Source organism: Drosophila rhopaloa, unplaced genomic scaffold, assembly GCF_018152115.1.
Source record: "Drosophila rhopaloa isolate 14029-0021.01 unplaced genomic scaffold, ASM1815211v1 contig_201, whole genome shotgun sequence".
NCBI classification, from domain to species: domain Eukaryota; kingdom Metazoa; phylum Arthropoda; class Insecta; order Diptera; family Drosophilidae; genus Drosophila; species Drosophila rhopaloa.
In genome coordinates, this window is record NW_025335086.1 from 92,769 (window position 1) to 232,380 (window position 139,612).

At 39.9% G+C, this 139,612-nt stretch overlaps 19 protein-coding genes across 26 annotated transcripts; 12 read left to right on the forward strand and 7 right to left on the reverse strand.

Moving 5' to 3' along the window:
- The first annotated feature begins 4,671 nt into the window (after window positions 1–4,671).
- On the forward strand, window positions 4,672–17,802 carry LOC108043420 (neurotactin). 2 transcript variants are annotated; one of them, XM_017122127.2, is made up of 3 exons: window positions 4,672–5,154; window positions 13,882–14,528; window positions 14,709–17,802. In XM_017122127.2, exons 2-3 carry the CDS (start codon window positions 13,925–13,927, stop codon window positions 16,637–16,639), a joined length of 2,535 nt encoding a protein of 844 aa, XP_016977616.1. In that variant the 5' UTR covers window positions 4,672–5,154; window positions 13,882–13,924; the 3' UTR covers window positions 16,640–17,802. The 2 variants fall into 2 exon arrangements, with proteins under 2 accessions (XP_016977616.1, XP_016977617.1); XM_017122128.2 differs by lacking the exon at window positions 4,672–5,154 and adding an exon at window positions 13,693–13,814.
- On the reverse strand, window positions 17,692–20,215 carry LOC108043421 (E3 ubiquitin-protein ligase RFWD3). Its single transcript, XM_017122130.1, has 2 exons — window positions 18,525–20,215; window positions 17,692–18,461 (listed from the first exon to the last, which is right to left on the reverse strand). Exons 1-2 carry the CDS (start codon window positions 19,939–19,941, stop codon window positions 17,902–17,904), a joined length of 1,977 nt encoding a protein of 658 aa, XP_016977619.1. The 5' UTR covers window positions 19,942–20,215; the 3' UTR covers window positions 17,692–17,901.
- A 376-nt stretch (window positions 20,216–20,591) lies between these two features.
- Window positions 20,592–22,707, forward strand: LOC108043432 (cold shock domain-containing protein CG9705). Of its 2 annotated transcripts, XM_017122140.1 has the most exons (4): window positions 20,592–20,907; window positions 20,989–21,247; window positions 21,785–21,907; window positions 21,981–22,707. In XM_017122140.1, the coding sequence occupies exons 2-4, from the start codon at window positions 21,114–21,116 to the stop codon at window positions 22,153–22,155; spliced, it is 432 nt and encodes a 143-aa protein (XP_016977629.1). In that variant the 5' UTR covers window positions 20,592–20,907; window positions 20,989–21,113; the 3' UTR covers window positions 22,156–22,707. The 2 variants fall into 2 exon arrangements, with proteins under 2 accessions (XP_016977629.1, XP_016977628.1); XM_017122139.2 differs by having other exon boundaries at window positions 20,592–21,247.
- Window positions 22,708–23,840: 1,133 nt separating this feature from the next.
- LOC108043426 (acetyl-coenzyme A transporter 1) lies at window positions 23,841–25,988 on the forward strand. Its single transcript, XM_017122134.1, has 3 exons — window positions 23,841–24,089; window positions 24,155–25,559; window positions 25,619–25,988. The coding sequence occupies exons 2-3, from the start codon at window positions 24,156–24,158 to the stop codon at window positions 25,790–25,792; spliced, it is 1,578 nt and encodes a 525-aa protein (XP_016977623.1). The 5' UTR covers window positions 23,841–24,089; window position 24,155; the 3' UTR covers window positions 25,793–25,988.
- Window positions 25,980–28,083, reverse strand: LOC108043427 (eukaryotic translation initiation factor 3 subunit E). Its single transcript, XM_017122135.2, has 3 exons — window positions 27,878–28,083; window positions 27,390–27,782; window positions 25,980–26,911 (listed from the first exon to the last, which is right to left on the reverse strand). The coding sequence occupies exons 1-3, from the start codon at window positions 27,965–27,967 to the stop codon at window positions 26,087–26,089; spliced, it is 1,308 nt and encodes a 435-aa protein (XP_016977624.1). The 5' UTR covers window positions 27,968–28,083; the 3' UTR covers window positions 25,980–26,086.
- A 517-nt stretch (window positions 28,084–28,600) lies between these two features.
- On the reverse strand, window positions 28,601–51,296 carry LOC108043418 (glutamate synthase [NADH], amyloplastic). Of its 4 annotated transcripts, none has more exons than XM_017122125.2 (16): window positions 51,119–51,296; window positions 42,623–43,098; window positions 41,973–42,100; window positions 37,291–38,377; window positions 36,878–36,880; window positions 36,560–36,726; window positions 35,330–36,493; window positions 35,139–35,269; window positions 34,715–35,073; window positions 34,508–34,653; window positions 33,603–33,712; window positions 33,411–33,544; window positions 33,018–33,349; window positions 31,469–32,953; window positions 29,726–30,384; window positions 28,601–29,569 (listed from the first exon to the last, which is right to left on the reverse strand). In XM_017122125.2, exons 2-16 carry the CDS (start codon window positions 42,938–42,940, stop codon window positions 29,436–29,438), a joined length of 6,357 nt encoding a protein of 2,118 aa, XP_016977614.1. In that variant the 5' UTR covers window positions 42,941–43,098; window positions 51,119–51,296; the 3' UTR covers window positions 28,601–29,435. The 4 variants fall into 4 exon arrangements, 3 of the variants coding, with proteins under 3 accessions (XP_016977614.1, XP_016977613.1, XP_044316461.1); XM_017122124.2 differs by lacking the exon at window positions 51,119–51,296 and adding an exon at window positions 43,233–43,348; XM_044460526.1 differs by lacking the exon at window positions 36,878–36,880.
- A 652-nt stretch (window positions 51,297–51,948) lies between these two features.
- Window positions 51,949–64,029, forward strand: LOC108043428 (nuclear migration protein nudC). The gene is made up of 5 exons (XM_017122136.2): window positions 51,949–52,134; window positions 52,210–52,493; window positions 52,766–52,955; window positions 63,357–63,754; window positions 63,821–64,029. The coding sequence occupies exons 1-5, from the start codon at window positions 52,060–52,062 to the stop codon at window positions 63,870–63,872; spliced, it is 999 nt and encodes a 332-aa protein (XP_016977625.1). The 5' UTR covers window positions 51,949–52,059; the 3' UTR covers window positions 63,873–64,029.
- On the reverse strand, window positions 52,980–81,894 carry LOC108043430 (cell wall protein RBR3). 3 transcript variants are annotated; one of them, XM_044460529.1, is made up of 4 exons: window positions 81,843–81,894; window positions 54,412–54,669; window positions 53,909–54,311; window positions 52,980–53,846 (listed from the first exon to the last, which is right to left on the reverse strand). In XM_044460529.1, the coding sequence occupies exons 2-4, from the start codon at window positions 54,667–54,669 to the stop codon at window positions 53,818–53,820; spliced, it is 690 nt and encodes a 229-aa protein (XP_044316464.1). In that variant the 5' UTR covers window positions 81,843–81,894; the 3' UTR covers window positions 52,980–53,817. The 3 variants fall into 3 exon arrangements, with proteins under 3 accessions (XP_044316464.1, XP_044316463.1, XP_016977626.1); XM_044460528.1 differs by lacking the exon at window positions 81,843–81,894 and adding an exon at window positions 73,832–74,368; XM_017122137.1 differs by lacking the exon at window positions 81,843–81,894 and adding an exon at window positions 55,788–56,145.
- Window positions 81,895–88,906: 7,012 nt separating this feature from the next.
- LOC108048838 (tumor susceptibility gene 101 protein) lies at window positions 88,907–91,157 on the forward strand. The gene is made up of 7 exons (XM_017129757.2): window positions 88,907–89,097; window positions 89,200–89,284; window positions 89,345–89,410; window positions 89,480–89,752; window positions 89,816–90,036; window positions 90,092–90,441; window positions 90,784–91,157. The coding sequence occupies exons 1-7, from the start codon at window positions 89,053–89,055 to the stop codon at window positions 90,968–90,970; spliced, it is 1,227 nt and encodes a 408-aa protein (XP_016985246.1). The 5' UTR covers window positions 88,907–89,052; the 3' UTR covers window positions 90,971–91,157.
- Window positions 91,140–91,609, reverse strand: LOC108048839 (transmembrane protein 258). Its single transcript, XM_017129758.1, has 2 exons — window positions 91,504–91,609; window positions 91,140–91,443 (listed from the first exon to the last, which is right to left on the reverse strand). The coding sequence occupies exon 2, from the start codon at window positions 91,440–91,442 to the stop codon at window positions 91,206–91,208; it is 237 nt and encodes a 78-aa protein (XP_016985247.1). The 5' UTR covers window position 91,443; window positions 91,504–91,609; the 3' UTR covers window positions 91,140–91,205.
- A 414-nt stretch (window positions 91,610–92,023) lies between these two features.
- LOC108048810 lies at window positions 92,024–100,067 on the forward strand. The gene is made up of 6 exons (XM_017129709.2): window positions 92,024–92,154; window positions 92,209–92,548; window positions 94,210–96,420; window positions 96,481–96,680; window positions 96,962–97,099; window positions 97,161–100,067. The coding sequence occupies exons 1-6, from the start codon at window positions 92,146–92,148 to the stop codon at window positions 99,648–99,650; spliced, it is 5,388 nt and encodes a 1,795-aa protein (XP_016985198.2). The 5' UTR covers window positions 92,024–92,145; the 3' UTR covers window positions 99,651–100,067.
- LOC108048815 lies at window positions 92,771–93,864 on the forward strand. Its single transcript, XM_017129715.2, has one exon. It carries the CDS (start codon window positions 93,178–93,180, stop codon window positions 93,862–93,864), a length of 687 nt encoding a protein of 228 aa, XP_016985204.1. The 5' UTR covers window positions 92,771–93,177.
- LOC108048811 (opsin Rh4) lies at window positions 100,061–111,261 on the reverse strand. The gene is made up of 2 exons (XM_017129710.1): window positions 110,616–111,261; window positions 100,061–100,772 (listed from the first exon to the last, which is right to left on the reverse strand). Exons 1-2 carry the CDS (start codon window positions 111,202–111,204, stop codon window positions 100,225–100,227), a joined length of 1,137 nt encoding a protein of 378 aa, XP_016985199.1. The 5' UTR covers window positions 111,205–111,261; the 3' UTR covers window positions 100,061–100,224.
- LOC108048813 (E3 ubiquitin-protein ligase sina) lies at window positions 101,411–106,989 on the forward strand. The gene is made up of 2 exons (XM_017129713.2): window positions 101,411–102,114; window positions 104,453–106,989. Exon 2 carries the CDS (start codon window positions 104,574–104,576, stop codon window positions 105,513–105,515), a length of 942 nt encoding a protein of 313 aa, XP_016985202.1. The 5' UTR covers window positions 101,411–102,114; window positions 104,453–104,573; the 3' UTR covers window positions 105,516–106,989.
- Window positions 107,561–108,938, forward strand: LOC108048812 (probable E3 ubiquitin-protein ligase sinah). The gene has a single exon (XM_017129712.2). The coding sequence runs from the start codon at window positions 107,751–107,753 to the stop codon at window positions 108,810–108,812; it is 1,062 nt and encodes a 353-aa protein (XP_016985201.1). The 5' UTR covers window positions 107,561–107,750; the 3' UTR covers window positions 108,813–108,938.
- Window positions 109,219–110,367, forward strand: LOC108048814 (probable palmitoyltransferase ZDHHC24). Its single transcript, XM_017129714.2, has 3 exons — window positions 109,219–109,618; window positions 109,708–109,805; window positions 109,865–110,367. The coding sequence occupies exons 1-3, from the start codon at window positions 109,274–109,276 to the stop codon at window positions 110,295–110,297; spliced, it is 876 nt and encodes a 291-aa protein (XP_016985203.2). The 5' UTR covers window positions 109,219–109,273; the 3' UTR covers window positions 110,298–110,367.
- A 657-nt stretch (window positions 111,262–111,918) lies between the features above and the next one.
- Window positions 111,919–113,979, forward strand: LOC108048837 (coiled-coil domain-containing protein 22 homolog). The gene has a single exon (XM_017129756.2). It carries the CDS (start codon window positions 111,985–111,987, stop codon window positions 113,653–113,655), a length of 1,671 nt encoding a protein of 556 aa, XP_016985245.2. The 5' UTR covers window positions 111,919–111,984; the 3' UTR covers window positions 113,656–113,979.
- Window positions 113,980–125,593: 11,614 nt separating this feature from the next.
- On the reverse strand, window positions 125,594–127,014 carry LOC123037864. Its single transcript, XM_044460519.1, has 3 exons — window positions 126,289–127,014; window positions 126,151–126,228; window positions 125,594–126,085 (listed from the first exon to the last, which is right to left on the reverse strand). The coding sequence occupies exons 1-3, from the start codon at window positions 126,442–126,444 to the stop codon at window positions 125,594–125,596; spliced, it is 726 nt and encodes a 241-aa protein (XP_044316454.1). The 5' UTR covers window positions 126,445–127,014.
- Window positions 127,015–128,922: 1,908 nt separating this feature from the next.
- On the forward strand, window positions 128,923–131,164 carry LOC108048809. Its single transcript, XM_017129708.1, has one exon. It carries the CDS (start codon window positions 129,120–129,122, stop codon window positions 130,851–130,853), a length of 1,734 nt encoding a protein of 577 aa, XP_016985197.1. The 5' UTR covers window positions 128,923–129,119; the 3' UTR covers window positions 130,854–131,164.
- The last annotated feature ends 8,448 nt before the right edge of the window (window positions 131,165–139,612 follow it).

Below are 139,612 nucleotides of genomic sequence, written 5' to 3' on the forward strand. Positions count from 1 at the left end.
AAATTTGTTAAAAATCCTTTTTTTGATTATTTTTTAAATGCTGCCACTGTGAGTCTGACAGTTTTAAGAGTTAATCCGGCTCTGCCTTCCAAGTGAAGACGAAAGTCCCAGCTCAGTCCGCTTCTCATTGGGTGTTTTTCAGTGGAGAGTGCGACACTTTAAAAAGTGCAACGACTCTGCAGCGCTGACTTTATGTATTCTGCAGCTCAAGATATGCCTGGGATTGTCAATTTGACTTCGCACTTCAGATGCCAGTAGAAGTATCTGAGAAGTAGCTGATGCTGAGGCTGTAGATTCAGATGCAGTACGAGAGGAGTTCCCCTGTTTCTTCTATTGTCTGCGATTATTTCCACTTACTTTACTCACGCATACAGGCAGTTCTTGTAGTAAATTTTCCCTTTTGAATACTTCTGCTGCTTCACTTTTTGTGTTTTATTGTGTCACCGAAGATTACAAAAGACTCTGTTTTCATTTTCAATGCCTATTTGTGCATTTCGGTTTTCATCTTTTGTGGTTATCTTTTTTTCTTGTTGTTCCTTACAGCAGCTCAAAAGTATCAATGGTCTGTTGTGATTGCTCGTTGAATGGTACACATTGACCCTTGGAGAGTTTAGTCATCTTAAGGTTGAATTGGTTTCTTAATTGATTGTTCAAATCTAGCTAGAAACAAGAAAGGAAAGCTAACTTCGGGCGGAGCCGAAGTTGATATACCCTTGCAGAATACTCTGTAAATTATATTCTCCAAAATTATTCATATGATGCGTTCTTAATACTCATAAAAAATCCCAACTTCCTAACTTTAAAAACACCAAAGTTATGGCATTTCCAATCGTTCAGTTATATGGCAGCTATAGGATATAGTCGGCCGATCCTTATGAAATTTGATAGGTCGGATTGATTGGCCAAAAATAAAACTCATAGAAAATCCCAACTTCCTAACTTTACAAACACCAAAGTTATGGCATTTCCGATCAATCAGATATATGGCGGCTATAGGATATAGTCGGCCGATCCTTATGAAATTTGGTAGGTCGGATTGATTGGCCAAATATAAAACCCATAGAAAATCCCAGCTTCCTAACTTTACAAACACCAAAGTTATGGCATTTCCGATCAATCAGTTATATGGCAGCTATAGGATATAGTCGGCCGATCCTTATGAAATTTGGTAGGTCGGATTGATTGGTCAAATATAACACCCATATAAAATCCCAACTTCCTAACTTTACAAACACCAAAGTTATGGCATTTCCGATCGTTCAGTTATATGGCAGCTATAGGATATAGTTCGGCCGATCCCGGCCGTTCCGACTTATATACTGCGTGCAAAGGAAAGAAGGGTGTGTGCAAAGTTTCAATTCGATAGCTTTAAAACTGAGAGACTAGTTTGCGTAGAAACAGACAGACGGACAGACAGACGGACAGACAGACGGACAGACAGACGGACAGACAGACGGACAGACAGACGGACAGACGGACATGGCTATATCAACTCAGGAGGTGATCCTGATCAAGAATATATATACTTTATAGGGTCGGAGATGTCTCCTTCACTGCGTTGCACACTTTTGACCAAAATTATAATACCCTCTGCAAGGGTATAAAAAATAAAGGTACAAAACTAAAAAAACATGCGTTCAAAATTTCCGAGGGAAATTAAGTTTAGAAATATTATTTTGTTCCTTTTTAAGCTTTTTGGACCTTTGAAAGCTTTAGTATATTTAGTTATCTTCATTTTACAATAATGTTGCATTCTATTTTTTTTAGTTTTCTACATTAAGGCAAGAAATATAAAAATAATATATATTGTATATTTTCAAAAGTATTGGTTTGATACACCTTGGATTCTTCCTTTTCCTAGGTTTAATCATAACTTGGTCTTCATCTCCACCTTCGACTTAATTTGATAAGCCCACATCCAAAGTTTTACATATATAGTTGCAAAGGGGAACCCTGCGGAACACCACCCACTCACAGCTCTTTTCCAGACGTAGTGAGTCGCCGTTGAGGTGTTTAACCTCAGCTGCGAGGAACACTTAAAAGCGTTTCATGTTTTATCTGGGCAGGCAGACGAGTCTGGGGGACCGATTCCATTAAGGGGCGCCACAACACCACCTTAACACTTGCTGCGCCTGTTGTTCGCCACATGTCCCGCATCCCAAAGTCCAATCCTCATCCTGAAACACCGGCCTCGCCCTTTGCAGGGTTCGTTGGGTAAATAAAACAGTAACTTTTGTGGTTGCCCCCAGACCAAGTGGTTGGTTTAGAGTGGTTGAGTTGTGGGTAGTCCACAAAAGTTGCTTTTTTATGTCCGAACATAATTTGCAACGGGGCTAAAACAAGACGAATTTTATGTGCAACTTCCTTGTTCGCTATTTGTAGTCGACTTTGAGGCGTTTATGCGATGGAAAAAGGGTGGGGAATAAGCACCGCACCCCACAAGAAAAGCCATATAATTGAGCTCAAGCATTAAGCGGCTTTTTCGGGGTTTAGCTTGGCATATTGAAACCGAATCATTGGTTGATTGAATTACATATCGTGGGGTATTTAGAGAGAACTCCCCCGATCTTCTTAAAGTCTTCGTTTTCAGTTTCAGTCGTTTCCGGTTCAAATTTAAATTAAACTTGTTAATTATTCCATCCGACCAACCCACACAGAATGAAACAAGACAAGAGCATGTGTTCATTTCTCCACTTCCTTCCTTTTACGTCCCACATTTTGCGGGTTTCCTCGTTCCCATTTGCAATCATGATAATGATCCGATGCGATCATTTTTTGATCCTCCCCCTCTACGTGACAGGCATGCTTCAAACTCAAACGTAACTCGAGCCTACCTTCACATTATTGTAGTGTCCTACGACATTTGTTCTGTTTTTCGGTAGCAGATGTCGCCTAACATCATGTCTAATGAAATGCTTCAGTAGCTCCAAAATTAAATAGGGAACCCTCATAGTTCGGGGCGTGAAAGTTGTTGACATGTGGGTAGGGATGCGGGGGTCAACCTATCGGGGGCAGAAGGGGGTAGAAACGACCACTAATCCATTCCCAGCACGTGTCGTTATAGGTTATGCTCCAATCATTCAACTGGCACAAGTTCAATATGAATATTTCATAAGACAAATAATATGAACAAACCAACTATTTGAATGCCTTGTTCTAAATGTCTGATATTAAATTGCACTAAACCAATATTATTTAATCTGATAACTTACGTACTTAAGATCAATTCACAGCTTTCTAGGACAGAACTTATGAACAATCCATAGATTTATTTTTTTCATAAATTTCATTGCGTAGAAGTTGACGTGAAAAATCATCATAATTTGTTTACCTCCCGAAAGAAGTAGATTTTCTCAGGGGTAGGGATTTGAAACCCTTTGCCCAAAATGAGTATTGGGATAGGGGGTTAGGGAAGGGTTAGTGCTGTAATGACGCATCAGGACTTGGAATTTCCCTACATACATTTGCCAGATGTCTCATCGGTATAAACAGCGCTTCAACACTTGCCAATTGATGCGCATTCGTAAACGAGTTCCAAAACCGAAATCAAAACCTTAACTCAAACCGAAATCCCCTATCAACAAACTTCGTCCAGCCGGTTTCCTTTTGTCGAGTTCTTTCTTTTGAATAAAGGACAACAAAACAAGAAGGATATAAACTAACTTAGAGGGTCGAATTTCAAAATACCCTTCCAGAAAACTATGTTTCCTCTTTACCATAATTTGAATTTTTCGGAAATCTTAAATTATGAATAACTTTGGAGTAACTTTAATTTCAAATGTATGACGCATTTTTATAATTATACATTTGATTTAATTTTAAACCACACCTTTAAATTATATCTTTTATACCATTGCTAACATTGTTTTTACATTTATGATCTTCATAAAATTGAGATGAATGACAGTTTAATAGTTTAAATATTCCGTCTCAACATTTTAAAGCTGTATTCATTTTGGTACGGGCTTTCCCGTATGCCCAGCAAACATCTTACCAAAATTACAATACTCGCTTTAAAAAATAACACCATAGAACATTTTGCATTTACTGTACAGGAAAACAAAGCAATGCACGGGGAGAGTGAGAGAGCATCAATGGGAAAGAGTGCAGGAGAGAGCGCTCTTCTACTTTCCAGCCACCCCTATACGGGTGCACCCCCACCTCCCCTTTTCCCCTTGAATTGTACAAGCCGGCTGTTCTGCGAGAGAGCTACTTTCAATGCACACTGGGCCGTTGCATAGTATATTTGATCAAAAATACAGTTTTCTTTTTTAACGTGGAATGAAATTAGAAGTTGATTTTAATATCTTGGGAATTGTAAAATGCCTTTTATTGACCTCTAAAGTTTACGGAGAGGATTGCTAATTAGTAATTGGTTGATTAGTATTGCACAAAAAACTGAAAAATATATGGCAAAAATGTTGACAGTTTTGATAAGTAAATAAAATAATATACATGTTCTCATTTTTTGTTATAACTAAATAATTATACGAAATATGTTTCTTTGAATACATCTTCATTTTTATTGAACACAGGTTTTTAAATCTAAGAAACCCTTTTCCTCTCCTCGTTCCACTGCGATGCGAGAGCGCGAGAGTGACAATAAGAGAGCCATTTTCATTTCCAGTGGTTATTCTGGCTCTTCCACTGCCGCCTGTGGAAACCGAATCAGCGTCAGTTAGAGCCACGCTCTTTTGGACGCCGCACGCTTTTTCCTCTGCTCCGGTTCTGCTAGTTTTCTCATCGCACACCATCCTGCGACAGCAACACACACACACTCTCGCCCAACAGACGCGACCAAAAAGAAAACAAAATCTAAATCGGCGCAAGCAAGGAATAACTTTTAATATTCCAATTGTGAATTTTTCCTAGTTAGTGAAAATAAAATATTAACAAAAAACAGCGCAACTATTTTTGTGCAGTTTGTTTTGCTCTGTGCCGAAAGAGTGAATAAAAGAAAAACAGCAATAAATCAAAAAATCTGTACGTGTGTTATACACACCTAAGTGTCCTGCAGAAAGGACTTCGGATTCATTTATGCCACCCGCTGTTTCCACGAACTGAAGGATTATTCCCAATTGCCACATTTCAACAACATCGCTATTAAACAACAGGAACACACTTTATTCTGTGTGTTCGTAAATTGAACATCGGGTAAGATTCAAAATTCGTGGAACAAATCTGATGTCCTCAAGGAATTTAAAGATAGTTTATTTTTATATTCCAAAGAATGCTCTTTCAAAGTCCAATAAACTATTTATTGAGTTATTATTTTTTATACTAAATGGCAGATTATTTTAAGATTTTCAAATAAAATGAGCTGCCAAATTTATTAATATATTTAAAGGGGTACACGAAAAAACGGCCAACGACAAATTCATATTCAATCATTTATCCTCAAGAGACTGACTTGACTTTGGACGGTGATCAAAACTATAGTCGGAAACGCGTTTCTTTTCCTGTTTCATACTTACTTTTTAAAATTGAAACTTTTTTTTTAAAATGAGAAAATATTATAGAAAAAGTGTTTTTTTTCTCGTGATGTTTAAATTTAATTATAAAGAAATAGGTCAGTTTTAAAATGTTGTAGATATTAGGATTATATTGTTTTATATAAGGGTTTTATTAGTTTTCCATTGATTATCAATTGTATCTTACTAAAATTTTTCAAACAAAATCGACGTTCTAAATGACCTAATACTTTAAGTAAAAAGCTTCAGATATTTATCTTCCAGAATCCTAATTAATGTATTTTTCAAATGCTTCGGTATTAATCATTTAGTCATCAAATTAAATTTTAATCCTCCACAAGCCATAATTATAGAAAAAAAATCCATACCAAAACAATTTAAATTGCCTCTCCAAAAACATTTTTTTCGAGCTCTTAATAAGATTAATGGGGCTCCACGATTCATTGATATAATCCCTCCGTAACGTCACACACCCATCATCATCATCTTACGCGTCTTGAGGTCTAATGGCTCGTGTCAATGATCAGACAGCTCTTTCCCCTTTTTAAATCCCATTTCCATCCTTTCTAATGGCATGTGTCGTTGCTCCGTATGAAAAACATAACCATTTGACATAAATCACAGCCCGGACAAATCCTTTTGAACATTTCATAAACATAATGTGTGCTAATCCTCAGATATTTCAATCCATCAACATTCAGAGAGTTGTGGATGGAGTTACTCCAAAAATAGAGCGACCCTTTTGCATCATTTGTATGCACAGTCAGACGCCAGCTAGAATAAATCCCCAAAAAATGATTCGGTAAACAAATGGAAAGGAAATCGTTGAAGGGATACCGGGAAAAAAGCAATAATTCAATGATGAATTAATAGGCGCAAGGAAAAGATCACAAATTCTCGGGATCTCCAAAGAAAGTTCGAGTTGGCAGCTGCTACTTTTTGATTCGCTCTAGGAAAAGACTTCCGGGGAATCGGGCAACTAAAAAGTAAGGAAAACATCAACAAAACAAAACAGAGGCATACAAAATAGGGTAGGAAAAAGTGAAGATGCCAAACTGACGCAACATTTGCATTCGGAAAGAGATTTATTGAGGCAACTCCCCCTTACTTTTTACTCCAACTTCCTTCATTGTTTTTCCAAGTTTACAAAAGACAAAAGCCGACAGCCATGATGATGTTGATGAGTGTGCCATAGTATCTCATTTTCTCACTTTACCCCAAAATGTGTGAGTAATCAAAAGTTTTTTTTCTTTACAATTCAATTTGAAATTGTTGTTTTTTATGTAAGTTGGTCGCTTTCACTTGAAAAGTAAACAACAATTAGGGAAAAACACAACAATCGAAATGGTAGAAGAGCACCAAACACAATTTTCAACACTTCTTCTAGCTCTCCAAGATAAACATCCCATAGTTTTACATGCGGAGTTCATGGTCAGACAGTTTAAACGAAAATGGAGTTTTCATTTAGGAAATTGTAAATCCATCAGCATTGAGATCTTGAAAGTCAAGTGCTGGGATACGATCCCAAAACTCGGATCGACTCGAGAGCTGCTGACAATTGACTAATGAGGGCTACAAGTAACCCTGGCGCAAATCATAAACATTTTTTTGTTGACAATTTCAATTGCCCTGAGAGGAGTTTGGCTTCGAGGAATTCTCAGAGTTCTTATCTTTTAGAAAATCTTTGCTTATCTGACTGAAAAAGGAACATCTTGCGAGAAGAAAATGTGCAATAAAATGGAATGATATATGGGAAAAGGTAGAAATAAGTTAGGAGGAAGTCCATTTTATAATATCCAGACTTTAATATGCTCAGTGTTTGGGTTGTTCTAATTTAAGTCTTAGTTTAAATAAATTCTGGACTAAGTCCAATAATTCAAAAGAAATAGAATAAATAGTGAACCATATTTAGTTTAAGGAAATAAATTTCTAAATAAGAATATCTTTGAGTCTGAGAAGATTAACCTATAGGTATGGCATTCTAAAAGAACCTCAGACATCCACAATACAACAGAAATTTGTAGAGTACTGGGTATAAACAGATATTTAACAAGAAAGGAAAGCCGCGGAGCCGAAGTTGATATACCCTTGCAGAATGTTCTGTAAATTATATTCTCCTAAATTATTCATATGATGCATTCTTAATACTCATAAAAATTCCAACTTCTTAACTTTAAAAACAACAAAGTTATGGCATTTCCAATCGTTCAGTTATATGGCAGCTATAGGATATAGTCCGCCGATCCCGGCCGTTCCGAAGGGTGTATGCAAAGTTTCAATTCGATATCTTTAAAACTGAGAGACTAGTTCGCGTAGAAATAGACAGACGGACAGACAGACGGAAAGATGAAAATGCTTATATCAACTCAGGACGCGATCCTGATCAAGAATATACATATATACTTTATAGGGTCGGAGATGTCTCCTTCACTGCGTTGCACACTTTTGACCAAAATTATAATACCCTCTGCAAGGGTATAAAACCCCAAGACAACTCAAGGTTCTTTCCTTTATATCTTTACGAGTTATTTGTCCCTCGAGTGAAATTACAAATTCATAAAAATTCCCTGTTTGAAGTGGAAATCCCATTCCATCCTTTTTGTTTGTTGTTGCCACTCTGAATTCCATTTTTTTGTTCCAATCCCCTCATCATAGAACTAAGCGCCTTCTACAGATCCTTTGAGGTTTGTGGGACTCTCTGGACTGTTTGCTCGATTACCAATTTCCGCTCTCTACCTGCCCCCGAAGATTATCATCCATCAGAACGCGAAGAGGGGGACGACTGCGAATTCACATCGCACGTGCATAAACCTTTGGGCCTTGCGGTTTCTTGTTTCTCCATCTTTTATACACTGAACATAAATTCAATTTTAAATTCCAATTCAAAACTTGAATTTGAAATGTATTTGTATTTACTTAAAAACCAGACTATTTGTATGCATACAAATTGATAAAAAGGTATGGAAATCACCAGTAACAACAGTTTTTGTAACTGACTGGCTGAGATTTCCTTAAAAAAATGACTGACTTTCGGTTCATTTGTTTATCTGTCATTTCAGATTTTTCTAAGTGTATTTCATGCTCGAGTGAACTTCATTTTTCTGACCCCTTCCGCGTTGTTTTTTGAACACGTGTCAGATCTGTTCATTAATCACCCTTCTTTTTATAGCCTGGCGAATATGTGGCTCATCATATTACCAAAGACCAATTTAATCTCTAAGATGAAAACGCCACACGACTTTTTGCACACGAATTTTTTGTGCTGGCTTTTCGCTCTCTTGCTCAAAAGCCAGCGAGAGATCGATCTAGAGCCAGCCGCACATGTATTCACAAGCATTTAATCGCTGCAGCGCGCTGTCGAAATATACTCTTTATTTTAAAATTCTAACATTATTAAAAATAATTATTTTGTATTGCCTTTATATGATAATTATTCGAATGTAGAATATTTTTTTAGTAATGACCAAATATATCTACGTATTTAAAGATACATAATTTATTTCATATATGACTTCACATTGGAATAATTGTCATTAGGGTATCCAGCGTGCGACGTGTGAACGATTTTTAGGAGCCTCAGAAATTTTGCGCTTGAACAGGATGAATATTTGTATATTTATTGTATTTTAAATATATGGATTTAAAAATATGTGGTATTTTTATATTATACGTATTATAATAACATTATATAAAATTATTATCATAATATTATTAAATTGGTCTTTGATATTACATTCTCCCACTTGGCCAACTTTAATAAATTGCCTTGAAATTAACCAGCGTGAACCTAAATTTACAACACGGCGTAATAAATCATTAGATCACAATATTAAAAGTTAATTTTAAAATGACTAGAGCGGATTTTTTAACCAGAAGGAGGCCGATATAGAAGCCCAATCCCAACCAGAAGTCCATTAGCATAGCGGCCGGATGACAAATTGACTTCGTTAGAAGTTTGGCGTAGTTTTCCCTCGTTGTCTGCCTTCTTACCGTCGTGGAAATTGGAGGCGCAAATTGAAAAATTATTTAGCCTGAGGTTATTGAATCTAAATCCCTGATTGCAGGTGCTTTGGGAAATTGAGTACACAGAAAAATATTGTGTAATTTAATAAATATTTATAAAAATACCAAAAAAGGTAGTATTGTCCTTCTTGTAAAATAAACTCTTTTTATAACAAAATTTTTATTTTAGAGAAAAAAAGTATTTTATGTCCTTTATCATTTCCAAAATTAACGGTGACAATGCCTCATTACTTATCCAACACATTTTGTATAAAATTATGTTCGTTTTTACTGTGCAGCGATTATAAAATTGCATTGCAATTAAGTCTATTTGTTGTTTTGACTGTCTAGACAAATTTCCTCGTTCATATAATTATATAAATGAGCAGGGCTTAAGCGCTTTTTTATCAGCAGATCTTAATGTCCGGGCTGGTGAGTGTCCTGAAATTGTTGAAATATCCTGTTTAATTGAGCATAAACAGCACCCACACACAAAAAACACTCTGAAAAGTGCATGTCAAAATAGTGTGTCCTTTTTTATTTTGTATTTTCCACCTTCTGACATCTCGCTCACACATTTTTTACTGCCTCTTCGCACGCACACGACAAATGGCCAATACGCCATCTGGCGGTGGGCGGCTGTAATTCTGTTTGGCCACAAGTCAAAAGGGGTGCGAAGGAGAGAGTGAGAGATAGGTCGCCAACAGGAAACGCAATAAATAATAATAACAGGACGGAGATCGGTTGAACCTTCCTCCCTCCTCCCCCAACTACTGTTTTCCCACACTCTTTTCGCTTTCCCCTTTAATTCCCCCACCTTCCTTTGTCATTTCCATCCCACTATTTTCGTTTCATGCTTCGCTGCCGTTTTATATCTTTGTAAGTATTAGGAATATAAGATTTCCCGTAATATGTAAAATTTGTATTACAAAAATTACGTTCTACTTATTTAATTGGCAAGTAAGACAATTGTAATTTTTAAATTTAAGGAATACTTTACGAGACAGGAAATCAGGAAGTGGTTGGTTTTTTAATACAAATTCATCAAGTATGAGAAAAATTGAATTAAACATCAAATCAAATTTTATAATTATGTTCATTAAATTCATATCTTCTAAGAAGAAAGTATATTCCCCTGAAAAACAAAGTACCCTGTATAATAAAAAGCGGAATGAGTAACACAGGTTGCGTCTTTGGCGGCAGTTTGTGCCCAAAACTTTGGTCCAGTTGTCGCTTTTTCACTCATTACAGTAGGTTATCTCCCCCTACTGTAGCACCCATTTCCACTGGGCCCTGTTATTCACCCCCTCGAGAAGAATAAATGGCCCAAAGCAATTGCATTTTTATGCAGTTCAAAGTGTTTCTTGACATGTTTCGAGATAAGAGATATTTCACCAGAATTTATTTGCTGCGCTTATATGGGATCAACAGGGGTTTTTGGTGGTTAGTAAGGGTACTTTTTCCCGCTCATGTTGCACGATAATCTGGTATGAGTGCTGGGACACTGGTGGAAAAATGATTAAAAAGGATAGGAAGAAAATGTTTTAACTCTAAAATTAAGGTTTATTTTGGTTTAACAAGTTTGGGTATTTGAGTTTGGATACTGTTTATAAACGATGTTTCTTTGTCTTTATCCCACTGTGCAATGCTCCGTAGGCACATCCCCAAACATGTTGTAGTCAATTTTTTTTACGTTTTAACGGCAATTTCCGTGCGTGGCACTAAAAAAACAATGTATGAAATAAAATGCGCAGGGATAATAAAAAAGGAAGCAGGGTCGGAGAGTTGGCTATGAGAAGGAAGTCGAATTGCATGTCAAACGCAAGTTTCGAATTTGATTTAATTTACGAGCCAAGACCAATTACAGGCCGGTCAAGAATATGCCGCAAAGAATTAAGAAAAAGAGGAGGATGAGGCGTAAAATGTGCCGCACTGCGTGACTTGACGACATGGAACGACTTTTCTTTTTAGCACTTTTCATTGCGTTTTGGGTGCGTCAACTTTGTTTATTTGTTTGACCCGCCACAGAAAATGACTCTTCCACAGACATTTCTCAGCCAATTAACAATGATAGCTCTAAGGAATGTGTCTGGTATATCCCTATAAATAATAGTCGAGTTTTTGCTATTTATTTACTTGGAAACTTCAATTAATATGTGTATGCGTAGAGGCAGTCTGTTACAAAAGTGAAAATATGTTAGTATATGCATTATTTGGTCATTCAAACAGTCATATAATAATTATACAATCCAACCTTAGGTATTGATTCAGAGTTCAGAAAAATACAAATGTTGGTTTTGTATTCCTTAACAAAAGTACATCAAATTTATGATTACAATTAATTTTTATTTTGTGGCTTGTTAATTACTATTCTTTCGAAATTTTGTTTTTTTATAGACCCGTCAAAAACGAGTTGTAATGGAAAGTAAAACAATAAAGTTTTAATTATTTAGTACAAGAACCATTTTCAACCGAATCTTACGTTTTATAGGCCTGTCAAGATTTTTAGAACGCCAACTTTCAGAGCGCACTATAAAGATCTACACTGAAGATAGTGCCTGAAGATACTCCACTTCCAGTGAACTGTAATTACTTTGACCTGCTTCTGTTTAGAGAAGAGAATAGTACGAGTACTATATAGACAGCGGCAAAAACAACAAGGAAGCTTATATGCCTCTGGCCCCATGACTTTTCCACACTTCTGCCAGACAACTTATCTCCGCCCTTTCCCGCCAGTCGTGGTAATACTTTGAAATCCGATTCAATTGGATTGCAGTGCGTCGCGTTTCAACCCAACTCATTCTCCCCTTTTTTCTAGAGCCACATGTGACACTATTTTCACTTTCGATACGCAACATTGTCGAGTTGCTTTCGATTTTTTTTACATTTGTATTTTGTATTTTCCTTCTAGCATGTCACTCTTCCAGTTGACCAAATCGGTTAAAAGCGGGAAAAAACTAGGGAATGAACTGATAAGACTGCAGATTATGGCACGCAACGCAATTTGAACTTTAAGTTCACATTTTAATGGAATTTCGGTTGATTTACATGACAGAGGTCGGGACTTGGCATCGTTTTTCTTTTGCCATGTCTTCCACGTTGTCTCTTTTGGTTTTGGTTTGGGTTTCATGCGTGCGTGTTACTTGTAATAGGCTCAATAGAAAATATTGAAAAAGCTGCAGAAAAGTAATGTGCTATACTTGAAGCTAAATTTAGTGGGATCAACGAAAATAGCTTTTTATGATTTATAACCTTTAGATAAGATCATCGGTTCATTTTTTTTAGAGATAAGCAACTGAAAGAAAATATAATTTAAATTTGGTACATTTTAAAGTTCTAAGCCAAACTTTTATTTTGCGAATTGTAGAAGTATGCTTCTAGATCAAATGTTATATGGAAATATTATATTTTACATCATTATCCTGTCTGCCAGCAACTGCTTAAAATTATTTTTTCTTTAGCATAAATCGAGCCATTTCGTTTCCTTCCAAACCTAAATCTATTTTAAATGATCACGTTTTCCATTTTCCCTCTACTAGTGTCATTAGAATGTCCGGCTCAATAAAAAAAGTCAAGCGAAGTCAACGCAAAAAGTTTTTATAAAAGAAAATTCTCATGACTTCTGGCAGTTTCTGGTGCGGTCAATTAGCCTGGACGTGATTTGCTACTGCGATCCCGCTGAGAGCGGCGTTTCAGGCATAATGATGCAAAAGGTCCCGACAAATGTCCTTGGCTGCATTCCACGTTGATTTTATAGTTTTTCGCTAATTAAGAACGTTTTTCGTATATCGTGGGACGTGTGAAAAGCGACAAGGCGCACGTACCAAAAAGGGAAAATTAAAAAATATAAAGAAAATCGTAAGAAGGGAGGGATCCCAAACGGGGATTGGATCATAAAATGATAGATACGCAGCTGGTTATGCTCGCTTAATAAATTTGCGGTCTTCCCGCCTCGAAAAAATGCCATGCGGCTGGGATGTGTTGAAGAAAATTCGAGCAAATTTTCACTGGGCTACCTGAGTGAGGACGCATTTTCCAGGTAGGATTTAAAACTAGTGTTCCAGGTAGAGAAAGAGAGAGAGCGAGGAAAACCCTCAAGCAATTGTGCAAGGACAAAGGAGTGCCAGACAGCCGGCGTTGACATTTGCCAGGCTCAGCTGCAGATCCTTAGGTCAGAAATTTTTACCAGAACCGTATAAAAATCGTGTGCTGCAGGGATCGGCAGCTAGAAGCATTTCAGGCACCGATCGTGATAGATCCTAGATCATAGATCCTTAAAAAATACATAAACAAAATATTTGAGCCAAAGTGTAACATAGTTATTTCTGCAACTAAGTCAAGGTTTGTCCTGTGAAGGACCTGATATCTAGATATAAACTACAACAAAATATTTGTTTGTATTTTGCAGAATTCGCGCAGAGTTCTTTAAACGATCTTGAAGCAAATACAATATGGGCGAACTCGAAGAGAAGGAAGCCCCACCCACTGAGACAACATCCGCTCAGCAAGAAGCTCTCGAGGAGCCCAAGGAAACGGACAAAATGTTGGATAAAAAAGAGGACTGCAAGGAGAAAACACCCAGTCCGCAGACCTCAAAGCCCGCATCTCCCAATGTGGGCAAGAAATCGTCACCTCTGGCAGACAAGAAAATCGTGGATGACGAACTTGAGAAGCCCAAACCAGGAAATGGAGAAGAAATTATTGACATTCCCGCCGAAAATGGCACAAAGCCCGAGGGCGGTGACGAAAAGAAGATCAGCAAGGAGGAACGAGAGGTAAAACCCAAGAAGATCCCGATCGGAGGTCTTAAGCTGCCCGGTTTCTTCATGAAGAACAAACCCAAGGCGGAGGGCGATGGTGCAGAAGGGGAGCTGCTCGAGAAGGAGGAGGATAAGGATAAGGAAGCCAACGGCGATGCCGCCACAGTGTCCGGCAAGGATGAGCAGAAATCTCGTCCAGGACTGGGAGAGCGCTTGCGCAGTTTCTTTGCCCGCAAACCATCCGCCGAGAAGGAAAAGAAACAGCTGGTCAACGTAGATGCTGATGCCAAGTCTGGTGAGTACCCTTTTTTCTCATTATTAGGGGTGAAAAAATAGTACAAGTGATTCTATATTATGCCTAAAACAACAAAATTAAAGTTAAAGGATACAGATAAATTGTTTGTACTATTATTCTATCCTCAAAAGATTGTAACCCATTGATCAAACTAAAACTAACTCGTATCTAAATTTTCAGAAGCCACAGCTGAAGCTACCCCCGCTGATGATGCATCCGATCCACCTCCAAAAAGAGGGCTTTTAAACGCCATTAAACTGCCGATCGCCAACATGATACCGAAAAAGAAGAGCAGCGACGATGTTGAACTGGGTTTGGGCAAAGCCGGTCTGGCCTCTATGGAGACCCTTGATGACTCCCTCAAGGATCAGGACACCGTCGATCGGGCTCCCGTTAAGACCAACGGCACCGATGAGCTTAAGGGAGAACTCAAGGACGAGAAGCTGGCGGCTGAGGAAAAACTGGCCGCCGAGGAGGAGGAGCAGAATCGACCCGTCTCCCTGTTAACTCGCCTGCGTGGCTACAAGTGCAGTGTGGACGATGCCCTCATTGTGTTTGGCATCCTGCTGTTTGTTCTCCTGTTGGCAGTGATTGGTTATGTGTTGACCCACGAGACTTTGACTTCTCCGCCTCTGCGCGAAGGGCGCTATATTATGGCAGTGACAGGCTGCGGACCTGTGGAGGGTGTAAAGGAAGATGGAGCCTTCGCCTTCCGTGGTATTCCATATGCAAAGCCACCTGTGGACAAGCTGAGATGGAAACCGGCTGAATTGATTGACGACATCAATATGTGCTGGAATGATACCCTGCAAACGCACAACAGTAGTGTCGTATGCACGCAGAGATTGGGTAATGGCACCACCGTGGGAGACGAAGACTGCCTCTACTTGGATGTGGTCACTCCCCATGTGCGATACAACAATCCCCTGCCTGTGGTGGTGTTGATTGGAGCCGAATCTCTGGCTGGACCATCGCCTGGTATACTCCGTCCATCGGCTCGCTACTCTCGATCCCACGATGTAATTTTTGTACGCCCCAATTTCCGTTTGGGTCTCTTCGGCTTCCTCGCGCTGGATGCTTTGACCAAAGAGGCACATCCGCCCACATCTGGCAACTATGCGCTCACCGATATTATAGCTGTGCTCAAATGGATCAAGCTGAACATTGCATACTTTGGTGGAGATCCGAAATCTGTCACGTTGCTGGGTCATCGGGCCGGAGCCACTCTGGTTACCCTCTTGGTTAACTCTCAAAAGGTCAAGGGTCTCTATACCAGGGCTTGGGCTTCATCCGGATCAGCCATTCTGCCTGGAAAACCCTTGAGCGAATCCAGCAAACTTAACGAGCAGCTGATGGCCACTCTAGAGTGTTCGGATGTGGAGTGCCTGCGCGAGGCATCCAGCGAGCGATTGTGGGCCGCCACTCCCGATACCTGGTTGCACTTCCCAGTGGATCTGCCCCAACCCCAGGAAGCCAATGCCAGCGGCAGCCGTCACGAGTGGTTGGTTCTGGATGGAGATGTGGTCTTTGAACATCCTTCTGATACCTGGAAACGCGGACAGGCCGAGTACAAGCCACTGCTGGTTATAGGAGCCAGTGCCCATGAGGCGCACACCGAGAAGCTGCGTGAGTTGCACACGAACTGGACTCGCGAGGAGGTGCGAGCTTATCTGGAAAACTCACAGATTGGAGCTTTGGGCCTGACCGAGGAGGTTATCGAGCAGTACAACGCCAGCAGCTACTCGTCACTAGTTTCCATTATCTCAGACATACGCAGCGTTTGCCCGCTGCTGACAAATGCGAGACAGCAGCCGACTGTGCCGTTCTATGTCGTCACCCAGGGCGAGGGACCGGATCAGCTGGCCACTGTGGACGCCGATGTGCAGGCCATCCTGGGTCGCTATGAGCCGCACACCGTAGAGCAGCGCCGTTTCGTTTCGGCCATGCAGCAGCTATTCTACTACTATGTGTCCCATGGAACGGTGCAGTCGTTCGTTCACAACCGTCGGGTTATTAATGTGGGCCAGGATGCGCTACCGCAGGAGGACTACTCCCCCTGCAACTACTGGATCAGTAAGGATATAGTGCCGCGGTATGCGCGCGTCGATTAAGGGAACCAAAATCCCAAAAGCTAATCTTTCTCACCTGTCTTTATGCGCCTAGGGACCGTTTAATCTCATTCAGCTTTGTTGCTACTTTCATTTTTATCAAATTTAAAGCTTATCTAATTTCAAATCTAAGCAAAGAGTAATATGTTTGAACTCTTGAACATAAATACTATAACATCAGATTTCTTTAAATTTAATAAGAATCGAATGTGGTATCAAAGCTTCGTTTTTCCCGACTTCGTTTCGAGTTTAGTTTAGCCTAAGTGAATCTAGTGTTTAGATATATATATATAATGGTATGTCTATCGGATTACTGTATATTTAGTTCTCGTACAGTTTAAGTTTAAAGTCTTTTAAGTAACTTTGACTCCATACGATTCTCCATACGAATACGTATTCTCTAATCTTAACATTAACAAACACACAGACACAAACAGCAAAAACACAAATAAAACATCACAAAATATACAAAATTATACTTGAAAAGTATAGATCTGCGTTTTTCAACTATTCAACACACTAATCTATACACTATACTATAACCCATATACAAATATATAGGAGTAAATGCCACAGAGGTTTTTGATTTACCAAAAAACATAAAAACCGCAAATCGACCAACGACTAAACTTTTTTGATACAATTTTACAAAACTCAAGACTCAAGAGAAGCAAACCGAATTCATTTAGATTTAGTTGGGTTTGCCAACGCTGGACAGGATTGGCCAAAATCCCAGCTAGCATAGGCCGCTCAAAGCTCGTTGCAAGTTTAAGATCGAAGGACTTTTCCAAACGTTGAAAATGTTGCAAACATTTCGAGACTGTCAGGAATGAATTTAGAAAACTATTTAATCATTCGTTCATTTCCACAATTCACTTAGGAGTATTTATAATTACGCATATATATAAATCGGATATTGTATGGATAACACATTTTTGTATAGCTTTATATGTATATTACTAATCGAACCAACATTTTCTATTGTTTTATACAAGACGTATTCACAACAGACTAAGAGCATTCAAAAATTGAAATCAAGAATCAAAAACAGAACATGGAGTACACAATATAGATTTATGTTTCGGAGTAATCATGTACGAACCGTAAGGTTGACAAATGTTTAATAAACGGAAATGAAAAAATTAAACTAAGAACTAAGATTAAAAGTTCGTCCATTTTTAGCAATCACTTATTTCACAGAAATCAGCAATAATAAACCTTCTTTGGGTATTTTCATGGAAAACGAATACACATGCAAACATATCTCATCGCTTGGAACTGTTAACCTTGTAGACGCGACATTTATTGTCGGTAAGGGCGGCCAGATAGGATCCGGCCTGGGTGGCCACCGGGCATATGTCGTAGATCACTTCGTTGACGGGCATCGTTTGCACCCGCTCCTCACGCCGCACATCGTGCATCATCAGCTGTTTGCTGTCCTGCAGATAGCCGACAACCAGGGTATTATCCTCGACACCCAGTTGGGTGGGTCGCGTCATTATCGGCGTGGCCTTTGAGCCGTAGATGGTGGCCTTAACCTTAAGCACCGGCGTATTGTCGATCTTGTCCAACCGTCCAAGTATAAAGCGGGACTGGGGTGAATTTGGATTGGATCGGGCCGATATCAGGAGCGTGTCCTGCACGGAATCGTACTGCATGGATAAAAAGGGTCCGTCCACATTAAGCCGAGTGGGCACTGCCGTATCACTGGCCGATGCGTACTCGTAGAAGGTGAGGGCCGTAAGCTGACAGACTAGGAAACCGCCGCTGATAAAAGTTTTGTTTGGTGGCACTGGTACTATGTGTATCACAGGGCTGAAGTTCTCTGGAGGGGGTATATTTTTTGTTTAAAAAGATAGTTACATGTTGGCAGAATCTTGGCACTCACCTTCGGCTTGGAATTCGCAGAGTATGGTCTCTGGAAACCGCAAGTCATAGATATAGACACCTCCTCGAAGGTCTCCGCCATAGAGGAAGTGCTCCCTCTCGTTGCGATCCAGGGCGCAGGACCAAAGCATTTTGTCGTGCGCCGTAAACATGGATGAGCAAAGTCGCGTCCTTATGTCGAAGATCTTGATTTTTGGCTCCCGACTGGCCACTGTAAGCAGGTGCTGGGACTCGCTGAAAGCTACGTCTCTGATTAACAGGGCCGAGGTGTGGAGGAAGTGCAGGGGCTTGAAGCTAGGCGGATCGATGAAACGAACTCCATAGCCGGGGAACAAGTTCTGCGCGCTCTTCTGCGAGGCCACCAGCATGGAGTGCTTGGCAGAATAGAGCAGAACCCTACATCCAGGCTCTCTGGTGATCTCGAAGTTCTTCTCCATATACAAACGATGAGTGGGCAGCATGTGAATGCTCTTCTGACCCCCACTGCCAGCTCCATCGCCGCCAAAGGCTCCTCGACCACCGCCAGCCCTGACCAGCTCCTTTAATCGTTCGTAATCCTTCTGCATGAGCATCAGCTTCTCAGAGGTTAGAGTGTGGGCTAGCTTTGCGGTGGCCAGCTCTGTGGTTAGGGTCTGGGTACGCCGGCGCTCCGCCTCCAGTTGCTCCCTTATATCCGTATCCAGCATCTGGATACGCTTGGCGTACAAATGGCGAATGTCCTTAAATGCAGCCTTTGTTTTGCACTGGGGACACACCTTTACAGATGATTGCCGTTGGCTCTCGTTCAACCAGCGACGGATGCAGGATTCTCCGAAGAGGTGACCGCAGCGCAACGACACCAATCGATGTTCGCCACTCATCTCCCAGGAATCTAGACAAATGGGACAGGTTAGGCCATCGTCCTCGTCATCCACAATTGTGGCTTTAGTCTCAGGCGATTTTTTTAGACTTTTATCGGCGATGGAGAGGCGTTTGCGTTTTTTGGGTGGCGACGGTGTGTCCAGCGATATCACAGCGGGTTCATCTGCTTGGGATCGCCGGGAAGTACTGGGCGGACTAGGCAAAGGCGGATGATCTATCAGGACTACTGCAGGAAGAACTTCAGGTTCATCCACGTCAACTCTGGGCTGCGGTTGGGCTGCCAGTTGAGGCAAAGGTTCCTGATTGAGACCAGGCTCCCGGTTCTCATCATGTTGATCCTGGGATGCTTGATCAGGTTGTTGCTGGTGTTGTTCCTGATTCCCAATAGCCTGCTGCTGAGGTTCCTGCACTATATAATTTCTAGGAACTAAAGCCTGGAAGACCCTTCTTATAGATCGTCTATCCTGCTGTTCCCCAATTAATTCAAAATTCTCCACAGGCTCCGCAATTTCCTCTTCTTCCTCCGCGGAGGCATAATCTTCATTGGCATCCTCCATTTCCTGCAGCGCCAAATTCGGATGAAAATCGGGATTCGGCAGCCTGTTTTGATTTCGCGCAACGGGCTGATCGACTTCCCCGCTGTCCGATGAGTCAATTTCCGAATCCAAGACGCCCTCGATTTCTGCGTCTCCGTCGCTCTCCGAATCACTTATATATTAAAGGATTAAAATATTACTCGTGAAAAGCATAATGATTCCAGGGGGTTTTTGCTAGTTTTTTATCACTTTTTACAAAGACGCTAAATTTCAATCTTTTTAGAGATGGACAAGATTGAGCGATGTTGTTTGTTAGGGTCGTCAGTGATGACAAAAACTGAGCAACTAAGCTATCAAGTTCTATTCAATACAAAACCAAATTTTAATACAATAATAAGTATTTAATAAATATTTAATTTAGAGATTTCTATACCTTTTTGTGTTTTCTAATGTTACCAAATGATTTGGCGCGAAACAATTGATATAGAGTAGCCCTTGCACCTTTTAGTCGTAGAATCGTTTAATAATTAAGCCTTTCAACATTATTAGAAAAGTTTGATATGTTTATGAAACATTTTGTTTTCTGTTTAATTTATTTGAAGTTACTATAAATATCGATTACGAAGAAAGCTAAGCGATAGCTTTCAGGCGTTGTTGGGCCAACCTGAAACGGTCACTCTAAATCGCCTTGACGCCTCAGCCGCCATTCGTTAGAAGAGTGAAATCCTTAAAAAAGAACGCATTAAGCCGAGATAATAGCCATCCAAAAAGTTGAATAAAATCCACAAATCCTCCATAGTGAATTGAAGGCATTCTACAAAACTCTGGGTAAAGGTTTAAAAAAAACCATATCAACCGGCATTTCTCATAGCGTCAAGAAATTGCATCAGTGTGTGGGTGTCCCAAAAAAGCCAAGCCAGGAAGCTAAATTTCTCGAGTTAATAACTCTCGAGAGGTGCTAATAAAAAAGAGGACGGGAAGTTTGCGGTAAGCTAGAGAGTAGAGGTGAAATTAGCAACGCAATTTGCTGGCTGACTAACCCGCCCCCCGTGGCCTTGAACTCGATAGACTTGGCTGCCGTCCACTCACCCACATACATATACACACACGCGCAAAAGCCGCTTCTACTAACTGAAGAGAAGAAAGGGGAAGATCGTACACCGCATAACGCAGAAAGCTATAGGTGAAGAAACATGGCCGAGCCAAGGACGCCCGAGAAGCTGCTGACCGCCAAGCCGCCGGTGTTCCACCACAATAGCCATAGCCCCAATGCCTCCCTGCAGCTGCCCAGTCCAATCATCACGCGGCGCACACGCACGGCCTCGACGTAAGTCCTTCTGCCACCCACCCACTTGCCACCCATCCACCTACTCGCACCTTGGCCCCTAAAACAACTTTGGCCCTTTTCCAGAGGCATTACAGGGGCCACGAAAATACAGTATATTTCACAGATATTACCTATTTAGTCATCTGAAAACCAGAGCTTTCAAAGAGTAATCACGCACTTACGGAAAAACTTTTAGGAATAAAAGAAATAACAAATTACATTTGATTTTATAAAAATGTTTTTCGTGCATAACGTGTAGTTTTTTTGAAAATATAAAGCACTGTAAAAAAGCCAAAATTAAAAAAATAAGACTATTTAAAAATCAAGTACACTCAGGGATACGTCGTTAGCCAAATGATAAGCTCTTGGATTTCCTTTTGAGCATATTAACCCGTACTTAATTTCTGCCTTCGCCCCTGTGCCTTCATCTGCCATTGATTTAATTGTTTCTCCCTGCTTTTTCTTGTCCCTTCATTTCAAACGCTGCCAAAACACAAACCCGCGCAAACGCAAAAAAAAATTCTAAAAAAAACGCAGCTCCGCTCGGGCCCTGGAAAATCCGGTTGTGACCGGCATTGTGAAATCCTTCAGCCGCACCAAAGGACACGGCTTCATTACACCCCATGCCGGCGGAGAGGATGTTTTCTGCCATGTTTCTGAGTAAGTGGATGAATAATGCATGCGACCTTTGAGCCGCCTCTTTAAAACATACAAAAATTTAATCGCCCCACAGCATCGAAGGTGAATATGTGCCCATGCCCGGGGACGAGGTCAAATACCGTCTGTGCGCCATTCCGCCCAAGTACGAGAAACACCAAGCCGTGCACGTGCAGATTAGCAACCTGACGCCCGAGGTGCACCACAAGTGGGAGGAGCCATTCTTCGGGGGCTCCTCGCCCGCCAAGTAAAGCTAACAGGAGCGGAAAAGTGAACAGTTAAAAGCTGAACGGCCTTCCAAGAAATTTAATTGAGCTGAAGCACGCCACCCGAGATGAGCGAAACGGAAAACCCGAACAGAACAATAGAAATGAAAGTAAATGAAAGCATAGCAAACAAAGCAGCGAAGAAAAAGCCCAAACCAGACCAGAACAGAATAGAATACAATAACAGGCCTGCCATCCAGCCAGCCAGCGAGCAGCATCAACAGAGTTTCAATTGAACACTTAATTAGAATTTAAGCTAAGCTATGAAAGTCAAACAGAACACAGTCACAAATATTGCCTATTCCTCTGCAAGAGGGGAGAGCAAACGAAACCAGTTTCGAGTATATTATTGAAAACGTATGTATTTGGAAATTTAAATTGTTATTCGAGAAGCCAGCAGTGCTGTGCCCGGTGCTGTGGAGCCTGTATCAGTAATTATTTTTAATTATAATGAAACATCTGAATGTGTTCGCCAAGCAAGCAAGCAAAATGCTCTCAGTAATTCACTTTATTATTAAAACAAAAGCTGCAAAACAATTGTGCCGGTGATTTTAATGGAGGGGGAGATAAATATTATCTACATGGTGATGTGTGTACTTATGTATTTACAATAGAGGTCAGATTAATAGTGAGTTATTTTTTAAAACTTCACATTTAATTAAGTAATTGACCAATAATACATCGAAATGAATTGCACAATCTGAAGCTGTGATTCTTTTGCGGTTTGGAAGTATTCAAGTTTACTTACTTTATTCCTTAAATAACAATTTAAAAACAAGAGAGAACGCTATAGTCGGGTGCCCCGACTATCAGATACCCGTTACTCAGGTAAAGGGAGTGCGAGGGAGATGGAGATAGAAACTTTGATCACGCATAACTTTTTAACGAATGGTCCGATTTGAAAAATTTCTTCTACATTTCGATAGGTATTGATAAACACAATAAAACTGCATTTTTACTTTTCCGAAATATTTAAATTTTTAAAATCGTATATAAGCGATTGTGGGCGTTAAAGGGGGCGTGGCACCTTTTTGAAACAAACTTGCGCTGCGTAGGAACTAATAGAATCTGCATGCAAAATGCCAATCTTCTAGCTTTTATAGTTTCCGAGATCTCAGCGTTCATACGGACAGACAGACGGACAGACGGACATGGCTATATCAACTCGGCTAGTGACCCTGATCAAGAATATATATACTTTATAGGGTCGGAAACGCTTCCTTCTAGCTGTTACATACTTTTGCACGAATACAATATACCCTTTTACTCTACGAGTAACGGGTATAACTATTGGAAATGGTGGCCATATGTTGAAACACAATTTTTAAACGATTGGCATTCACAGCTTAAAAATTCTATATTAGTCGAATTTTCGCAAAAAAATCATTTAAAAAAATGTCAAAATCTGAAATACCCGGAAAAAATCAACATTTACGGTTTTTTATCAAAACCATGGAAATAATGGTCGAATATTGGGATGTCATACCTCGTATAATTCTTTATAAAAGAATGTTTATACTCAATATTGACGTAACAAGCATCTGAACAAAATTATATTACACTCTGCAAGGGTATAAAAAGAGACGACCGTTTTAAGGTTCGTAAATCTCCCGCCGACAATTTAAAATTTCGGAAATTAGTGTGACCATTGCTCTGGCTTTTATAGCAAGTGCATGTGTAGTTGCCATAAAACATATTGGAACGTCAACAAACATATGCCACGAAAGAAAATATTCCGATTTGACGAAATATGAAAATATTTAAAAAGTGCTGGCAGAGATTTTAAACCCTTTTGACCAGATATAGAGAAAAAATACAGGCAACAACAGGAAAGTCTCTGAAATATTCAAAATAGCTTAACACTTGAGTGACGTGGACCTGGGACATTTGTTGTTATTCGTTGTTGATTAGAAGAACAGGTGAGCCGGTGGCCTCCATATACATAGTATATACATACAACACTTAGCTCTTTGTCGATTCGCAGCATGTCCGCTATAAGGAGGAAGGCAACGGGCAGCAATGCCGACCAGGAGTTCCTCATCGATGAGCACCCCAAGGATGAAAAGGAGAGGGAGCACCAGAAACCAGATATTCGTGGGGATCGGCGGAATATAGCTATACTGCTGTTTCTGTATGTGCTACAGGGAATACCTATTGGCCTTATAGCAGCCATTCCCATGCTGCTGCAGAACCGAGGAGCCAGCTACAGGCAGCAGGCGGAGTTCTCATTTGCCTACTGGCCGTTTAGCCTAAAGCTACTGTGGGCCCCCATTGTGGATTCTCTGTATGTCCGGCGGTTTGGGCGCCGGAAATCCTGGCTAGTGCCGGTGCAGTATCTCCTGGGCGCCTTCATGCTGCTCTTGTCCCTCCACGTTGACCAGTGGCTGGGCGGGAACGGTGTTGATCCGAATGTACCTCTGCTGACACTGCTTTTCTTCCTCCTCAACTTCCTGGCCGCCACCCAGGACATCGCCGTGGATGGCTGGGCCTTGACCATGCTGAAACGATGCAATGTCGGCTATGCCTCCACTTGCAATAGTGTGGGACAAACCGCTGGCTATTTCCTTGGCTATGTGGTGTTCATCGCCCTGGAGTCGAAAGATTTCTGCAACACCTATCTGAGGGATTTGCCGCTAGAGGAGGGCATGATTACGCTGCCCCGCTTCCTTTGGTTCTGGGGCATCACTTTTGTGGTAGCCACCACTCTGGTGGCCATTTTTAAGAAGGAAAACGATATTGAAGACGCACATATGGACGCACGCTACACGGAGGAGCACGAGCTGAACATCCACGAGAGCTACAAGATCCTGTGGGACATGGTTCGCATGCGTCCGGTGCAGATCCTGGCTGTAATCTTGCTCACTGTAAAAGTAACCTTTGCCGCTTCGGATGCAGTGACCAGCTTGAAGTTAATTGACGCAGGTGTGCCCAAGGATAAGCTGGCTTTGCTGGCCATACCCCTCATTCCGCTGCAGCTCATCCTTCCGCTGGCGGTGGGTCGCTATACGAACGGACCACGTCCCATGGACGTTTATTTGAAAGCCATTCCCTACCGCATAATCATGGCCACAGTGGCCACTGGAATAGCCTACGTCACTCCGTATATCATCCGAGGAGGCGAGGTGCCTGTTTATTACTATGTCTTGCTTGTCTCCAGCTATGCCATCTACCAAGTATTCCTTTACTCCATGTTCGTGGCCGCCATGGCCTTCTTCGCCAAGATCTCCGACCCCGCGGTTGGTGGCACCTACATGACATTCCTCAACACGCTGTGCAATCTGGGCGGTAACTGGCCCAACACCGTGGTGTTGTGGCTGGTGGACGTGCTTACTTGGAAGCAGTGCTCCAATAATGCCAGCAACACCTGCCAGGGCAAGGAAGAGCAACAGGTAAGTGGTGCTAACATTTTCGTAGATGCTGATTGACAAAAAATCCTTTTAATTTTCAGAGCTGTGAAGGGTCGTACGGCAAGTGCGAGATTACCTATGACGGCTACTACTTGGAGTCCGGCATCTGTGTATTGTACGGCATTGTGTGGCTGCTCCTGGTGCGGAAGTGGATCGTCTATCTGCAGGACCTGCCCGTGCGATCCTGGCTGGTGGTCAAGCAGAAGGCGCGGTAGCAATCAATAGTGTGATCCGGGGCCAGATTCCCATTCAGATCTAGCACCGACCAGTAGGTACAAGCAACTAATTCTAGGAATAGGAGACGTTTGCATTCTGTAGGCTAGAGCAATTGAAAATTCCCGCCTTTGTATTGTTTTTCTATAATTCAAATTAATTCCACAGGAAATAAAATCAAATGTTGAATTGAGCGAACGGGTATGATGTTGGTTTATTCGCTCGACTGCGCGCAATCATCGGTGTTTAAAGGGTACAAATTGTCTTAACTAAGTTGTGTTTAAAAAGTCAGCAATTTAGTAGTACTTCCAGGAGTCTACTGATTCCTGGTTCTGCTTCTGCTTGCTCTTGCGCTCAATCAAACCGGCCAAATGTTCCGACCGCATGGACAGCGAGTCGATCTTCTCCACCAGCTGCTGGTAGGGACTCAATGGCTGGGTGCCCATCACAACATGTCCCAATTTCGAATCGATCTTGGCATTCAGCCGGGCATTGCGGATGAGGTTGACGATCCAGCACTCGGCCTCATTGGGCTTCATGTTCAGCTTGTCAGCCAGCATGCTAATGGTGATGCACTGATGAATACGGCAGAACGTCTCAAAGATCATCAGACGAGCATCCTCCACGAACTCATTGAGGCAGGCCACGATGAAGAAGTCATTTAGGATCACGGTCTGGCATTCATGCAGCTTCAGACGTGCTCCCTCGAAGTCAAAGTTCACATACAGACACTCAAGGAACTCGGTGATGGGATCGCGGTAGGTGTACGATTCCTGCTGGATCACCTTAATCAAATCCTTCAGGGCATTGCGACGAGTGCGGTTGATCACCACGGCGGTGGCCAGATAACGCATGATGTGCGGGCACATAGTCTGGATGGCGTTCAGATACAGTGGCTTGTACAGGAACATCTCAATGATGAGGTCACGTCCCTTGGGGTGGTTGAAGAACACCAGCACCGACCAGTGGATCAGCCAGGTGCGCTGCTGCAGGGCCTGAATGGTGCTGAAGTTCGCGCTGTCGATGTAGTCGCGCAGGCGCGTCAAATCTTCCAGAGCAGTGTTCCAGTTGAGGGTCAGGATCTCGGCGGCCAGCTTTCCCCACAGCACATTCAGGTAGTTCTGTAAGTTCGGAGGATATGAAGTGGGTTATACATTTTGTAAAGGAAACTTTTAGCGGGGGGACTGTTTTTAAACATTCACGAAGAAATACAATTGAGGAAGCTTTTAGAAAACATAAAAAATGTAAAAGACTTAATTAGCAACTATTAAATAATTTGCTTATTAAGCCCTTACGCAATATAAAGATAGCAAATATATCTGCATCATAATAGTTGGGAGACATTCATAGATTAATCATCTTATATAAATGATTAATGATAATTGTTTCGGTCAAATTGGATATCTACACACCTTATTCTTAGGCAAAATGACAAATAAGCAGATTTATGGGTTAGAATGTCGTAGAGATTATTACGAATGAGGACTTATTAAGAAGTACTTCTAATATTTCTGCACCAATATTTTAGAATTTCAAAGGTTCAGCTTCAATAATAAAACTTATGGATACCCTTGACTACCCAAAGAGCTCCATACACACCTTGTCGTTGGGCGACATGACGATTAGACAGAAGTACAGGTACGAGGTGGACTCCTGGTAGTTGCCACACTCGTAGAGGTACTTGGCTAGCTTGTATGCGCTCTCCAGGTGCTCCACCTTGAAGTTGTAGTCCTTCTGCAGGGCGCTGACAAAGGTCTTTGAGTCCTTCATGCTCTCGCCGTTCTTGAGGATGTCGGTGGCCTTCATAATGGGTGCCACCTCGTTCTGCAGTTGCTTGAGCGTGGCCAGGACCTCCGCCTTGCGCTGCACCAGTTCCTCGGGCATCTCCTGGCTGAGATTGAGACGCTTGCGGGTGTCCATCGTGTAATCGATCATGTTCGTCTTGTTGACCGTTTCCAGGATGTACTCGAGCAGCTCCTGCTGGTTGTAGATCTGCAACGGAAGTCACATATATGTAGATTACCCAGATTTGATTGCTGGTGACACGGCAAGCCGCTGGCGGAGCACCGCCTGGTTAATTTTCTAACCTCCTTGCCGCACAAGAACTCCAGCAGAGGGAAGGTCAAATGCCTGTCCAGATATTGGCAATTGATGCGTGTCAGGTCGAAATTGGCCATGATTGCTGCTGTTTTATTATGTTTTCACAATGAAATTTACACGCAAAATCGGCAGAAAAATACGCGTGCGAAAGGCAAACAGTGTGCCCAGGGGCGAAAAGAATGACGCCCGTTTAGTGTTACCAAGGGCTGAAAGTGCGCTTACTCCAAAAAATACAATTAAATAAAATATGGTATTTTTTAAGTTTAAATAATGGCGCGATTATTTAAAAAAATCATTAGTTAATTATTAACGGAATTATTTATGTACACTCAATATTATAAATATTTGTAATAAATATATTTAATCAGAACACCGAATTAAATGTTATCATCAATTTTTTACCTGTGCATTTTAATAATTTTTGTTTCCAAATGCAAGACTTTTGAAGTGCGTGAAGTAATTGGAGTTTATCCTTAAAATGTAACTACTTTTTCTTAAATACCAATACTGCCGATTAATTGAATAAAAATTGAGCCATTTCTAATTTTTCTCTCTGGGTTTTTCTCCGCAAATTATGTAAATATCACATTGGTTAATTTTTAATTGAATAATCATTTAGCTTGAATTGGTAGTTTATCACATTTCTATTTATTAATCAACACCAAAATATTATTTTAGCAAAACATCCCAAATTTAAATCAACCAGCAACTGCCTTGTAATAGTTTGAATATTTATTTCATTAAATGCTTGCACATAAATATATTCATATAGAGATGTATGTATAAGGGTATACAGTTGGGTTAAATATTTTTGTATAAATAGTGTATTTTTCTTGTATTCATACACATAACTGCCAAAGAGCACATTTTGTTTTAACAATAGCCACTTAGGTACTTTTGCGGTTAACGGTCGAATGCAGTTCAAAACACACAAACAACATCTAAAAAAATGCGTTTCGATATTGGCCGAGTTTAATACATTTCTCTGTTTGTATATACGATTTATGGGTAGATTGTATATAGGAGGGTGGAGATCAGCATATCAATTTTCATTTCATATAATTTTTTTGCATAGAACAGGCAACGAAAGTCGAACAACATTGAAAAAAATGCAATTTCTAAATATTTTATGTTCAATTAATTCTTTGTTTAACGATAACGGTAAATTTCTAGTTATTGTCCTTAGATCTTTTTTGTTGGATATTCGATTTCCTTTAAGATATATAAGTATTCGATTGGCCTCAATCAACATTTGTTTTGCACTCTTAATTGACTCCTGCCGCAGCATCATCACCTATGGAGGGCATCTCGACGAACCACAAACAATTCCCAGCCAGCTTTGCGATAAAAATAAAACTAAATGAAACGTGTTTCGTTTTGGTTTTGGTTTGGTGTGTAAAAAACTCAAGTCTTTTTTAGTGTAAACTAAACTAAAATCGCGAAAATAAAAATCACAAATCGGTAAAGAATTTCGCTCTAGGCTAAGGACGATGCACGCACACAAAATTTCGCATAAGCTGCTCTGGCTGCCGCTGTTGATCCTGCTTAGGATGTCCCGATGACGCCACCAGGTCCTGGCAGCCCGCTGGGACGGCCAGTCAGATAAGAATCCACCTGGCGGGCGGCCTGACGACCCTCGGTGATGGCCCAGACGACCAGCGACTGTCCACGCCGGCAATCTGAAAAGGCAAAGCAAATTTAAATTGTTAAAATACAATTAGTTTAAGGTTCATTAATTCAAAATCGATTTAACATGCTAGAAAATATATTCAAATGAATACCTCTCGTGTTAAGTTCAGATGATGAAGGGTCAGATTATATTTCGAAAAACTTACCGCCCGCCGCAAAGACCTTGGAGTTGGAGGTGCCATACTGTCCGTTGGAGGCCTTGATGTTACCGCGCGGGTCAAGCTCCAGGCCCAATTCGCCGGGCACCGTCTTCTCCGGTCCCAGGAAGCCCATGGCCAGCAGGATGAGGTCGGCGGGGAAGTACTTCTCCGATCCGGCCACCTCCTGCATGCGCCACTGGCCCGTCTCCGTCTTGGTCCACTCCACCTCGACGGTGTTCACGCCCTTGATGGTGCCATTCTCGCCCACGAACTCCTTGGTGGTGGTGCAGTACTGGCGCGGATCCTTGCCCCACTTCAGCTTCACCTCCTCGTGTCCGTAGTCGACGCGGAAGACCTTCGGCCACTGTGGCCAGGGGTTGTCCTCGGCGCGCTTCTGCGGCGGTTCTGGCAGGATCTCGAAGGTGGTGATGCTCTTGGCACCCTGACGCAGCGAGGTGGCAATGCAATCGCACCCAGTGTCTCCACCCCCGATGATGATCACATCCTTGCCGGCGGCAGAGATTATTTCCTGCTTTCCGCCCAGCTGCTTCTTCTGCTGCGCCTCCAGGAACTCCATGGCAAAGTGGATGCCCTTCAGGTCACGGTTGGCCAGAGGCAAGTCGCGAGGCCAAGTGGAGCCAGTGGTCAGAAGAACGGCATCATACCTGGAGATAATTCCAATATAGTCAGTAAAAGGTGTACAAAAGATCGGACCCAAAAGGGGATTAACCGGAAATCTATATAAGACAAAAAAATAATTAAAAACAAGAAAGGAAAGCTAACTTCGGGCGGAGCCGAAGTTGATATACCCTTGCAGAATACTCTGTAAATTATATTCTCCAAAATTATTCATATGATGCGTTCTTAATACACATAAAAAATCCCAACTTCCTAACTTTAAAAACACCAAAGTTATAGCATTTCCAATCGTTCAGTTATATGGCAGCTATAAGATATAGTCGGCCGATCCTTATGAACTTTGGTAGGTCGGATGGATTGGCCAAAAATAAAACCCATAGAAAATCCCAACTTCCTAACTTTACAAACACCAAAGTTATGGCATTTCCGATCAATCAGTTACATGGCAGCTATAAGATATAGTCGGCCGATCCTTATGAAATTTGGTAGGTCGGATTGATTGGCCAAATATAAAACCCATAGAAAATTCCAACTTCCTAACTTTACAAACACCAAAGTTATGGCATTTCCGATCAAACAGTTATATGGCAGCTATAAGATATAGTCCGCCGATCCTTATGAAATTTGGTAGGTCGGATTGATTGGCCAAATATAAAACCCATAGAAAATTCCAACTTCCAATTTACAAACACCAAAGTTATGGCATTTCCGATCAATCAGTTATATGGCAGCTATAGGTGATAGTCGGGATCCGCGTTCCTACTATATACTGCGTGCAAAGGAAAGAAGGGTGTGTGCAAAGTTTGAACTCGATAGCTTTAAAACTGAGAGACTAGTTTGCGTAGAAACAGACAGACGGACAGACGGACAGACGGACATGGCTATATCAACTCAGGAGGTGATCCTGATCAAGAATATATATACTTTATAGGGTCGGAGATGTCTCCTTCACTGCGTTGCACACTTTTGACCAAAATTATAATACCCTCTGCAAGGGTATAAAAAGGAAAACCTTGTCTTAAAATTTTCAATAATTTCTGCAAACCCCAAATTTTTGATCAAAATGTTTTTGGAAATGTTTTTTGAGCACCAAAATAATTATATACTCACTCCTGCAGCAACTGCTCGGCCTTGAGGTCCTTGCCTACATGAACATTCGTGCGGAACTCGATGCCCTCATCGGCCATCAGGTCCACCCGTCGCTTGACCACCTCCTTGGACAGTTTCATCGTGGGAATGCCGTACTGCAGCAGTCCACCAACGCGATCGTTGCGCTCGAAGACGGTGACAAAGTGACCCGCGCGATTCAGCTGCTGGGATGCGGCCAGACCGGAAGGTCCGGAACCTACAATGGCCACCCTTTTGCCAGTGCGCATATCGGGAATCTCCGGCTTGATCCATCCCTGTTCGAAGGCATGATCGATAATGGCGCACTCAATGTTCTTGATCGTTACCGCCGGCTCCGAAATGCCCAAGACACAGGATCCCTCGCAGGGAGCGGGACACACTCGACCTGTGAATTCTGGGAAGTTGTTGGTCTGCAGCAGCTGACGTAGTGCCTCCTGCCACTCGCCATGGAAAATAAGGTCGTTCCACTTGGGAATGATATTGCCCAGAGGACAGCCAGTGGAGTTGGACTGACAGAATGGCACACCGCACTCCATGCAGCGGGCTGCTTGTACCTTTAGGTTCTTGCGCACATGGGGGAAGTTATAGACCTCGTCCCAATCCTTCTGTCGCTCCCCAGCATCACGATAGGGAGCCGATTCCCTCTTGTACTTCACAAAGCCACGGGTCTTGTCCAGCACGCGATCGGCCCTCTTCTGCTCGAGCGCCACATCCTGGATGGATTCCTCGATGTCCTTGATGTGTGGTTCGTGCTTTCCATTTCCATTCGCAATGGCGGACTTAAGGGGCTGTTCCACCGCCTGCTGTTCGGCCATGTCCTTAAGAGCCTTTTGGTACTCGTACGGGAAAACCTTGACGAACTTGGCTTGGGCAACGGCCCAGTTATCCAGCAACTCCTTGGCCACCTTTGACCCTGTTTTCTCGATAAAATCGGCCAATAGTTCCTTGACCAGCAACACATCCGTTTCAATCTCCAGCGGAAGCAGCTCCACACTTTCCGGATTCACCTTCGGCTTGAAGGAACCATCCAAATCGTACACATAGGCAATGCCGCCGGACATGCCAGCGGCAAAGTTGCGTCCTGTGAGTCCCAGGATCACCACCAGACCGCCAGTCATGTACTCGCAACCGTGATCACCCACGCCCTCCACCACGGCGGTGACTCCGGAATTGCGCACGCAGAAGCGCTCAGAGGCAATGCCCCGGAAATAGGCAGTTCCCTCGGTGGCTCCATACAGGCAGACATTGCCCACAATCACGTTGAGATGCGATTCGAAGGGAACCGTGTCCTGCGGAGTGATGACCACATTGCCACCGCACAGACCCTTGCCCACATAATCGTTGGCATCGCCCTTTAGGGTCACATTAACGCCGCGCGCTAGGAAGGCGCAGAAGCTCTGGCCGGCGGATCCCTCCAGGAAGATGTCAATGCTCTTGCCAGCAGGCAAACCTGCCTCTCCATATTTGCTGTAGACGAAAAATGATATAAACAATAAGATTCCAATCACCTTCTTCAAGGAGTTAAACTTACCAGGCAATATGATAGCTGAGGGTCGAACCAAAGGCTCGCTCTTCATTATGAATGCGCATCTTGACGGTCACATTATCGTCTGCTCCACTGAAGATTTGCTGAGCCTTGGCAATCAGCTGATTGTCAGATCGTTTCTCCAGCTGGAAGTCCTGCCTTACAGAGCCACCAACTATGTTTGTGCCAGGGCGCAGTTCCAAAGCTGGCTGCAGGAGCAGCTTGAGGTCCAGGTTACTGGCCTTTGCATCTCGCTGACTGGCTACGCGCAAAAGATCAGTGCGACCAATTAGATCCTGGAACTTGCGAATGCCCAAACCAGCCATTATTTTGCGGATCTTAAAGAAAATGATAAAACAATTAGTATATCTTAAATAAAACACAAAGATACAAGCTTACATCCTCGGCCAGCATGAAGAAGAAGTTAATGACGTGCTCTGGTTTACCAGTGAACTTCTTACGCAGCTCAGGATCCTGGGTGGCAATACCCACAGGACAGGTGTTCAAGTGACACTTGCGCATCATGGTGCAGCCTTTTAATGAAAGATTTTAAATGATTTTGTAAAAATAAATTTAAAATATAAAACTCACCCATGACAATCAAGGGAGCCGTACTGAAACCAAACTCATCGGCACCCAAAAGAGCAGCCACCACCACGTCGAATCCTGTACGCAGCTGTCCATCGGCTTGTACGATCACTCTGTAGGACCATCGCACCAAATCCAGATCCAGACCGTTTAGAGTGGGAAGACACGACATAAAAAGGAAGGCAACGTTAGCAAGCTCAACTCCGTGGAAGGATCAATGTAATGAGAAGAAATTACGAATGGAGCACAGCGCGACGATCGTGATCGAGTGAGCGAGTGAGTGGAGTGGAGTAGAGCTAGTGGACTGGAGTTTGGATTTGGACTGGATCGATCGAATCGTGTTTTTCAGCTGGCTGGAATCAGTAGCTTAGATCTGGAGACAAGTTAAGTTTTTCTCTTTTCTTCCAATTCTGTGCTGTCATGGGTTTCAATCCATTTTCTGTAAAGACTACTCCTTTATTCTTTTATTTCAAGTGGATTAAATCGTTCATTATGTCCATCTCTTTTCACAGGATAAGTTCCATGGGTTCTTTCTTAATAAAGATTCAAGATATTCTCAAAAGAATAACATCTTTTCTTTGCCAGATATAACCCAATTCGGACTTCATTTTTAGTTTTGTTCTGCTGGACAAGATTCGCACCCCCTATCCGCCGTGTCATCGTCCTCCTGCCCACCGCCCACTGGCCACATGTACGAGGAGTTTCAATGGGGTTGTGTAGGGGGATCAGCCCAACTTTCCGATGATCAATGGATCTCTGCTTTTGGGAATACATGTTCTGAACAGGTTTTCCAACGCTGTCATCTGGATAACCAGGCACTTTCAGTAATGTATCGGTTCATGATTAGTAACAACAAGAGGAGAGAGCGGGAATGGCTCTGGGCCGGCTTCTCCTGGTCGGAAACTTACCGTGATCGCAGATTGTTTAGCACCAGCACCTGATGGGTTTCAGCCACTCCCAACTCCCATGGTAATCCGGCATTCTTGATGCCTGTCCAAGAGCTGGCACCGGTTCCACCATCATGTCCGGAAATAACGATATGCTCGGCTTTGCCCTGGAGTAATTTAATAGTTGTATTATGTCTTTAACCCCTTGGTTATCCATTCCAAACCCACCTTGGCAACTCCGGAGGCAACAACACCCACGCCCACTTCGGACACCAGCTTTACACTGATGCGTGCATTCGGATTGGAGCACTTCAGATCATAGATGAGCTCAGCCAGATCTTCGATGGAGTAAATATCGTGATGCGGCGGAGGCGAGATTAAACCCACTCCGGGTACCGACTTCCTGGTCTTGGCAATATCCTTGGTCACCTTGTAACCCGGCAGCTCACCACCCTCACCCGGCTTCGCGCCCTGAGCCATCTTGATCTGCAGATCATCGGCATTGGCTAAATAGGAGGCGGTTACGCCAAAACGACCTGAAGCCACCTGCTTAATGGCCGAACGCCGGCTGTGATTGGGATCCTGGTCTACAAATTAAAGAAATTAAATAAAATGGTGGATACTTGTTTAAGAGATTCACCGAAAAACTTACTCAAATAACGATCCGAATCCTCGCCACCTTCACCAGTGTTGCTTTTGCCGCCAATGCGATTCATGGTAATCGAAAGCGTTTGATGGGCCTCCAAAGAGATGCTGCCGAAGCTCATGGCACCAGTAGCAAATCTGTAGAAGTATCATAAGGTTTAAGTAAAATTCTTTAAGATATATCGATTTACATCTTACCGCTTAACAATTTCGCTGGCGGCCTCAACCTCGGATATATCAACACTTTGCCGATCTGTTACAAACTCCAGTTGCCCACGTAGAGCACACTTTTTCACGCTATCCAAAGTGGTTTTCTTGAAGGCTTCGAATGCATCCAGATTCTTATTTACAGCCGCCTCCTGCAGGCTGCCAATGGAGGATGGCTCATTGATGTGAGCCTCGCCACCATGACGCCAGTGGTACTGTCCAGGATTCCGAAGGATACGTGCATCCGGCGTGGTCCTGCCATAGGTAAGCTGATAGCGTTCCAGACCCTCCTTGGCCAGAATCTCTAGGGTGACTCCGCCGATGCGACTTTGGGTGCCACGGAAGCACTTAGCCACCAGGTCAGTGCCCAATCCCACGGCCTCGAAGATCTGGGCGCTCTTGTAGGACTGCAGAGTGCTGATGCCCATTTTGGCCATTACTTTGGCGATTCCCGTGTCAATAGCTTGGGCATAGGCGGCATAAATCTGCTTATCGGTGACCTCTGGACCAATTACACCATCATCCCGCAGAGCCTGAGCCAATTCGAAGGCTAGATATGGACAGATGGCGTCCGCTCCGTAGCCGAGGAGGACACATATGTGATGGACTTCCCGGGCCTCGGCAGTTTCCACCACAATGCCCACCTTCATGCGCTGCAGGGTCTCAATCAAATGGTGATGGAGAGCTCCCAAAGCCAATAGGGCTGAAACGGCCACCTTGCCTCCAGTTCCTGCACCACGATCCGAGATCACCAACAGCTGGAAACCAGCTTGAGCTGCCGCATATCCTTCGCGGCACACACGATCGATGGCGTCGAGGTAGCCCTGAACGCCCTCGTTGTACTGGAATGTGATGTCCAGGACCTTGGTCCGCCAGCCGCGGTGCGTATTCCGCTTAAGCAGCTGGGTATCTGGAATGCTCAGTATGGGATTGGTGAGCCAAATGCGATGCACCTGCTGAGCCGAAGGCTGGAGCAGATTCGCCTCCGGACCGAGGGGGCACTGCATGGACATGACCACCTTCTCGCGGAATGGATCGATGGGCGGATTGGTCACCTGGGCGAATAGCTGCTTGAAGTACTCGTACGGCGTGGGCTGGAAATTGGACAGACATGCCAGTGGAGCATCATTGCCCATGGAGCCAAGTGCCTCTTTCCTGTAAACAGATGGTTTATGGTAGGTTGGTTCCCTATTTTTATTATATTTCATTCTATTCACTTACTTGTTCTTGAACATCGGAATGAGAAGCATGTTGACCGTCTCCGTGGTGTAACCAAAGAGCGAGAGCCTGGGATCAAAGATGCCCCTTTGAGAGGCGGGCAACTTGGCCAGATCATCAACAGGCGGAGTATTCAGCACATTAGCATTACGAATCTCGTCCAGCGTTATCTATTCGAATACACAACACTTTATTTAACATTTCATTAAATAACAAAAAGCCAAAGCAACCAAAATACATGCAGAATTAAACGCAACGGGGAGGCAAAAACGGAACGCTGTACTACGGATTACCTAGGGCAACCTAAGTTTGTTAACTCACCATCTGCATCAGTCCCACAACAAAAATACACACAGATTGAAATTAGGGGATAGCGTGAGAGAGAATGGACAAATTTATTCCAAATATATATATTAGATTATTAGTTTTTTTAAAATTTTGTGTCTGGAAATGAGTTTGTGTCTCAAGATGATTAGTGGGAACCTGATATGTGTGTGTCTGGTTTTGTTGTATAAAAATCTTAGGGGCTGTATAGAATTTTAGACAGATTCTTAGTAATACCACCTTGGAACAAATATCCTTAAATCACATTCTTCATAAAAATAACGATGTTTTTTTTGCAGCCGTAACTTATGAATAATATTTTCCGTGATATTATTACCAAAAGCTGTCCATGTTAATATGACCCCACCTAATATTTTTGTATCCAACAAATGAGCGAAACCCCAACTCACCTTCTGCTGCAGCCACTCGGAATGGGACCTCGACTTGGCGATCTTGGCCTTCAACTCGATGTCCTGGATGAGCTTCTGCTCCTTGGTGTCCACCAGCAACATCCTGCCCGGCTTCAAGCGGCTCTTCAGGGTCACCTGCGATGGATCCACATCGTACACACCCACCTCGGAGGCCATGACCAGCACGTTCTCCTTGGTCACATAGAATCGTGAGGGACGCAATCCATTACGATCCAACACAGCGCCGATATAGCGACCATCGGTGAAGCTAATGAGAGCCGGACCATCCCAGGGTTCCATCACACAGGCGGCCCACTGGTAGAAGTCTCGCTTCTCCTGCGGCATCGTCTTGTCATTCTGCCACGCCTCCGGGACCATAGTCATCACCGATTCCGGCAGCGATCTGTCGCTGGCCATGGTGATGAACTCCAGCACGCAATCAAAGCTGCCGGAATCCGAGAGATTCGGCTCCACCACGGGGTAGAGTTTCTTCAACTGATCCCCAAACAGATCCGACTGCATGACGCCCTCGCGGGCCTTCATCAGGTTGACATTTCCCCGAAGGGTGTTGATCTCACCATTGTGAGCCAGGACTCGTAGAGGATGAGCCCTTTCCCAGCTGGGGAAGGTGTTGGTGGAGAAACGGGTATGGACCAACGCCATGTAGGTTTCGAACTCTGGGTCCTTCAGGTCGGTATAGTAATCCCACAACTGGTCGGAAGTAAAGAGACCCTTGTACACCACCGTGCGATCGGACAGCGAACAGATATAGAACCGCCGGCCCGGTTTGATCAACTCATGGCTGGCTCTCTTCCTAAGGACGAAGACCTGCCGTTGGAAGGACTTCTCATCGCTTCCGGCTGGACGACGGACGAACACCTGGCGGGACACAGGCTCCGACTTGCGGGCCACCACACCAATCGCCGACTGATTGGCCGGCACAGTGCGCCAGGCAATAACCTCCAACCCAATACTCTTAGCCAGCTCATCGAACTCCTTCTCGGCGGCGGCGTGCTGGGCCTCATCTAAGTAGAAAATGCCCGTGGCATAATCACCCAACTCCGGCAAGGTTACACCCTGCTTGGCACTGTAAATACAAATGAAGATGGGAATATTTTGTGAGTAAAACTGGATGGAATTAAGAATTTACAATTTATAAACAAAATATACTTAACAAATGAATGGACTATTTGTAAGAACAATAATGGTTTTATTAGTCCTCATTTTCTTTTACATTCAACACTTAAAATAATACAACTTTAGTACTTTTTTTTGCTATGAATACGTTAGATCTTATAAGCCTTATTTGATATCGTAAACTTACTGTGTAAAGAGCTATTTTGCATTTTAATAGAGAATTTCATGTTTATTAAATAAATATAAATATAGACAAAAATCTTCAAAATACGATGACTGTGGTAGATAATTTGGTATTAAATGTTTATCTTTATTTGTATAATCATAAAATAAACCTAAACTAAATAATATGTTTACTTTACAGTCATCTTCAATTTAGGTTGCTTTCTTTTGTCTTGGGTCACGGCTACTTGGATACATTTTCCTATTCTATAATAATGCGCCATTAAATCGCAGGTAGTCAGGTTTCCATTGGCGCAATTGAAACCAAGTCGCCCGATTCAGTTATTCAGTCGTTCGTTCATTTCGCGCCATTCCAAATCAACGGAATCCATTGAGCGCGAGTGACGAAATGAGTCTACCACAAGTCGCACCTTATCAACATCTCTCTATGGAAAGGCTGTCAGCGGTCCAACCGTCACAACCTATAGCAACCCCACATACCTCCCATCCCGCCCACTGGTTTTTTGAATCGTCTGTCCACCTGTTTTTGTTATTCAGACATGCATTCGTTCACTAAAAAAAAAACATTACGTTCATATTTAACAGAATTCATTTATTTTTGCCTGTACAAAAACTACCCTATTCCGATCTAAATTAACGGATCTCGAATTTGTCAATTTTAACAACAAAGGTATACAAAAACTAAAAATGAGAAAATCATTTCCATTTCGATAAAAATTAAAAGGCTTATGGAATTTAAACATTAAAAAAATAGTGGTGAATTTAAATTAAATGTAAACATTCTTAGAATTTTATACTTGATTATACATTTTCTATTTAAAAACCAAAACTAAATAATAACCTATTCCGACAAAACTAATCAGAAGAAGTAACATATGTTATAAGCAAAGACCAATATAAACTAAATATAAAAATAGAGTTTATATTGGTCTTTGTTATAAGTCAACAGTACGACTTATTGGAAATAACAAACTGAAACTGCTACGTTTTTTCTTCGAGTTCACTTGAGATTGGGGTAAGCTTGTACTGTAAGCGAAGCTTGTTCTTATTACGTTTCAGAATTCTGTTCGATCCGATGGACGACTAACTGCCTAAGTGTTTTGCCATAATTTTGCAATTAGTACAAGACTTGAAGCGGTCCTTGAACTTGGCATTCGCCAACTTGTTGCTTTCAGATTGCAATCTAAAACGCTCTCCATAAGCTGGCACGTGCGTGTCTAGAGTGAATTTCTTTCTCTCCGATTGGCATGCAAAGTATTTCACAATTTATTTTTGATCAAGTGGAACCCCGAAACCTCCAGAACGCCTCGAAAATGTTCGGACATATTAATTAAACGCTCAGCTAGACGCTAATTAAAGTAGATTTATGGGGCTGTCGTGCGACATTACGCGTTTTAATGACCCAACCTGTTGGGACTATTCATCTATCATCTCCTATATTGTGTATATTATATAATCAGACAGCTGGGCTACCTATTACATAGCAAATAGTTGCAAATTCACGCCATTGATTAGTGCATTGTAAATCGTTTGAACAGTGTAATTTTTATTTGCTGGGGTTGTAGAGATACGCTTTCCATAAGCTCTTCATGCGCTTTGATTGATTTGAAGACGGTTTTTTAAAAACCTTTAAAATCAGCCTTTAAGCTAATCCAAAAACATCTTATTGAAGAAAATTTCAAAAGCCTCTAGTAACCGATGTGGAATTAGGAGTTATATGAGTTATAACTGGTTTTCTACATTTGACTTTGATTTAAACGATTTAAATAAGTAATCCTTATTAAGCTTGTCGAACAATCTATGAACTCGTAGATACATACAAAATAAAATTTAATAAAAATCATTTTAAATATTTAATTAATGCTCCACAAATTTAGTAGTAAATAAATATTAAGTGAATGGTTATCTTACTTATCTAAATTAAAATAAAATATGGAAATACTTTATCTATAATTTAAGTAAATTTTTCTTATATCAGCTGGTGAAATTCCCAAATTATATTTACTTAGAATGCCTGAGTCTAACCGGACCAAACCTCATTATTATGCACATCTGGTACACTGGATTAAGTGGAGAACGGCTATGAATGGGGAACCTTGCAGTGTTTTTCCATTTGGCGTAGTTAAGCTAAATAATATAATATAATTTGTGGGATGGAATAATTTGCACCAAGTAATTGCCTGCAAATGGCCTCTATTTGTGCTACCCACTTAAGCATGTCCCTAAAAAACATTTTATCCCATATATAACCTATTAAAAATATATACTACGGGTACGTATGTTTTCAAATTCTGGGCAAAGCGTGACGAAAACAAGAACCGTGCCAAAACGCCGACAAATAAACAGAAAACAAAATAGTCGGACGGGAGCAGAGAGCAGATGTTGGATTGCCGTATTGTCAGATCTCTATAGGTAGGCAAATACTCTCTGACATATGTATATACTATATGTACATGACCGTGGCTGGGTCGCGGTATCCGACTCTGTCTCAGTGGGGATATATCTCTGTGGATCTGTGGATGTGCCTCATTTCAGCAAACTATTTTTGACGTGCTCGATTTCTGCTTTCACGGTACTTTGAGATTTAGCCAATAAACAGAAGTCATCGCAATAGCCAAGTTCACATTTGCAATTCCCTTCCATAAAGCGGAAAGTGCATTCAGAGTTCTCTAACATGTAATTTCAAAATTGAAAATAACTCATTCATACGTTACTGAGTTTAGTAGCTAAACGTAGTCAATAAATCTCACTTAAATTGTTACGCGATCATTGTGGGCACAATGCTTTTATTATATGCTTTTGACCCTATCATTAAATTAAATTATTAGTCTTATCCTAAAATTTCCTTTTCGATTAGATTATATGCACAACTCTGGTTAATTCTGATAAGCGTAAATGAAAATTTTAATTCACGTGATTAAAATACTCTTGGGAAGATTTCGATAACAAAAATTAAATATTACTTCCGATTTAAATTTATTTAATAAAACGCTGCTTTCACCTAATTTTTCAAGGGTATAACTCACAAAAATATAAAAAAATTGTATACTTTACGTTTCTTTTTTTAATAAAAGATAAATAAAGTTATATGTTTAGATCGACAAACATAAACCAAAACCAACTAAACTTTTTTTAGAGAGTAGATCTTAACAGACAACGACAGACGACCGACAGCTTTGAGCTATTTTCGTATTTCGCGCACGAGATTGCGGCGATATTGTTTAGCTATACCCCCCATCCCCATAGACAGGTCCCGTGTGAGCAGTTCATTCCTCAATGGCGACGGCGCCAGAGGAACCGGCATAAATAAACATATATTTAATGGTTTTACATATGTACTTATATGTATAGGTGGAACTTACAGAGCCTTGAAATAGAGTCCGTGAGGAATGGAAGCCAAGACGCCAGCGCCATCGCCAGTGTCATTGTCGCAGGCGCAGGCGCCGCGGTGATTCATCCGTTCTGACAGGGTCTGGGCATCACGTAGAATCTATAAGGAGGATGGATAGAATATTATTAATTTTATTATTCACAGATCCTCTAAAAATTTTGAAAAGTGGAATTTTTTTCCATTCCATTTTAAATGGATGCTTTCAAATTTTAAACCACGAAATATTTAATCAAATAAATAATTTCCTAAGAAAATAAATATAAATGGTTAATTCTATGGATGGAGATTCATACGAAGAAAATAGCTTAATAATTACTCTTTCTTTTTAACAAAAAAAGTGTAAAATAAATAAAAATTATAAAAATTGTGTTTTGAACTGAAAGCTTTCCGGAAAAAATATGAACCCCAGAAATTATTTGTATATTGGCAATATTTTACTGTTCACAGGTGATAACCGAAAATATCACAAATTTTTTAATAAAACAAATTTTTAAAGAACAAGCCTGTTCATTTTTTTAAATAAAATAAAGATTAGGCATATATCCTTAAAATGGAAAAATTTCTGTGATTACAAGGTTTTATTTCTGTGCAGAACATTTTGTATATATCCTTGATCCTTACCTTGTGAGAGCGCTTGCCATCGATGGCCACGATGAAACCGACTCCACATGCCTCGTGCTCGTTCTGAGGATCGTACAGTCCCTGTTTTCCAGGTGCCTCCCATGGCATTTGCTGCTGCTTTTGCTCCTCTTGGACATCCTGATCCTGCTGCCCACTCAAATGCAATTCATTCGATTGCTCGATGTTATCGCTGCTGCCACTGCCGTCGATGGCCGAATTATTGAAATTATCAAAATCGCCGCTGATCGTCGTTGATGTTGTTGTTGATTCAACAGTTGCACATTCAAATTCGCAATTGTCAGTGATTGTTGGTGCCATTATACGTTGTTACCGTTGCACTTGCTGAATATCTCTCGGGATCTAATTTGATTTTCACTCGGTTATTTTTGTTCTATGTTCAATTTGCGTGTTCACACCGTTAAAAGTTAACAGTTCTTTCTGGTTTAATTAGCACAGTTAATTCAGTTTATTGTTGCCTGCAAAAAAAAGCAAAAAAGAATTTTGTAATTTTTTTTCTTTTGTTTTAGCGCTGTTGCACTTGAAAATGATCTTTGCACGTTATTTAGCTATTTTGTATCGCCTGCGATTTTCACTGTTTTCACACTCATACATTTATGCACTGCTAGATATTTTGTCTAATTATTTCGATTTTATCCCGCTGTTGGCACACGCGACACTGACGGCTGCTCACAAGCGAATGAGCGCGGTTGGAGCGGCGCAGCAACGTAGAACCCCCAAGATCAGCAGAAGTCTCTCACCACACTCACCCTTGCTCACTTCGCTATATACCGCATAGCGTCAATATCTCTCTCTCCGAGTTGCCCACGCAATCAGGCGCCTGATTCAATTCTGAATCAATATCATGTAATGCAATTCTCCTTATCAGAAAAATATTTACAGGCCAACTTCAGTAAATTAAACGTGGTTGATTAAATTTCGCAGTAAGGCAAAAGTTTGGATTCCTCAGTAAAAATATATAATATGTAATCTAATATAAGCTTTTAATCTAAACAATTTATGTGTCTTTATTCTTTCAATACATATGTTGTATTTTTACGCTTTTTTGTATTTAACAAACCTTAGACTTCTATCACCAGCGAAAAATTAAATTTTTTGTATTTTGAAAATATATTTAAATTGTAACTTGTCGAAAATCAAAATAAGTTTATTCAAACTTTGTGTTGCAAGTTTACTAAAACTATTAAAAAAATAAAAATATTTGGAAAGCTTTTAACTGACACACGGAAACTACAAAAGTTGTATTTCATTAGGTCCATTTTAAGTTATGAACGACGAACTATCATGTCCCCTCTCTCGATCTCTGCCCACCTCTACCCTCTTCACATGAATGGGCTTTCTAAATTGCTCCCTAAATAGACAGTTCGACGATCGATAGATTGTTCAATTGATTGCCAGTGTGGTTGAACAATCAATGCATCCAGAAGTGGAACCTTGAATAATGTGCGCACACGTAATGCAACGAAATCGCCCCATATTTACATTGTTTTATCGAACTAGGAACGGCAGTAGCTTGGATTGGAATCGTAAAACATTATCAAATGCAATGGTGGCATGCTATATATATAATTATATATAGACAAATAGACCCATCAAACGGCGTCACATTTGGAATGCTTAACAAAACAATATGCTTTAAAATGCGATTTACAATAAATTCATTTAAACAATAACATTTTAAATATGCAAAATAAACAACAAAACAAATTCTGTTTTTCAACAAAAGCCAGTCCAAAATAACGACAAAAAGTCTCACAAAATCGGTTGTTGTTTCAGGATTATAATTTTAGATTTTTTTGTTCAGATTTGATGGGGCTTCATCTCAAGATCTTTGACAGATCATCTGAGCAATAATTAACTGTCACACACGCAATAATTTGTTATTTACTTATCTCTCTATGGGGTCTTAAGAATTTCGACCAGAGAAATGCATTTGAAAATATGAATTTTTTAGATACATTCTTTTCGTTTTATGAGGTCTGATATAAATAGATTCTCCATTAGAACATCCCGTTGGACTAGATTTCTTTATCAAAATTTTCCATTGCGCTTTGCGCTTGATTAAATTTTGGCTAAATACAATTTCTTAAAATAGCCCATAATTTAGTGAGACTCGTTTAATTAGGCCCACATAAAATAATCAATCAAAAAGGTAAGTGGTTACTAAAAAAAATAAATAAAGAGTAAGGAAGATAAGTTCCAAGTTCATGGGTTCTATTGGCCATTGGCCATTCTCATCTTATCAGAGTCGTTCTATTGTTCTCTAAAGGCGACTAAAACGTATAAATTATAGACATAGGCTGCTAGTTCAAAGTCCCAGAGAGCGATCGGAATTATCTGGCCGGGGCTACAACGTCACATCGCAATCTTCGGCAAACCATTCGGGTGACACATTCTCGCCGTCTCGCTACTTGGGGGCATTAAAGGAGAAGCAGAGCTAATGGGGGGTATGAAACCGGTTCCCGGCTGCACCTCGCAGATAAGTGCCGAGAATTTGTCAAGCGATAACATTCTCTATTGCGAAGAATCTACCTGGTGGGCAGAGTGTTAGAGCATATATGTCAGGGACTTTTTATTAAACCACTAAAATCAGAAAATAGATTTTGTTAAAGTTTATTTGTGTACCTTCTGAGAGAGATTGTAGGTTTAAAATAATCTATTTTCTTTTTTAAGACTTATTCCCTAATTTAATTATGATTTTAATTGGTCGTGAAACTGAAAATAGAACCTTCATAAAAACTTTTAGGGTATTGTTGTTTACATGTGAATCTTCAAAATAAATTATTGGTTTTCAATGGGTATACTAAATTTCGATCAGCATCAACACCCTTAACTTCTTGTGTTTGTTAGATGTTTTTTTTTTTTTGGCGCTTTGGTATCAGGCGTCTAACATGTGCCGGGCGAGTGTCTACCACTGAGGCAGGGGAAAGAGGAAGGCGATATTCTTATTCATTATGTTTTATTTTCTTTTTTTTATAAGTTAATAAACTTTGGCATGCCACACGCCCGTTCCCCCCTGTGATTCCGTAGACCAGATAAGACTCATTCACGGCAGTAGCACGAAGAACCCCATGGCACACTGAACTTTACTTGGGGGTTTGGGAAGGTTTTTTCCTTTCGGATTTTACGGGACTTGAGCGCAGAGATTACGGCGTTCCATTTGGGGAGCAATGCTACAAGGCGCTATTCACGATTTGCATGCGTGATTGAGAGGAATGGGCTATAAATACACACATGTTCGATTTCTGGCTGCATGCGTAATAGAACACCGGACCGATAAGGCTTGTGGAATGCGAAATGTGACGTATTTGGTGCAATAGCCCACCACGGGACTCGGGTTCTATGATCAGATCTAGGTTCAGAGGAAAATTTTTGACCTACGATAAGACCAAAGCAGCCGCAAAAAAGTAGATATATTTTTGTGAATAAATTTCGGTAGCTTTTTATGGCTTAAAGAGCCGCAATAAAACGCGATAATCATGACTCGAATAAAATGCATATCTGGGAATATATATACATTAGCGAAGGTTAACATAAAGTCATACGATTCTTTAATAGAACAGATAAACAGATAGTTATGTCATCTAAGATATAAAAGATGTGAACGAAAAAATATGCAAAAGAATGTCCTTAATAATTTAAGCTCAGGTTCAAAAACTCATAAATTATAACTTCTTATCGGTCTATTTGATTAACAATTTCCTTTCTTTAATTCATCAATATCCGCCGTTCTCCTTGCATAACTTTCCAAATGCGTCAAACCGAAGTGACCAAGTAGGTGGCTATTTTCAGGGTACAGAAAAATGCCAGCTAAACAGATACATAGTATATATCTATATAAACCAGCCCCTTGACGTACGGAAAATAAATATTAAATATCTAAGGAATTATTGATCACGTGTCTAATGGTATTTAAAAATTGTTATGACATTTCATTGAGTTAAGTGCACTTAATTTGTATTATGACTTTTACTTATACGTAGAACCACCCTGTTCCAGGGACCTGAAATCGCAGAGGCTGCACAAAAGTCTGCGTAAATATTTAGACTTCCATTTAGGCAAAAAGAAAAAGTAGAAAAAACAAAAGCAAAGAAATTCAATATGGCAAACAAGTCTGCAGACTACCAGATGAGAATAGATCGCAGAATGGAGAGGAGACCGGATGATACGAAGAGAGATATAGCCACACATCCATTGCGTTGGCTCAAAGTCCGAAACGCGGCAGCCGCGTGTGGCCTACAGCTACATGCATATACCTCAGATACACAAGTATTACAATCTATAGATACACTCCTGTGATATATATTTATATGGTAAACAAGCGCAGTCAACAAGTTTCAATAACCCCGAATGCCGAAATAAATAAATAAATTATGCGTCGACAACATTGCGTGTGGTTAGTACGGTAAGCGATGGGGCATGCCACGAGGCCATTATCGGGGAATACTAATCGGTGGTACTAATGGGTGCCAGGATCCCAAAATGAAAAAGCTTCAAAGAACTTTCTTCCATTTGACAATCTGAAATCGGTATAGAACCCAACTCCGGTAGCCTTCGTCGCTATAAACTTTGTATTTCAGCGATTTACGATATGGTATAGCCACAATTCGGAGGGGGACACATAGGGGGTTCTATTGGCCTTATAAATGCGTATTATCTGACCCGGCTGGGCGCTTATCAGGTAGTCGGGGCTAACTTTATTGGTACCCAGTTGTTTTATGGCCTGCAACCTGTGCACTTGAGTCAGCTGTGCAAAGTATTCAGCGCGGATTCGAGGGGAAATTCAGAAAGAGATCCCCTCAATTGCTTTAAAAATAGTTACAATTGGTTTTCATTATCGCCTGGTGGACTGTTTAATTAGAGATTCCCCCTGGCACATTGCGGTTTGTTTTTATTGCGCCTCGGAATTACGTAGAAGTAATTACAATTATGAGAACTTTTTTTATCTAAGGGTACAGTGGGCGCCAGGGCTGTAAGAGCTGATAATTAACCTTGTTCAATAACCCCTTTAATAACAAAATCAGCAAAAATGCTGATAACTTACTCGAGTTGTGATTGGACAATTCAGCTCAATCGGCTCTATTAAATGTTCGATACCGGCTGTACTTATTATGAGGGTCTTAGGTAAAATATTTTAGTAACTAATTAAACTGGAAATGTTGAAGGCCCAGAGTTAAATTTGTACTTGGGAAGTGTTAATAAATCGTCAATTATCACAAACTTCTTATGTTCTAGAGCTTCGAGTATAATAAATAAACACATCATGCAATACTGTAAAAATCAAAGGTATTCTTGACCTCCTATTGCTTAGAAATCTTAACCGAATGGTAAGAAGAAGATAAGAATGATAAAGTTATTATTCCCATTACAAACGTTTTTAAAAAATAACCAAAATTGTAACTTTTCTTGTATTCTAAAATTATTTACCTTTACAGTATTAAAAAAAACATATTTAGACAATTTCCATTATTTGAAACTATATATATCAATATATTATTTATTACAGAAAAGTCTCTAGTTTCTCAGTTCATTTTCTCCATAAATTCCTGTCTATCCCAAGAAATTTATCGCAGCTGGTTGCTATTTATGGCATAGGTGCGGTCTGCACCCCATCACCCCGGTGCCTTTTTCACTTCCCTCCCCCTGCTAATTAAGAGAAGACTACAGTTTGCAGTCAATAAACAAGCAACGTCGCAATTTACATTAGTTTTCAATGACCGTATCTGGGTGGTATGCGTTGCACATTTGGGGTAGGTTGCCCGCACCTTTTAGAGCCCCGTTATCCACCGTCCCATCATTACCAGAGTTATGTAAATAGACTCCAAGTAAATTGGAGCGGGGAGCTGATTCACACAAAGCGGTACCGTGTTCTTAAATACTTATGTTTGCTTTTTGCATAAGGAACTTTGGGACCACGCCCATCGGCATTCCAATCAACTCTAGATTATCCTGTCGGTGGAAAATCAATCAATTTGTAAACCTTAATTGTTAATGAGTCAGGGGTTCGACAAAAAGAATCTTACAGCAAAGTTTGTATGCCGTGTATTACAGGAAAATAAATAAAATGTGTTTAGATGAATGATGAAACATATTTTATTTTGTAACACACTCTAAATAAATATCATGCAAAATTTTTTTTAATATTATTGTCACAATTAATAATTAAAAAATGGTGATAATTGATGATAAAACAAAAAAACCCTTGTCAAGAGAATTCCGATTGCTAAAGCATTATCGTAATTGGTTTGGGCACTTGCTTGTATCCCCACCATTCCCGCTCATACACTTAGATGCTGCGACGCAATTGAAAAGTTTTCCGTTTGGAAACTCACTGAACCATTAAACCAAACTTGCGGCGCCACCTTATTTAAAGCGAGACCGCAAAATATATCCAATTTCAAAGGGGAAAGGAATTTGATTTGAAGGCATGCCCATTAATATTAAAAATGTAGAGGTTTTTCATTAGAATAAGAATGTTTAGCTTTGCATTTCATCTTCAAAAATCCGTGATAAACCGAAAAAGAGCTTTTAACGTACTTAGGCGTATAAGGGGGCTTGGATCACACTTACAGTGAATCTTTCACAATCTTTTAAGTACTTTGTCTACCGTCTTTTATTTGTTCACTCAGTTTCACACAATCCCTTTCAAGAGCTTGCACAGAAGCACATAAATGGGTAATAAAACAAAGGCAAAAACGTTATCCTTTAAATTCAAGTGCAATTAAACTGAGTCAGCCTTTCTCTCTGAGGCAAACTGCAAAATGCCGTGCTGATTACATAACTGTTATGTCAGGAGAGAGAAAACCGGAAGGATGAGTGGGCGAGAGAGCGACTGGACTTAGAGAGCGAGCTCGGAAGCTGCCACCCGCGCAAAGAGAAAGTGTAAATGTCAAAGGACTATGACGTAGTAAGGCAAAACTTTGCAGCCCACGTTTGTAAAGGCTGTAAACTATTTTTGTTTTAATTTATTATACTGACTTTATGTTGTCTTCATATCGAGAAATCCCCTATACATTTTAGAAAAGACAGTCAGTGAAGACTAAACGAAAATGTTCAGAATTGGTTGAGTTTTTTTTTATTTTCCATATTTTTGAATGAACTTGATACAAACAATGCTATAAAAATAAATAATGTGAATAATGTATGTAAGTATATATAAAAAGATAAAAAAAAAAAATATATTTTTGTTTCTGTGTAAAAAAGGATACTCAAGGACAAACACAGACACCAGACATTAATTTTGATGCGGCAATTAGGCAAAACAATTTGCCGCGTTCGGTGGCAGCAGCCTTCTAGATACCACTGTTTTTGGTGCGAGGGAGATGGCGTCAAGTGGAGGAGAAGAAATCACTGCCATGGCCTTTCGGAACTGAGCGGAGCTAACCTTACTCTGACCTTGAAGCGGAGCAAGCGGGAGCAGCTGCCTGCATCGCATATGGCTGGGGTGGACCGAAAGGGGGTGGTGAAGGGGAATAGGGAGATGCGTAAGGGACAAAAGGGGAGGGAAATAGCGAAACAAGATTCACGAATGAAGCACATCCCATAGAATAGTCAACGAGCAAAGCAGGAGCGAAAAGAGGAAGCAGTATGGATGGGGCAACATCGGAGAGAGAACTTCACAGACCACAAAACAAGAACAATAACGAGAAGCTTGCGGCAATCACAGTCTAGTGCATTTTAATAAGTCCTTAATACCTCATCAAATATTTATAATTTCGAGGCAACGATTTAAGTAAGTCCGGTATAAATTAAAAACTTGTGATCCAGGTGGGTTAATCAAATTGTATTTAGAGAAAAAATATGAAAACTAATTATTTTGTTACTGCATTTTCTGTATTCTTGAAGTTTATAAAAATACATTTTTTACCAAAATTTAAGTATTTTTAGTTAGTAGTTCAGTACTTTAAAATTTATAAGAGGTATATAAAATATTTTAAGTAATCACTAGAAGTTTAATTTTTGTTAATTCATATCACAAATATTTTTTGTTTTCACATAAAAACACTGTAAGCACAATTCACTGTAAGCAAGCACAGGCATGCAGCTAATACTAAAGAAAACACTTCCTTGTCATTGATCAATGTTTTTAAGTGTCCATAAATCATACGCCCCAATTGCAGCTAATTTCGTGCCCCCCAGTGTATGTTTTAGTGTGGGAGCTTCTACTTCTACTTCTTCCTGCTCTCTGGTTCTGATTCTTCTTCCCGCACTCCCGCTTCCCATTGTAAGTATGTGTGTACGCCATGTAAAATTTATTGATTTTCCAGAAGAACTCCTACGGGAATTGGGGAGAGTGCGAAAAAGGGGAGCCCGGAACCCTTATCTTTTTTCCGTACTACGTGTTTTCTTGTTCCCCATTTTTTGTAAATATCAAGCACGCTAGGTTTCAATATAAATGTATGTGTGAGTTAAGTAATTTGCATATCACAGTTTTCTAAGCCACCATAAGAATTTTCATACATATTTTTTTGCATTTACTTTTAAATGTGCTGATAAACCGCTTCACTTAGAGCAAATTTTCGAATTTTGCGCATTCCAAAAAACCAAGAACTTTGGAGTTTTCACTTTTCCACTTGCTTATAGCACTACCACTTCGATTTGGCTTTATAATATTTTCTGGTTCTTCCGCGTGTTCAGAATACGTGCGATTTTTTCAAAAGACCGAATGAGAATGAGAGAATAGGACGAACTATCCCCCAAAGTGAGTGAAGCAAGTAACTGGAGAGCCACGCGAGAGCAAACATATTGCGTGAGAGTTTTAATGAAGTGTTCGTAATATTTTCTGTTTTCGCTATATTTTGTTTTTATATGTAGGAATAATAAAGAAAATTGTTTTTTTTTTGACAATTTATAGAAATTAGTTAAGTTTTGTTAACGTTTTTTAGGATACGTTTTTTATGTTTGAATATGTACCGTTAAATACCGTTAGATGCTGCGCAGCCCACCGCTAATAAACCATTACAGCTGGGACAATATTAAATTTGCATTTAGAAAATAACAAAAAGTTTTTTAAATTTAGGTCAGTAGGTACGAAATAATAAATAACTAAAAGAGGAGAGGAAATGAAATTAATTTATGCTTATTTTTTTGTTACAAAAATATTTTATCTATTTTTTTTAATTTTAAATTTAAATTTTATAAATCTAGAAATTTTATTTTATAAATGTTTTAAGCTTTTCAAAAGTTGACCGTTAAATACCGTTATACGTTCCGCTACTCACTGTCAAAAGCTGATATCTATATATGAACTTGTGATTTGGTATATTTTTCCAGTGATTGAGTATTTTTTGACTAACGACAGCGGGTAACACTGTTTGTACATGTGCCGGGTCGCCAGAAAACTTCAGATAAAAAAATCGAATCGAAGCGTCCAGAAAACAAATTAATTTTATTTGCTACCAGTACAAATATTCTCTATAATGTCTGGCGAAGAAGGACAGTTTGACAATATCCTGCTGGCTGTGGCCGAAAAACACCGCGGTGGCGTGCCCGAGGTAAAACAATAACAAAGGCCCCAACTTCTTTGTTTCTCTTTTGTTTAATCATGTTATTTTTGTTTTATTTTGCAGTTCCTAGGCACTTTGGCAAGTTTTCTGCGTCGCAAAACCGACTTCTTCACCGGCGCCAAACAGGCGGAATGGGAGAAACTCCTACTGGACGTCTTCAACAAGGAGGCCAAGTTGGCCATGAGCGCCCACAGCGAAAAGCTGAAGACTCGTGAGGCCGCCCAGCGTCAAAAGGATGAAAAGGAGCGTGCCGAAAGAGAGGCACGCAAAAAGGAGATCGACGATAATAAAATATGTGATATCACCGACGAGGAGGCAGCGGCCATTATCAAGGAGGAGGAGAACAAGTATGTGGAATCATTTACAGATCATTTACTAATATATTTGTGTGACTCAGACTACAAAACATTCGTGGTTTTCTTGGTTTTAGGCCTGATAACTTTTTTTCATTCCAAAATTTGGAACGTACTGCAATGTTTAAATGCTTTAAAAATTTGACTATTTTGCATTAAGAAATTATTATTTAAATATTAAAATCATTGAGTTGACACAATTGTTTTAGTAAATGAGTAACAAATTCCCGTATTGCACCCATTAATATCAACTTATTCTCCCCCAGAAAACGACAGGAACTATTGGCTGGCGCTGGTGGAGAGCCGGCAGCCTCGAATCGCGATGACATATCCAAGCCCATCGAGAAAGTGGACGATGAAACCGAAAAAGGCGAGCTGGGCAAGCTGATACCCAATTTGGGAAATGGTTGCACCTTGGACAAGTACACCTGGACACAAACACTGCAGGAGGTGGAGGTAAGTTGACCCAACCTCCCTATTTCTTCAAAATTGACCCAGTGAAGTGTTGTCATGGTTACAAAGTGTTGCCAACCGAGCTAACCAGCTGTACTTATATTTCGATTTTAAGATAATAGCATATTCTAATATTAGTTGCAGTAATTTGGGATTATATCCAATTGGGTTTAGTCCAACTATTTTGACCTATCTAAGACGATTCTTATCTTTTCGTATTAGCAGTTATTTTTTCCTTTTTCAAAAATGCATCAAAAATGCAATTACATTTTTAGACCATATCTGTTTATTGTAAATAGACACTTTAATTATGACGATTTAAGTTAAATACAATTATCGGGCTAATCAAATTGAAATAATATTTTATTTTGCCAACAAAATTTTAAGATTTTCCACTGCCTTTCCCACCAAAAAAATCGGTTTTCCTATTATAATATCGCCACCACTGGTTGCTAGGTTGCAGTCGTCACTACAAAACCCCGAAGTCAAAGTCATTCACCTTCCGCCAGGTGTGAGTCACCAACCCTTCGTGTACAATTATAAAATTCACTTTATTAAACATATCACAGGGATAAATAACTTAATTGCTAACCAGAAAGTACAGCATTATCCGATACCAGGCGGCGATTATCCGATCCGCTCCAGATCTAGTTCCTTGTATGTTTCTCTGTCTCCATAGCATAGCGCGCTTAATACTAATGAAATTTCCCAGCTTCGACTGACTCGACTCTCCATCCAAACAATCGTTTAATAAATAGCTTACACAACTAGCGCCAAGACGACACGATAACAATAATAATAATAATGGGGGACAAAGACAATACAATAAATAATAAACTAATTGGCTAGGCAGAGGAACTGAGTCCTAGCTCTTGGGCATGTCACGGGCGCGCACTAAAATAGAAAGGCATATTAGTTACAATTCGAATGGATAGTGGTTATTTAGAAGAACTTACTCTCCAGCGCATAGACCATGCCCATAATGAGCAGCATGAAAATGGTGCTCATGCTGACAATCAACACGGTGACCTGGCGTCCCCGATCGCAGAGACCGCGCTTCGGTTTCTTGGGCGGACCACCCTCTCCATTGACCATCGTGAAGTGCATGGAACTGGCAATGGATACGGTATCCAGGTCTTTGGTTTTCACATACTGCAAATTGGGATCCACATCGGCCGGCTCGCCCTCGATGGCGATGACCGCATCCTTGCCGCTGGCGAGCGTCAGGTTGGCATTGTAGTTGGACGATGAGGGATTGCTGGGCATCAGCATCTTGTTGTTCCGCTCCTGCTTCTTGTGGATCTCCGCGAAGCGTTCCAGATTCGCTGCCGTCAACAGCAGTGAGCCGGAAGCAGCGCTCTGTTTAATTCGCATGAAAAGAAGAGAATGTTTGTTGAGTCACGGCTCGGAATGGTTTGGCTTTCCAGAACCGGAGACCGCGTGGGCTCGGCTTACTCACCCGTGTGCTGTTGTTGCTGTCGCTGGAGCCCTGCGAACTCCTCGATCCCCGCTTGGCAGCCGCCAGTACCGCCGCCGCTGCCGCTGCTGTCACAGCAGCACTTGTATTATTGCTACTGTCGCTAGGCGAACTGCGCTGGTTCAGGGTAGGCGGATTCGAGTGCGATTTGTTCGAGGACTTTGAGGAGCTAGCCGAACTAATGGCTGAGCTCGAGGAAGAGGCCAGCGAGGCGCGGGGAATGTGCCAATAGTCCTGCATCTGTAGGGAAAAGAGGGGTTGTTGGTTAGATTTTTCGTTAACTGGTAAATAATATAACATATATAGAACTTAAATAGATCCGTATTACTATGCATTAACAATGTTTTGTAAGTTTATTCAGAATATTTTGTTAGTTTCCTACGAATGTTATTCAATTTTATAAGCTACTTTTAGGGGAAAACATAAAAAACTGGGTTAACTAGAGTCCTCTCTAGGGTGTAGGCTTATACTTGAATTAGGAATTTTGATCTTCTCTATGTTGGCAAACAATATTTTTAGAAGAGACAGTTACAGATTTTCTGAACTCTTCTAATTTAAATGTTGAATATAGTGTAATATTGATTTAAATGCTGAGGCAAGGAGTATTCTCCTTTCCCAATGATATACCCAATGAAAAAAGAGCATTTAGCACCAATGCTTGAGATCGTGTCACGATTTGGTACATCCGCTCTGCTCCACAATATCTGTGCTACACATTTATGTCTTCCCTAGCCCCTGTTCTCTGTTCCCCTTTTCCTGGCACTCGTTGGTGCTAGCGTCAGAAGAAATCCAAATCCAATATATAAAACCTGAACTTTCGAGTTGTCTTTCGGCTTGTCTTTGTTTTGCATTGGTTGGCAACTTGTTTGATATTTATGGTCTCTGGTCTTGGTTGGCTAAAAGCCTGATTTGTATTTATTATTAATTCGGCTAGTCGACGGTTATTTTTTGGGCAAGCTTTTATATTTCGGGCCTTTCTCTTTAAATGGCTTTGCCGATTGTTTGGCTTTGACGTAATTGAGGCAATCAATTGTCCTCCCAATAATCATAAGAATTCTATTAAATTTAGCTATATCACAAAAGTTGCAATTCGAGTTTGTGCCTTAAGTCTTTTGTTTGCTTGTGCTGTCCGAAATTTGTGTGTGTTTTGTGCGTTTCTTTTACAAAGAACAGAAGTTAATAAATTTGTTCGTGCTGCTTCTTGGGTTTTATTTATTGTAAATATTATTTAGGCATGCGGAAGTCTTATCACTCTTTATTGATTTAACTTGATTGGCGAGTTTTCGATTTGTTTTTTCTTCACATTGCGTTATTTTTGGTTTACTTAATGTGTCGCCTGGTGATGTATCTTTACTTACTTTTTTTATTTTGTAATTTTCTGTTTGTTTTGTTCTCGGGATTTGTTTGATTATTACAGTAATTATCACACACACAATTTAAGTTAATTAGTATCACAATCTGGAGTATTTTTAAGCACAGTCGCGCTCCGGTTGTCAGTCTCTTTAATTAGGGTTTTATGATGTGTATAATTTATTTAAATGCGGTTCGCGAAACACTCAGCTGATCAGGCTGCTGTTTGGGGAAACCGATTCGATTCTATTGGCAATTCTCTTCGTATCTTAGTGACGGTGGTATACTCCTTCTTCTCCTCACGTCTTCTTCTCACAGCGAAGAATTCTTTAGTGCGCGTGTCGCCAAACAGAACCGATCTAAACGGCCTCAAGAATCGAACTGAAGCGAGCTTAGCGGCTAAGACGGGCTCACAGGTAAGATCTCTGCTCGACTGAGGTCTGCCCACCTGGGCAGAGACGCGGCGTCGCTCTCGCTGCCTCTGTCGGCGTTGGCAGCGCGATGCGCAAACCTTTTCGAGTGTAAGTGTTTGTTGTTTCTGGCTTTCTTGCCGGATTTTGCATGTCATAACATTTCAATGGTTCTCGTTTGCTGCTCACTGCCACAGTAGTCAATCAAAAATTATTTTTTTAGGGAAATAAAGTAAAGACCTTATATATCAAAACCATTCTAAAAACGGTAATGTAATATTAAAACCAATTATAATTTTGAAGAATTTACCAATATAACTGTATAGCATTCAAAATATTTAAAATCTGAAATATATATACGTTATTCTAAAGTCTTAAAAATGTATACTTGTAAAACCTATATATAAAAAAAGTTTATACGTCTATAAATTCTTTCAATAGCTTAGTTAAAATTCCTTTTTCACAGTACCTACTGTAGGCATATTTATACAGCTCGTAACGATCGGCCACATTTTTTCTCTATTCTTTGCTTTCGATGATGTTTGATGGGTTTGTTGCCGGCTTTGATGTTTGGACTGCTCGCCTTGACTTGATCAGCTCATCAAACGATTTGCCTACTTTCTTTTGAGTATTCTTTTTTTAGCTTGCCGCCCTTTTGCTCATTAAGCTGCAATTTGTTTTTTGCTGGGTATTTCTGATTCTCCAGCTCTTCAGTGAAGGGCCCTTAATGGTTTCTGGCGTGTGGGCGTTTTCTAGATCCGTTTCGGCGGCCCAGAAATTGAAGTTTGATTGCGGGAAAACCCTAATTCTAGTTTAATGTTAACTTAATTAAGGGCAAACCTTGACCACTTTACAGAAAGCTCCGCCCGTTTGTTGTTCCATCGTTCCCAGGGCCCATTAATGTTTGATTAATACGTGTTCCATTATTAAATCAACGGTTTATGGACTTATAAATAATATGACTATTATTTAAATGTCTTAAAGGCGATATAAGCAAGTCTATTTTTGGCTAATTTGGAATTCTAAGAAAGCATTTAACGTCAAAGACCCAAACAAAAGCTTTATATCAACGCGATCAAAAATTCATAAAAATGAATCGATTAATTAATGTGAAATTTGAAACATGATCTTAGGTGGGGATGTACAAGTTGTCTGCAAGTTCCTAGTCAAGTTTCCTTTTTCATTCATTTTAAATTTACATTCGATTAACGTGATTTCTAACTTTGGCTTAGGAATATTCGGAAAGCCGTTTCTGACTATTCACTGAATGAAAATATCAATGAGTCACCTAAAATGTAAATAGTTAGGATTTCCATCAATGAAGTGTGGTTTTAAATAATACCAACACGTTTGCGTTTCTCTTGCCGGAATTCGTTAAACAAATTGCCAAAAATCCCCAAATATTCTTATTCTCTTCAAACACTGAACTAATATTATTATACCATTAGACTCATAACGCCCTGTGGGAATCTGTTAAGTAAATAATTAATTCCCAAAGATCCCCAACATTTCTATTACAAATTTGTTTACTTTGGGATAAATCAGAGAGTTCCATCTGTCATTCTCGGTAGCAAAAGGCAACAAATGTTTCTAATTTTTTTCGCCCATAACTTTTGTTGCTTCGTTTGCTGTCGAGCATCTTGTTATCACCTTTTAAGTGAGACAAGTGAGTGGCCTGCCGCCAGTTCCCAATTTTTTTATATTTTTTTCGTTGGTATTTTCGCTTTGTTACTTGTATAGGTGAAGTGCTGGCCGAGTCTGGTCGATTTAATCAGCGGAAAGTTGACAAAGATTACCTGACACTGCCAGTTACCAGAGCAGTGGCAATGGACTCCGGCGAACGCGAATCGCATTAGCAACAAAAATATAAACCGACAGAGAATCAGGCGGCGTTTCGAGATCACTTTAAAAGGCGAAGATTGAGGGACGACGTCGCCACTTAAAGAGATGGGATGACGGCCAATGGGAGCCAAACACTTGCTATAGATCGCAGGCCGAGCCATTCCGAGACATTCCCCCAATAGAATCAACAACATTCACCTCATCTCATAGCGAAACCTCAAATAAAACCGAAGACAAACAAACGGCGATATTTTTTTATGCATACAATTAAAAATGCAAAATAGTTGCCAGTGACGCCGATGACAAACGGATGGATCTTACGTGCCCAGCGATTTCTGTTCCATTTTGGGTGACAACAATTGGGATTAAAATAAAAAACAAATATGTATGGGAATTAATAACTTGGTCGTGGTAAACGGGGAAATCCCTTGGAGCTATCTGGATAGATCCGTTGACGTTTGCCACGCTTATTTGTGTGGAGCCTGCGGCCACTATATCTGTGATTGCCGCTATTAAAGCTTAATTTTCGTATAGAAAACGTTTTTGGTGTTCTGCCTTCGAGGGGTTTATTTAATATACAGAATCTTAAGTCAATGCAGAATTCCTTGCGAAATTCTTGAGAGCTTGACTCACTTGCCAAGCAAGCGGAAATACTAAATAAATGTCTTATTGTTACCTCATCACATAAGAAGATTACGTATAGGTTCAATATACAATTGAATTTATATTGCCAATTTTGCCAGCTTTTAATTGCATGTTATATAAATGAAACTGATCTTTTATTTGTCCGTTTCACACCTGTTTAGATTATAAAACCTCTTGATGGGTTTCTCCTATAAATCACTCTAAAATCAACTTTGGTGTGATTCGAAATGTGGAATAGAAGCCCAAACAAAGTGTGAACAAAGAATTTAACTTGACAAAGCCTTTGAGTAAATTATCCGCTTTTAAGATCCGTTTTCGGTTTCCTGGTAGAGAATTTATTATTGAGATCAGGTCAGTAGTTTTAGAAATAACTTTTCTCTTCATTTATCGGATAGTTATAATTATAATTTCTTCTAAATCTTCGACTGAATGTTTTTCCTGGAAGTTAATTTAACTTGAATTTGGTTAATTTATTTACATGGTATCAAAATAAATTATCTGATCTTATGTATAAAATATGCAAATATTTTACATATCGATAAATTTGTTAAAACCCTTTCAGTTTTTCAAAATATTAATCAACTTAAAATATGTATAGAACAGCAAACTAAAAATACTATTTAAACTACTCAAGTAAGGGAGATTTTAAAAACTGGCTTACATTTTCAATGCTTTCAAATATCTTATTTGAGCCTCATTTCCATTATACTACTGTTCTCGAAGCTTCTAGACATTTGGTTGTGTATTTAATTTATGGAAAAACCATTCAAGATGACAGTTTCAGTTCTGGCCATATCAAAAAAGATCTCGTTTCTCATCAAAATGTAAGTCGTATAGAGTTCATTATATGGGATATCCCCCGAAATTGACTATGTTAACCGGATAAAGTTTTCAGTATCATTTGTTTTGTAATCCGCTTATGGCGCAAATAAATGGCTACCAGATCGATCTCTAAAATCTCATTCACCATGCAAATGTCAATACGGATTCTATTGTACCCACTCGACAGCTCATTGTACGCCGGGTTTTGAGAGGGTTGGGGGATTGGAACAGAGTAGATTGGAGTGGAGTGGAGCGGAGCGGCGTTCCCAATAGGAACTAGTTTTAGATTTAAAAGCAAAACAATTCTAAATGGAAAGGAATAAAAAGAATTTGCCACGCTCGATTTTGATTTCATCTCCCTCTGCTTCGAGTTATTTAGGAGTCCACTCTACTTCTGACCACAAATAAGTCAAGTTTAGGCCGCATTTAATGAGCCAGCAGTAGGCCCTCGTAAATATAAACTTTTGGTTAAGAGTTAATATCGAAATTGTTCGTAATGCATGGTTTTCAAACTTTCTAACTTACCAATCCTTTGGCAATAATTATTTAAAATCTTAAATAAAAGTGACTTTAGAGAAAAGTTTCACTGACAATATTTAACTTTATTGTGAACATTTTAATATATTAGTATCACCTCACAATCTACCAAATTTTTTTTATCTTGAATTATTATAATGAATTAATGAAATGTGAGTTCCCCAACATTCACTGTACCCCCACCAGAGTTCCTTGGGCGACTCAGCTGTTTTGTGTGATAACATTATCGAATACAAAACACTACGAAGATACACACTTCCAAGCACTCGACTCCATCAGCAAAGCTAGTTTTTTTCGATTTTTATTTTGTTTAAATGGATGGTCTGTTGTTTCTACGTTAAGTTTGTTGTTGCGACCGTTCTTTTTTTCCTATTTAATTTTTTTGGTGGTGCCTGGCACCGGATCGCATCTTTTAGCATAAATTATTTGCGGCTAGATATTTAAAGAAAATGAAATGCTGTTCAAGTTTTATAGAATTAATCAGCTGCGGCATCAGATGAAATAGCAACAAATAACACTCTAAAACGGCAGCAGACAAAGATGTCTTTCACTTTACAGAGAGAGAAGCGGGGCGAATTGGTTTAAAACTCTGTGGATTTGAATGATCGATTAACTGGTTGGCGATTTAACGTGCAGCCAACCAGCAATACCATTAACATTAGCCGATTTGCATAAAATCGCCCACTGTCAGACGATTCGTCTGCGATTCCGCTCTCACCTGGATAAGTGTGCCAAGTCTCGTGATTTTTTCTTATTTTTTTTCATTTTATTTCAGCCGTCGTCGCAGTCATCAATATTTGTTATTGTTCATTAATTCATTCACGACACCTTTTATGCTTTTCTGAACTCAAAAGCGAACTCTGACTTTGACTGGCGGTGACTCTTCAGCTTTGTGTTTACCTTTTTGGTGGCACAGCTTCATTTTCATACCTCATATTTTGCTCAAAGCCTATTGTTTTTCATCTAGCCTCTGCATTTGCATGAGTATCCCTCCTGTTCATGTGATTTTAATGGCCGTAGGTGTCTGCGGATCTGCTGACTTTTGATTTGTGTAAATTTCCTAGTTTCGAGCATAGTGTTCTTAAAGTGGCTATTTGCATAACCTTCAGCGATGCAAAATAAGTTTTGTTGTCAAGTCTGCGAGTCCATTGAGAAAGCCTACATTTAACTAATTAAATTTACAGAAATTCAAGTTCCAAAAACAATGCCAAGCATTCACATTTAGGCATTTATTAGATTGTGACTCCCTTGATAAATTCCCCTTTCATCTTTGTTTTCTTAATTAGGTTAAAAAACAGACTGCAAATTATTTACATATAATGCGAAGTTCTGATTTTATACATGATCATATAAACACCTTAACTTATGTCACCCGTATCTAACGTAAACAATTAAACAAGCTGACAAGTTAATTCTTAATAAAAAAAAATAAAAAAAGCAAAATCCAATTATTAATAGTTAATTTATTTTAAAATAGTTTACAATCACTCGATCCATAATTGTAAAAAGGCAAATAAATCGGAAATCGAAAAAAATACATATTTTCTCCCAGATTAATTCGACTATTACAAGAATTCTTTTCATATTTCTATAGGAAAATTATAGCACTGCTCTGCGATCATTTCCAATTAACTTTTTCTGTTGCCAAGTGTTTGACTTGACGTATTGCCCACGTCTCCAGATATTTTTTCTTATTCTGGCTCGACGAGGCTATTTTTGTTGCTGCCTTACATCCGCGTACGATTCAATGTTTCCAATTGACATCCGCTTCAGTTTCAGCTTTTGACACATTTTTTACCGGTCGTCGGTGATGAAGATGCCACCCACATTAGCTGTGATCTGTGAGCTTCTGTTGACACGAGCCGCGTGCTGCGAGTAGAAGAACTCGGAGTGCTACCACCTTGGCTGACTGCCCACACGAATACCCCCCACTAGATAGTCTATAAACTATCATGAGCCGAACGAAAGCGTCCTTGGCTCGATGCGGCGTCGTGAGATTTAAATTAAAGGCTTACCTTACCCCTCATTGTTTCTGCCACATGCGATTCACTAATTGATTGCACAGCCAGTTGTCTAATAACTCTGGCTTTAATTATGCTGCGAGCTAATGGGAAAGGTGTTAATGTATGCATGTATCCGTGCGATTTATAATTAATGGCCAGCCGTGGCACATAATTCTAGACGCCAGTGTAATTGCTGTGAACTTGGCCAAGCAGCCACATAAGTCCAATCCACAGGTTGCTTCACTTCTTTACACAGCAATAAAGTTGGAGATAAAGTTATTAAATTCCAAAATATTGTATAATTAACGTTTCATTAAGACTTGCATTCTTTTTAATTTCATGAAGATTTCTATTTAATGAGATTTGTAAGATTTCTTAGAAAATATATAATAAACCAAATAAAACTTTGTATTATTATTTAATTCTATATATTTTATTTGATAAAGACTGGTTTTTATTAACAACAAAGCATCTTGTCTGAAGTTTATAACTTCGATATTATTACCACCTAAATACCGACATTGAATATCGGTTTCAAGTTCAATGCGAAAATCGAATCGATCTTTAAAATATATATCATTATATTTCTCTGTGTAGCTGTTGCAACCTGTTAAGCGACATTCTTGAAAACTCCTCGCTGTGAGGCTGAAGAATCGATGTTGACTCCCTTAACCGGACCTGAAGAACCGCTGTACGTCCTTGAACTGGCAGCTGAACTAAATTCCCGTTCTACATTGAGTCCTTGAACAAAGGAAGACTCGATCCGTTGATCTGGTGAAGGGCAGATCTGGCAGCTGTGATATGATTGTTGGATGCAGAGACGTGCCTCTGCAGTTGGTTATTTATAGAGATCGTTATTAGCTCGCCAAGGTTGTGCAATGACCAAAGCAAAGTCTGGCTAAAGAATCTTTGTAGATGTGCACACGCATCCGATCATTAATCACAAGACCTGCCACTCCAAGCTTGATTACATGAAGAACCCCTGAATAATCCAATCCAATCCACTCTACTCTAGTTTGATTGTCATTAACAGAATGGCTTTTGCATTACACAAAGAAAAACCATGAGTTATGTATTTAAAAAAATCTGTTTTACATATTTGTAATATCTTTGTCTTGGCAATAACTTTTTGGTTAAGTCATTAGTATTTACGAATTTTAATCTTAAATTCGATTCCCAAAAATATGGATTATCTTCAGAAAGTTTTAATAATTGCTCTCAATTTTCATTGAAATAATGATAAAGATAAAATATTATTGTACATTTTTAAAAACGAACCGCACTCATGAGAAAAATATGAAAATTTTGTTCTCTGCAGCTCAAGATTCCCTTCAACGTGACATTCGCTCTGCGAGCCCGTGATCTGGTGGTCAGTATTGGAAAAAAGACACTGAAGGTGGGCATCAAAGGTCAAGAGCCCATCATCGATGGCGAGCTGTGCGCAGAGGTGAAGCAGGAGGAGTCCGTGTGGGTCTTGCAAGACAGCAAAACCGTGATGATCACCCTGGATAAGATCAACAAGATGAACTGGTGGAGTCGCCTGGTCACAACCGATCCGGAGATATCCACGCGCAAGATCAATCCGGAGTCGTCCAAGCTTTCGGATCTGGATGGAGAGACCCGCAGCATGGTGGAGAAGATGATGTTCGATCAGAGGCAGAAGGAGATGGGTTTGCCCACCAGTGAGGATCGCAAAAAGCAAGACATACTCGAAAAGTAAGTACAGAAAAATGGCTTTCGCTTAAACCCTCCGTATTTAATGTATTTAATTTCTTTTTACAGATTCAAGCAGCAGCATCCAGAGATGGACTTCTCCAAGTGCAAGTTCAACTAGTTCAACATTCTTAACATTCTCAACTCAATCTGTACAACTTTCGCTTTCTCACTCTTTCACATTTGAAATGTGAAGTCTTCATTTTTTCAACCACACAATAAACTAATGCAAACCAAATAAAAACAAATTGTTTAACGGACAACAGTTAAAACGAAAAAACCCCGAGTCTTAAAATATTTCAATATGGTAATACCAATTAGCTAGTGAAAGCCGAACAAGAAATCCAAAAAATCGATCATCCAGCCAGGAGGATGAAATGGAGGCAAAGGCTGGACAAAACCAGCTTGATTTTCAGCAAATGATCGAGGTAATTTCTCGTATTTTATTGCTACCTTTTAAACTGAATTTAAATTGAATTTATTTATTGGACCTGAACATGATCGTGGAACTGGATTGAAGGAATTTATTTATTTATTTTTAACAGTTCTGGGCTCTGAGCACTTCTTCATCTGGATCCACACCCAAATTCAGATCAGAACTTCTCAGTAGTTCTCTGGGTCAATGATCTGATAAATTTTGAACTCGTTTCCTAAGCCGATCATAAATTTAGTGCGCCCGTCTTAATAAATAGTTAATATGTTGATTTGGCGAGCTATAGCTTTGTATAATTTGTAAAGTGCTAAGCAATTTTTTAAAAGCTAAGACTAATTTGGCAACTAATTGGTTGTTTTGCCTTTAAGTTTCTGTTTTGCGTATTTTATTTGCCACGCGCCGTGATTTTTATGTTCGAGATGAATGCGTGACACGCAGGAAATTAATATAATAAATATTTATATTGCGTAAGGGAATTTGTTTTCATAAATTTATTTCGATTTTAAATACTTTTTAGCAATTATACAAAAAGTAAAACTGGTATATTATATTAATATAGCTCTTTATTTAGCTAGGACTTAGAGGACATTTTTAAACTGTCAAATGCTTTTAAATATTAAAATAAAAGTTAGAAAATTGAATTGTTAAAGTCCGCAACCAACCATCTCTAGCTTGTGAAACCTAGGGACAAGTAGAGACATTTGATACGCCCCGTTTAGTTGTTAATTCTCGTAGCTCATTAATTTGATAAAACGTTTTTCAAACCGTGTTTAACAAACCGTAGAAAAAGAAGCACTCAAACAATGCCAGCAGGCCCTAATTAATTAATGGTTTCCCCATCACAATGGGGTGGAGGCCAAAGGAGATGGCTTTGGGATAGTTGCGCGCGTAATCCCAACTAATCATCGTTTGTGTGGGTGGCACTGTGTCATGCGATCATATGCTTACTTAATTAATTACCAATTAATATCATAAATTACTGTCAGTGCGAACAATACAAATTGCGCAAAAAAAGTTGGCCAAAAATTCTCATTGTGGGGGTCAAATGTCCGCTAATGGCCAAAAATAAATTGTAACAAATTGTTTGGCGAGAGGGCGAAAACGGTCAAGAACAAACATACAATCAGAACCCGGAGTAGAACCGGATTTTTGGTTTGAACTTAAAATGTGGAATTTTGTTTGTTATAAATTGGAAAGTACAAAATGCTTTCGGTTTATATATCCGCTTCGGTATCTGCTTGCCAATTAGAAGGCAACCGGTTGATAAAAATCCAAGGGGAAAGAGAAAGCCCACAGCTAAATGTGGTTAGATAATTCGCAAGCTTTTCTGCATCCAGAATGTGAGTCACAGCTAGCGCGATTAAGGGGAAATTTAGTTTGGCCGCCCTAGGCGACCCATTATAATAATGTTCCAGGCCGCAGTCAGGCTCTATAAATAGCACTTTTATTCAAATCAATTGAACTGTTAAATGACGCACGTGATGAATGCGTCTTGTCTGGCCAGCGCTGTGTCCAACAGAGAAATCAATAAATATTAAATGTATGAAAAAAGCGAATCAACAACAATGGGGAGCCATAAATAATGAATCCGGGTGCCCGGTTCTACTGCTGTTTCTGCTGTTCTGTTGAGTTTTTATTATTATTGTTTCGACAGCCGCAAATTTTTGGTAATTTTGAGTGTTTCCCACATCTCAAAAGCAAGCCAACAGCACACACGTACATTTACCTATGGCACAATTTATTCCTTTGGGGCGTTCTCAACTGCTTGACTGTCGCGTGGGCCAGTGTATTTTTTGTTCCCAAACTTATTTTTTATGCTGGTAATTGCGGCACATTTGTTATTTTTAGCCATTTCGAGTCTGGTTTCGCCCATTAACTATAGCAGTTTGATTTTGGGGGAGAAAGGGTGCGGGATCAAGGCTGATGGCTCTATTGTAAAGGCAGCAGCGTCATGCCGGTCACGCCTCATAAATTCGTCTAGACTCTGGCTCAGACAAACGACTTAGGCAACGAACCCGCTCCGAAATCTCTGACCCGCTGGAAAGTTTTTCGTTGCTAAGCGAAAAAAAAGCGCCGCTTTGGACATTTTCTGTGTCCACTTTGAAGGTCAAGCCTAAACTGCAGTCGCACCAGCAATACTGTTGATACCCGAAAACTCAAATGAGAAACCCGCCCAATATATTAACCCTATCATGTGACTTAAAGAGGCACTTTTAATAAAAATACTTAATAAACACGTTTCAGCATGATATCTAATACATGTTACCGGCAATTAAGACTTTTCAGTCTTATATTTATAAAGATTGATTTGATAATTATATATTCCCAATTTAACTTTTTAGAGAAGATTGAAAAAAAAATATTTTTTAATATAATTGAGCCATCTTTTTTGCTAAGCACATTTTATTTGTCACATGTCACAGGAAAAGTTAATAAAAATCCATTGTGTTCACTAAAAATCTATCGCCCAACTGAAAGCATAAATTAGTAATCAATAAACGGATTTCCCTGACTGAATCATTCATCATTAACTTGTTACTTTTTGTTTTAAAAGTCATATTATAATATATTTATTTTGCATACTTTTTTCCTGAGAGGGTTAAAGTTTTTCAGATCGGAGAAGGGAATTCCTCGCTGTTGTGCCGGTTACTGGGTGTGATTGGCTGGAGGCCCGAACCAGACTTGAGCTCCACTCTGTAGGCTCCACATCACCGATGACGTTGGTGGGCTTGTCAGCCGACGCCAATGAACCGTGGAGTGTCGACAGCTGAGCCACCGGTTGGCAGTGGGCATGGCAATGTCTTGGTCGGGTCTTGAGATGTGCAGACAGTCGCGTTCGCAGGCGGAGATTAATGTCTTTGGCTTATGGCCATTACGTTGGCCATTTCGTCAGCCGATCGTTCAAGGGTTCTAAGCTTTGCATGTCAATATATGGATAAATATATCCGGCTGCGTTCCCGGACCTGATTCATGCTGCAGTTGTTCTGCTTGTACTTATTTATTTTATTTTTTCTGCCACCGAAGTTGCCTTCACTTTTTGGCTGTCATTGCCTGCAGGAATTTCCAATTAGCTTTGGCTATCGAACAATTTGTTTGCCGGGCTGTTGCATTTGCATATCGGGGTGCTGAGCGATTTATCGATGCTATTAGCATTAGCTTGGTTTTCGGTGGATGCTAATTTCACGAGATTTCCCATATTGTATCTTGTTAAGGTAACTGCTATGCACCATGGAAAAATTCGTTTATTTATATCAACGGGATACCAACAAATTCGGTTATTAAAAAGATATATTTTTTAAAGTTGGCAGAGAGCGACTAATAAATTTAAAAATGCGTTCTCCTCCTTATTCTTTTTTTACATTATGCCAAAACATAATTAACCTCAAATCCGCGTATTTTCCCAACATTTTCTTTAGCTGATTCAGTATGTCTTGTTGCTAACTGCTTGAGTGTTGGCCCAAATTATTTTGTTAGCCAGCGGTATAAAGCAGCTGTTCCACCGTTCACCGTATAGATAGCAATCTATTAATTGGCCATTTTTGGCGAATTATTTTCCTTTTTTTTTCTCGATTTTAATGCTTTGTTTTCGACTTTATCTTTCATCTGAATTATGACTAATTTCATGGTATTTAGAGTGCGGGCGACGACAAATTTATTGACGATACATTTTTGTGGATTAAGTTGAAATTTTTTTTTTTCCACTCATAAACAACTCATATGGGAAAGTGTTCTATGGCTATTAGCTTGACCAAAATACATATAATTAATTTTCTACGTCTTCTTTTGGATGAATGACACATTCTCCTCTCCCCAAACATTCATTCAGAATATTCCCATGACTCAGTTTACCTTGACTTCCTTACTAGTTTATTTTGTGTTTAATGATTAACAAGCCGAAAACCAATGTTTGTCCAGTGGACATCGTGGGTGGTCGACAATCATTCATCCCAAAACAGAGGGGAGGGGGCTGGCTATATAGCCGTATAATCAAAGTTATTAATAACACAATAATATCATTTGTTAGACATGTTATGAATTGCGGTTCTTTATGCTGTGTTCATCACCCGAGAATGTTGTGTGAAAGGCAGAAGAGCAATCAGAGTGATGATGATGCATCTGAGTGAGGGGATTATAATCGTGAATGGGTTTAATGCATAGATATGCAGTAAACGGACAATTAGAGAATGATTTCACTCGATTAAACTTTGAATGGAGGAAGTTCTTGTCCAACATAGTCGGGCTCATGGATTGCATAAGATAATCGTGGGCAGCTTGAGTCTTAATTGCATAATTTCTTATGAAGAGAGCTCTCTTATTATTGCCAGCTCATCGAAATGCAATTAGAAGAATCTTAATCTAAATTCATTTATTGCTTTTGCATAATGGCATAACTTGTTTTATCAAGGTTTAGTTTCTTGCACAGCTAAATTTAATTTGAATTCAATTTTCTCGTCATTTTATTTTAATTTCTGTAATTTAAATCATAGACATTACCCAATCTTATTGTTTAATTTTCTAAAAACCATTTTGGATTTGTTTTTAAACTTGTTAGTTTGCATCTAAAATCAAATAGTTGCCTTTTTATGATCATTTAAGTTTTACCGGCTAATTAATGGACAGGCTTTCCTGTCCCCTTCAATTAATGTACTACCGAAAAGGGCGAAAAGGGGGCTGTGCACTTGCATAATTATTCACACATCTCGTAAGTTAAATATAAAACAAAAGTTAAATAAAAGCTGAGAAAAAAACCAACAAAAAAGTGTCATTAAAGTTGACACGGGAAATGCCCCGAGAGGCAGGGGATCAGAGTCCAAACATAAGGGGTGTAAACATGTGGAGACAGCAGACAGACCATATAAACAGTGGTGGATTCCAGGGCGTGTCAAATATTTATTTTGTTTTCACCGTACTTTTCTATTTACTTTAACAGCTTCAACTCAGATTGGTGATAGTGATGGCAGAAGAACCAGTTGTCAAACCAATTAGTTAAGGGTATAAACTCGGTAGAAAAAAAATATTTATTTCTTAGTTGATGTTTCATAAGAAACATTTCCTTATGATATTTTTAAGGTTAAAATAACAATTTTGTTGGTATATATAGTTTAGTAGTTAATTAATGTGTGGACTTAAGCTAACAAATAATGCAAATACTTCCCATCACTGGTTTTCTATCACTTTGAACCCACAAAAGCAAAGCCAAATATCCACTATTTGCAAAGCTCTCTCGCAGAACAGCTGATCGTCGGCCCCTCCCCCTTCACACCCATCTCTCCCTGCGGTCACCCATTGCTGCTTAGCGTGTTCATGCAAATTTGACCTTGACACAATTTCGTTTCATAACAGAAAAGCAAACAAATGAGCGAGGGAGGTACATACACACATAGGTAGGCACACACATGTGGTCTGCGCTTGTGAGTGTGACGGCGGCGACACACATAAAGAGACAACAGCAACAATAATAAAAACAGCAACAAAAGAGGTGTAGTGGGTGGGAGGTGGCAGGGTGGCAGCGGGAGGTAGCAGGTGAGATGGAGACACAAACTCGTGTAATAACTCAACTTCAAGTGCGGGCCAACTAAAACAAAAAAATTGAATCTCCGCTTTTTTTTGCGGTTTTTCCACTTAAAGAAATGCCTGGTAAGTCTAGTAGAGAGGTAAATAGAACATTTTTCAAAGCATTCTTTATTAAAATATTGCATAGTATTAACTCTTCATAAGTATCTCTTAAAATCTCCTTAACTTTAATTTATACTATTTATACTTTATATACAGTTTTTTATAGTCCTATTCCAATAAGCACAATTTTTGTACATTATTAGTTAGACGAATTTTAGATTAATACATTTAATATTATGCAGAAAATACAATAATTTTCTTGAAACTTTTAAAAAAATCTGATAAATAAAATGGGAACATCAACAATACATTATTCAGTATAACATAAAACACCTTCTTTGAGTATTAAAATGAGTCTAGTTGTCTAAGGAATTGGGCTTTAAATAGAAGAAAATAAAATATAAAATTGATCTGTTGAACCCCATAGACTTAATTTTTCCAAGTGTAGCCGCCGTCGTTACACCTCACTAAATTGTCTGTTGTTCGCCGGCGGCATTCACATGGCCAAAACGGCTTACGAAAACAATTTTTATTTTAGTGGCAAGAAGTCAAGTCTGAGAATTGCATGCTCTGAACTTTGCGGGATTTCTGGGGGGAGGATTCGGAGGTGTGGGTGTGGGGTGGTTGCACAAGCGGCGAGGTGCGATGAGCATGCGATGGGGAGCACTCATTGGAAATTCTAATGCTAATAAATCGGGCCGGATTTGATCCCAGGCCTGGGTCAGGTCAAATCATCTCACGATCGTCGCTGGCAAAAGCTCAAACCTTTTTGCCGATCCCCGATAGATTGTTGGGATCTTCTGATCAAAGGAGAACTCGCCGACACATTTTGAGTCATGTTCGGTGCCAAATTGGCTGGTCTGGTCTGGCTTTTTGAAGAAAAACAGAAACAGATATCGAGACCTCCTCTGAACACAATGAACTTCTAATTAATATCAATTTCGTCGGCTTCGTTTTTGCCTTTCCTTAAAAGCAACAATCTTAATTTCTATTATTAATTAGTTAACACATTTCGCGCATTAATGAAGGAGCTCTGAAAGCGACTCATCGATGGCACGTGGAAGCATTTTTATCGTTCCCCCCATAAATATGCACATATCTCTGTGGCCTAGTCCCCTGTCACTTCATCAGTCCCCCGATCTAGTGGGAACACATTCTTGGCCGGATTTCATTCTTTATGCGGACACCTTGTGCCAGAGATTTGCATGGGATAATGAAGGTGGGCAATTAACGGATTTTGCGTGTGGCAGTTGACACAAGAGGCCTTCTGAAAGGCGACTGATTAAAAACGTTGAAGGCTGATTTAAAAATCTAGATTTTTAAATGGTTCGATAAATAAATTATAGGTTTGTTTTAAATACACTTCTGTTGTAACTAATTATTAAGCATACATTAGTCATAACAAATATTGTCGAGTTAATTCAATTCGAAATAGTTTATCACAACAACATTTTTTATTTAATTATGATATGCAATAAAAATAGATTTATTTCATCAATTACATTTTGATTATATGTGGTTCTATGAATATGGAATTAATGCCTTTAATATGCGCTTATTTAGTGGCTAGTGCAAGTAATTTGATATAATAAAAAAAAAAATTTTTAAATAGCTTATCAATATTATTTTTTTATTGTGTTATCAATTTTACATAAATTTTAATAGTAACTTTTAAATCTTTTTATGACTGCAGTAAAGAATTATTAACAATATCAACATTATTCAAATTCGCATTCTTAAGTCAAAATCATTGAAAAAAATAAAAAAAAATATTCTTCAAAAATTTCTATTAGCAAAATAAAAATAAGTTAAAAATTGGCATTACCACAAACCACTTCCCAAGCTCAAGTTTAGATTTCATGTTCTCAGATCAGATAAAATTCCAACATATTTTTAACAACTTCCTTCCTCTTTGATCTATGTTTTTTTCATTAAGCCACCCCTAATATAAAATTATCTCCAGCTGCCAGCTGCTTAGGTAATTTTTTGAAAGTGAAAATGCCAGAACAAAATTGGATTCGGATGCCAAATTCCAAATCCGCTTTGGTTTCAGTTATTATCCGATTTAAAGATCAGTCCCGTACAAAAAAGGAGACTCTCCAAAATGTTTATTTGTGTATCTCTTACACAATAATAAATTATAAAGATTATTTGTGTGCTTTATGTGCTACCAAATTGGATGCTCGGTTGCTTCCCCATTCTTATGGCTGGATTTTAACGTGGGAGCTGCTGCTCTTTTTGTCGTGTATATATGATATTGTCAAATCTGAAGTGGCAAATTCGACAAAGTGAAGGGAGAACTGTCTGGGAATGCGATCGACTTGATTGAGTCGAGTATTCGCTCTACTCTGGTGACACGTGTCCAATGAAATTTGGCCGTAAATTTTATATAGCTTCCGTCGTGCAACAGAGCACCCTCCGCATTGGCTTTTAATAGAATTTGTTATTAACTCTGAAATTAAACAAAATTGCATGGCTGAGCAGAAATTGGCCAACATTTAACATTTACTTTGGCTTCCCATGCGTTTTTTTGTTAGAGAATTCTGCACAAGGTTATCAAACACAAGCAACACAGCGAAGCCGAATTGGATGCAATTAAAGTTTGCATTGAAAGCCGCCAAAAAATTGCTTCTCTTTAACAATTTTAATAACCGAATGCAATTTGCAGTTTCCTGTGTGCTTGTATTGGTTTGTATCTTTGTGTTTAAGCTCTTAGGCACGTTTAAAGCTGAACAAAGTGCAATAAAATTAACCAGGGCACAATTTTAAAATGTTAAGTCAGAAGTGATTACAAAAACTGATTTCCAAGGAACAGAATGGAGTGACTGAAGTTAAGATTTGGATTTAATTTTATGGGGTGTTAAGTGAATAGAACTACGAGTGAACTTTATAAAGAGCTCGCAAAAAATAATCAAATTTACAAGAACAGACAAAACGAATTTTATTACCTACACCATTTGTTAAATTTTTGAATTTAATTATTTTTGTTTTAGTTTTATGATGTTGATCAAAGTTAAGTACGTTCATTTAAAAATAACATATTTGTCTATAATATTTACCCCAAGGCTACATTTCCCATATACTAAAATGTATGCAATTTTTAAAGTCCTAAATGTAGCATTGTGGATTTAAGCATACGATAAGAATGTAATAAGGTAATTCAATTTATCTTGTTGAACAATCAAAATCTGTTCTGTTATTTCTTATATGTAGAATATGTATACTATCAATTCTATACACAAAAGGCCTACCAATTATATTTACTTGAACTGAAATGTAGCTTTTAGATTTTGAATTCTCAGAAGAAATACCTTGTTTCGTGTACAAAATTAGATTACAATTAATATTACACATAATAAAAGTACAAAAAACATTTTTGTTTATAAAAATACTTTTTAAGTGTTATTTAAGTTAAAACTTTCAAGCTATGAATTTGATCGAACATTTTTTTTAAACCAAAACTAGTCATAATTGAAATTGTTGCTCATAGTTCAGTAATGTTTGTAATACCACCAACAATTTTAAGCTGTATTAACATCAATCTTGATTCATCGATTTGCCAATTCTTCATATATGGAGATATACATTTTTTAAGCCATATCAAACGAAAATCCCGACAAATCAACAAAAAAAATGCAATTTGCCTATTGACCAATGCACTACTTAAAGAAAATAAAATATGTAGTATGTCGCGAAATTATGATGAATGATGCGGTTGGGAAAAATTTGCAATTGGCAAAGTCGGACAACGGGAGAAACATAAAAACAAACTGAAATAAATAAGGAGACAAATACAGCGAAAAACAAATTGTAAACACGTTTTCGAGCCATTGCGGTGTGCCGCCTTGCATTAATGGGCCAAGGGGCGTGGCATTTTTTTGGCGGCACAAAAGACAGGCCGCCAACTTGTCACGCACATTTTGTTGTTGCCTGCCGTCTCTTAGCCTAGTTAACTTGTTAAAGTTGCAACAACAAACGAAAATAACAACAAGCGTATAAACATTTTTTAGTGGGATAAGTTTGTCATTTACCTGCTTGGGCGCATCCATTTTTGACCAGGTGAACGAAAGTGTGAGTGGGAGAGATGATCGAAATTCAATTGGTTTTATTTTTGGGTTTTTTGTTCGTTTTTTCTGGTGTCTTCGATTGGGCTACTTTGAGTTTATTTTTAGTTTGAAGGTTATCAGTGTCACTTTGGGTTTTTTTCTTTACTGTTTTTAATTCAGTTTGATAATTTCGATACTTGCAAAAGTTCAATTTCAATTTATCGAGTTTTCTATATTATTTCAATAGATGTTATCGTTCGATTTCGTTATCGATCACTTTCAACGCAGAACAACGCAAACGCAACAATTTTGAATTGACAATTTTCAACTTGTTTGTGTGATTGTCGCTTTTTCCGTTCGCCGCCACAACTTTGAATCGAATTTGGAAAAGATTAATTTTCGCATTCACTGGAAAACTAGTTCGATATTCGAAGCTTTTGACGGTTGATGGTAAATGTAGCTCAGTTTTCTATAGCTCTCGCTATAACTTTAACTTTAACTCTAGCTCTGAAGGCGCGTGCACACTCCGTTGCGGCTGTGCTGAGACTAACTGCGACGTCGGCCGCCTGACGCTTCAAGTATTAAGAAAAAAACTACATTAAACATTGTTTGCTTTGGGGGCCTGCACACACCGACACGAAAAGCATAGCGACACACACCGCACACACACACTCAGGCTTGGGGCTATAATTTGTTCGCTCCTCGGCCGATCTGAACTTTTGTGGTTAATGCCAAAAGTTGGCTTCTGCTCGAGTGCCCGAAGAAGCTGGGCCGAAGAAGCTGCCCGGGAAGTGGGCGTGGAAGTGGGGTCAGAAGTGGTCTAAGGCTGACAGAGCCACTACCATTGCACCGCCAAAATTGTAATAAATATAAATTTACACCAAAAAAAAAAATTTGAAATTTATAATTAAAAAATATATCCTTGGGTACATAAAAAATGGCCTTAACTAAATTATATTTCACAAATTTACAGACCTTTTATGACTTTCTGTCTTTGTATAAAAATTTAATGTATTATTGATTTTTTTTACATTTTCAATAACAGCATCAGCTATTTAATTAAAAATATATTAATAGAAATGAACCAAGTTCAAGTCCCCCAGAACCGTTTTAAAAAAGACTAATAAAATATCAATAGGTAATACATTGAAGGTAATCTTCCATTATTATGAACAATAATTATTTACGAAAGTAATTTATTACTTAACAAATAAACGAACATAAATGTAGTAATATTATTCTGAGGGTTTATGGCTGATACAAAGACATAAATCAAAACACTTTTTAAAGTGTATCTGCATTTGAGCTTAACTTTATCGAAGAACAAGATATAAAATCAAGGTTGTTCGGGCTTCCGTTTCTTTCAATGCGGTTTATTCGCTTTTTATATCCCATCTTTTCTTTTTTATTTGAATTACTCGGTGTTATGTAATGCAATTTTAATTGATCATCTTCCTGGCGGAGCAGGGAGATTCCGCCAGCAAGATTGTTATTTGCAGCAAATTGTGAAATTGTAAATTTTTTTTTTAAGTCTTGCCATTCAGCACGTACACATGAGATAGACGAAAGCAAGAGGGAGATGGAGAGAGCAGTGCCGGCAACGACCTTGACACATATTCGCCTTCGAAGTCAACGACCAACGAAGTTGGTTAGGAAAACTCGTTACTGTTGTTGCCACGGCGGTTTTGGCCAGGTGAGTCACGTGTAGAAAGAAAGGAGAGATGGTGATGGATAGAGAGAGAAAAGAAGACAGCAAAGTAAGGGGTCGAGCAGGGGATTTTTTGGGCCATGAACTTGAATTCGATGGGCTTTTGGTTGAACCAATTGAAAATAAACAAAAATCATAATGAAGGTCATGCTTTTTAAACATAAACTTAAACTTGATCTGCTTTATAACAAAACATTTTGCACCAATTTAGATACAGTTGTTTTGTTTTCAATTAGTGATCGAGTATACAAAACTACTAAAAAATGATTATTTTATTACACATTACGCAACAAAATTGATGAAGTTCCTTTGGCCATTATATATTATTTTTATCAGTTCTAAATTGTTTTAAAAGATTGCTGAAATAAAGGCATTTTAAATGTGTATAATTTATTAAAACACATAAACATATAGATAACTCTAAAAGAAACATGGATAGTAATTGTATAGTAATGAAAACCAATCTCATTTCAAATGAATGCATAACAAAGTTACACAATTAAAGAAGCGTGCAACAATGAATAAAATGCATTCTTAAACATTATTTCTTTCGATAGAATTTGCAGATTCAACCGGGACGTGTTAACAGACAGGGGAAGGCTAAACCCCATAAAAGATTTATGATTGTTCATCAAGTGATTAGCGGTTGTAAATTATAGGAAAGCTAAAAGATTTAGATAAACCTATTAAATTTTAAAGCCTTATAAAAATCATGGGCGTGGTAATTTTAGTTTTATATAAACAATGGTTATTTAATCAACACTACAAGTTTAAAGATTTATACATAACTGAGCAGTTAAAAGCCACAGAAATGTGTGTTTCATTATCGCAACTGAGTATTAATTCACATTTCATCAGCTTGGTAATAAAGTGTCACATTTTCGCTTTAAATCTGATAAATTTTGGGAACTCCGCCATGAATCGTATAATAACCTGCATATTTTATTCAACTGATTTGTATTGTGTGGCTCCGTTGGCGATGGTCAGTTTTGTTTTGTTTGGCAATGACGGCGCAAATTTTCCAGGCCAACAACTTGATCCCTCGAACCAAAAAAAAAATATGAAACCCCGGCAAATCCAGCTCTCTTGCCGGCTTAAACGGTTCGGTTAACATTCAGTTGCGAATTGCTGTTAATTTTGAGTCAAAATATTTACACCGCCAGACAATGGCGGCGAAATAAGAGAAATAAGTGGATCGAAGCTGGCCAAGAACCTTGGTAATGCGAAACGCCTGAAATGCAAATTAAAAATAATATTTACCCTGCCTCTCGGCGAGGTCTGATCCCAGGAGGTGGTCCACAATCTAGAGACTAGAGTCTTAGCCAGAGTCTGAGATCGCTTGACAAATGCCACAAGAGCCTTGGCAGCGACTTACCAACTAAACAGCTTTTGGTTAGCTGAGCCGGCTATGACTTTAATTACAGTTATTCGCGCTAACGGTGTCTGGGCTGACATTTGCATGGATGGCTTGTATTTATCCAACCAACAAGCCCAAGTGCAAAAGTCAAGATTTCCCGGGTGGGTGTTTGAAATTAAGCCGAGGCGTGTGCATAGCTTAATACTTGTTAGTATATATATGTATCAATTGCCAGTGGCTTAAAGAAAACTAATCAAACCTCTTGAACAACCTTATGTACTTACATATTAAATTATTGTCATAAATCAGTAATTTATATTTAGCATACAAAATTCTTGAAGTCCAGTGTAATAAAAAGGTTTGAATATTAATAATTTATTTAAAATCTATTACTCCAAGTTTATTACTCATACGCAATGTTGACTGAAAGTTTAATAGCAGAATACTTATACGCACAGTTGTACTTGCCAACCAAGTTTATCATTGCTTATTATATTTTATACACTCTTCAATACATAATTTGTATAATTTTATAGTATATCACTTTTGGTATATCACTCATAAAAGTTGCCTTTTCTGATATATCAAATTAATGCTTACCGACTATGATTATACCCAAATACCTCATAAAGAGTCAAATTATTCACCGTTACTAATGCCTTTACTATTATAAATATTTTGCTGAATTTTTATGACAACTCCAATTTATAATAGGTGTTAAATGAGTTGGCCAAAAAGTGCCAAAGTCAATGTCACATTGCTTATCGGTCGTTGAACTTAGCTGGTATTAGCATTAATTTTTGGCCAAAACAGCAATTTTTGGCAAATCAATTGGTTACGCTCAACATAGGTAACTTAATAAATAAGATATTAATAAATATAAACTGTCAGGCTGGTCAGCAACTCAACGACGTGCAGCTGTCAAAATTTTTGAACTATGGCAAACAGTATGGCGCTCGGAGAAGTGGGGTACCAACTCGTGCCTCGTTCAATTTTTCGGTAGCTCAATCAAAAATTTAAAAACCGACGGACAGCAGCAACAACAATAAGGCAAAACAAGCTTGCAAATTATTTACAATTTATATGCATACAATCTACAAGCTGGAAATATTTCTGCTCAGCTAGAAGCAAGAAACCTTCAACTGCGGCTTAGCATTAGCGCTGATTTTGGCCAGATTTCACTGTACTGCCCTTGCCACTGTTTGCTAAACGTTCTCTAAGGTTGCTGGGAAAGTTTGTGGAATGCCGATCGCAGGTCGGGGACCTGTGTCAAGGGCTTTTCATTTTACATCATTCAAGGGCTTGCCAGCGAAAGTGAACCAAACATTTTTTTAATTTTCATTTCTTCTAGTTTTTGTTTTTAATCAAACTGCTAATGGTAATTACGATATTATTTCCATAAAAAAATTAGTAAAACATATGTGTAACAATTACTTTAATAAGCTAAGTATGTACAATAATTATAGCTTTTTGATCAAACAGTAATATAATTATTCTATCAGTAAGATTAAAACTTAAATACATGGTAGAGGTATAGGTTGAGTAGATACTATTACAGAATGCATACAAATTAGTCGTATTCCAGATACTTAAAACATTACAAAATCGACCGGCTTAGTAACACATCAATATGCAGGTTAGTTACAATGTCTTGCATAACAAACAAATTAGCATGCAAGATGATTTTCTAAAAAAAACTGGTGCTTAGTAACTGCTTTCAAAGTCTTTAAAGTTCAAATAGTTTTAAACATTTTTTTTAACATTTAGTAGGTGCTATTAAAAGGTTTTCTTAGGAAAGAATAAATATAGAAACAGTATTTATCCAATACATTTGTACTCGTAAACAAGGTTTTAATATTAATATAACTTAAACTCGCTTAATGGACAACCATAAACCATTTAGTTAGTTAACTTTATGAAAGAAGAACAATTTAGAAACAACGTTTAACAAACTTTTAAAGTTCCCAAGATCAACATGTTTCTTTGATTAATATAACCTCCCTTTAATTGAATTATTTTTGGCAAACAGTTTTCCACTTTGGCAGACAGCTGTTGCCATTGATGGTTAATTAAATGAAAAAATTTGTTTTTATTATTTCGAGACTTGTTACATTTTAAAGCGTTAAATGGCAAACATATTTTGAGCACTTATTCAGCTGTTGTTATTAATTTTGCATTTGCCGCCTGGCTTCCTGCTCTTTGTTCGGGGTTACGTCCGTCCGGCTAATGGCCAATTTCAATTCTTTATAGACCATTAGGAGAGCACCCAGGCACAGGCACAGGCGAAGGCACTGCCGGCGGTAACAAGTATAACAACTCATTTAATGGGCATTACTCATCTGCGTATACTTGATATGGCCACGCTTCGCGACCTTGGCAAGTGGAGGCGGTGGCTAAAAAAAGAAAAACCATAACCAAACCAGATCCGGAGGGCTGGACACGCATCGCGGAACTGAAGTCGGAAATCAGTCTTTGTCTTTGATTTATTACGAAATCTTCGCGCTAATTGCCCTCGAAATGTAATCCACTTCCCATTTCTACACTTCCTAGTTTCAATTAGACTTCAATTGTGCAGCCAAGCGACCGATCCATTAGTTGGTCACAGGGTCAGCGATTCTATTCCCACGCCAACGCTTCTCGATTTTACCAACTATTTTGCATTCATTAATGGGACAATCTCCGGTTCGGTTCGGTTTAGTTATCTAATGAATGCGAAACCCCCTGGCAGCCGACTTGCCGGATCATTTGGCTTATATAAATAAACATTAGAGACAAGTTCAAGATAATAATTGTCTAAAATGAAACAAAATAAAAAAAAAAGGCGCGAGCCAGTTCGTGAGCACATCAGAACTGAGCTTCCATTTCCATTTCGATCAGTCACCCACCAGCGGGTTCTTAACTCTCGGCATGTCAGCTAAATCTAGTCAATCAATTGGCTTAGAAAACGTTCCAATCCCCATTTGGCTCGCCGTAATTTAGCTGACTTGGCCAAAAGGGTTAAGTGCGATGGCAAAATCGCAAATCATGGTAATTATGAACGGGCCATGGCACTTGCGAAATTAGTCGACTTGGCAAACGCTACGTGCATTAATTGTGCGGTCACATAAAACGGGCCAAGGGGGGCAATGAGGGGGCGTTCAGCAGGTGGTAGGGTAACTGCAGCAGCTGCCAGATGAGATCGAACATACACTAGGCTGCACAGGAATTTTCCAATAAATTGTTCATAAACATACCACATAAATCCGTTTCAATGTTCAATATATCTCTTTAAAATTACAGATTTTTATTTTGTATTTATCACATTAGAATTCTTCTTTATGTTTTGATGTGTTTCTTTTATGATGGAATTCATAAGTTTATTTCACTCAATTAAATAACAAAAAGTAAAAATTTCAATCATTTATCTGTGTTTCAAAAAGTTTATAAAATTATTTTAACCCTATTTTTAAACTGCGGGAAAAATCAAATTAAACTTGTAAATCTAGTACATTTGTAGTAACTAACCAAAGTCGTTTATTTAAATAAGTTTGATGATTTAACTAGTGATTTAACTAGTGTTTTGAAAAAAAAAAGATAAATAAAAAGATGATATCGGAAAAAATCAAATGTAATCAATAATCTCATTTTATTTGTTTTATCAAAGTTTAATTTAATCTTAAATTTTAATCTCCCCGTAGTCCAGTGTCTAATGCCTCAATTGCAAATTCGAATTTTAAATATGTGTCATTTACGGGCGCAACAATTTTTCTACATCTCCATACAAATGTACAAAACTTTTTTTTGCCGGATTTCTACATTTGCTGAGTTATGAATGCAAATGCTAATGCAACGGCTGGCTATAAATCCCCCGGCATATATCTATATATATCCATCTGACTATCGATGTAGTGCATCGGCAACAGATGTGAAATAGAAAAAAAGCACAAGAGAATCTACAAATTAGACACGATTTTTTTCAGCTGGCGAACACGATCCGAGTTTTATATGCAAGGCGAACGGAATGACAACTTTGCGATATAATATAGAATATATGTATATGCATGCGATGTGGATAGCCATCTGTATGCATATCAGAACGGTCGAGATGAGGCAGCATTTAATAAGGCTGCAGCCGTAGGTGATAATCAGCAGTTTACCCTTTCTGCTAATTTGTCTCAAATTGCGGCCCACAGAGTAATACCTGATCTTTTGTGGCCTTGTCTAGGGCGCACAGCTGTGCACACATTCTGTGCGCGATTTATGGCTATAGACTATAGACTATAGTCACCGCCGATCTGTCTCGCTCTTTCGAGTGGAACAGCTGGCAGCATTTAGTGCCACTCAGAACTGTGTGACACGCCCCCTCTTGCCACCGCCCCCTAATCACCTCCCCCCACCAAATTACATATCAATCATTTGGTTTCAATTGACCCTGGCAGTTGATCAGTTGGCAATTTTCCCACTTGGAATGCATTCGATTCCATTTGATTTTCATCTGCGTGTTTTTTTTCGGCCAATGATTCAGCACATCTGGCGCCAGTCAAATCGAGCGCAAATTTATGCAAAACATATATACACATATTAAATATTTCAAATATGTTGACTGCCTTTGAATTTTATATCGAATTCCCAGGCAAATTCTTAGGAAACTTCGAAATGCGCAAACCGCAAATAAAATTAGCAAAACACAGCCATAAATTTAGAAAGAAAACGCAACTGGCGCCAGTTTTTGTTCGCAAATTGATACACTGATAAATCAAGGGGCTATTTTGTAAAAAAAACTAAAACAAACTGAATTGTATGACGGTTTTTTTTTAAATACTATTTACAAACAAATAAACAAAAAAGAAGAGAAACTACTTAAATAGTTCTGTCAAATCAATAAGGTTTTTTTTGAGGAAATTTGAGTTTCTTTTAGTTAGCACTATTTTAAGGGGTATTACACAACTTACCTTTTAGCTGGCTTTATATTTTCTTCCTTGTCTTGTTTTATTTAAATTTTCTTGTTATTAGTGTGGTTGACTTCTGAGTCAAGCGTGACATTTGATTGCTTGACTTTTGTTGTCTGCTTGTATAAAATTGGTCAATGAACGCGTTTGTTTATGAAAATGATTTCAAGTTTGGTTTTAACGCCACTCTTTGTTAGCTCCAACTTAAGCGACTACAGTCTATGGTTTGATTTATGCACTTTTGAGTGTCGGGGGCCTGAAGTTCTCCTTTGTGGGCGTCGCTCGCAGTCGGCTTCCTAGATTTGTTTGCATATGCTTAGCGGATTTAAAGAACAATTCTTAAGAACACACACGAGCGAGGAGTTTTTGTTTGAAATGCGTTTTTTAAATTTTCGATTTTTATTCAGATTTAGGGAGACAGACAGCTGTGAGACTCCCGATGCCGGACAACGCCAACTGACAACTGTCAACCCAAAACAAACATTTAACGCTCGACAAAAAAGCCTCGACCGCCGAGCAGACGGTACATCAATTTTTCATTTAATTTAAATTTAAATTCAGCTTAGGCTACTCGGGTTTTTCGTTCAATTGCCGGGACAGGCGCAACGAATGCTCTTTGCCTTGCATTCCATTCGCGGTGACGTGGCTCCGATCTGCGGGCCGCTCATTATCTCTGGGGCAGCTGCCAGGTCACGTAATACACGAAAATAAGTTCTGCCCGGGACAAAAATCAATTTTACGTGCCAAAACTCATCGATTCCACCGAGCACTCGTCTCTCGGGATGGGCGGACCGAAGGCGAGGGGGCGTGGCCCTGGCGACAATTAAAGTTCACTTAGGTAGCGGCATTTGTATGCCGCTGAGAGTTGTGTTTTGTAAATTTGGCTGGGCGCATGAGAGAGGTCGAAAAGTTCGTTGCCTAAGTCTTTTGATTTTCGTCAGGTGTTTTTCGCATTACCGGAAGCACTCGTCAAATGATGAGTAACTGCGGCATTCGGATGTGGTCAGTGAAGTGCTACTGTGGATCGTGACTGAGGGGGCTGTAATCATATGATTGAATGGTGAATTATTTAAGGTAAATGTTCGATGTGACAAAAATAAAATTTATTGACAAATGGATTTTGTGTTTGAGTACGCTTGTAATTGGTGAAATTTATTGCGGTAGCTACAGATTAATCTGATGTAATATATATTTTATATTTTATAAAAATTATTTTTATTAATGTAAGTTGGAAATAGGGAAATCTTGAAGAATAAAATAAGCGTATATAAGAAAAAACTAATTTAAGTTGGTTCAAAATTTGATCTCAATTAATAAACAGAATGGAATAAAAAACAATGTTAGAAATAAAATAAGAAAAATGTTATTTAATGCTTGTTGTTTTAAGGGATACTTGAAATTATAATGCGATCCCACATTTTGTTTGCAAAGCTGGTATTAAACGGATCCAAATTCTTTCGCAGAGTCTTGACTTATTCTTCGGAATTCCGAAAAGTTCTTCTGCCTAACAAAATTGGTTTTATACAACCCACTTGAAAGATGACTAATTTTTTTTGGTGACTCACAGACCATATTCAAATCCGAAACTTATTCAATCAGCATCAATCAACTTCTGTTCTAATTTGCCACTTGAAAGGAGCTGAAGCTGAGATTATGCGCCACTTCATTAATTGCCAGAAAAACGAACAAAATCAATTCATTTAACTGCTGAGATTACTATGCGAAATGGTCTTAGAATTATATAAACCAACTCGAGTGTGAGTGCTTTGGCCTAGGTGATTACGTGCCCAGCATTTGAAGTCTAATCGAAAACTGGAAACTCCAAGTCAGCCAATGATCATTCATAAATTTCGTTTTAACGATAGCGGAGCAGAAACAAAACGAAATACAAATACAACGAGAATAATTAATTGAACTTTTATGCGAAATCTAACAGCAATCTAAAGCCAAAATCAAAGCAGCAACGGTAGCCATAAACATAGACAGATGGCAGTTAATTTTATACCGAGCGTTATTGATAAGTAGAATAGTTGTGTTTTGGGACGTGATAAGGCGGCCAGGGCTAAAAACTGAGCTCTCTAGACTTAGCAAAATAAAACAAAATGCTTCCTGTAATGTTGACATTGAAGCTCTATTCAAAAATCTGGGTAATTGTGTCTGACTGTCGTTATTATGCTGAAAAATTATTGTTCATTTCAAATGGGTTTTTGGGGTTCTAGAAAACGAAAACAAAACTGGCCGAAGGTTTTCCTAGACTCATTTCACATTCTAAGCTGTCAGCGCTGTCATTGCTTTTATTTAGTGCTCTTCTAAAAGTCAGTAAACTCGAACTGGAAAATGCCTGGGAAGCGTTTCGAAAATTATTGTATTGATTGATAATTCTTTAGCCAGCAATGCGGAACTGGAGCTAACGGCTAATCCACGGAGTTTTTCGCCCGGAGGAGGAACACGTCGCCCGAATCCCAGTCCCTGTTCAATTCATCGATTGCTGACAGGCCAACAAATGATGGCTAATTCAAAGTTCGCACAAATCAAATAACCATAAATCATCTGCGCACACGAACAAATTCGGGTATTTTGTCACAAAAACAAAGCAATTTACTAATTAATGGTTTCTGTCGTCGAGTGGCAGAGTTCACGAATGTAAAACGCTCGGGAAGGGGAGAAGGAGCAGCAGGTGAATACGGGGCTTGACCCGGAAGTGACCCCCAGATACGCCCAAAAACACAGGGCCCATCTCATAGTTTTTCGTTTAAGAGAATTGTTGGAAATGGATGTTTGAAAAGAATATTTAAATATGTAATTAAGCTATTCACAAACCCCTGAGGAGAAAATTAATGCTCTTTTAACTCCTCAAATTTAAAACTAATGTTTCTTTTTTTCGTAGCTCAGCAAGAATATAATTTCTTTAAGTTCTATGTATTTGTTGTATATATAACGTATAGTTTCTTATTCTTTAAGTTTGTCTGATTAATAGGGTTTGTAAAGTTTAATTTGCTCTTTCCTTTGAATTTTTATTCTTCAATTATTTAAGTTTAAGTTTAATTAAGTTTTTATTAAAAAATAAGATACAATTTTTAATAAGTTAAACTATAAATATTTAGGTATATTTTTAATCCTTTAATGTCATACAATTTTTATATAGTAAGCAGGACTTTTTAATGTGTACTATAAAAAATACTTATTATAATTTTTTAATATATTATAATAATATATAATTTATATTTTTTTTTAACTAATACATGTTTTCGAATAAGCCATTAAGAAAAACCCTGACTACTTAATTTCATTAAGCAATACCAGTAAGTAATTATTAGGCGAAAAGCAAATTATGGATTATTTAAATTTAACTTGAAATGGGCATAATTTCATAAACCTCTTAGTCGTAGTTAAATATCTTTCATCAGATCTAGCCGCAAATCATGTCATGCTCAAAGTTCAAATATCTTATTGAATATTATTTCATGCTTTGTGTATTTCTACGTATCTATTTGTTCTTGGATTGGTTTTGTTTTTTCCAATGTTTCGTGTATTGTTCATTAATAGCTGCAAAGTGATGCTGGCAGAAATTTGTTCTTTGTTGTTAATGATATTGTCAGTGGGGGCTGGTACCGAAAACACATTCATATGGCTAGCAATGGATATATATAGCATGTCATGGCAGCATCAGGTGTATTATTGATTCTTGCGCTGGGCTTTTGTTCAAATGGCTTATTGTTTTTATGGCAGCATAATAAATAACATTAAATAGCATTACAGGGAAGTTTCAATCGGCACATTAGTTTTCCGCCTGTTGGAAGAGGTCACTGGGACTGAGGTAAATGAATGGACCACATGAATAATGAGTTTAATGGGTGCTGTTCCTGGGAATTCTCCGGGGAATTTTAACTTTTCTCCATAGAATCTCTTTTTGCGGTGGCTTGAAACTCACTGACAGATTAATTTCATTGGTTTTTTCATTGCCATTTATTTTTAGTCTATTATTGTTTGGACGGCGGTGCTCATTAGACTTTATTTTTAGAACATTCAGCAATGAGTACTCTAAAAATAAGACTCGATTCAGAGTGAAGATTTGCCATTTATAAAATGTAAAGACATAATGGCAGCCAATTAGCCGAGCTTTGCCTGCCCACTTCCGCTTCTGGCCAAGTCCATTATGCCGAAACGGATTCATCAGGCTAGAACTTCGGCCCGGATCGTCTGTTTGGGTCAAGTACTCGGCCTCAAAGTGTTGAAATTGCTTTAATTAAATTTATTGCCCACAAGGCAGCTCATTAAAAGTCATTGGCAGGCGTGAAGTGATTAATCGAGCTGTGAGATTCAGTTGACAAAATTGATGACTTCTGAACGAGATCCAATCGCCCGATTTCGAGAACGTGGGTGGTCCAATCCCGTCGCATATATCATTCTACTTTCGATTCTGAGCAGCGTTGAGCTCAAACCTCCCAGGCAAATCAGAAACATTGAACATGGTATAAAAAATAAACAAAACTTACAACAGTTAGTTGGTCAATGGGTTATTATGATAATGAACTCAATTGCCGCTGCCCAGAGCTTTGTTGTAATTTGCCTGGCCTTGGGACATGGGCTAGAAGATTTCACAGCCAAAAGAGAGAATAGACGACGTACACAAAGATCCGAGGAACGCGATTATTACGATGATTATCATTATCGGGGTGGCCGAAGAAGAAACACACAGCTGGCCGGAGGTCAACGCGGTTGAGAAAATCAAGTTTACAAAGGCAAGCAATTACACAGCCACACGGAAAAATATTTAGATATTTCTTAAGATTTATTAGCTTTTCATCAGCGGTGTCACAGAAATTTATTTTAATCAAAAATATATTGAAGTTGGGGAAGATCTGTTAAAAATTTCGGAATGAAATCGACAGGTAATTTAAGACCTTTTATAATCTACAAATCTCTATAGACTTATACCAGTTTTGGTTATACAAAATATTGGGTTTAGTCTACTTTAAAATTGTATTTTACTTAACAAATTTATAAATTGATTCCAAGATTAAACATTTAAAATTAAATTAAATACGTTCAACCAGATAAGCCAGATTAAACAATAAATAAGTTCTTATTTTATCACAGTTTCAAGTGCAGTCAATAGCAGTATAAGAAAAATATTAAAATATCAGAACGAAAATGTTCATAGTTTTTCCAGTGCATAGCCGAAGCTGAAGTTGCCTCAGGTTGGTTTCCAGCTTGAGTTCCCCAGCAGTAGCGGTGGCCAACAGTGATAAGAATCGCGTTAGCTAATTAAAAGCGACCACGAGGCGTATGAGTAATCGGCAGTCAGCCAGCCAGAGTGTGCCCAAAGTGATTTATGTGAATTCACTTCTGATTTGAACTTCAGCCGAGCGCTTCAAGCGAGTTCAAGTACACATGACCAACAATTTGTAGTTGGCCGAAGGCGAAACGCACAAGAAGCCAATTGCCCAAAAGCACTTGCCATTTAACCAATTGTCCATTCAACCGAAGCAGCCATACTCAGCCTATTTTAATATTTTAATTTCTCTAGCTACGAAAATAAATACCTGTAAGTATTTTTTGTCTTATCGGAATCATTTTAAAATTTAAAAATGGAGTATCAGTTTTGACATTATTCTCGAGTTGTCTGATATCTGATATAATATGTAAAAGGAGTTTTTTCTTAAATCGTCTAAATTAATACATAGGTAAACAAAAAAGTTTTTGAGTAATAAAGACAATATTTTTGTAAAGAATCATATATTTTTAAAATGCACAAGATTCATACCTGTGTAACCCCAAACAATTAATCCAATATTTCAGCAATGCCACTGCTGATCTACCCCTAATGATAGGGCAACATTTGGCTACTGTACTTGTTCATTGATTGCGCTTCGGCCAGAAATCAATCAGCAAAGGCAACAGTAACAAAAGGCATTAGAGCTGACCTTCATTGGAATCGAAATTTTATGTGCGCGAACTTGAGACATTGGAAGTAATTACTGTCAAAGCGGAATACGCAATCGAATTCGCGACAAAGTGCCTCGAAAAAGTTTAACGACTCGCGCCAATTCCTGGCCACAATTAGGCTTAACGAGTGGAGCAATGGGTCGGTACATGGATTTGTTTTGCAGAGATAAGCCAATCGTTAATTGGCACGTTTTTGGCTTAATTGTGGCACAGATTGCCCGAGGGCTTCGATCTGTACAAGATTTGCTTAATTAAAATCAACAGGGGCAACTGGAATTAAGCAAAAATGTAGAGTCTTAAATTCGTAATTGTTCAGATAATTTAAAGCCATTTAAAACTTTGGCTATACAGATTTTAGTATGCCAAAGCTTGTCGATTTTCTAATCGGTTTCTATTGCACCTATATATAAAGTCGTCCGAATTCTAAAATATTGTAAAAAAAAACAACTTTATACGGGAGTTATATGATATAGTCGTCCGATCCTGCACGTTCCGAGTTATATTTTACCTGCAATATAAATAGGATTTTTGGAAGAGTTTCAACCAGATAGTTTTCTAACTGACATACTATTTTACAAGCAAACGGAAAGACCGACATGGCCAAATCGACTCTTTTGGTGATGCTGATAAAAAATATATATGCAAACTTTTAATGAAAGATGATTTCCAAGAAAAATATTTGCCTTAAAATATTTTGAAAGACATTTGTATTTATAAGTTATAAATATTCAAATTACATAAAGATACATATTTAATTGATTAAAGATAATTTAAGAATGTTGAACTTTTGGATTAAAACGCAATCTCCAGGAAAAAATTAATTTGATTTGTTTATATTACTTTTAAACTTCTAACCAAAATGTAACGGTTTATTGCTGATAACAACATAGGATCTGGCATCACTGGTTATTCAAAAACACAATAATACAATGGTATCATTTGTCAAGTTTTAGAGACCCGGTTTATAGAATATAAATAAATATAATATAATATACATAAATACTATAAAATTAGGGAAAAATAGAGTTTCCGGCAAGGAGTTTCGGACTGATGTGACCAGTTGGCGATGGATCCGAAATCCAAATTTTTTCGAGGCAATTGTATATATTAAGGAAAAGCGGCGGTCACACTAAGCCAGCGTTTCGATACTATCACTTTGTTTTCATTCAACAAATTCCCTGTGAACTCACTAACGAAAAATATTTAGATCTGAGTCGAATTTGAGGAGCAATTCGATTTAAGCCGATCTGGTTTGCCAAGCATAATGCCCGCGGTCGAGGAGACACAAATTACAAAGTATCTTTCAAAGGTGAGGCCCGTCTATGAGTCATACTCCCACTCTCTGGGATTTTGCTTTTTTTCTTTCTTCTGCACGCAACGCAATTAACGATAATAATGTATTTAATTGCAGTACAAATATATTGGTGCAACCAAAAAGGACGTGATAGATGTGGTCACATCGTATCGCAGCTTGACCTACGACCTGCAGAGGTTTGGTAAGAGTCAGCTGATAACAGTATAAGTATACATTATTTTAAACCATTTCACCATTTTAGTTTTCAACGATGGCAGCTCCAAGGAATTGTTCACCATACAGGGTACTATTCCCGTGGTCTACAAAAGTAAATAACTAAAATACGCGAACCTCTTGATAACTCGTGATAATGTAATTGTATTCCCTTCGCCATCAGATAACACCTACTACATTCCCATCTGTATATGGTTGATGGACACTCATCCCCAGAATGCACCTATGTGCTTCGTCAAGCCCACGCCCACCATGCAGATAAAGGTTTCCATGTATGTGGATCACAATGGAAAGGTCTACCTGCCTTACCTGCACGACTGGCAGCCGCACAACTCGGATTTGCTTTCACTCATCCAGGTGATGATCGTCACCTTCGGCGATCATCCGCCCGTGTACTCGAAGCCCAAGGAACAAATCGCTGCGCCATATCCCACAAGTGAGTGGGGGGTTCTATTTCCAAGTCCATATATTTGTTATTGTTATATTGTTTTTTCTCCAGCCTACATGCCTCAACCGGGCGGACCCGGTGGCAGCAACACGTTTCTGCCTTATCCGACAGCTGGTGGCGGCAACTTTCCGCCATATCCTACGGGCAGCAACTTTCCGCCGTATCCGCCGGGTGGCGCTGGTCCGGCTGGCCCATCCGCTGGCTATCCGCCCTACATGAACTTCCCCCAGCCAGGTGGCGGTGGCGGTGGCAACCCACCAGCCGCTGGATATGTGAGCTTTAAATCTAAATCACAAAAGAACGTGCTATAATTCCGTTTTCCTTAAGAACTCCTGGCCCAACCCCAGCCCCACAGGCACCATAACCGAGGAGCACATCAAAGCATCACTCATCAGCGCCGTGGAGGACAAGCTGCGCCGTCGCATCCAAGAGAAGGTTAATCAGTATCAAGCCGAGATTGAAACTCTCAACCGCACCAAACAGGAGCTGGTTGAGGGTAGTTCCAAAATCGATGCCATCATCTCACGCCTGGAACGCGAACAGGTTGATCTTAAGAAAAACATCAGTGTGTTGAAGGACAAGGAGCAGGAGCTGGAAAAGAGCTTGGAAACGCTGGAAAGCGCTGATGCCATCGACCCCGACGAGGCGGTGACCACCACAGCGCCGCTATACCGACAGTAAGTTGATAACAGATTTTTGTATCTTATTAAGAAACAAAGTTATTTAGGCTAGTTCTGGTTCAAAACGCTCAAATTCGATCGACACTAGGCTAGTACTAAGTTAATTTCCTAGAGAACACAAGTCAACTACTTAGCGCATTTGCTGGTGGTATAAGTCAAATAAAATTTGATCGAATATATCCCTGAAAACCAGAACTGGCCTGGATAGCTAAATGCTGTAAAGCTTAGCTTCAACCGTGCAAGGGCTGCTTAAAATATGACATGAAAACCTTTGATTATTAGTCGCTGCAAAGTGACTTTAAATTTGGCACCAATTTTAAACACTTTATCCACTCGTAGATTACTCAATGCCTATGCCGACGAGGCGGCCACCGAGGATGCCATCTATTACCTAGGCGAGGGACTCCGTGGCGGGGTCATCGACCTGGAGACCTTCCTCAAGCACGTGCGACAACTGTCCAGGAAGCAGTTTATCCTGCGGGCCACCATGCAGAAGTGCAGACAAAAGGCCGGGCTGGCCGGATAGAATAGCAATAGTTTCAAAACTTGCCGTGATTTCTTATTCGACGGGGGAGTGTGTGCACGTGTAGACGATTTATATGTTAGCGTAATATATATTCGATATTGTTTTAAGCGCAAATTGAATCTTTAAAATTGGAATTACAATAAACCTTAATAAAAAAGAAGGCCTCACGTACGTTCACGCCCACGGACAGATCTTTAGTTTATTTCTACACGGAATGGTTTTTGTTCAATGGATCTCATACGTAAATACCGACGGTTAGCAGCAGGAACACGATGCCAAATCCCAAGAAGATGGAGGCACACAGGCTGATCAGCAGTTCCTTGATCAGGGTGCTCTCCTTGGCGCTTTTCCGGGACACCACGAAGATGAAAAACCAGGCAGTGAAGAAGGTTCCAATTATCAGGAGCACGGTGGCGAGGTGGGGGAAAACGGCCGGGTTCACGGGCGAAACGTAGCGCTGCATCACATCCATACTGCAAGGTTGGCAGATCGTTAGCTTAACCATACATTTAACCAAAATCCGGTCCACTTACATAGAATTTTAGCTTTAATTACTTCTTGTTATTTTTTGTCGCAAATTGTACGTGGCCCGGCAGCTAGGGTTGCTCTACTCGTTATCGTCATCGGTTGGCACCCCCACCATCGATATGAAGTTTAAACCTATCGAGTCACAGAATGAGCAATTGGGAGGGAGAATTTAATTTTTAGTGAGAAGTGAAAAAATAAATTAAACTTTTTGATATTCGGTTAATGAACTATTGACAACGTTATGAACAATGTTTTTGTACAGTACAAGGAGATCCTAAAAAATTTGAGTTCAGTGGTAACTAATGAATATGTTGAAATATTTTTATTCAGTTTAATTATTTTTTTAAGTTTAATATTTGATTTCTTTACTACCAGAAAATGTAATTTTTGCAAATACATAAATAGATAAACAAATTATTTTACAAATTATAAAAAAATATAGTGAACATTTAGCTCTTGAAGAATTCAGAATTCGATAGACTCAACTTCCGATAGCCATAGTGCCATCACTGTTACGATTGCACGTCTCTTTATTGACTGCCCATCGCTAGTGCTCTGCCATCAACGTGCTCTCTTTTCTTTGTATTACTTTTTATCAATGCGCAAGAAAACCAAATCAAAGCCAAAGGAAAACAAAGACGCGCAGAATGAGTGATGTGAGTGCTGGCCATAATTCCAATTGACCCATTGTCATAGCCCACAATCCACAGCTTGAGGGGATGGACAGCGACAGGCTCAACGAGCTGGAATCGATTCTATATGCCTCGATCCACTACAGCGATGGAACTGGTGAGGAAAGTGCCCTGGATCAGGCAGCGATGGAGTCACCCAGCGACCTGGATGCCAGAAACATGCCACCGCCATTGCAGCTGCAGCAGAAGCATCCAAATCCTGGCCAGCGTTTCGTTAGCGGAACGCGTGTGATTAACAACAACAATGCGGGCCAGAAACAGAAATCGCGCTACTGGGTGGATGGAGCGGAGGGGAAGGGACAGGGACAGGTGGTGCAGGCGGAAGAACAGCAGACGATCACAAACAAAACAATCCCAGGTGAGAGGCAATCAGTAGAGAATGTCGAAATCATCTATATAATAAAAGACATTATATGTTGAGGCTATTCAAAGTTCTTACTTAAGTACTCAACCTTGCTTATATCTTAGATTTGATAACATTCAAATGTTATTCATTTCTTACTAACTTTGTAGATTTTGTTTATGATAAATACAATAGGTCTTCTGAGGCATACATATGTAGTTCTTAGGCGGAATCCATTATTAATATTTTACATAAATACAAATTAAATCATTGACAAGTGCTTTGTGCGTTTATCATGAGGTCATGTTTTTAATTTTATTTAAAACTTGAAACAACTTGACCTTGAGTTGTCAAAACCGGACAAAGAACTTACTATATGTAGTACACAGAAGACTTTTGAGAATTCCTACATTATGTTTTCTAACTTTCTTGTAATGACCTATCTTACAATTATGTACCACTAAAGAAAAGTTTTTAAAAAAGAATTTACCATAGTAATTTCTTAACTTGTATACTTTTATACCACCTCTGTTTTAACCAACTCCCGTCAGTGGAAATCAGCCTGGCTTTGGGCACTAGGTAACTTTCACCCTTTCAAAAACTGTTTCGTTGGTGTGACTTCTAAATTCTCCCATAACTTCTCAATGATGACCTGCTTCCTCAGTCGTTTCCTGGGCCTGGGCAGGTGCGGCCTGCATGTGCTTCAAAGGTGGCTAATCCACTTAAACCATTGCACGTTGGCCCTGGCCACTCTCGACCTGGTCTGCATTGTGTGCCTGCTCCACTACCAACTCGTGCGACACGGCAGGGACCTATTCTTTTGGCGCGAGGAGTTAAGCCAGCGGCTCGTGGAGTACGTGCTCTCTGGGATTGTGCTGATGGCAACCGTGAGTGTTCTGGGCTCTTGTGTGGACGCCACCATCTTCTCTGCCCTGGTTCGCCGGCAAATGAGTCGATACGATATGCCCCGGCAGCATTTCGAAGAACGTTACCGACGGTTCGTGTTCATGCGGTTGGTCAGGCATTTGGAAAAGGCCCTCAAGGTGCAGGCCAAGCATTCGGAGATGGGCGACAAGATGATGACGCCCCTCGAAAATCTTTCCGAAGCTCAGGAGCTGATCAGGGAGGCAATCGACGAGTTTCGCACTGCAGTGCGGGTTCTACTGTGGCCCAATCGATCCGACCTGCTGGCGGAGGCCTTTGTCCTCTTCCACATCAGCGAATCTCAACTTTCAGAGCTGGCACTCCAAGGCTACAAGCTAAACGATGTGGAGGGTCCGGACATGGCCAATGCGCGACTAAGTCATATGCTGAACCCACCTTGGTATTAAAAAAATCTCTTAGAACTAAAAAAAATGTGACGTTTTTTCGCTTCCAATTGAATATTATTGTGTATAGCTGTTCTGTCGTATTTTTACAATTTATCGACTATCTCTTACCTCTGTCTCCTATAATAGAAAGCGTTATTTGCCATTTGGGCTTTTCTGATTCTGAAATATTTAATATTTTCATAGACTATTATTAATTAAAACGTGATTAAACTTAGTGTTTTATTTGAATTTTTAACCAATTAGGCATGTGTTATAAACAGAAAATATCGAAATTAGCTAACAGTTCTAATAAAACTATACAACAAAAACACAACAAAAAAAGTTGAAATGATTCTTGTTTTTCAGTTGCTGAAGAACCTACCTCTCCATCACCCAAGGATTTGGAGAAGCCGAAAGACAAAACCCCATTGCTGACGCCCAAAAAAGGAACGCCCAACCTACAAAAAACACCAATTCAGACACCAAAACAGCAGCAAAATGCTCATGCAAAGTCATTGCCCAAGCAACAAAATCAGCAGCCAAAACTGCCACAAGACCAGAAGACAAAACTGCCACAAAATCAGCATCCAAAACAACAAAATCAGCATACAAAGCCACAACAAAATCAACAACAAAAGCAGCAGCAAAATCAGAAGCCAAAGCAACAACAGTCGAACCAGCAGCAAAATCAGCAGAAGAAGTCGTTGCCCAAGCAGTCGCCAGTAGTACAAAAACCAAAACCGCAGGAAGCCAATCCCGCCAAAGTTAACCAGGAAGCCTACGAGGAGGAGCGATTTGACCAGAGGCTTCTAGTAGCCATCCCACCAAACTGCCCGCCCAAGAAACAGAACAAGCAGCAGCAAATAAAGCAGCAACCGCAAAATAAACTGCAGCAGAAGAAACAGCAGCAGCAACAACAGAACAAACAGCAGCAGCAACCAGGACCGGGACCCTTTGGCAAGGCCAAGCGGAAGCTAGAGCAGATGGAACGCCTGGCTGCCAAAAAGCAGAAATCTAAACAGGCTCAGTTGAATAAGAAGCAGCGCAAGCAGGAATCTTCACTAGTGGAGTTCGTGGACCTGGCAGAAAGCAGCCAAACCTCAGACGACGATGATGTGGTCCATGTGCCACTGTCCCCAGATCCCATCATCGATCTGGACGAGAGCGATGGAGAACAACCCTGCACTTCATCACAGCTGTTTCACGAGGAGAATGCCATGGACGCGACGGATGTGAAAATGGGATTGTCTTGCATCACTGAACAGGGAGAGATAGGAGAAGTGACTGGCAGTATTACACCATCCATGCACTCGCCCTGTTGTTCTGTCATGTCCAGCGATGACTTTATAGTGCAGAAGGATACCTGTCGCCTGTTGGCAGAACGTGAGAAAGATGAAGATCTTCTAGTACTAACGGAGAATGCTATAAGGGAAGCTGTTGGTGAGGAACTGCACGAAAAGGAGGTTGTGGTGGTGGGTGAGCAGAGCATATCTAAAAATCCAGAAACAGATCCAGCGGCTGATACCTCCTCGGAGTATGAGTTTGTTCCCCCTTCGCGTCTGGAGGAGATTAAGCGAAACTATCGTGTGGATGAGCAGCAATTTAGAGCCTTGGACGTTTACGAAAGCGAATCCGATCTCACTGAGAGTGGCGTCTACTCGAAAGCCAAGTTGAAGACTACGCCGACGATCATACGCAGCGTGGACTCGCCCTCGGACAGCTCTTCCGTGGAGGAGGTAGTGGATTCCAGTGTGCAGAAGACCAAGCGTCTGCGTAAGCGCTCATGTTCAACAACCAACCATAGCCAATCGGACCCAAACAACGAGGATGGGTTAGACGATTCAGATAGCGACGATGGGGTCCATACCACTGGAGTTCCTGGCATAGCCCGTGGTATGGCTGTGGAGCGATTCAAGCGCAAGATTCGCAGAATCAGCATAAGACGAAACTCTGATGAAAATCCGAAGAAAACTGCCCGCATTCAAATGCCAAAGTCATCTGCGAGCCAAGAGGCTAGCTCTGAATCCGCTTCCGAGGATGCACTGCCAAGTGCCAGGGAAATAGCCGAGAGATTACTTAATCAGGAAAAAAGACGGGGAAGTGAACAGGTTCAAGAATCTACTATAGACCCATCTGATCCCGTTTCCGTTGCCTCCGAGGTGGATTCTCAAGGTGAAACAGAGTTCCACGATGACAGGACCGGACGTTTGGCGTCGTTATTTGAGCGCATGGATGCCCAAGCCCGAAAATCGCAGGAGGAGGAACAAATGGATGCCAGTGGTTACCTTTCCGATGAAGAGGATTCCCGAGACATAACTGCAGACACCACGGTGCGATCCGAGGAGGATGTGGATGCCTCCAACGAGCTTGAGGAGGCCGATCCAGAGGAGCATGACGTAGATGCGTCGATGGAAGAGCCTGCCGTGCAAGTGGAGCACAGACTGCCACTTCTAACGGACGACGATCTGCTTAAGGGCGGACAACTCATTGGCTGGAACGAGGAGATGTGCCGCTTCTATAATGACAGCTGGAATGGCGAACACTTCTCTGTTTACAAGCTTCAAAAAAGCATGAATGGTGAGATATAAAACTGTTAAGAATTGTTAGATCTTAGTTGTAAAACTCCCACTATTGCAGCACATCGCCAGGAGTGGAGGCTCAACAATGCGGATAGATATCCGGTAGCACGACACCGTTCCCACGCTAAGTGCACCAACTGCTTTGAGATGGGCCACGTGCGATCAAAGTGCCCGCGTCCCCGCAAGCCACTCGTTTGCTTTCTGTGCGGCAAAGTAGGCCATGCCGAACCTCGCTGTCCCAATGCCATCTGTTTTGGGGTAGGTCCTACATCTTATCTGACATAGACCATTAATTTTGCTGTTTTCCGGAGACCCAATCACATTTCATTCGAATAAATTAGTAATTGTAAGCTTTGTTTGCCACTAGAATTAGCAAAAAGCATACTAAATATTATTTACCATTTTTAAAGAAAATTTTAAATATCACAAAAACCAGAGCTAATGGAATATAAGTGTAGTGATTTTGATTGCCAGAGTTGTTTTATGAGGCATAATAATTATTTTTTAACTGATTTCTAATTATCTTTTCTATTTTCTAGTGCGGATCAAAGCAGGCGATTTATGTGCAGCAGTGCAACAAGTGCTCCTTCTACAGCCGATTGGTCTGTCAGCTGTGCAAGATGAGGGGCCACGGCATGGATCAGTGCCCGGACAAGTGGCGCCGCTATCACTCTACGGTAACCCAGACTTATCATTCTCTGGAGCAAGCGGTCTAAGTTTATTTTTAATCTCCGACAGACTCGATCCAACGTACAACTAGATAACAGGGTGCAGTACAGGAACAAACAGTGCAGCTACTGCGCCGGACGCCATCTCTTTGAGAACTGCCGCCAGCGTATTGGCGACTTTCGCAGCACCAACTATACGAGCGAAATTGTGTCGCACCAGAGAGTCTACAAGAATCGCGGTGGACCCATGGGCTATCTTGGCGATCTGAGCAGCTTCTTTGCCATTCAAACTCCATTTCACTTTAAATGGAACAGTTCGAATATTCCCAAATACAGCTACTATGCTAGGTTTCTTATTCATGTGAACTTGGCTAGGGCTCAGACAGTCAAAAGGAAGTCAACCACTGCTCTGACCGAGATCCCAGCAAAGGTCTATACCCACGACTATGTGCCCAATGCTCAGGTTAAGGCGGCTCGGGGAGAGGTCCCAACTGGAATGGCTAAGAGATCGCCTACAAAACAGAAGAAGCAGCCTGCTGTTAAGGAAATTGTTGATGTGCAACCTGAAGATAAGCAACCTGAAGAGAAGCAACCTGAAGAGGAGCAACCCGAAGAGGAGCAAACGGAAGAGGAGCATCCGGAAGATAAGCAGTCGGAAGAAGAACAACCTAAAAATCAACAACCTGATGAGGAACAACCTGATGAGGAGCAACCTGATAAGGAACAAGCTGATGAGGAGCAACCTGATGAGGAGCAGCCTGTGGATGATGCTGCTGAGACAAATCCTTCGGTTTCCATTCAGCGTAAAGAGATAACCACCAATTTTCAGACTCCACAAATGGAGGCCACCAAAGCTAAACCATCGGTGGCACCCCATGAGCTGGACTCTGATTCGAATTACAGTTTCTCCGAGCACTTCGAGGTGCCCAGCTCGACAACCAGCGAGGATCAAGAGGCTAGACCTACCACCCAACTACCAGTCGGCCATCCCATGGCATCTCTGCCCGATGTTATACCTCTAAGTGCAAGTTTGAATGATGATTTCGAAATCTCCTCCCACGGCCAAGGCATTTCCATGTGTGTTAACGCTAACAGTACATATACCGAACACCTCGATCCGGACTCGAGTGAAGAGCTGCCAGATATCCCAAGCGAGGGTAAGATCATCATGGCGCGTGACCAATCCGAGTACTTGTTTAGTCCTGAGGGCCGAAATTTCCTGGCTTCGGCCGCCAAAGAGTGCCAAGTAAGCGTGCGCATGGACTTTAAGGACTACGGCTATGTACTGGTGATCTATGGCCTTAAAAAGCACCAGGAGGAGTTGCAAGTGAAACTGCTGCGTCGCAACCAGGAAGTCAAGCGCAAGAGCATCGAGTTTCAGAGCCAGAAACCCCCCAAACGGATCGATGTACTCATCCGCTTTATGCGAGATGGGATCAATAGTCTGAACACCAATCTGGGCAATGCTAAGAGCCACTATCAGCGCATCAAGGAGCTGGAAGAGTTGAACACCAAAAACGGCTTTAAGATGGCCGAAAAGAAGCGTCGCCAGTTGAACATGATCCTGGTGGGCCAGGCGGGACTCGTGAATGGCAAAACCCACCTTGATCAGCTGCTGGTTTTGTTGCGTCGTCTGCTAGATGATTTCTCGCCAGATGAGAACGCCACACCACAGATGCGCAACGAAATCGAGGATCACTGGCGCATGATCTTCACTGCGTATCCGCATCCTAATTACGACTCACTGTTGAATAGTTACGGCCGTCTGGATCAGAAGAATCGCTTGCCGTCGCTTCACATAGATCCGTTGCTGCTGGGATTTCAGCAAAAGAAATCGCAGAATCAACCGCAATCGCCGAATAAACGTGCTCAGTCGCCAACTCCTCCTCCGCCGTCGTGGCTGCATATGGCTCCGCCACCACCCCCGAAAATGCCAAAGAAAAAGCAACAAACGGGACAGCAGCAGCCGAATCAGCAGCAACCGAATCAGCAGCAGCCGAATCAGCAGCAGCAGCAGAAACAACAGCAGCAAAAACAGCAAAACCAACAGCAACGTCTGCAACAGCAGCAACAACAGCAGCAGCAACATCAACAACAACGTATTCAACAGCAGCAGCAACATCAACAACAACGTGTGCAGCAGCAGCAACAACAGCAGCAACGTATGCAACAGCAGCAACAAAACAACCAGCAACATCAGAGAGAACGACAGCAGCAGCAGCAACTTCGACGTCCGCAATCCAACCAGATGCCCTACAATAATCCCCAGCAACGATCGCGAGCCGATCTGCAGCTGCACCAGACTCTCAACCCGGAGTGCGACCGCCTGCTGGCTGAGATGGATCAGGACGAGCGTGGCAGCATCAACAAGGACGCCAACAAACCGTCCATGTTCTGGTCACGCGAATCGCTCAAGTACCTCGACGATCTTTTTAAGATGACCTCCAATAGGGACACCGTGGAACGCCTGAATCGGGTGCTAAAGCGATCGCAGCGCGGTCTGTTGTCCCACAACGACTACCGTGCGGTTATCCGACTGCACTCTCTATTGTGCAACTGAGGATTGGCCATGGGCTTAGGGGTTCTTCCTGGGGGGGTCGCTTTCATTTTGTTCAACAAATGCCAACAAATTTCACAATGGGTATCTGAAAGATTTTACCCAAATACCGAATAAACACATAACTGACTATTTTCAAAATAGGTCGATCTTATCATTTGATTTATTGATGGAATAATTTCCAAACAATTCTGTGGAAATTGCACATGGACTAAAGTTACATTTTTGATTTTAATCATAAATCCAAGAATTTCTTCGATGCAAATTAGAATTCATCAATAATTTGGTTTCTTTTAGACAAAACATTGAAGATTAAATAATATTGATATTAGTTACGTAAGCGTAGATAAATGATGAATTGTTTTTTGAAGGTGACTTCTGAGAACCCAAAACCCAAATAAAAAACTGACTAATTTTGTACTTTCTTTGCCATAACTTACTATTTATTTACTATAAACTGAGGAACTACAAATGATAATATTAATTGCTCATTGGTTCATCTTCGATTCTTTTATAGTGTTCCTAGGCTGTTATATCACGAGACCAGTTGTGTGAGAGTAGAGTGTCATCCTTGATTCTAGGCCGCCGTTGTCTGCTGTTGCTCCTGTGTGGTAGTGGATTGCGCCGACGAGATTTCCCCGGACTTTTCGTTGACGCCCAGCCAGGGACAGCGCTTCTGCAGCTCCATGCGGTATCTGGGATGACTAATGGCGTACACGAATGGGTCTATGCACGCTACCAGCTTGCAGGTGCAGGCCGGGATCATTGTGGCACCCGGAGTGAGGAGGCTCTTATCCCCAAAGGCACCAATGAGGGACATTACTCCGTAGGGCGTCCAGGACACGAAGAACAGAAAGCAAATGGTGATGGCCGCCTTGGCTATCCGGATCTCCGCCGTCTCCTTGCTCTTGTCCACATTGGAACGCAGCGACTCCACGTTCATTTTCTTGGCCTGCTCCCTCAGTGCCTTTTCGTGGCTAAAGACATGGCCCACAATCTGCGAGTAGTAGTACAGGATCATCAGAGTGGGGCACACGAAGCTGAAGAAGAAGATCGTGCCCACAAACAGGCGGGTGTCAAAATTGTCCGAAAGATAGTCAAAGGAACAGGAGGTGAGGTAGCCCTCTGAAACGGAAAAAATATAAATAGGTATGGGGTTAATTAAAAATATGTTATATTTGGGTTATAGATTTAGTTAGTAAATGAATTCGGAAAAGGAAAATTAAAGTTTTCTCCGACTTCTTGGATATTATTTATTTATAAAGGTTTTCTATTACTTACTTGCTGGAAAGTAGTCCAGTTGTACTATTTTAAATTCCCGCCCAATGGTAATTTATCGCTAATCGATATTTATATATTATATATTTGCATTACCTATGTACTCTTTGGGATACTTTTATTTTTAAACTATTATTCTTTAAAAATAATGCTTAAGTTTTTAATTTTAATATGCTGAGATTAGTACAAAATTACATTGAAGCTTGTAGAAAAAATTCATTAGCATCGTTAGCGGAGACACCAGCGCCTATCGATAGTTAACGGACAATAACTCGGTAGCTAGCAAGTATCCATCCATCTCTTTAAAGAGGTGGGAAGTCATTAATATTAACAGCCTTAGCAGATACACCAACCATTAGTGGAGAAATTAATATATATCGATAGTTCGTGGTATACGCCGATGTATTTTAACATTTAATGATGGAAAAACATCGATGACGGTCAGGCAAACATCGGTATAAGCGATTTTTTTAAAACATCGATGTCACATATGTTAGCATCGATGTTTCTCCACCTCTAGCCTGCAACCGACGCGGACATTAGAAGAAACTTAGTAAATTAATTAATTAACCATCTAGTGCAGAAATCACACCCAACGTACATGGATAATGCCGAAAAAGACTGAATTCCACACCGCGCAAGTGCAAGTGCAATAAACGCCGAGCTCGGCGACTAAAGAACGCAATATAGAAAAAGTGAGACCCACACAAAAAACTGAATTCACTGTTGTGTGTAAATGCAAATGATATATTTTCGTGCAACAACAACACAGGAGCAGCAGCAGAAAAGGCAAAAATAACAAAAGCTGAACATGAATGTGTGTGCGGGTCGCGTTAAAGAAAATTAGATAAAAAGCCAAATGAAATTAGCTCACGCCTGAATTTCGAGTTTCGGCGCAAGGTGAACGTAAAGGCGAAAAGCAATCAAAACAGTTTTTCCGTTTTCCCAGTGTGCGTGTGCAGTAGACAAACCACCTGCATTGATTTATAGTTAAAAACAGCAACAAAAAAAAACGGAACTTGCACCGAGGATATATACACACATGCTGACTATATGTGTCTGTGTTTGTGCATGGCCGTAAAGGCTGACTGATAAAAAAAAAAAACAAGTAAAATAAAACCCAACATACACACACACCAACGCAGCGGGGCACCCATACCAGCACGATTTCTTGGAGGCAGCCTGCCATGTAAGTTTACATATCTACGATTATGTATTTTGCAGTTGTTTATATTGCAGCCGCGCTTAATGGCGGCTTACTAAGTAGCATTTCGCTCTGCTCCGCAACTTACGTTTTCTATTTTACGTTTTGCAACTCATCGAAAGCAGAAACAAAGTTAATTATATTCATGGCTATGACTTTTGTGGCAATTACCATTTTACTCCATATGAATGTTTGCAACGGTACGCAGCGTAAACGAACTGTTAATTATGTGTGTGCGTCGTATGTGTTTCTGTGTTGTTGCCCTCCCCCTCACCACATCTGCCCCACACCCCATTCTCCGTTGCATCGGTTGCGTTACGCGCTTTTCGTTGCGTGTCCTACGTTTACGATTGTGGGTTTATGCGGGAGAAACTATGAAGATAATCGTCGTATAAGTAACTTTCTTTGAATAGAGAAGATAGTATAAGTAATAATTCCAGCATTAAGTTCTTCAAATGTCATACTTTTGTGCATTTGAACATACTAATTGAACAATTTTAGATTTTACTAAAAAAGTATAGCGTGCTTGTAAATTAACTAACATAATAACAATTTGTAAATTTAATATTTAAAATATTTGTTTAAGAATTCTATTTAAAAGGAACAGCAACCTTTATTCAATTATCAAAAAAAAGGACCACAGAGTAAAGTTAAAGTTACACAAGTTTCACTTTGCATGAAATTCAATCATTGAAATCACCTTTTTATCTTAAGATCATGCATTTATGCGAGTGAATAGAAAATTATTAAATTTCTGAAAGACAGGGGAGAGAAAGTTTTAATACTGCCAAAGTTACTAAAACCAAACTTATAAAAATGATACAACATCTCTTTTTTTTATTAAAAAGAAATCTAAACAGGTTTGCTAATAAAAAATATGACTAAAGATTGTTAAAGATTTTAGTTATCAGAGGTGATGGGATTCTCTAATAAAATAGATATATTATATTAAAGTTTTTAAATCGGATCAAGGTGTTCCTTAGAACAATTAATACGGAAGTCAAAACGGAATTGTATTTGAAAGCTTACGACATACATGATTTCTGGTAATATTTATTGCATAAACGCTGTAGTATGTAGTCATAGCACCCGCAGCCTATCCCCCACATTCATATGTGCCCATTCTGTCCATTGTGGACAAGACCATGGGACCACACCCATTACATCCAGCACGACACCCACAATCCCGCAATGGGTCGACGTCCCTAATGGCCGTCCATCAGCGTCGGCTCCGTCAACTTGGCCTGATAAGAGCCAACATATTTGCGTCGTTCCACACGTGCCAGCAAGAGGCATTTGGAATTGGGCTCGGAATCGGGCCTTCATTTCGCCCGGAGACGTGACGGCGACCTCGGGCTACGGCTTTGCTTTTCGGACTCCAACTCTAGTTCGATACGTTCCGCTTTAAATAATTGCTTACATGCAATTCCCATACTCGCAAATGCGTGTGTTTTCTTTTTTTGGTATTGACAACAATTGTGTGTCTGCGGCAAGGTGAAGGTCAGGGCATATTTAATCACTGTGACTTTTCTATTGAGCTAAACAAAGTTCGAGCAATGAAACTACCTTTGTTAGGCAGGTATCGATAATAGGGATTTTCTAGTACTATTTACTAAATATGGAAAAAAAAGTACAAAATAAACATTTTCTAATTTTCGTAATCCCTCAATGACTATCGATAACTCCTTTTAAAGAAATGAAGTCAAACCAATTGCAGTGCAATACATAACAATAGAAACAAAAAGGATGTGCAGATTTTTCATATTCCTATTATAGCAATAGTAATAAAAATGATGTGCAGATTTTTCCTATTCTGTACTGAACCAGATATTTATTTGCAAGCCTTTGACTTGTTACAAGGCTGTGGCGTTAACCCGTTGTATACGGGGAGGGCAAATAAATCTTCCTCCTCTACGGACAGGAAGTAACTTAACCAAAAACAAAAAAATAACTAAATTCAACCAAATCTATAAAATTGACGTTATTTACATAAAATATTAGCCCACCCCATTTTGATTGAAAATCAATCTGATTTGTAAAAGAATGGTATTTAATCCATTTAAAAAACGTGCATTAGTCTTCTATTGATAAAAAATAAAATATAAATACAAGGCCTCCGATTCTGCCTCAATTGTTTACTCAGAAAATAGTATACAGCTTACTTTACGTAGGTATATTTTTTGTCTATGTGTTGTACGAAAACCAAAACATTCTTGGTCTTTCTTATCATTGACCCGGCCAAAATTAAAAATATTGTACAATTTGATATGACTAAATGTGCTGCATTACTCACTCACTTTGTGATTGTGTTTTTTTTTTGCAGCCAATCGCACAAGAAAGCCATTGCCGGAGCCACCGGAAGGGTGCCGAACCTGAACCTGGCGAGGATTGCAGGGACCCAGAAGAATTGTAGACACATTCGTGCCGCCGCGAGAACCCTTCCAATGTCCAATAAAATAAACCCGAAGCGCCGCGAACCGACAGCAGCAGCAGGAGCCGGGGCCACGGGAGTGGCCACCAACACGAGCAGCTCGACTGGGTCCTCCAGTGCCGGGAATACGTCCTCGGCCAACACATCCTCGTCGTCCAGCTCGTCACTGTCGTCCGCCGGCGGCGGTGATGCGGGCATGTCCGCCGATCTGACCTCGCTGTTCGAATGCCCCGTGTGCTTTGACTATGTTCTGCCGCCGATCCTGCAGTGCTCCAGCGGGCACCTGGTGTGCGTGTCCTGTCGCTCCAAGCTCACCTGCTGCCCAACCTGCCGCGGCCCGCTGGCGAATATCCGCAACCTGGCGATGGAGAAGGTTGCCTCGAACGTTAAGTTCCCGTGCAAGCACTCCGGCTACGGATGTACGGCCTCGCTGGTCTACACAGAGAAGACGGAGCACGAGGAGACGTGCGAGTGCCGGCCCTACCTGTGTCCGTGCCCGGGCGCCAGCTGCAAGTGGCAGGGCCCGCTGGACCTAGTCATGCAGCATCTAATGATGTCGCACAAGAGCATCACGACGCTGCAGGGCGAGGACATCGTGTTCCTGGCCACCGACATCAACCTGCCCGGCGCCGTCGACTGGGTGATGATGCAGTCCTGCTTCGGCCACCACTTTATGCTCGTGTTGGAGAAGCAGGAGAAGTACGACGGCCACCAGCAGTTTTTTGCCATCGTTCAGCTGATTGGGTCGCGCAAGGAGGCGGAGAACTTTGTGTATCGCCTGGAGCTCAACGGAAATCGACGGCGGCTCACCTGGGAGGCCATGCCGCGTTCGATCCACGAGGGCGTGGCCTCGGCGATTCACAACTCGGATTGCCTGGTGTTCGACACGTCGATTGCGCAACTGTTCGCCGACAATGGCAACCTGGGCATCAACGTGACCATATCCCTGGTCTAAACGCACTGTCAATTCGCCGAGTTCTTTATTTTTTTGTGTTTACTTTCCAATACATATATATACATATAGTTTATAGCCCTCTGTTCGCATCAGGCGTTTAACTCTTGGACAGATCGTGAGAAGGAAGATTGAGAAGTGAGAGTTTTGCAGAGTTGTTTTATAAAAATGATTCTCTATTCTAAGAGCCACCTACATGAATATGTATATATATCTATGGAAATATCGGGGCTGTTTCGATCTTCACATTTGGCCAGATATCGCAACTTTTTTTCATCATTTATAATTGGATAAAACGCTAAAATATTTTAACAAGTAAATGTAAACATATTAAAGTTAATGCCACAGAAGAGATATTTAAACCTGTAAAGTCGTGGTAAAAAAAAAAGTAATTTCCATCGTTTTTAAAGCTTTCTTATTAGTTTGAAGAGCCTTGGATAGGTTAATTAAATGTGGCTGTAAGTGAAAATGCTAATTTGCCAAAAAATGTCTAATACTTCTATAGAGATTTCGCGGATTGATTTAACATAGCAACTATTGTCGAATGTAAAAATCGGAGCAGTCCTGTATGTTTGTATGTCTAGACGGTTCGATTGGTACTCTAGTTCTAGGACTTGATTTTTCAGTTACCGCACACACTATATTTCAACATTTTCGTGTTACCCGTTTTGTAAGCTCGTGGGGTTCTGCTTTAGTTTAATTTAGTTCGTAAGGGCCACACACCTGGAGCAGAGCTGCCTGCGCGTGCCCACGTGCCCACCACCCACTACCTACTACCCGCTACAGTGAACACTGAGTACACAGACCCACTCACCACAACAGCAGCGGCAAGAACATGAAAAAAAGCGAAGAAGAGAAGGTCACTCATCACACTCGATCATGTACTGCAAAGTCTAGTTTAGTTAATGTAAATTATTTTATACAATACTTGTAAATGGTAATAAGTAAACGAACAGTATAACGAAATTAACAAACCTAATAACAATAACAATAGCAGCAAGAGCGAAACAACAAAGAAAAGTAATATCTGATAGCGATAATCTGTAATAACTCGAGAGTTGTTTGAGAGTTGCAGCCTAAACGAAACTGCGACCCGCAATTTTGTTCATGCCAAACCATCACAAAATAACGAATAACTAAACAAAAAAAAAAAACGAAATATTTTTTTCGCAATGCTAAAAAGACAGAGTTGCCCCTCCCCACTTTCCCCTCCCATCTCGAAACGTAAAAAAAGCAATGTTAATGTTTAAATTTCCAACTAGTTTAGACGATCTCCCCGGTCCGGCTCATGTTTTGGTTTTGATTTCTTACCGCCAGCGTTTCCCAATTGAAAACGGAAGAAAAATAAATGATTTTAAGCATCTGCACCGTAATTAGCTTTTAATGCGCCGATTTACCGCGCCACTACCATACGAGATCACTCACACAGACACAAAACTACAGAAGTGAAATAAACGTGATTAGTAAAAGTAAAAAAGTGTTCGTTAATGGTTTCAACTTATCTGGGAAACTCAGTTTATTAGGATAAGAAATGTTTAAGTGTTTTTCTTTTGTGAACAATGTAATTAGCTTGAAAACTGAAGTTAACGTTTTTCTTGCTTTATTTGAAAACCTTAAAAGAATAATCGTAAAAGTTTTTAACAATTAAGCTACTTGTCCAGTTTCGTTTGATTTACTTCAAATATTTAGTTTAATGGGATGTAGAGATGCGAGGTTGAGTCATTTCTTAGATTATATTAAATTATTGCAATGAAAACATATTAAGCGAATATTATTTTCTATTTGGTAAACAACTATAATTAATATATTTTTCAGAATTGCAGAATTAAAATTATTCAAGTCCTCTTTCAGGTAATTAATATTTTAAATGATTATTTTTATTAAATTATACAATTTTAGATGTAGAAAAAACCTCAGTATTGAAAAGAAGGTTGTAAATCATAAATATGTTATTGCTGAATGACAAATAATGATCGAGAGTCATGCTTAAACAAAAGTTAAAAATGTTTGTGGTAATCTGATTTAGCTCCTTTTTAAGAAGTAGGCTTTGCCAGCACAGTAGCTGTGTGTCCATATTTTTCAGTACAGATCAGTTTTTCTATAGCTTTTAAACCAGAACGAAATTTCAGTGTTCAGAAAATAGTAAAAAATAAATTTCATGTTAGAAACCCTCTTATTCTTTTGGTTCTTAGGTAGTTAGATTAGTAATTCACGGCTCAATTTATATCTAAAGAATAGATGCCTTTTGGGAACCGACGTAGAGCTCTGAAGTCCCGTGAGGATCGCGATAGTGTTTCGAGGACTCGACCAACTGTCATCGCTGAGATGTTGACTCGTCGTCAATCGGCTCCGGCTCTGGCCATTCCGCCCGAGGAGGGAACCCCATTGGTGGTGGCCAAGCAGGAATCCCCGGATACAACGGTCGGGAGCGAACTGATCCCCTTGCGGGACGATGACCAGGTGATGGCCCAGTCGGGAGTGGAGAGTCCGAGGCCATCGGAGGCGATACGGAACGGGGCCACGGACGAGTTCCTGGTCTCGCTGCTCGAGTGTCCAGTGTGCTTCGGCTACATGATGCCGCCGATTATGCAGTGTTCCCGTGGCCACTTGATCTGCGCCAACTGCCGCCCGAAGGTGTCCCTGTGCCCCGTCTGCCGGGTGTCCATGACCAACATCCGCAGCCTGGCCATGGAGAAGGTAGCCTCCAAGTTGATCTTCCCCTGCAAACACTCGCACTTCGGCTGCCGGGCCCGGCTCTCGTATGCGGACAAGAAGAACCACGAGGATGACTGCGACTGCCGTCCGTACTTCTGCCCGTATCCGGATGACAAGTGCGTCTGGCAGGGCCCCTTGAATGCCGTGTACCAGCACCTGGTGAGCATGCACGAGAACGTGATCACAATGGAGGGCAGCGACATCATCTTCCTGGCCACCAATGTGAATCTGGAGGGCGCCCTCGACTGGACAATGGTGCAGTCCTGCCACGGTCGCCACTTTCTGCTCTCCCTGGAGAAGATCCATCTGGGCGAGGGCTGTCAGCAGTACTTCACCGCGTGCCGCATGATCGGCACTATGAGGGATGCCGCCGAGTTCGTCTATAACATCTCACTGGAGGCCAATAATCGCACCCTGCGATGGCAGTCCAAGCCAAGATCAATCCGTGAGAGCTTCGTGTCGTTCACAAATGCCGATTTCCTGGTTCTCAACAAGTCCACCGTGGAGCTGTTCTCGGAGGACGGCAATCTGGCCCTCAACGTGGTCATTAAAAAAGCGCAGGACACCACTGGAAACCCCAACTAAGCACACACAGGATCTCAAGTCCCCCCAAGTATCGACCTTCACCCCAATTTGATAGCTGTCAATGTAATCGTATAGATATGCATATCAAACAAATATATTTTGTATGTGGCTCTCCCATTCTGTCAACTTCAGTTAGTACCATTTAAGAGTTTACAAGATCAACAAATAAGTATGTATTCCCCTTCTAAAAGGGAATAGGGGTCATCCACACTCAGGCGAGATAAGCATTCGAAATCTTATGTTAAATAAGTCCTGGATTCGCCACTAATCATAGGTCTTATAGTAAAATGACTTGCGTGACGCTCAGGAATTATAATAAATGGGATGGTTCAAAAGGACCCTGCAAATAATAGTTACTAAATCTTTTTTTCACTGCATTATCTGTCACTGATTTCTAGGTAATATAAGAAGAAACGTATTGTTTCGATCAAATTATCATAGTTTTAAATACCGCCAAAGCAATGTGTTTCGTAATGGTTGGTTGTAAATATGTAGCTAACGCCTATCCAAGGCAGTTTATAATGACGGCACATCCAGCTGGTGTGGGATTGGTTTTGTCGGGCACCGCCTTCTTTACATCGGTGGAAATGTTTTATGTGGTGCCCATGATCTTCGACCCCAATGGACTGATGTACAAGCTCGCCTGGTTGGTGGCCATATTCATAGTCTACAATATCCTGGGAAATATGCTAGCCTGTCACCGCACGAGCTCTTCGGTGGCCAGTCTGCCCAAGGATCGCCAGATTCCAATTCCGGAAGAAAAGCACCTGTGGGAGCACTGCGACCACTGCCAAATGCTAGTGCCGGTAAGCTTTTATAATTATAAAATTAGCATCTGTTTTTTCAGAGTACAGACTCAAAACCCTAAATAAATAAAACTTATTTGTTTAAATAGCCCAGATCCTGGCACTGCAATTTGTGCAGATGCTGCATCTTAAGGCGAGACCACCACTGCATCTTCACAGCCTCTTGCATCGGGCATAATAATTACAGGTAATAATAATAGTATAAATATAATAATAGTTATGTATATACCTATGTTACTTCTGTAGGTACTTTTTCTGGTTCACAGTCTATATGACTATTGGAACAGTCCTGGCATTGGCAACCTATTTGCTACTGCTCATAATTAATGAAGAAATACGGAGGAAGTATATGCTTTTTCACTTTTTTCAACTTTATCCAAGTTTTTTAACAAGTGGGATAGATCTCCTGTGTGTTTTGGTTAATGTATTATTTGTCCTCAACGTATATGCCTTTATTTTTCCCCTCATGATGATAGCCTTTCAAATACCGACTTTATATCTAAATACCACATTCTATACATCAAAAGATCTTAGATACAATCTGGGCTTTCGAGAGAACTTCAAGTGTTTGATGGGAACACGCGGCCTCTGGACTTTTTTATCACCCGCCATCAAGAGTCCCCTTTTGCACGATGGAACTAAATGGGAAACTAAGCAGCCAATTGTTAGCATTTGCTAATTATCCCCAAATGGAATAACAAGAATAATAAATTATTACTAGTAAAAGAAATTTAAGTTCTTTAGAATCTACTAATAATATTATGACAAATTTACAAATCCATTGTAAAAACATTTTACATAACTGGATCTTTATCTCCAAGTACTAAGGTTTATCAAAGATATTAATGTAGAATAAAATATTTAAAGTCCAGAAGTTCATCAAATTAATTAATTCATGGTTCATTTGAAAAATGCTTCATAAAGAAGTGTCAAAAGTCGGAAATTTCAACTTTATCTTTCACCATAAGAACTTTTTAGAACTAAAAAGTCTACTCACCTGGCACGAATCGATCCCAGAACTGGGTCAGCGGCAGGACAACCCACGGAGTGCAGTACAACCAGATGACAATGTTCATTATAACCGCCTTGGTGAAGGTCATGTTCCGGTTCATGGGCTTGGTGATCACATTGTAGCGATCGTATCCTATGGCCGCGTTCGTCATCCCAGCTCCGATGCCCGAATACGAGCCAATGGAGGCGAAAATCTGGCACCAGGTATTGCCCAAGGCGAAACCCCGATGGAAGCTGTTGTAAATGAAGATCGGCGCCTTGAGGCACATGATCAGATCGAAAACGGCCAGGTTGAGCACGAACATATTGGACGGAGTCCTCAGCGACTTGGATGTGCTGAAAATCCAGATGACCATGCCGTTTCCCAGCGTCGAAGCGCAGAAGAGGAAGATGTAGAAGACGCCCAGCATGTAGTGCATGGAGGCGGGCGGTTCCAACTGGGTCAGCCAGTGCTCCGGAATATATTGGATCTGATCCGGGGGCACGTTCCAGCCAAGGAATTGCAGGTCCCCGTTGCCCGAGGTCCGTGCCTCCGGTCGCAGCGGCGGTTCGCTGGCATTGCACAGCGGTTCCATATCGGTCAACCCGATACCCAACCGATTCCCCTTAACCGCTACCCGTTTCGCTCTGTGTGCGCCACAGGGCTGAACTGTTTCCATTCGCTGCGATGCCGCATTTATATCGCATTCTGCGTGCCGTGCAAATTGAATTAGACTTTGTGGTTGGGTTGCGTGCTCGCAAAGACGATTTTCTGCCCACTTTGCTATAAAATAATATCAGCGAATTTTCACTCAATCACTGTTAAAGGGTTGGTAATAATGACGTTAAGACCCCAAGTGTCAGGGTCAAAAATTAGGGGGACAAAGAATACACAAAAATAGACAATAGACAATTAAACTTTAATCAAAATATACAATCAATGTATCTGCATGAAACTTACTCCATATTTGTAATTTATAATTATATTTCTAAAGGGTTTACAATTTTGCCTATTTAGTGAATGTATATAGCAACGAATTTCGCAAAGTTTAGTTTCGTTTTCAGTTTTGTTGCAATAAAATTGCATTTCATCTTAAAATTTTTCTTATGAAAAAATCAATGATTATATTTTTCCTTTTAAACTGTAAATAAGCCGATTTGTAATTACCATTTTAAATGTTGGTTATTGGCAATAAATTTAATTTTTAATAAGTTTTTCATACAAAATAATACGTTACTTTTTGAATCGGAAAGGTTGTGCTAGCCATTGGAGTTGCCAGACGATCCACTTGTCGACGTATCGCGGTGACTGCCGCAAACAGGTCACAAAAAAAACTCCCTGTAATTGCGAAAATAAATAATAAATAAAGCGGATAATGGACGAGGTGGACAAGATAATCATGCATCAGCTGCACCAGGTAGATGCAACCATTGAGCCCACGGAGGAGCTGGACGGATTCACGCCGGAACAGGTGGTGCGGGCCGTATCCGGCTGTCTGGCGGAGATTCGTCCGGATTTGCAGCTTCCAAGGACTCTTCCCGGTGGAGCGATGGCGCAGCGTTTCGGCGTGGCCAGCTCCCTCGCCCAGGGATGCAAAGATAGTGGCTATCGTGGCGATATCGGCTATCAGACCTTCTTGTATCCCAATGCCGTGGAGCTCCGGCGATTGCTGATGTTTCTCATCGAGCAACTTCCGCGGGAGCGCCAAACGACAGACGATGGAACCTCCGGCAAGGCGCAATCCCTGAGCCACAGGCAACTTCTGCAGCGGCAAATCCGGAAGGAGCTCACCCAGCAACTGAAAACGCCCTGGGTGCCACAATTCGCCAGATCGGTTGGCAATCGCAAATCTCTCGGTTGCAGCAGCCTGGGCATCGAATTCCGGCCAAACATAAATCTCAGCATTCCGTCTGCCAATCCCGAGGAGCGTACGAAGGAGCAGCAGCAGTATTTCGACCAGCAGGCGCCCAATCTCTTCCAGCAAACGGCTTCCAGTTCAGTTGATCTCATTGCCTCGGTGCTGCACAAGAACGAGCTGGACCGATGGGGTCAGGTCTTGCCGGATTCAGTGCTTCTCTTTGTGGGCAGCGAAGAACCAGAGGCACCTTTCATTGTTACGTCTACGACCAAATCACCTGCCAGCGCGGAGGAGGAGGTCTCTCCGCTTCAGGAGTTGAGCAACCAAGTCCAGGAGTTGCGTATCCAATGCGAGAACTTGCTAACCGAACGTAAATCCCATGCTGCGACTTTGGCAGCTCTTAAACTAAGGGAAACCAAAGCCACCGAGGAGATCGGTCGCATTCAACCCATGCTGAAACTGAACGAACGCACCTCATTAGTTCTGGCGGATTCCGAGGAGAACCTGACCAAACTGGAGTCGCTACTAAAAACCACTCAAAGCAAAAGCCAGACCCTCACCCAGCAGTGGCAGGACTACAGGAAACCACTGCTGGAAACACTGGAGACACTTAAAACCGCCAAGGGAGCTCAGGAGGTTCAGGGCATCCGAAACAGCATCGAGGAATTGGAGCAAGAACTTCAGGCCAAGACCCAACAGCACAACGAACTCAATGCCACACTGCAAAGCGCCAGTCAGTCCCTGGCGCCTCGCAAGGAGTTCACCCGCAGGATATTCGAGTTCATTGGGAATATCCGTAAGCAGCGGGGTGCAATCTACAAAGTTCTGGATGATACGCGGCAATTGCAGAAGCAACTCAATGTGGTCGGTGCCCAGTTGCAGCGTCAGTTTAACTACACGGACGATCTGCTCTTCCAGAGCGCCAAGCATGATCTCCACGCCAAGAGGGCCTACAAGCTGCTGGCCCAACTCCATTCCAATTGCAGTGAGTTGGTCGAGTGCGTCTCGCTGACGGGAAATGTGACCAAACAGACCCGCGAGCTGGAAGTCCAAATCGATGGGGAGAAACTCAAAAACGTGCTGACCAATCTCCAGAAAATCACCGGCGACATTCAGAAGTTCGAGCAGCACATCCAGGAGCTACAAGGACAAATCCGAGCCTTAGAGCACCCAAATGCAGGAAGTTAGTTTCTCGTAATCACTTGAATACTGTGCCAATCGCGGTTAATGAACCCATGCACGTCAATCTTATATTTTATTAGTCAAAGAATGGACCTTATAAGTGGTTGAGATCCAAATGAAAATGAAAATTATGCAAAACTGGCTCTGTACCGAAAACGGGCTAATGAGCACAAAATGTTGATTTCATTTTTTCAACCGCAATGTATTTATTGGTAAACCAAAACCTTAAAAAAACTCTTTGTTAAATCAATATTTTAAAAGCTAAAAGCTTTATTTGTATGTAGTGGACCTAGAATTTAAATATATTTTTATTTAAAGATATATCTTGCAAGAAAAACCCTCGTCTTTTTTATCTTTAATGAGGGGGATATTTAGAACAGATGATTAAAACTTGTTTGTTTTTAGAATCTATTTTATGAATATTGATATATTCTGTTTCACTAAATCTTTTTTAAAAATACAATTGCAGTACTATAACGATATGTTTTGGTTTATGTCAAATTATGTTTCAATCTGTCTATCGGTAAAACTACACGATAATTTATTAAATCGTTAATTTCATTGATTTTATAAATTAATAAGAATCTTAATGATAGTATATAAAAATTCTACAAAATTCTGAATTCAAAACAAAAACTAACGAATTTCAGGGTATTGACAACGTCTCAACTTGAGTGGTATTTTATTCGGCAGCCTATTGGCATTGTGAGTTGGTATATTTTGGTATTTGTTTCTTTGCCAACTGCGTCCACATTAGCCAACCGCCGCAACAGTTTCGCAGTGTTTTGAAAAAAGCTGAAGCAAAAGCGCGTCGGCGGATCGCGTTCGTTTCGTTTTTACGTTGATTTACTTTCGTTTGTTTTTAATTTGCGCGGCAGCGAGTGAGTGTGGTGTGTGTGTTGGCATGTGCATTACATTTGTCTCCTTGTTAAATTACCTACCACAAAATAGTAACAAACGAGCGTGTTTCAAAATAAAATAATTGAGTGCGGTGTTGTTGTTGTTGTTGTTGCTGCTGCTGCTGCTATTCCAGAACTTGTTTTTGGCCTAGAGTTTTTAGTTGTTGTAGTTTTGGGTTCTTGCATGCGGCCGATAACAAGTTTAACCGGTGTGCGTGTGAGCCGTGCTTAAATGTCTATATGTATATGTGCCTTGGCTTGTGTGTGTGCGCCAGTTTGTGTGCGTGTGTGCGTGCGACTCCTTCAACAAACTGTTGCTTCTTCTTTCCTCTTCTTACTGAAATTGAATTCCAATTAGAATTGCAATACTCTGAAGGTCGAATTGGAAATGGCAGGAAACATTAAGAAGCTTGCAATAAAAAAGGGTTGATAAAATCAGTCGAGAATAACCAGCAGATAGTTAAAACAAAAAAAAACTCAATTATTAGACCGGCCGGCTTTGCTTCTTCTTCTTCCCCATATTCGGGGTCAATCAACGTTCAGCAACAACAACTACCACATTCTTTTGGTGGCGTTCCGGTTCACCTTTTTTATTTTGTTTTGTGACGTTGTCTTCTAAAAATAACCAAATGACAACATTCTTTGCATATGATCTTAACTTTTAGACTCATTAGCATTTTTAAATTGTAACTGTAATTGGGAATAGATTGTCCATACAGTAAATATCGGTTAATACACCCCCGCCGTCTTAATTTCCATTTAAGACTATGGATTGTGCTTATCATAAATATCTAATAAATTTCAATTAGAGTAAATCGCTTAGCAGCTATCCGGTTGGTGGAAAATATGGATTTGATATAAAGTTGATTTGTTGAACAAAGTATAAATAAAATATGGATAATTCCCAATACCAGTTGAGTATAGTAAATTTCAATTTTATTATTTATTTTTTCTTAATTCAGAAAAAGTGTACAAAATAATTATCAAATATTAAAATGGAATTCTTTTCGTGATTTTATGTTAGTTTTTGCATAGCTCAAACTTCCCTGTGAATTAAAAATTAACTATTAATAAAAAATACAACATTTATTCGTTTTTTCTTAAAACCAGTTAAATATTTAAGCCTAACCGATATCCACTGTATAAATATCTACACCCCGACCGGTAATTAATAAAAGGCCAAAACAAAAGCAAGTGAAGTGGCAAAAACAGTTTCACGCTAGCGACATTACTCAACAGCTACGTAATAATTTGTTTATAGACCAAGGCAGAAACGCCAACGAATTCGTTGACTGATTAAATGTTGTTATAAATTAAGTTTACTCCGCAGCACGCAAGCCCAATCAAAAGTAAAAGGCCAAGAAATATAGAGAAAATAAAGTGTAACCGAAAGCAATACGAAAAGAGGTCCCCAGAGATCCCCGAGTTCTGTAACTAGAACACCCAACTAATAGCAGCCAGTGCAATTCATAAGCGATAACCGACGAGGGGAGAGATAATTGTTGTAATGACACCATCGCCGACCAAGGAGCTCATGAGTGCCGGACCAACGATTTCGCGTCGTCCGCGGGAGGAGTTCGCCGAGAAGGTAAGTGAATACTGTCCAGAACTTACACCAGATGATATGGCCACAAGGAACCGATTAAAACGGCCCCCGGCTATTGGCAACACTTCCTGTGTTTCTATTAATCGACCCCAAATGTGTTGCGATGCCGTCGAGGCAGCAGAACACATAAACATTTTGGCCTTTTGCCTTAAAGTCTTCTTTTGTTTGTTTGTGCATTGTTCAATAAAATATATGTACTCGATCCGTCTATACGTATATTTACGCATCATCCATGTTCGCCCAAATAAATATCGCTGTCATCGCGGTCTTCTGGGCATCGGCACCCCTTTCGTAATCGTTTCACCTGAGTTCTGTATTTTGATTTCCGTTACTCCATCACCTGTGCCTCGATTTGTTTCTGTCTCGATCGGACTTCACTTTGCCCAGACTGTTTTTATTCTTGGCTCTGACTAATCGAATCGAATTATGGCCCTGGCCTACGTAACTCGCTGAAATTTCATTGATAAGATATCGTTTGGCAACCCATAATCGCTGTTCTCAGCCGGTGCAAAGATATGATATTAGTGTTTGTTCCGCAAATGCAGAACGGAATTTGGGAGTCAGCCTTAACGCTTTACAACTCATTTGAAGAATTTCCGTATTGTTTTCTAGCCTACAAAAGTTATTTTACTACTTCCCAGTCTTTCAAGATAAGACCGCTGCTAATTCTATTACTTCTCTCTAGAAAGGAATTTAATTTGTTGTTTAATGGTTCTACTTTTCAAAAATAGAGTAAAACTTCTTCAGGTGCATAAACCTTTTCTATAAAAATTTGATGAGTTTACACAGTGATGAATCATTTTGTATCGTTTGAACATAATTTAAAGGGTTGTTCCATTGCTTAGAAGCTTATCTTTAGAAAGCAAAATAAATATTACTTGATTAAACAACCAAATGTGTAAAGCAAATATTTGTCAAATATTATTTTTAACTCAAATAAAACTTCCTTAAATGATACCAGACGAGTTTAAAAATGGTATTTGTCATAATTGTTTAGATAATTCCGAATTTCGCTTTGATTTCATACTCATTTCGGCTGACGTCACCCGAACCACTTGAAATGCAAATGAAAAATACGCGAAATAAAAACACTTGTTCCAATAACAAAGTCAAATTCAAAATTCCCTGCTCAGGCTTAATGAGAGGTCAATGCTGGGGAAGTGGGAATGCTTAAAACTGGATTTAGACGATCATTAGGGAGCGTGATATATTTAGATACTAATAGATGCTGAACAGTTACACATTCTCATATGTAAATCCCATTATTTATGGCTTGTATCTGGATCGCACAAAAGCTGTCGCCAGACAACGCCCAAGAATGATTTTTATTCTGATATGGAGATGTCAAACGAGGGGTAAAGAAATGAGGTAAATTAAGAGAGCTTATATCTGTATCTTTTTTTGTCTCTCTCAATTTTTGTCAATTGATTGATTCGCCACAGTCGGCAACAACTTTGGTGTAGATCAATCAATTTGCTGCACACGCAGTGATTTTTTTTCTCCAATTTTTCGAGGGTACCTGTGCGGGAGTTATGTATGCGCCTGGGGCTCTTATATATATTTATGTACAAATATTCGAGTTTATATCTGGGCTGTCAACGATTGTCAGTCAAGCGTCCAATGCAACCAATTTCATGGCATTGACCATGAAACATTTATTTTTTCGTTGGCTCGCCTTAAAAGCGCTGTTTCGCATTGAAGTTGATAGCGCTTTGCTGTTGGCGTGCTAACAGCTAATTTTGAATATTCTGCATATGTCTTTTGCACATTAAAACACACAAAAAAGGGGGAGCCAAAATGAGAACAAAAATTGCGGGCCACATAAAACGACATGCCGTGCGAAATCTGATGCAATCGATGAGGTCATCACGCAGAGCCCACCAACACGACACGAGATTCTCCATCCGAATCCGGGCTCCATTAATAAGCCGTTCCATAATTATAGTAAGTAGAGCCAGCATAATCATTTCATTAGCTCGAAAAGTCTGCCTTGGATTTGAGTGCCAGTTCTTTTCTAATTCTGATTCATATAGAGAATTCTTTATTTCAAATAGAGTCCAGCATAATCATTTCACTAGCTGGACTTTTAAGTTAGTTCTGACTCATGTGGAGGCTCCATATTCCCTGCAATAAATAGAACACAGCATAAACATTTCATTAGCTGGAAAAGATGCCCTTCGATTTCGGTTTTTTTCGGATTTCCAGATTGGTTCTGACTCATCTGGTGCATCATCATCATCGTCGCCCTCCTTGTCTTCCTTTTGGGATGTTCTTGTTCTTTGTGTGTCGCCAACTTTGTTGCTGCTGACTTTCCATTTCTGTGCACTCTAAAAAAACGTTGCAGACATGTTAATTAATTCGAAGAAGTCGAATCTTAAATTGTTGCTCTGCCTTAATTGCCTCTGAAGGTGGCGAATCTTTTATTATAATTGTTTTGTTTGATTGCGATCTTTATAGAAGCCAGTTAATCAAACAGTGGCTTTTGTTTTCCTGTTTGCCGCGGAACAAAAAACTAAACCTGAGTCATCATCATCGTCATCATGCCCATGAAACAAGCCAATGAGCATATCCAGAAACTGAAAATGCATTTTTTTATACCTCCCATTTTTGAGTGTTACAATTTTGTGATTAAGAATGCAATACAAATATTTTACACTTACTCGTATTAAATAACTAGTAATGTATCATATAGCTGTCAAACTAATGATCGATATCTAAACATGTCAATAAACAAGATTACTTTGCGGCTTTATGGATTGCACAGATTGAACAACAAGATAATCATTTAGATAAGATTGTTAACTATATTGGATACAACATTGCTTTAATTCACGATATGTAAATTAATGTAATAGAAAAATTATGATATATAATTTATATAAATTAAATAATTATTATATTACTTTGCATATTTTATAAGACTGGTGGAGATTGATTAAACATCCTTGGTTGAATAAGATAAGAAAAATAAATTTGTAAAATGTTATTTTTTGATATTACTAAATATGATTTGGAATTAAATTATTTGCAAATGGTGTCTTTAACGTCGTTTTGCGGATGCCTAGCCTTGCATCCCTCAACATTTTTAGCCAGTTTTTTGTGCCGTTCTTTTTATTTTGACACTGTGAAACCCGAAGCAATCACTCTGCGGCTTTCCAAATGCCAGGCCATATACTATATGAGTACATACATATGTGCATATAAGTGGGTATGGTATGTATTTGCATTTGGAGACGCTACGCTCGGCATTATTTGCGTTTTAAAAAACAACCTTGCACTTGCTGAGCTACGACCAACGCTTGACAGTCGGCGATTGACAATCGCCATTTGGTAACTGGTAACTAGTTACTGCCGCCTGACAGTTGACAACTTCGTCAACGCTTTTAATTGCATTATTAGTTTTCATTGCCTGACAATTTGCGGCTAAATGGCTTCAAATGATGGAGCTCTCAGTCTCTCCTTCGATCACATTTTTAATTTCGGCTGGGGTGGATTTTTTGGTCCCCAACACGTTGCCCATCATCGGTCATATTCCGGTGTCCATTCGGCCCTTCCATAGATTGTTGCGTGCCTTTGTTATATTTCCCAGGGGCGTGTTAGTTGTACAGACAGCGGAGGTCAACATAACAGCACTAAATAGCACCTTCACATAATGGGAATCTCTCGTTTATAACACATTCGATTATGGCAGTTTTTTACCATTTATTTGTTTTGTAGTTTTTAAAATAAATTAGTATTTGTCTTAAGTTTGTTTACCTTAAAAGAGAGGTATAAAAATATACCCATTTGTTATTATTCATAAAAATAAATCGAAGGTTAAACAAACTCACCATTTTTGTTTTACGATACGCTAATTAAAAAATAAATTTACTAGCTTAAACAATGTAGTCATAATTTACTTTATAAACATTAGGAAGGATATGGCAGAAAACATAGGCATCTGTAATACGTTTGTAATTGGAAGAATTGAAACAAATTTAAGAACAATTAGAGTTTTAGAAATTATTTGTTTTAATTGCTTAAAATTTTGTACTTTGAGAGTTAGAAATACAAAAAAAAGACAGTATTTTATATTTCTAAATAAAATAAAGTTGAAATAGAATAACCTGAAGTGCTATTGGCTTGGGCTAACGTGTAGTTACGCAGAGTAAGCGGTAAATGGGGGATGTAACAGGGTTTGGGTGTGGGCTATCATCTTGCACACCTTTCCAAACTCGAGGTGGCTTGGACTGGGCTGGGCTGTGATGGGCAGTGGGATGGCCAGGTGGCCAGGTGGCCAGGTGGCCGGGTGGCCCTGCCATATCACATGGCGGTGTTTGCGCAATGGAATACCGGCACGCTATCGCTTTTTCGGGGCTCCGGAGCTACCCATCTGCCAGGAGGTGGTGGAATGGTGGTATGGTGGCATGGTATCATCGCCACCTCCCGGATTTCCCACTGCTCCTGCTTCTGTTTGTCTTCATCATTTTTCGGGGGGCGCCTGGGCGTGTCGGCCTTTGTCGCACATTTCATTTTGTTATTATTAATTTAATTGATTTGGACTTTAATTCGTTTATTTTGGAACAGCTGGCGAAAATGTTATTAAAACAAAAAGTTTACGCTCGGCTCGTTTCGCCTATTTTTAGACGTTTTTCATTCAAATATACTTTCAACATAAATTTTGGCTTAACTACCGTCGTTTCATTTAAATTGCTTTAATGGCTAATGCCTTTGGCTGTGTGATCTTTTGCGGATTCTCTTTTCGGCTCTGAACTGCGGTAACCCCAATTTGCATTAGATGTATTTAGTAGATATATTTTTTTGTCAGCTTGTTTAGCTTTAATTTTTGCTAATCATTCGCGCCAGTCAAAATTTCACACCCGACCGAAAATCCAGTTTGAGCGTTTTGAATATAAATTGGTTAGAGACGGAGCAACGAAGCCGGCATTGCCCTTCAAATCTCGTCAACAAATCTTAAGCTTAAAGTCAATATTTGTGTTGGCTTTGAGCCGAGTGACGTCATCGAGGGCAAAACACGCCGATCGGAAATTGAGCCCCTTCAATTAAAGTGAATCTCCCAAAGCAAGGGGTTTTTATATTTATATTGCTGATGCTTTGTTTCCCTTTCCAACTTAAAAAGTTAATTAAAGAGCGTATGCCAGGAAGCGCTAATCAAATAAGTACAAAAAATTAATTAAATTAAATGATATACAAATAAATGAATGGGATTTTTTTGATACATATATTCAAGTGGGAAACCAAGTCATTTCTTTTATTAGAATAATTTATTTTTCCTATCTTATTATTATTATCTACCAAAGTTTTTCGGTAAAACACTCGTACTTTTTTTTTTAGTTTTTCTTAGCAATTATATCTGAATTGGCATTTATGCAAGATAATAATTTATTGACCCAAAATTATTTGTAATATATAAATGAGTTGTTCCACTTTTTTGCAAATAATAACTAGTTTGTGATTCCTAGCACTTTACCCCATAAAAAATATGGCAGGGTATTGGAATTCAAGAGTAACACATTTGCATACGTTTATTAAGGATTTAAGCTGCTAAAGACACGTTCCACAGATAACAATGAAGGCGAAACGAGTTCTCTGTTTTTCCAGCTCTTTATTGTTTTATGCTCGAATAACTGAGTTAAGTAAACCTCCTTCTTCTGCATTCAATGCTCCAAAATAAAGCCCTACGTCATCGTTTAGCATTTGGCACTAGCCAAAAGTCCCCCTCATCCCCGAAAAATGCCACTGCAGTCGCCGTTTCGGCCTTTTCCATGTCTTCGTGTAGCCATGTGGCCTTTCTCCAAAAAATTTCAAATAAAACAGTCATGAGGCCGTACCACCTGCCCCCTCCCCAGCGAAACACTAAAACCCCCTTCCCCAAACATAGATGGCGGAGAGTTTTGCAAAGCTCGCGTCATGCGTTCCTCCACTTGGCACCTATTTATGTATTACCCACAGATCGGGTCGCAATAATAGGACAACGATTACATCATTTATTTTTCAATATCCAACTTATCTTGCTTATCAAAATAAAATAATATTGTAAACAATTCTTCAATCTTTTTTAGCAGTTAAATAATCTTTGGTTGATATTAAGGATCATCTAAGTTATAGTGATTTCTAAAACATTTGTAATAAATAATTATACAATATTTTTAGATAAATTCGTTTTAACTTTATAGTACATATTTAAATACAAAACCTCACGTATTCAAAACTCTTGCACTTCCTTTGAATATTTCTATGGCGATTTTTTTAACCTGCCAATTAATTTCATTGCACACAATCTGTTGTGTTTAAATACGTTTTTGGGGTGATTTATTGCATACATAAAAGTCATAAAATTTATGATCAATTTATAGATAAACTAAGAAGAAATATACTCTCAGTGCAAACCCAAAAATATTCCCATATTCGTTCCCACTTCTGTACATCTTGTATGTGGTGGCATTCAAGCAGCGCTTATGTGTGTGCTTGAATGTAAGGTATCGCATATGAGTATTGGATGGACCGTGTACTCATACTCGTACTCGTACTCGTGTTGATGGTCTATTTTTCTTCAACTTTTCTTCTCCAGGCCGTTTCTTGAGACGCGGTCTCTTGTTTTCGGTCTTGTTGTTGTACATTGCCCGCCGGCAACCGGTCACGTTTACAGCACTGAAAGAAATAAGTGCTATAAATTGTAGTAACAATTTTAAGATCCTAAACTAGTCGTCTCTAAAAATTGTTATAGTTTCGTTATAATTTTAATATTTAGTATAGTTTAAAGTGCATTTTATCTTATCCTAATTATTTAAAATATTAAAATAAATGTTGTTTCTTAATGTCAAACAACATAATTAAAGTTTCTAAAAGCAAAATTTAATTGGTCTGACAAGATTATATATTTATCAGTTTAAGAAATTTTGTAGTATTCGCCTTGTGTTAAAAGACATTAGAACATTAATATTGAATTTAAATTTGAATATTTGTAAAATTGTTCTAAGTAGCAAATATAGTTACGATATTGTAAAAAATTAGTTCCACTTTGTCATACATTTTTTTAAGAGATCATGGGAGATTTTGTAATTTTTTTCTGTGTGTGCTTGTTGTTGCAGTTGACGCCAGGGGAAACCCCCTCCCCAAATCCCCAGCCCCCTTAGCTTAAGTGGCCAAGATAGGTAGGCATTGGATTGGAGCAGCTGTGTGTGCTCTATAACTGTAAAAACACGCTCGCCCACTTCCTTAAGAGCCGGCATTTTGACCAAGGCGTCGTTTTGTTTGATTTCTGTTTCGTTTATATTGCCCCGATCGGATCTCCATCCTCGCATTTATATATCTTTCTAGTATTGGAGACTCCCCCTTGTGTGTGTTAATTTTTAATTGTGCTAAATGTGCACATAAATACACAATAACCGCCAGGCAATAGCATTAACAATATACAATCCGCAATTCACAATTTTCAATTTCAACACCCACACATAATTTGGCTTATTTGTGGCTTTTACCCTGCCTGCTTTTTATTTTGTCTGATATTATTGTCGTTGGCATTGGATCCCCACAGCTGTCTGCGTACGCGTGTATATCTGGGTTTGTGCATGACTTAATAGCTGATAAATGCTATATGCTAGGTCGTATACCGACACAGATACGGATGTCTATATTTGATACTTAGCACACAGTGCATTTGTCCAGTGGACATGTGGCTATTGGCCATTATGGTGGCAAATAAACCGTCCCAAATACTTTGTTGTTTTCTAGGCTGACAATATATTGGTATTTATGGTCCTATCACCACTACATCAATACAAATAAATGCGTAATAATACATTTATAACGAGATAACACTGATCGGTAATCGTTCTTAATTGAACAATACAAAATATCAATTTACTCTTATCGTTTCTTATTCATGAATATCTTAAAATACGTATTAAAATATAAATAATAGATTTTAAAAACTTAAGATGCACTTTACAAAAGTGCATTAAAAATGTAACTAATGAAGTTATATTTCATATTTGGTACTCGAGCAATACAGTCAAATACCAACAAATATTTTATTATACATCAATCAGAAATCTTTGTTTTTTTTAACGTAGATAATAATTTTTAATTATCATCTCCCAAGATCGAGCAATGAAATAAAATGTTTATTCTTTGAAAGCATTTAAGCGGTTTTATAAACAACTCAAACTACTGGGTATTGACCTTATGATTAATCATTTGGTTTTCTTCACTAAGCTCTTCAAGTGATTTATTTCGCCCACGAGCAATAAATATTAAAAATGTTTTAAGTTTATTATTCAATTATTCTTTTCCTTTTTTTTTGTGAGCCTACCTCACGCCAAAAATAAAATTCTTTTGATGTTTATGTTTAGAACAAAGCATTTAGTAAATGCGAATCCATCCCCTAAGAATCATATTTTAAATGATTAATTCATAATCTTTTGCGCAGGCAACGGGTTGTATGAGTAATATAACTTTCGAATTTAATATTCATTGAAATTTAGATTTGTTTTTCCTTTCAGTCTGCATTTATACATATTTTATTAATATTTTTACAATAAACATTTTGGCGCAGACATATTTCTACGGGGTGAAAAAAGGTGGAGTGGTGTGGTGCCCAATTTGGCAACCACGGATGTATGTGGCATGTGGCAAGAGTCTTCTGTTCCTTTATTCTCTCGCCTGCGAATGCGGTTGCCACAACCTCTGCTGCTTTTGCTTTAGCTTTTGCTGGGTGAGCAGTGTTTATGTACGGAAGATGCTGGCTCATGATTCTGCGAATGGCGTGAACTTTCCCCCTGCCGCAAACTTCTTCTAGCCCCACTTCCCCAACGTCCCGCTGTGATTTTAGATTGCCCCAGTCCAACCGTATGTTTGTGTTAACAGTCAACAGCATTTGCCCCGCAAAACGTGCACATTTCCATGGCGTTTTTACAATCGAATAAAATAATAGAGTCGAAGGCGTCAGAAAATGAAAATATAAAAACCCTTTATTTAATTTAACATGCAAAGAAAATAGGAATAAAATAATCGGGCAGTTGGTGAAAGGTGTTTTATTTATTTAGTTTAAATAGTGAATGAATTGGTGAATTATTCAGTGAAATATGTTTTTTTTGTTCAACAACTTTGTGGAAAGATAAGTAAACTTTTGTTAAAATTTATTATCTGAAACTAGCCTTTAATTACAAATTTTTTAAAGAAAATTTAACTACAAATCAACCAAAAAATTCTGAAAGAGTAGTATAATTAATTAATGGATTACCAACATATTTAATAGTATCCGAATCTTTTTTTTAACCTTTACGGCTTTAAATATATTAGCTTAATATTAATGTTTAAGTAAACAAGCAAATAGTTAGCATTGGATAAATTAAAATGTACTTCATATTACTCATAGTTTTCATTTCCAAAAAGTATGTACATTTTATTGTAACATTTTATACATTTACGAAGTGGCTCAAGCGTAAAGGCCTCGACCATTAACTCGGCCGTCAAAGAGGCCCACTTCTGGCCGGTGGTCTCCAGGACTCCGTTGTTTGCCTCCCTCAAGTTGAACGGCGTCGAGCAAATGGCAAACCGGCGGCTCACAACGTCCCGTAGCACGCGGATCTCGCCGCGCACGCGCCTCTTGGCACTGCCAGGAAAGTGGCTCGTTCCGCTCCAGGCCAGCTCCAGCTTCTGCTGAGCGTTGTGCTCCCCGAAAAACCATCCGCGTGTGGATATTTGGCAGGAGTTGCAGCACATGCTTCATGTCCGCGGCGACTATTTTGGCCAGGTGGTTTAGGTCTGCCATCACCGGATAGCCACTGTGGACATGAAGCAAGGCGTTGTTGGGGCATTCGTCCACTATTATTGCTATCAAATGCTTTTCAAGCTCCTCTAATGCGATGGCCTCCCGCACCTGCTCAAACGCCGCCATGATTTGCGTGGCCGTAAATGTACTTTTCTTCTATATAGGTAAATAAATATATTTAAGTACATATGCATGATTTTTAGATATTTGGGGCTACTTACCACTTCGGTGTAAACAACCTGTTTCACGGACCCGTCATCTGAAGTTCCTATCATTATTAGCGTGTGTCCCGGCGTCGGCTGGGTGCGTAAATTCTTTAATTAAATTGTTAAAAAAAATAGACAAGACTTGGAACCCACCCCAGTCAGGTGAATGACGTCTACCATCAGGTAGAAACACCTGCCGTGATCCTTTAAACGCTTTACGCCGTCCAAGTTTCTAAGGATCCCGCTTGGCCGGAGCGGATCATCCACCTGTGGGAGGTGCTTTTCCACCTGGGCGCGCAGGTGCGGCATGGCAAAGAATTTTAGACTGAAAAGTATATAAAATCGCAAGTATTGTCACTTAAAAAGTTTGAACAACGGCGCTAAAACTGTATGACCACCTTGGAGAAAACGGAGAATGTCCCGTAACGCCATGCGAAAGTGGCCAGAAAGCGCCTATATTTGCGTTAAACCCAAAGGTGGTCACACTGCCTGGACCTGAAATCTGTGTGTCGCGAAATTCTCCGTTCCGCCGCATTTTCCGCGAGAAAAAAGTGACGTCGACGGGAGCCGAGGGTGGGGGTCGCCGCGATCAGTTTTCCGTGGAAAGTGATCGAATACACCAGTTTTCCCGTCGCGTGTGTTACCCATGTGCAAAATACAGTGCTGCCAGACCGTCAAACTGAACTTTACCGGTTTTTCCCCAATTTCTCAGTTTTCCGAACTCGGCCCCCAACGTGAGACCCCCCAAAAGTTGCGCCTCGCTCCCCCACACCCTCCACGACCCTGGGAGACCCTCAGAAAAGCGTAGGAAACGCTCCCAACCCTCCCGACCCGAAATCAGACCCTCAAGACGACCCTCCCAATCCCGGCGTTGCCAGCCTCCCCATCCGGGCGTTGCCATTTCACTGTAAGTTACAGTCCTAACAGATGTTAATAAGCAGCCTGTAACAATAATTCTGTTATGCGTAATTTAACGCAAATGTCAGTTTTATGGTTCATTGCCTACTTTCAGGCAGCAGCTGCACGTTGTCGAGAGTTGAGCCTAAAAGTAGGCAACTGTGTAAACGAAAGCCTGAATTCAAAATTAAATAAGATTAAATTTGGAAAACAAGCAAATAATTCAGCAACTGATTTACGAGCCAACTGGGACTGCTGAACTGCAGTGTGCTGTGTACTCGAATTCCCTGTGTTCCGTTTACACATGTGAAAACAAATGGGCAGTCATTAAGTGCTTGAAATATGCATGCTTTAATTGTCAGCCAGCTGATGCGTAGTGGCTCAAAGCTGCATTAAACTTCAATCAACGCGAGTTCCACGGATACTCCGATATAATCTAATGACTTGCATAAAGTCAACAATCGGAAGCGAAACAAATTAAAATGCCACCAAAAAGCGACAAAATATGGTAAAAACCCCCACACACACACGACACTCGACACTCGATCTCCTCAAAATGGCTCATTAGACATTAGACAGACAATGTCTGGTCACCGATTTCGTTAACGTCATCGTCGAAGTCATCGAATTCGCGATTGATCAGCTCCATCAAAATCAAATCTGCTCGTAGAACGCTCTCCTCTTCAAACAAAGCAGCGCCCAAACACCTGAACTCAGGTGTCGCCTTTGTTGCGTCTATTGTCTATTGTCCACTTGACACCCGGTAGTTGGAAACATCACAAATCGGGGCGTATAAGGCGGATACAGATTTTGCCACAGAGGGGGTAAAAAAAACTGTTTGAAAGCCATATAAGTTTGCGGTCTATATAAGTCGTATTTGAATGCATATATTTTCTGAGAAATGGAAATAATTAAAATGGCTATAAAAAGTCCATGAACCTAAAGTAAAATAAGGAATATAAAGGTTTTTGGGATTGTGGGGAAAAGGGTAGTATTCGGGATTTTGTGTGAAACCACATTCTTTGTACCATACTTCTTAATCCCCCATTTTCCATTATTTTTAACCGTGTGGGGAAAAGGGGAGTGCAAATTATTAGTATGTTTTACTATACATGGCTTATGGCTTACAATAAACATTTAATTAAATTTTATTTGCACCTGTATTATTAGAAGGGTGTTTCTAAAATGAATTATTTAAAATGCAGGCTAGAATTAAACAATCATTCACTTTGAAAAGGTATTGTAACAACAAAACCCTATATAGTGAACTGCAATCAATAAACACAATCTGAAATAAACACCATGTCATTGAATGTTGTAAATCTTATTTAATTTTATACTCAATAGATTTCCATATATTTATATGGTTGATATTTACTGGGTATCTAGTTATCGAATCTTGAAAGATGGTTAAGTTCTATTGATTGTGGTGATGTGAGCATGCCGGTGTAAACGCTAAATTGTTAAATGAGCTGTTGATGCCCGCTTGCGATGGCTAATTAGAGCGATTTCCGATGCATAAATTACGAAAGTAACGTTTTCCCCTGCTCTGTATCTAAAAAAAAGGGCTAATTTACATAATACCTGTGCATGTATGTGCGGCTGTTACACCCACGCAATCAGCTGGTGATGAACACATGCATAAGTATGGCCATAATACATAATACAAGCGGCTCAAAGCGTGTGGAACGCGATGATGAAGTTAATACGCTAAATTGGTCAAAACAAACGAAACGAACAAAGTCGAATGGCGAAGCACTCGGTAAGAGAGACGGCAACAGTTTAGCCGAAAGAGATGGCAAGCGAGAGGGTAGAGGTAGAGGTATAGCCACAGAAATTCTAGTGATCCGCGTAATAACTGAAGTTGGCCGCTCAGTTGCTCAGCGGCAGTTGAAAGCGTCGGTTCGTGGATCAGCGATCGTGGATCGTGAGTTTTGGCCCGCCGTTCGCCAAGGTTAATTAGCCAAGATCCGAGATTCGAGATTTGAGATTAAAGATTTTAGATCCGAGATTCGAGATTTTAGATCCAAGATCCGAGATTCGAAATCACCCAGCGAGAGAGAGCGAAGATCACCGGCAACCTAGTGATGTCGTTTTTTCGCAACATACGCTCCTCCCTGTCCTCGTCGTCACGGGCCAAGAGTTCCCGCTCCTCGTCCCGCGACACCACGCCGGTCCGCTCCGGATCCCGACCGGCCAGCGTGATCAGTGGTGTGGGCTCCGTGGTGAATGCCACCGGGCGCCGGGACTCCACCACCAGCTCAACATTGCAGCGCGGCGACACCTTCATTCTGCCCAATTCCGAAGAGGAGGCGGGTCCGCCATCGAACACCTCCACGCTGGAGAAGAAATCGAAAAAGTCCAAGGTCTTTGGCAAGTTCAGCACCTTCACCAAGCGCAAGAAGACCCCATCGCCGGAGGAGGTGGCCAGCTATGAGCATCATCCGAGTGACACGGCCACCAATACCTACTACAAGTGGCGCAGCGATGGAGCGGATCGTCTGCAGGACTACGATGCCCAGGCGGATCCCTTCAACTTCCTATACGAACAGCACTCCAATTTGAGGAATCTGCAGTCGGGCGATTCCAGTGGGATCCATCGACAGGCCAGCATCGGTTCCAATTCCAGTGGCAGCTTCGATTCATCCACCTATCGCAAGAGCAAAACGCCCACGCATTTGCGAGAGCAGCTGGAGCAGCTGAAGACCCACTCGAACGACGATCTGCTGGAGGATCAGCAGCGGGAGGAGGATGAGCGGGAAAAGTACAAGACGGTGACGATAAATAGCTTCAGGAAATCCTTTAGAGATCGCCTGCTGCAGCAGCAGAAGGAGACGCCCCACAATCCCGCCTGGTTTGTGGAAGTTCCCGCCGAAGCCTCCTCCGCGAAACCCCTGCAACGTCGCGAATCCAAGGAGAATCGTCCCGATTTCCTGGTCTTCGACAATGACAACTATCGTCCCCAGTCGCGTTCTCCGCTGCGGGATCGCCCCTCCCGCTCCGTCACCCGCTCGCCAGTGAAACGGAACGAAACCTTCCGGGTGACCCAGCCTTCGGTGCGCCACATGTCACCCTCGCCGGCGCCCACACCTGCTCCTTCTATACGGATCGAGATCAAGAACTCCATATCACCGCACTCCCCTGGAAGACTTGTGCCGGTGGGCGTGGCCAAGCCCATGCCCACCACGGAGTACTATGCCCAAAGACTGCTGGCCAACAGAAGTAGCTTAAGGAGTCCTAGTCCGAGTCAAAGTCAGAGTTCGAGGTGGTATCGCCAGCAGAGTTCACCCACTAGGTTAAGTGTGGGTCACCAGCAGCAGAACCCGCATCTTAACCTGCAGCAGAACACTCACTTTAAGCAGCAGCAGAACCATCACTATAAGCAGCAGCAGAGTCCTCACCTTAATCTCCACCAGAACTCTCATCTCCACCAGCAGCAGAGCTCCTATCTCCAACAGCAGCAGCAGAACCCTAATCTTCACCAGCAGCAGCAGAAGGGAGGTCGCACCCTGGTGCACATAGGATCGGATCAGGGCAAGGTTGTAGCTCCACCAACCAGAGGAAGGGCGCCCACAAGGGTCCAGCTTTATGGCAGTAAGCCCCAGAGTAGACCCCAGCCGACGACGTACTTTGGCGGGCACTATAATGCACCAGTTAAACCCATTCCCCGGGCATCCTCCACAGGAGGTCCCACTGTATATTTGGGGCGTCGCGAGGTTCCCATGACACGTGGCACCACCAACAACAACAGCACCTCCGCCCACATTGCCGCCCCCGTGCCACGTCGCAACCGATCGCCGATCAAAATGCCCTGGCGGTAGGCGTTAACCGAATATATATATATTTGTATACATCATAACGCCAATGGAGAATGGAGAATCAAGAATGAGTGGAGTGGCTTTCATATATAGCAGTTATTTCCAAAGTGACAAAGTCGATGATATTGCGTCATTATCAGAGCTGGAAGCGCAGCTCGGTAAACGTTGTTTTTGCCCATCGATAATGGGCAAATAAATGATTTATGTATCCATGAGTCGCCCATATAATTCGTATCGTGTGTTGTGAATTTTTTCTACGTAAAATTATTGTTAAGTAAATAAAAAATAAACGACAACAGATAATGCAAAATGTGCGACCCCTTGGGGAATTTTATACATTTTAATGGCTTCGGCGAACCCGAAAAAGCACTCGGGACTTCTAGTATAGAGTGTTAATTGTCAGTTTTCGAGTTGCCCCCAAAAAGAGTGCTCTGAACTCGCTGCATATGTGTGCTCTAAAAAATGTAGTTAGTTTAACGGGCATATGAGCATATAGCTTTGAGTCTGTATGACTAACTGTGCATGAAAATGAGCGAGCGTTACGTGACGAGCATTAAATATGGTCACTCAATTGGTCTGATGGGTGCGGAGGGTGCGGAATAAGTCTAGTTAGAAAGCAGCTGATGAGCTCTTGGCCATATTTGGCTTGGGAAAAATGTATTTGTACTTGCAAATTATGGAATAAATTAGACAATTTGCCCCAAGCCAAAACGCAAGGCAATGGTGATGTCAACCGCCGTTCTATGCGCTTCTCAAGAGGTTTACTTCGAAGATGAAACCGGTCAAAACGATTCTACCTATATTTACTTAGAAAATTCACTTTTACAACTATTGGCTCTTGCAGGGTATGCTCTGAAATAAGTTGTTCTCCTGCTAGTAAATTCCTTAAAGCAAAGGCGAAGTAAACGGCCTTTCTATGCGCTTCTCAAAACTATTACTTAGGCATTAAGATTTCAAAAAGATTACTACCTTTTTAAATAAGTTCTTTAGAAAAAATTAAAACCTTTTTACTTCATTAAAAATGTCTTTTAGCAGCACATTCAGATTTGCTGTTCAATAAAAAAACTACTGCTTCTAAATATAGATTGTTTTGATGACATGACAAATTTCCTGCGCTTGCCATTAAATAAATATCGTCTGTTCTATTAGCTTTGCTTTTGTCAAACTTGACTTAAGTGCGCTTAAGTATATTGCAGAGTGCCAAATACAAAAAAAAAATATTTAAATCTCCTCTAATTAATGTCACCTTTTAAAGCATTTTTTGGGGATTTTTACTTGATGCTGATTCTATGAAATGGCTAACACATTAAGTCCGATTTCGCTTCCCGCATCCGTCTTCTGGCTGTCCGCTAATTAGTGGATCATTGCCCCAGTCCAACTTCAGCTTAACTCTCCGCACATTTCACTTTCTAATCTGGCAGCAACGAGGCCAACAAAAGACTCGTCTCAGGCCAAAAACGCCATGGGAGGCACAAGATTTTGAGACTTCTTTGGTCAGTGCAAGTACAACTTTAGTTTTTGCTTAACTCTACGCATGATCTTGAACTACATTAGTCGCAGTTGGCGACGCACTTTGTCTGGCCAGATTTTCTATTGCGTTAATGTTAACTAGAGTGTGAAAATCACTAAGTTTGCAATGTAAGCTAATACGGAGATTAACCTTGCCTATATGGCTGAGATCTTGGCGCTATTTTGCGTGGGTCTACAAAACAGGTTGAGATCGTAGTTTGAATCATCATCATTGGCAGTAAACAGCAGCGGGCTAATTCGAGATCGTTGGGTCGGAGGTTCCTACACCGCCTTTTCCAGTAACTTCACTTGTTCCGTCTGTGAATTTGTTAATTTTGGTTGTATTTTCGGTACTTTACTTAAGTGTGTCGGTTTTTTTCGGGTCTCTCTTTTTTTTTGGGTTGAGTTTTGCAATAAACAAACACTTACTGTTCTGTTGCTTGCGCTTTATAAGATACAGTATTTTTTTATACTACGCATAGATTCATTTCCAAGTAACCCAAGACCGGTTTTTTCTGTTGTTGCCGCCAACTGAGACGACGACCTACGGATTTTAATACCCTATAGCGTTTTTTATTCAGGGTTGGATTGGATTGATTTGCCATAAAAAAGGTGATAACTGGGAAAGACCTGTAAGAAAATAAAAAACTGGAAGTTAAGAGAATTGTCTTAATGGTTTTATTTAATAAAGTATTTCTATATATTTTGAATATTTAAAAAACAATAAACTGAAATATTTTTATGTCAGCATAGTAAAACCATTTTTAGCAAAAAGCGTTAATTTAAAAAGAAAACATGTAAACACTGCGTATGATTGATGCTTTTGAATAAAATAAGTCCACACTACGTATGAGTGATTATTTTTGAAAGAATCTTAAGTTAATCAAACACCAATATATGTATTGTATATTTAGCCTTGTTTAATAAAAAAACTACTAAAAAAAGTTTACTTGAATAAAAATAGGTAAATAAAAATCTTTGCTTGGAGCTCAAGTGATAATATTTTGTATTTAAACATGTAATAGTCCAAGGTATCCCATAGTCGAGTTGTAAACCAAGTTACTCTAATTTGAGTGCAGACAAACAGTCAACAGCCGGTGGCATAGCGTCATTGTTCGAAAATGTAGTGACTGAACGAACTTTGATTCAGATATGTAGATTTTTTTCGATATTTTGCTATAAATTTCGCTAAGCTGTGCCAGAATTTTAGCACCGAGTGGGAGTCCCCGTCGCTGAGTGGGCTCAGCAGAACTGGACTGGCCACCATTAGAGCAAGATTTGTCTGCGCTAAATCTTACAAGACCCCGAGCCAAAGAAGGCAATTGCAGCATAATTTTCCTCATATCGCAAAACAAACTCATCTCATGTATATTTATACCAAAGATTATGATAATTAAAACGAAATTGGTTCACAGTCGGCAAGATGGTACATGACATCATGGATTCGGATGAGAAATTGGAGGAGGAATACAAATTGGTTGATAATCCAAGCATAACATTAAATCCGATGGGGTGAAATGTGTTTAATATCACATTACAGACATAACGTGTTCCGAAACTTTCGCCATCATGGATTTATTGACATACCCATTCGTTTAATTGGAGACACATTAATCTTTGAACAAAAGTACAACAAAAGGAACCATCAAAGTCAAAGCGGAAGACAAAGCGGCGACCCGCCTAAGTGGAAATCAAACATTTGCCCAACAGCGGGCCAAGTTGCAACTTAATGCCAATAATATCCGCGCGTCAGGCGCAAATGTTTGCCCTGTCTGTCCTGCCATCATGTCCTCGTACTCGTACTCGAACTCGTCCTTATCCCCCTGTCATTGTCTCTCCGGCATTTATTCCGCCGCTTTGAACTGGGTCAGCATCGATTTTTGGCCAGCGACGTGTCACAATTATCGCTGCCACGGATGGATTCGACGGCACCCAAATGGCTGTCCTGCTCAAAAAAAATCCCTAAAAAAATTTTATCATTTTTCGCTACTCGAATATTAGATACCTAATCTAGTCTGGTGTGTGTTGCATAAATTGAGTTGCCCACTTTAGGGAGATTTGGCTTTAAAGCGGGTGGGATTTTGAAAAAATGTGTACTCGGGTCACGATCGCATAAATTTTATTGCCAGATAACTTTTCTCTTCACTTTCTAAGTTAAGGCATTAAATATTGCCTAAAAGATGAGCCTACAAAAACAAAAATATTTATTTTAAAAGATATTCTTTACTAAAAAGCTAAATTATTATTGCTAGAAAAACTGTTTGTGAATTTTTATTTTAGTTGCCCTTTATAGCTTACTTCTCCCGGTTGCATAAACAATATACCTTTTAAATATGAGAGTAATAAAAAGCAAGCCGAGTGCACTGAGGGCATCGCAGGACATCCGGAATATTAATGTCCGGGGTCAGAGCTATGAAAAGTCAAGTCTCGTGTTTATTGGCAAGCGTTAAGGATTACGTATAGCCGGCGGGAAAAGAAGCAAAACAATTTTTACTGCAGTCCTCGAAAAACGGCACAAAGACAAAGGCAAGTTGCCCAAAAATGGAAGCGTGCCAAGTGCAATTTCTGTGTTTTGCTTCCTCTGTTTTATTTGTTGGCTTGCCTCAGCGTGTATTTTTGGAACAAGTGCAACATTCACGGCGGTAACTGCAACATCCAATCCACGGCAGCAACTGCAACTGCCACAAACACATATTCATTACACCCTACCCCCCTCCTCACAGTTTGAGCTTGACTTTTGGCATGTGGCATCGGTTGTTGGGCCTCCGTTTTCTTTGGATCCTCGGCAGTTGGCCAACTGCGATTCCCATGCATTTGCATCCGTAGTCCGGCCATTTCAGATATGGCCAGAAGTACATGGAATTGTTTGGCGCAATGGCGCGTAAATGAGCAGGGAACAAATTAAGTTGTACAATCGTAAATCGGTTTTTGTCTGGGCGCCTTGTTTTTCATTTGCAATTTTAACATGGTTTTTAAAGGTATTAAAAAAAGGGTAGTTTTTGCCAGTTGGCAGTGCTTGCAGATGTTGGCAACGGGATAATGGACCTGTAAAGTAAAAAGGCATAATTATCTTAATGCATTTAAATTAGTTTTTCTGTTTGGAGATGAATGGAATACTTCTTGTAATTGTAAATCTGTGTAGTTGTTGAACTGGTAGCAAAGTTTTGAAAAATAGGTTTACTATTGTTTTGTGTTTGAATTCTGATTCTATAAATCACGTTTATCTGTATCCTTGGCTTCCAATTTTCCATAATTATTATAGTCTAGTATTCTTCTTAAGTAATTAATGCCTTATTAAATTAATCACTTTAATCTGTTTTTTTTTCCCATTGTTTGCATAATAATAAATGCAATTTAAATTAAGAACTGTGGTAAAGCTTTAAGTAAGGATAATTTATTGATGGACGATTTTTTGTTGATAAAAATTTGTGATATTTAATTATATTAATTAACTTTTTATTATCTACTTTTCAGGGTGCCATTATAAGAGAGATTGAAGATGGAGTACGTTGCGAGCAATGCAAATCAGATTGTCCAGGTTTCGCAGCTCACGATTGGAGGTAAGCCATTAACTAAACTATACAAAAAATATAATAAAGTAAGTAAGAATATTAATTTGTTATTGAACTTCGTTATTAGTTTAAAGGTATTCCAATATTTGATGCCTTCACTGTAAAGCTTTCTCAAAAAGCTTTCCCACTTGATAGGTGTAGTACCAGAGCACAGCCGCTAGATGGAGCGGGGCAACCTATTCAAAAACTGAAAAGGCTATAATTAAATAAACAAATTAAATAAACAAAGGCCAGTAAAAAAATAATTACCCACACGCTAAATAAGTATTAACAAAATCAGCGATCTGTTTTAATAAAATACCACAACAAATTTTGTTGTGATGATTTAAATTGAACATTATTAGATCATTTTGCTGTGTGGGTTCAGAATTAGTGTATCTCGATAAATAAATTATGAGTCAGCGGTGCCAAAAACAGATTAACCTCTTCTTAATCAGCAGGGAATCATGAAAAAGCCAACAACAAACTTTTGGTGGTTCATAGATAGAAAATATAGAAAAGAAACGAGAACCACAAGTCAGTGGAAAATGCAATTTGGCAGAGCTTCTATATCCTCTAAATGCAATGTATATAGCATCGATGACATCGGTGCAATGTGCACTGGATAATGACTGGCCGCAACGTTAATTTATTGGCCGCCTCGTGGCCGCGAACCAAATAAATATTTGCCCCTCCGATTATTTTCACTATTTATCTTTGTTATTTGCAAACGCCAAATAATACCACATTTGAAATTAGTTTAATTTAACTAGCTTAAATTATGCAATTATGTGCTGCATTTTATAATTCTCCATACAGAGATATATGCAAATAGGGAAACATTTCGCCAATCGCCCAAACACTTAGCATTTTCGACTGCTTCTGCGTTCGACCGCAAAAACCATTTCAAATTACGCCATTAATTTGTGAACTGAACCGAGTGTCCGACTGTCTGTCTGACTTTCTGTCCGTCGTCTCCTTTTGTCTAACTGCGGTTGTGTTTTCTATTTGTGTTTTCATTTTGATGCTGGCCGCACGCCAATTCCATTTGATGATTTACGGGGCGTATACGTGATACTCTTCCGAACGGGGAAGGCATCAAAATAATTGCTACAAAAATAAAGTCATCTTAATTGAAATAATATACAATATTAAATTTAATTTTTATGGGGTATTTCTTTTTTGTACATCTCTTAAATCCCATTAAAGTATTCAAATAGTTGTGAAAAATCAATAAAAATTGGAAAGAGCATTTCTCATTCATCATGTTTACCTTATTTAGGTTTTCTACAATAACTTTAATTTCGCCTGATTGGATTTGTTTGCTCTCGGCATTTAAAAAGTATTACTTGTTAAAAGCGACTAAAATATCTGTTTTGGCTTTGGGATTTGCGCTTTTATGTGAAATTTTGTTAGGCAGTAAATTAAAATGTTCAATTTCTTTAACCAAGCGACTTGCTTAGAAATACTTAATACACAGGAACTATAAAAAAGATATTTGGAAATTTTCTGTTTTTAAATAAAACGTATGTAATTTTTAATAGTTTTCGTGTTATTATATTTATTTGATGAAAGAATAGATCAAACGGCAATTTATTGGGTAAAAATTTGCACTGAAAGAAATGTAGATGTTGGTTTTTTCACTTACTGTTACTCAGGCACATATTTGAATGGTGATAAGAATGAAATCGTATTATATTTCAAAGCAAATAGCACAAAGTGTATATATTTATGATATTATTAAATACATATATGTGTAGTTTACAATATTGTAATTGTTTAAGCAGTAGGCCATCTAAACAATGCATTTATTTTAAGTGGCAAGTAAGCCATAATTCAGAGTCTCGGATTAAGGTGTTAATGAACCAAGTAAGTAATCATTTTCATGCTTTAGCTGGTGCATTAAACCCCCTTATTCCCCCTTTAAAAAAACCTTCGCATCGTTGCATTGCGATTTCACTACGCTGCAGCGTTAATTAGTTGGCCATTAAAGACCTTGACTCGATTTTCTATATACATTTACCCAAGGGTTCACCGCACATTTTATTGACCGCCCTGGAGATCGAGATTTAATTGATTGCGATATAAGATTGGGGATTGACGATTGCGCTGTGGTTGCAACATCAATTTGCTGGGTTCAGCTCAAGTTCAAGTTTTCGAGCGACGCGTGTGCAGTTTTTTTATGACTCTTATTTTTTGTAGGGCTTATGCTTGGGCAATAAAGTCCGACATTGACTGACTGACGCAATGACCGACTGACGGCATGACCAACTGACTATCTGGCTTGAGCTCGTGTTTGTATTTACTTGTATTATGCATTGACGATCTCTCTAACAGCGGCGTCTGCTCGTTTCGAATTTGCCGATTTATTTTGTTTATACATACATATTTGTATTTCTGTTTTACTTTTTCGTGCTTTGAGACGCGCTCAAATTGCATTGTTTAACTGCTAAAACAGTTGTTACTCAGTTGTCCACACGATCGGGCTGTGTCAGAGAGCGAATGAATATTCACTTGAATTTAAAAGTATTGTAAAAAGTCGAGCATGCGATGTGTCAGCGCCTTATCGCGTTTAAATATACGCTCTTTCCACGGGGAGTGTTTGCCTAAACGTCAATTGTGCTTATCAAAATCGAAATCTCTTTCGGGCAACGCATTGTACAGTCTGTGAAAAAAATAATAAATATAACGAAGACTATATAAGATTGAAAAAAAAACAACATTTAAAGTTTTGGAACCCAGGGACCATACAAATATATGGCTGTGCCTTAACCAAAAAATTTGTTACCTAAGCAATGCGAATTAAAAGTATAAATTATAAAAATTTAAAATGTACAAATTAGTGATCAGGAAATACAAAGCTTTATATAGTTAACCACAAAAAATCCTCTTAATACTAAGGCTAGTAAATGTTGCATACATTTTAGGCATAAGAACTAACTTATATCTAGCAAATCTATATGGTATAAGATTTATTTAAAAGACAAGCCCTCAATTTAAAATATTACCTTGTTTTTGGAATAAAAGTTTAACAAATATATTTGTTACTTAATTACATGTGCAATGAACATGACCTTAAAGTTGTGAAACCCTCTGTGTAAAGTAAACCGAGTTGAAGTCGCTTTTGACAGCCCGTGTGCCAACGTTCGCCCTCGATTGTTTGTGTTTTTAAGTTGCGTGCTGAAGTGGAAGTTAAGACTGAAGTTAAAGTTGCAACAATATGCTGTTGAAGGTGCGTCCAAGTGACGTCTTCCAAGTGCAGCCCAAAGTGGTGAAGAAGCAGCCCAAGTTTCCCACCCGCGAGCGCCACATGGCCATTCGGCGGAAAAAGTCCACGGCCACGGTCACGACCGCGTCGGAAAACACGGCAAAGTGTCCGGAACAAGGGTGAGCATGGAAAATGGGGAAAAAGGGGAAAAGGGGACTCTGCCGGGTCAGCTATTTATGAAATATCGAGGTGGTAATTATCGGCTAATGGATTGCCCCGCGGCCCGCAAAGTATTTTAATTGGGCATCAATCTTTCGGCACTCGCCTCGGGCTGAAAAGGCCAAGAACAACATGAGCAACTCAAATAAATTCCACTTTGATTTTGCCATTTCTTCTTTTCATTCCTGGCTGCTGGTTTGCATAAGTTCACACTTTGCGGTATCAGGTTTTAATGGTATCCCATTTAACCAACCAAAAAGTGGGTGCTGAGAGAG

Bases quoted from the DNA above. Each gene is read 5' to 3' on its own strand.
- LOC108043420 (XM_017122127.2), top strand. From the start codon at position 13,925: ATGGGCGAACTCGAAGAGAAGGAAGCCCCACCCACTGAGACAACATCC. The intron at 14,529-14,708 runs GTGAGTACCCTT...CTAAATTTTCAG, and splicing joins AGATGCTGATGCCAAGTCTG to AAGCCACAGCTGAAGCTACC.
- LOC108043421 (XM_017122130.1), bottom strand. From the start codon at position 19,941: ATGGAGGATGCCAATGAAGATTATGCCTCCGCGGAGGAAGAAGAGGAA. The intron at 18,462-18,524 runs GTGAGTGCCAAG...TACCCCCTCCAG, and splicing joins CTGCGAATTCCAAGCCGAAG to AGAACTTCAGCCCTGTGATA.
- LOC108043432 (XM_017122139.2), top strand. From the start codon at position 21,114: ATGGCCGAGCCAAGGACGCCCGAGAAGCTGCTGACCGCCAAGCCGCCG. The intron at 21,248-21,784 runs GTAAGTCCTTCT...AAAAAAACGCAG, and splicing joins CGCACACGCACGGCCTCGAC to CTCCGCTCGGGCCCTGGAAA. The intron at 21,908-21,980 runs GTAAGTGGATGA...ATCGCCCCACAG, and splicing joins GTTTTCTGCCATGTTTCTGA to CATCGAAGGTGAATATGTGC.
- LOC108043426 (XM_017122134.1), top strand. From the start codon at position 24,156: ATGTCCGCTATAAGGAGGAAGGCAACGGGCAGCAATGCCGACCAGGAG. The intron at 25,560-25,618 runs GTAAGTGGTGCT...TTTAATTTTCAG, and splicing joins AGGGCAAGGAAGAGCAACAG to AGCTGTGAAGGGTCGTACGG.
- LOC108043427 (XM_017122135.2), bottom strand. From the start codon at position 27,967: ATGGCCAATTTCGACCTGACACGCATCAATTGCCAATATCTGGACAGG. The intron at 27,783-27,877 runs GTTAGAAAATTA...CTTCCGTTGCAG, and splicing joins AGTTCTTGTGCGGCAAGGAG to ATCTACAACCAGCAGGAGCT. The intron at 26,912-27,389 runs GTGTGTATGGAG...CCGAACTTACAG, and splicing joins TCATGTCGCCCAACGACAAG to AACTACCTGAATGTGCTGTG.
- LOC108043418 (XM_017122125.2), bottom strand. From the start codon at position 42,940: ATGGCACCAACAATCACTGACAATTGCGAATTTGAATGTGCAACTGTT. The intron at 38,378-41,972 runs GTAAGTTCCACC...TTGTATTTACAG, and splicing joins GGACTCTATTTCAAGGCTCT to TGCCAAGCAGGGTGTAACCT. The intron at 29,570-29,725 runs GTAAGTTTTTCG...TTGCCTTTTCAG, and splicing joins CAAGGTCTTTGCGGCGGGCG to ATTGCCGGCGTGGACAGTCG.
- LOC108043428 (XM_017122136.2), top strand. From the start codon at position 52,060: ATGTCTGGCGAAGAAGGACAGTTTGACAATATCCTGCTGGCTGTGGCC. The intron at 52,956-63,356 runs GTAAGTTGACCC...TGTTCTCTGCAG, and splicing joins AAACACTGCAGGAGGTGGAG to CTCAAGATTCCCTTCAACGT. The intron at 63,755-63,820 runs GTAAGTACAGAA...TTCTTTTTACAG, and splicing joins AAGCAAGACATACTCGAAAA to ATTCAAGCAGCAGCATCCAG.
- LOC108043430 (XM_044460528.1), bottom strand. The intron at 54,312-54,411 runs GTGAGTAAGCCG...CGAATTAAACAG, and splicing joins ACAGCAACAACAGCACACGG to AGCGCTGCTTCCGGCTCACT. The intron at 53,847-53,908 runs GTAAGTTCTTCT...TTTCTATTTTAG, and splicing joins CATGGTCTATGCGCTGGAGA to TGCGCGCCCGTGACATGCCC.
- LOC108048838 (XM_017129757.2), top strand. From the start codon at position 89,053: ATGCCCGCGGTCGAGGAGACACAAATTACAAAGTATCTTTCAAAG. The intron at 89,098-89,199 runs GTGAGGCCCGTC...ATTTAATTGCAG, and splicing joins TTACAAAGTATCTTTCAAAG to TACAAATATATTGGTGCAAC. The intron at 89,285-89,344 runs GTAAGAGTCAGC...TCACCATTTTAG, and splicing joins CTACGACCTGCAGAGGTTTG to TTTTCAACGATGGCAGCTCC.
- LOC108048839 (XM_017129758.1), bottom strand. From the start codon at position 91,442: ATGGATGTGATGCAGCGCTACGTTTCGCCCGTGAACCCGGCCGTTTTC.
- LOC108048810 (XM_017129709.2), top strand. The intron at 92,549-94,209 runs GTGAGAGGCAAT...CTTGTTTTTCAG, and splicing joins CACAAACAAAACAATCCCAG to TTGCTGAAGAACCTACCTCT. The intron at 96,421-96,480 runs GTGAGATATAAA...CCACTATTGCAG, and splicing joins GCTTCAAAAAAGCATGAATG to CACATCGCCAGGAGTGGAGG.
- LOC108048815 (XM_017129715.2), top strand. From the start codon at position 93,178: ATGATGACCTGCTTCCTCAGTCGTTTCCTGGGCCTGGGCAGGTGCGGC.
- LOC108048813 (XM_017129713.2), top strand. From the start codon at position 104,574: ATGTCCAATAAAATAAACCCGAAGCGCCGCGAACCGACAGCAGCAGCA.
- LOC108048812 (XM_017129712.2), top strand. From the start codon at position 107,751: ATGCCTTTTGGGAACCGACGTAGAGCTCTGAAGTCCCGTGAGGATCGC.
- LOC108048814 (XM_017129714.2), top strand. From the start codon at position 109,274: ATGTGTTTCGTAATGGTTGGTTGTAAATATGTAGCTAACGCCTATCCA. The intron at 109,619-109,707 runs GTAAGCTTTTAT...TTGTTTAAATAG, and splicing joins ACTGCCAAATGCTAGTGCCG to CCCAGATCCTGGCACTGCAA. The intron at 109,806-109,864 runs GTAATAATAATA...TTACTTCTGTAG, and splicing joins ATCGGGCATAATAATTACAG to GTACTTTTTCTGGTTCACAG.
- LOC108048811 (XM_017129710.1), bottom strand. From the start codon at position 111,204: ATGGAACCGCTGTGCAATGCCAGCGAACCGCCGCTGCGACCGGAGGCA. The intron at 100,773-110,615 runs GTGAGTAGACTT...TTTCCGTTTCAG, and splicing joins CTGGGATCGATTCGTGCCAG to AGGGCTACCTCACCTCCTGT.
- LOC108048837 (XM_017129756.2), top strand. From the start codon at position 111,985: ATGGACGAGGTGGACAAGATAATCATGCATCAGCTGCACCAGGTAGAT.
- LOC123037864 (XM_044460519.1), bottom strand. From the start codon at position 126,444: ATGCCGCACCTGCGCGCCCAGGTGGAAAAGCACCTCCCACAGGTGGAT. The intron at 126,229-126,288 runs GTGGGTTCCAAG...TTACGCACCCAG, and splicing joins ACGTCATTCACCTGACTGGG to CCGACGCCGGGACACACGCT. The intron at 126,086-126,150 runs GTAAGTAGCCCC...TTACCTATATAG, and splicing joins AGGTTGTTTACACCGAAGTG to AAGAAAAGTACATTTACGGC.
- LOC108048809 (XM_017129708.1), top strand. From the start codon at position 129,120: ATGTCGTTTTTTCGCAACATACGCTCCTCCCTGTCCTCGTCGTCACGG.